The sequence below is a fragment of the Thermobia domestica genome, chromosome 5, assembly GCF_964235325.1.
Source record: "Thermobia domestica chromosome 5, izTheDome1.hap1.1, whole genome shotgun sequence".
Classification (NCBI taxonomy): domain Eukaryota; kingdom Metazoa; phylum Arthropoda; class Insecta; order Zygentoma; family Lepismatidae; genus Thermobia; species Thermobia domestica.
The window spans coordinates 203,673,491-203,809,953 of record NC_137458.1 but is presented as its reverse complement, the minus strand read 5'-3'; the positions used below and the strand labels follow the sequence as shown (position 1 = coordinate 203,809,953).

At 36.2% G+C, this 136,463-nt stretch overlaps 1 protein-coding gene across 1 annotated transcript; it reads right to left on the bottom strand.

Moving 5' to 3' along the window:
* Window positions 1-34,435: 34,435 nt before the first annotated feature.
* On the bottom strand, window positions 34,436-106,274 carry kri (uracil phosphoribosyltransferase krishah). Its single transcript, XM_081759601.1, has 7 exons — window positions 106,071-106,274; window positions 86,545-86,587; window positions 76,500-76,649; window positions 61,729-61,873; window positions 51,124-51,254; window positions 46,887-46,980; window positions 34,436-41,267 (listed from the first exon to the last, which is right to left on the bottom strand). The coding sequence occupies exons 1-6, from the start codon at window positions 106,199-106,201 to the stop codon at window positions 46,906-46,908; spliced, it is 675 nt and encodes a 224-aa protein (XP_081615727.1). The 5' UTR covers window positions 106,202-106,274; the 3' UTR covers window positions 34,436-41,267; window positions 46,887-46,905.
* Between the last annotated feature and the right edge of the window lie 30,189 nt (window positions 106,275-136,463).

Below are 136,463 nucleotides of genomic sequence, written 5' to 3'. Positions count from 1 at the left end.
TGATTGATAGAAAGCAGTCAAGCAATTCTAAAAGCAGACACAATAAAGAGAACAGATCTGGCATTCAAAATTTCGTGAGAAGCTGTACTATAAATGAAGCCTCGGAACAAGTTGACCTGCCAACGTGTCGAGAATACGGTGGAAAAGTCGCGAATGGAATACTGCAAGACTTGTGTATTTAAAAAAAAAAAAAAAGGTTGAGGTAGATGGTTTCTGCAAAGTCTGTCGTCGAGATTTTGATAAGCTGAAGTCAAGTCAAAGAATAACATAGACCCTGGTTATGTCCCTGCAGAACTGAAATGTTTCATTGAAATTGAAGCTATATTTACCGCTTGTGTGGATCCCGTAATCACCAACCTTATACTAGGGTAACAATACGTCTATTCCAGTCACTCCATCAGTTTCAAACAGGATTTCGTGAGTAGGCATCGAATCTATTAATCCATTCGAGCGACTTGAGCTGTATGGTCGTTATGCATCATAAGAATGCAGATCATTGCGCCTAACAGAGTCAGGAATGCACTCATTAAGTTAAAAAGAACTAACGCTTATTACAAAAACATCCAAAATGATAGGGATTGCTTAAAGTTCCATGAACAGAACCCTGACTTATCCCCACATCATCTAACTGTAGAAAATGAAATGAAATCTGTAAGTTTTATGGGGCCTCGGTGGCTCAGTGGTAGAACGTTCACCTCTGGAGCGTGAGGTCCCGGGTTTGATCCCAGCTCCCGCCAAGTGTACTTTGTGCTGGACGAACACCGCGTGTGTGGGTTTCCTCGGGGTTTTCCCACTTTCTTGATTCCACCATTTTTAGCCTAGCCGCCATAAACGTGGGACGTAAAACTGAAAATTTTCACTTTTACGTCTACGGTTATGCCGGCTAGACTAAAGGAGACGGTGATGATGAGAAGTGAATGAAATGGTGGAATCAAGAAAGTAGGAGGAAACGGGAGAACCCTGAGAAAACCCACGCACACGGTGTTTGTCCACCACAAAGCTCATTTGGCGCAAGCTGGATCGAACCAAGGACCCCATGCACCAGAGGTGAACGTTCTACCACAGCCACTGCGGCCCCCATAATTGTACAGGGTGTCCAATATACAGTGCAACCCGGAGTTTGGGATAGTAGAACTTTTGAACCTGAAGCGATACACAAATAATGGTTATACCAAAATGAAGGCTTATTCATGCATATGTTTTTAAACTAGGAAGCAACGATTGAACTACACTAGGAACCACAGTGTTGCCAGATGTAACCAAAGGTGTAAATCAATTTTTTGCAAAACATGTAAATTGACTCATAACTCATACGTATGGATGTTCTGTCATTAATTTTCAGTTTGTTTAGTTGTAGAAGGTTGGAAACTATGGAGCAGAAAAAAGAATTTATAATTTCCACCGATAACTAATCGGATGAGGCCTCTGTAAGGGGGAACTAGGAAAATCATAGTTTTCATGAATTAACACTGAATTGGCAACTGTGCTGATGTTTCAATGCATCAAAAGGTGCATTAAGGGTCTGCCTACATTATGCAATTCCTGAAAACAACGAAAAAGAAACTTTGAAATTATAATGTTAAAACTGTTACATGCACCCGGCCACACTGCTATTACCACGCAATGAGTTATCAGCTCTACAACGGATGCCGAAAGTATTCCCTGTTTTGATTCAAACACAGGTTCACCATGTTTGCAGCAACTTTACGAAGAGTAGAAGTGTTAATGTTCTCAATGGTACTGCGAATGTTCGTTTCCAGGTCTTGTATAGTTCGAGGATTGTTCTTGTATACCTGTTGCTTTAAGTATCTCCATAGAAATGAAAAGCAGTGTCCCGGGTGCATGTAAGTAAAAGTTTTTTCATGGTAATTTCACAGTTACTTTTTCATTGTTTTCAGGAATTGCATAATGTAGACAGATCCTTAACACATCTTTTGATGCACTGAAACATCAGCACAGTTGCCAGTTCAGTGTTAATTCATGAAAACTATGATTTTCCTAGTTCCCCCTTACAGAGGCGTCATCCGATTAGTTATCGTTGGAAATTAAAAATTCTCTTTTCTGCTCCATAGTTTCCAACCTCCTACAACTAAACAAACTGAAAATTAATGACAGAACATCCATATGTATGAGTTATGAATCAATTTACATGTTTTGCAAAAAAGAAAATTATTTGCATCTTTGGTTACATCTGGCAACACTGTGGTTCCTAGTGTAGTTCAATCGTTGCTTTCTAGTTTAAAAACATATGCATGAACAAGGCATCATTTTGGTATAACCATTATTTGTGTATCGCTACAGGTTTAAAAGTTCTACTATCCCAAACTCCGGGTTGCATTGTATATTGGACACCCTGTAGAAACTGAGGTGGAAGAACCAGTATTGATTAATCCTGGGTCATTTAATGAGCACAAATTAAGGAATATTTCGAGGATATTTGACACTGGTGGCTTGGTTACATGTAAATTCGCAAGTATGATCAAGGCAAAAGTAATCGGAATAGTAGGTTAATCAGAATCATGGATACCTCTGTATCAAGATTTACGTCCGACTGGGTTTCCGAAGCTCCTTCCATATAGTGTAGCAGATTTCAAGTAAGATTATCTCTACTGACATAAACTTCGAACACAGCCAATTTTATGCTTTACATTTGTGTGCATCGACTTTCCAAAGTTAACTTCTAATGAAGATAGATTATCAGAACCTTGATGGAATACTTAACTGTAGTCATTATCTATCTACACTGCAAGGGCGAGATGATGGTTATTGATAGTAAGTCCGTGCGACAAAAGAACGAATTCAATAAGCTGAATTGACAAGGATAAAGACCATCAATAATTACCTTGATTTCCTGAGAAATTGTTATCGAAAGACACTACAGTAACATGCGCCTGTGTTTAGCTCATTTTCAATAACTTCAACAAAGTTGCAATTCTATATTTTTTCTTACGTCTTTCTGTAAAATAATATCTCAAAATGTGATCATGGTTGAAGACATCCCTGACATCATACTGTGTTATTTTACAAAATATCTCTAAATAATTTCGCAATATCTCAGCTTAAAGAGTTGATTTGCGTTTAACAACGTTCTTATCGTCACACAGATGCTCTTCAATGAAAAATAACTTTTCTCTATAATAAACATCTGGAATAATAATATACATAATAAATTTTGATTTCGTTGGCTAATTGTATTTTTTTTTTTTATTTTTTTTTTAATATTTTCTGGTTTTCTCAAGTTGTGTCCCACCTCCCTGTAATGCTCCCAAACTGTTACGAGCATAGGTCATGAACATGCAGTTGAATCTCAGCCAACGAAACATGTCCCGGTCAAATCCTCGAGCCTAGGATACACCTTATGCTGGAATGGGACATAAAGATGCAATTAATTAATTAATCGATCAAACTAACACGTGACAAATATGACACTACGTCGGAGAAAAAAATAATTGTAGTATGCAGTATATACGTAACTTAAGATTTGGTAATATTTTTGCTATCCAATTTCGTATACACCAGATTTCTAAAATTAAAATGTCGCAAAGACATATTAGACGAGTGAACATTCGCTCATCATTTAGTCTACGTAAATGACGCATCGATTTTACTAGGGGCCAATCCCGTTCAACGCAAAGTTGCGTTTTCGAGCTCCTCCGTGGCTAAGCGGTTAGCGTACGCGCCTTTGGCGTGGGAGACCCGGGTTCGATTCCCGGCGGGAGCTCATGTGGTTCGGATTCCACGTTAATCAGTAGGTCCACGTCTCATATAGCCTCGCTGCTGAACGGGACGTAAAACTCAAAATCAATCAATCAAAGCAAAGTTGCGTTTTAGTTTGCAATAATAGGTATAGCAGTTATAATTGATTTTTGCGTTACGTTATACTTCGCAATTTTTGCAAAGATGTACGGAATAAGGCTTAAGATTTCTATATAGCTTTTAAAAAAAAAAACATTTAAATGATGATCAGATCTTGATCTGTTCCAAAATGCTAATGGAAGAAAAATTACGGGCGCAATCCATAAATTGTTTTTTTAAAAATGATACACAGCAAGGAAATAATTGTATTAAAGCAATTTGAACACAGTCCAGTGGTCTCACGGGTCACCATGACTCCCACTTTAACATGTCATTTCGAAACTTGAGAGACTGGTTTGTGTGAAGGACTAGTAGGGGAGTGTGTTGTACCTTTGAAACAATGTACTCCCATGCGCAAAAAAAATTGCGCGTATACTGTAACTCACGATTTTTCGCAATTATTTCATTTTCCTTATGTTTTTGGGTAAAATTCAGTTATTAGTATGTGGAGATAATAGAAAGCAATCCATCTAAGGAGATATTTCCAAAAAATATAATAAAATAATAAAAATATAAGCAAAAAACAAAATTATGTTCGGTTTTGTGTATACTGGCAATAATGTTTTCGAGGGAATTTTTTGAGTAGCACAGCACGATTGTAGAGGGAATTACAGAATTGGTAACAGAACAGTTGAATCAAGGAATAGGAAAGTGGAGTAAAATATTGCATTTATTGGCTTAAATCTAGGGTGTAAATTGTCTGCCAAATATAAATTAGCTTCTGTAACCAAGATGTTGTACGGAAATATATAAACAAAGAGAAAAACTGTTGTCTTAAGTTTGGAAGTGACATGCTCTATAGCCATAAGCATTTATTTCTTAAGAAAAAGATAGGCAACAGAAGAAAGTCTGTGTGGTCAAGTGGGTAGAGTGACGGATTAGTAATTCTTATACTGTTTTGACCCCAGATCGAATCCCATCCGATCCTGTTCAATTTTTTTTTCTTTACAAAACATTGTAGAAAGTGTATAATTTTTATGTTAATAAGAACCGAAACAATACAATAAAGAAATAACTTTTTGTTTCCTCTGATGACGTATTTATTTAGAATTAGCTTACTATTTATATACTAATAGCGATTGTTTTTAGTTTATGGTATGGTATGCTTAATCATTCCCTCTCCGTTTTTTTTCTTTTTTAACACAGCAGAAGTAACTTCAAACTTCAACTCACTGCGAGTGTGTCTGTAAAAAACAAAACAAGCGCGACCTGCAGCTTTACACACAGCGTGACGAACACAATCACAGCCATAGCTCGTTGTCTGTTCTAGTGTTTCTGTGTGTGTGTGTGTTCCTTTTTAGAGTATTGACTGTCTCTCTCTCTCTCCTTTTGTTTCATATCAACAAGTGCAACAAATGGAAGTCTGTGTAAAAAAAAATCAAGAATGCTTTCTTTAAACAAAACTAAATTTTACAGCTCTCTTTGTGAATAACACGAATGCTTCCGACGAATTATACAGTAGCGTGAAAAACTGATAATAAAATGATCTAACATGCATAAGCTTCTTTTTCTAGCGTGACAACACATTAAACATAACAAATTAAATTTTTGGGATTACAAATTATCACATTACGTGTCGGTGTAGGCCTATTCGTTTTCACATTCGAGCGACGAAAGAAGAAAGTGTGGTTATAGTTATAAAAACCGAATACCAGATTTCAATGAATTCAAGTTACATGGCTCCTACATATCGAAAAAATGATTTTTCGATGTCTGTCCATCTATTCGTCTCTCGGTTCGTCACGCTTTTACACGCACTCAAATAGAGGCCATAATGTTCAACGTATCTGGACTGAATTCTAGACATAACGTTTTAATAACATACTATCTTTCGAATTTCATGTCCTTCGACATCTAAAAGTAAGGGTAATGTACTGAAGGATTAAAATTTAAAACAATTCAATTTTCTCAAGTAAAAAAAGCTGTGACGATTTTATTTACTTTTTATAAATATATATTTTATTAACGAATCTCCACCGCATATGAATATTTTTTCTGAAAAATATATATATGGTGTAATTTACTGTATGGTATGCGTTCTTTTTGCAGAATTTTCTCAACCACATTTCATAAATAAACGTATCATTAATAACCTAACAAACAACTCGTTCGAAGGAGTAGCTTAATCTTAGGGTGAGCTTTACCCCGATAGTTTTCCCATTAACGCCTCAGGCAATTTTGTTCATATTTCGTAAAGAAATGTTTCATTAATAAACTAACATACAGCATAAATCGTTTATTCCGATAACACAGAAGAAGTGGTTTTCTCAAGGGTCGAATTTTTTTGGACAATTTTCTCAGTAATAACTGAGACAAATTTGTTCTAATTTTAGTAAAATATTTTCTGTAATAATCTTACAATATGGTATAACTCGCTTGTTACGAAAAGAAAAATCCAAGAGATACTTTGACAGTGAATTTTTTCCCGACGATTTGCTTAAAAATTACTCGTTATACTGTCAAAATTACAGATAGAAGAGTTTACCTTTGGGGGTAAGCTTTTCCCGATGACCTTCCTAAAAAACACTCAGGAGATGTTTGTTCATATTTTATAAATACATGTGACATAAATAACCTAGCTATATGGTATAATTCCCTCATCCGGAAAAACTAGAAATGGTATATTACTTTTGACAGTAAGTTTTACCCTGCGATTTTCTCAAGAACGACTCAGGCGATTGTGTTCGTATTTCATAAATAAATGTTTTACGAAAACACTAACAATATAGCATAGCTCGTTTGTCCTGAAAAGATCCACAAGGGATAATTTATTCTTGGGGGTGACTTTTTTCATGATTTTCTCAGAAATTATTAAGACGCTTTTGCTTATAGTTCACATACAATTACATCCTTAATATTCTAATATATGGATCAAGTTATTTCTAACGAAAATATGACCAATGGGTACTTTACTTTTGGGCCTGAAGTTTCTTCTAGCAAAGTTTTGCAAAACATTATTTTATTCGCAATACAGCCTAACATAAGTCAGTGTAAAAAATTCGAGCGAGAAAGTACAGTGCGTTTGCTCCGTATCCTTTCTTATATATATTTTTTAATGTTACACCTAATCACAATTTTCCGAACAAAATCGAAACCTTTTTTTAAATGTGCCTTGTTGTGGTTAAATGGTTCAAGTGCATTGGTTCTGGATTTGATTTCCAGTGAGAGCTAGTGTATTTTCATCCAAGAGATGTAACACGTCGGTGCAAAGAAAAAAGTGTTTAAATAAGCCTAACCAAGCTAATCAACAAAAGAAATAATACAATGTTACGAAATTATCGTAGAAATGTTGTTAATATTAGGTAGGTGCGACTGAAATGTCCAAACGATTATTGTCAATTCCACAGGCCTTTGTTTTCGTCCGGCGGGAGCTCATGTGGTTCGGATTCCACGTTAATCAGTAGGTCCACGTCTCATATAGCCTCGCTGCTGAAAGGGACGTTAAACTCAAAATCACATCACCCATCTTTGTTTTCGCCTTTGTTTTAAATGTCTCTGTTCATGAGCTCATTAGTGGCTAAGCGGTTAGCGTATGCGCCTTTGGCGTGGAAGACCCGGCTTCGATTCCCGGCGAGAGCTCACGTGCTTCGGAGTCCACGTTAATCAGTAGGCCGACGTCTCATATAGCTTCGTTGCTGAGCGAGACGTTAAACTCAAACTCAATGTCTTTGTTCATAAATGTCTTTGTGTATGGTTTTGCATATACGTGGCATGGACATTAAATTTTGATCTCTACGCCATATGTATCTAATTACATACACAGCTATAGAACGAACACAACAAACTTGGAATATCTACATTGTTTGCGTATGGAAAATAATCACGCTCTACTGCACAGGAGAGCCGTGTGTATGGAATTCCATACACATGGCAATCAACGTAATAAGAAATGTATAATAATAAGAATTAATAATAATAATAATAATAATAATAATAATAATAATAATAATAATAAAAACAGAAAACGATACGATCACTTACATAATTTATAAATATAAGTTAACATTTAATAAGCATATAACTGCAATGGAATTAAGTTGTTTCTCTCTCTCCCTGAGCGCAACAGCCCTTATTGTGCTAAGGCGTAGAAGGGAACTTGTGGCACTCACGATTTGGGGCGGTGTGTGGTCACAACTTCGGATCCCTTTGTTGTTAGTCCTAGCTTTCTAGACGATGCAGTTATTCCCGGTAGAATATACAAGCAAATAGATTTTGTATTACTATTAAAGTAAATAATTATACTCATTCCCTCAATGTGATACTTGTGGTTGCTTAACCGTATACAGACAGCTGATCCATGGAAGAATCGTTGATAATAATAATAATAATAATAATAATAATAATAATAATAATAATAATAATAATAATAATAAATAACAGAAGCTCGACAAATATTCTTGCAAATAATAGGAAAAAGTTTTCGTCACACAGTTCACTTTGCTGGACACACCAGTGTACCGCGTTATACCGACTGTGGCACACTGGAATATAGGGTATGTTTTTTTTTTATTTTTTTCCAACTATTCCAACTGCTTCAATTGAAATGGATCTATAATAATAAGAGAGTGAATTTAGTCTTCTTACCCTTCGATTTAGAAATAAGGTTCGCGAGAATTTCATAAAAGAATAATATACTCAGAATTGTGTATAGTAGTTTGTTTTATTCGAAATTACATACTTCCTGCAACTGTTTTTTGATTGAAATGATTTGAAATGAAATCTTTAAGTTTTACGTCCCACGATTATGCCGGATAGGCTAAAGGAGACAGTGATGATAAGAAATGAATGAAATGATCGAGTGAAGAAAGTGGGATAAAACGGGAGAACCTCGAGAAAACCCACGCACTGTGTTTGTCCAGCACAAGGTTCACTTGGCGCGAGCATAGATCGAACCAAGGACTCCATGCACCAGAAGTGAACGCTCTACCACTGAAACACCGTGGGCTCTGAAATTACTTAAAGGAGAAAGGGACTACTTTATGAAAACTTGATGACGAACACATTTGTTAAAAAATACCAGCTTTTCGTGAAATATTGCTTATAGACAGGGGCAGATTAAGGCTTTTGGGGACCTAGAACTGACTGTTTTAAGGGGGCCCTATGTTAAGAATAGTTCCAGTGCATAAATTTTCTTTTCTGCCTTCCACAGCCTCATAGGCTTATGGAACTACCGAGAACTATGCTGTAATATTTGAATGTGCTCCAAGTTTAGAATAATTAGTTTAGTTAAATTCATTATTAACAATTAAATAATTGCATTCATTATTAACAGATAAATGCTGCTGATAGAAAGACTTAAATCTAGCGATACCGCGAGCGTAACGAGCGGAAAAAAAATAGGATCGGTCTGAAGTCTATAATATAATAAGTTGATTACTATATTTTAGTATTAAACAGAGGGATTTTAAAGGGCCCCTGAGCTTGGGGCCCCGAAGCCTGGGCTCCATTGGCTCCGCCCTTAATCCGCTAATGCCTATAGATTATAAATTAAATGGGACGGGCCGGGTCCGTTCTAAAAATTCCGGCCCGTGCAGACCTCTAGCCCCTGTGTATATGCTATCTTTGAAAATACAGTTGAGTTTCGCTTATCCGACATGAAACAGGCAGGCAGAACGCCGGATAATATGTATGTATTAAGGAAAGACCTATTAAAAGTCAAACTATGATATAATTTTACATATTACGCATCTAATTATCATATTTTGCAAGAAACAAATACAATGCATTGACTCAGTGACGTATCCAGCGTGAGGTCCTGGAAGCTGTCCCTTACCAAACCTCAAGCACTTTTTAATAAACCTACTTTTTCCCTTTTGAGGTTCTTTTATGTCAGATTACTTTGAGTCAGTGTCCAAACTGTGGACAATGCGTTGTTGTTATAATTCTAACCAGTAACACTTCCCAAGTGTAACACTCCGATTTTGATAAAATTTGGCAGGTAGATACTACACATAAAATAAACAAATAAGTGCTTCTTTATTTTTGCTGAAAAACGATTTTAGGGGGCAAAAGCCCTCACCCAAAATTTTGAAAGTTGACGCCCGAAAGGCAAAAACAAGTGGACCAAAGTGAACGAAATTGTGAACAGATATTGCGGACATAAAATTAGCAAATACGTGTTTTGTATTTTCCTGGAAAAACCGGCTAGGTGGGGCACAGACCCCTCCAAACCTTTGATCATGAAATATCAAAAGTGCTAATAACAGTATGCCAGAAGTGCCTAAATTTACACGAAGAATTGGAACAAAACTTTGTGTTAGTACAATAAGCAAAAAATAAACAAATACGGCTTTTTTATTTCCTGCGAAAAAACGGTTTTAGGGGGAAAAAGGCCCCACCCAGAATTTTGAAATTGGACGCAAGAAAGGCAAGAAGAAATGGACCGAACTGAATGAAATTGTTCACAAATGTTGTAGAGGTAAGATGAGGGAATACGTGCTTCGTATTTTCCTGAAAAGAAAAAAAAAAAAAACTTGAGTGGACCGAGGCGTTGAGTGTCGGAAGGAGAGGACCGAAGCGAATGAAATTGTCTGTAGATATTGGATATGAAAAATAAAGCCTCTCGTGTTTCACAAGCGTCTCCATCAGATTTCTTCAAATTTGGCAGATCAACAACAAGCACAAACAGTTAGCGTATTTTGTAGTATATCACGAGGCAACTTTAACCCTTATAATGTTTTTCCGCATAAACAAAAACACGTGCCGATTAATTTCCTGTTTGTTGTTGATGTGCCAAAATTGATAGGGACATCTTAGAAACACGAAAGTCCTTATTTTACATACAGTCTATACAATATTTACACACAATTTCATTTGCTTCGGTCCATTCCTTCCTGCATTTTTACGGTAATATTTACTTTTTTTTTTGGAGGGGCTCTAGGTCCCAACACTGTTTTGTCGTACAAATTAAAACGCATTTCATTTATTGTTTTGCAAATTGTCCCTATACGAAGTTTCGTTGCAATTCTCCATACTCTTTAGGAACTTCTGACGCATACTTATTTGCACTTTTAATATTTCGTAATCAACAGCTTAGAAGGTCCGTTCCCCACTCAACCGCTTTTTTTTTTTTTTCAGGAAAATACGAAACACAATTACCTCAATTTAAGTCTAGAATATCTATGCACGATTTCAAAATTTTGGGTGGGGAATTCTGCCCCCTAAAACCAATGAACCTGTATTCGTTTGTTTTTGGCGTATTGTCCCTACACAATGTGTCGTTCAAATTCTTCATGTCCTTTAAGAACTTCTGACATACTATTATTAGCACTTTTGATATTTCACGATCAAAGTTTTGGAGGGGTCTGTGTCCCACCCAAACGTTTTTCTTTCTTTCTTTTTTTTTCAGGAAAATACGAAACCCGTATTCCCTAATTTTTCGTCTGCAATATCTTTGCACAATTTCATTCATTTCGGTTCACTTCTTCTTGCCTTTCGGGCGTCAACTTTCAAAATTTTGGATGGGGGCTTTTGTCCCCTAAAACCATTTTTCCGCAGAAAATAAAAAAACAGGTATTCGTTTAGTATTTGCGTATTGTCCATACACAAAGTGTCGTTGGAATTCTTCGTCCTTTACACACATCAGACATATTGTTACTAGCACTTTTGATATTTCATGATCAAAGGTTTGGAAGGGACTGTGCCCCACCTAACCGTTTTTCCAGGAAAATACAAAACACGTATTCCTTCATTTTACGTCTGCCATATCTGTGCACAATTTCGTTCACTTTGGTCCACTTTTTTTGTCTTTCGGGCGTTAACTTTCAAAATTTTGGGTAAGGGCTTTTGCCCCCTAAAACCGTTTTTCCGCAGAAAATAAAAAAAAAACATGTATTCGTTTATTTTATGTGTAGTATCTGCCTGCCAAATTTTATCAAAATCGGAGTGTTACACTTGGGAAGTGTTACTTGTAAGAATATACCGTAATGCCATCGATACCAGGTGGAATTAAAGAACACTTTTAAATGGGATTACAATTTCGTTTCCGTTCTGTTTATAACATTACTGTATTAGAACGATACACTCATTGCCATTTGCTATTTTTGTTATGTGATACTAGCAGCGTTCACCCCGCTTCGCTGGGGTCACCCCGGAACGCAATAAACTTTGTTACTTAGATAATTTTTACTTTTTCGCTTTCAAGTGATATGATAAAAACCATAGAAGATTGCAGTAAATGTTAACATTATATCGCCTGTCATTTATGTTAACCCGCCGAGTGACACGGTCATGTGGGTTGCATATAAATACGGTTAGATTTAGCTATGATGAGCTAACAAAGGATTTCTACGTTATGGACACTTGAATGGTCAATTATCTCAAGACACTGGTAATTGAAAATTAAAGTGATATGATAAAAACCATCTAGGGTCCAAATCTTAATAACCCCCCAAAAATGAAAGAAATTGGTTCAGCCGTATTAGCGTGATGAGCTAACAAAGGATTTGTACGTTCTCTTTTATATATATAGATACGTAGCAGACAGTTTTCCTTACATGTCTCTAGAAAATATTTTTTTGATTTCGTTTGTGTTAGAATGTAGTTTGACCGGTTCATAAATGAAAAGTAAGAAATGTTTAAGAGAAATACAGAACTGTTGCATTATTATTATTATTATTATTATTATTATTATTATTATTATTATTGATATTTTTGAAACATTAGAATTACGTGCTTACGAGCTTTCGTGTCGGGCCCCCTCCGAAAAGTAAAGCTGGATATGTGCCTGCACTGAATGATAGACGTATGAATCAAGGTATAGACGGGCGTGCTAGGCGATCGAGTCCGGAGCATCAAAAACAGACTAAGACTACAACTTCCAGTTTTTCTTGCCGATTGATGCTGCTTTTTACCTGCTATGATATGTCGGATAATAATGTGAAATAAACGAAGGTCAAGACCATGGCGTGTTGGTGTTTCATGCACCTAGACCTGTAAAATATTTGTGCCGAAAACATCTTTCAGCCACTAGCTAAATTTGTGGGTATGATCGCACATCTTGCCTTATAAAGTATAGTCTTATAAAGAATATATATAGCATGCTAAAAACCTAAAGACCAAATTCAATGATTTTCTATAGTTTTCTTTTTTAATAACGGGAAACTTGTTTATTTCATTACGATAAATCACGTTTGATACTAAGATGTCTGTTTCTGTCTATATATATTTTTCATACTTTATTGGAGACAAATTTGTTTTTTCGTTTGTTTTTTTTTTCAAGAAAAGAGGATGATAAAAGAAGCTATATAACAGCATAAACTGAAAGCAATGGCTATTACTAATAGTACTCTAATTCTAAATAAATACGTCATCAGAGGAAACAAAAAGTTATTTCTTTATTGTATTGTTTCAGTTTTTATTAACATACAAATTATACACTTCTATAATATTTCGTAAAAAAAATGAACAGGATCGGATGAGATTCGATCTGGGTTCAAAACAGTATAAGAATTACTAGTCCGTCACTCTATCCACTTGACCACCAGCCTTTCTTCTGTTGCTTATCTTTTTCTTAAGAAATAAATGCTCATGGCTATAGAGCATGTCACTTCCAAACTTAAGACAACAGTTTTTCTCTTTGTTTATATATTTCCGTACAACATCTTGGTTACAGAAGCTAATTTATATTTGGCAGACAATTTACACCCTAGATTTAAGCCAATAAATGCAATATTTTACTCCACTTTCCTATTCCTTGATTCAACTGTTCTGTTACCAATTCTGTAATTCCCTCTACAATCGTGCTGTGCTACTCAAAAAATTCCCTCGAAAACATTATTGCCAGTATACACAAAACCGAACATAATTTTGTTTTTTGCTTATATTTTTATTATTTTATTATATTTTTTTGGAAATATCTCCTTAGATGGATTGCTTTCTATTATCTCCACATACTAATAACTGAATTTTACCCAGAAACATAAGGAAAATGAAATAATTGCGAAAAATCGTGAGTTACAGTATACGCGCAATTTTTTTTGCGCATGGGAGTACCTTTGAACACCTGTGCTTTTCTCGAATTCAGAGCTATCTAGATGCAGTGATTAAAATTCGTTTGAAAGAGTAAATGGGAAAAGCACTACAAATGCGTTTGGCTGTTGTTTACTGAGTGTTGTGCCGAGTAATGTTCCTTTTAATTTTTTCACCCCCAAAACGAAGATTTTTTGTAGTTACCTTTTGAGTTGTGTGCTCTTCGGTTTTCGCAACTTGTGATATTTATTTGTTCAAACTTAGGGTAGAATCATTGGTGAATGCAGTAATATTTTTAGTTTTAACTTCTGTTCAATATTTAAGCTAGTGAAGAACTTTTTTCGTAATGGTGGCCCCCTTGTACCTATGAACATTAATGCATCGTGTACCTTTGAACGACAAATAATACTGTTTAAAGCTACACAATGTAAGTAGTTAAAACAGTTGATATATTTTATATAGACTAGGTTAGGACAGGGGTGTAGCCAAGGGCGGGCATCGGGGCCAGGCCCCCCAAATGGTTTCCTGCCCCCCCCAAATGATCAGCTTTTAAAACATAGTAAAATTATCTCGCTTCATTCGTTTAAAAGTAACAAATTTTATTGACAATTAATAATTTACGGTAAAATAGTATGGAGAAATATTGTTTTTCCATACCGATCGAAAAATAGTATAGTATCTCTTCCTTATATCGATCGAAAAATAAGATACTTTTTGTGACAGCAGATTACACAATTTACTACAAATACAGCCATAAAACAAAGGTACTAAACTGATTTGTAAGTACAGTTTATTTTTATACACTTTAACAAGTGTTTTAAAAGACATGGTGGCTGGAAAATTTGTTGAGAAACAATGTTTTTATTCAATTTGGATTTCATTCGCTCTCTCTTTTATTTCTAGTCAGTGTAACAAAACAATTATGTTTTTTTTAAACCACAAATAATAAATACATATTTTTGTCAGGAAACCGTAAAGAAATTAAGTGAAATTTCAAAGAAAATCAATCTTATGTAGATAGGTTCTGTATACAAGGTCTTAAATTTAAATAAAAAGGTAACCAAGAAAAGTTTTGTTGCTTTTTCACCCATCACCTTCGAACATCGATATGTCACCTAACCTGAAAGATCAAAAATAGTCCCCATCAGCATCGACGACCTTCTGAAAACGTTCTGGAAGACCATGGAATCCATCGCGGTAGAACTTGGTGGGCAGTGAAACGAAGAAGGTATGAGGTGCATTTTGAACTCTTACTAGGGATTTGAACTGGCGTCCTCTAAGGTGATTGTCCAAAGAATGGAACAGGTGATAATCGGACGGTGCAATTCCCGGGGAATATAGTGGTTGCATTCCCATCCAAGGCGGAGAAAGGTGTCCTGAGTCATCCTAGCCACGTGGGACTTAGCGTTGTCCCGTAAACGAGGACCTATTTGCAATTCAGAAGTGATGGCTCCAGAGTTTTGAGTTTTAGTTGAGCACAGCTCAACTGCTGACACTACACAGTTGCATTGATACTCTGACCAGCTGGTACCAGATCCCGATGCACGATGCACCAAACACACAGAAGGACCTTCTTTTGGTACAGTGCTGGTTTCGGCTGTTTTGAAATCGGTTCATGGGATGCTAACCAATGATGACGGCGCCGTGGAGCTTCGTATAGGACCCACTTTTTATCACATGTCAACGCCCTGTCCAGAAATGGAGCTCCCTCGTGGCTAAGCGGTTAGCGTACGCGCCTTTGGCGTGGGAGGCCCGGGTTCGATTCCCGGCGGGAGCTCATGTGGTTCGGATTCCACGTTAATCAGTAGGTCCACGTCTCATATACCCTCGCTGCTGAAAGGGACGCTAAACTAAAATCAACTCAACTCAACCTGTCCAGAAATGGCTCCAAAACAGTAAATAAACACAGGCGACTGCCGCGTTGCCTTCTGGCCCGGAGTCAAAACATGTGAGATCCATCGACCCAACTTGTAGTGCATCCCAAGTTGATGGATATGCTGCCGAATGGTTTCTCCACACACTGAATTGTAGTCCCAGTTCCTCTTTGTACTACTATGAGCAAAATAAATCGCGTTTCTTTATTTTGAAGTTTTTTGAAAATATCTCCGTTTTCTTTATATGTTCGAAATTTCGGAAGGTTTCCCCAGCAGGACAGGTTAATGACAAACCCGTTTTTAATATTTGTCTTAGATATTAGCTTAAAATAAAGAAATTAGAAGCAAAAAACATTAAATCGACAGAAATCTCGAGAATTACCAACTCGGCTAAAGTGGGAAATTTTCAAGAACACGAGGGAATTCTGCAGTTCAACACGAAGCAGCGACATCTGTGCCATTGAGAGAAACGTGGATTAGATCTACAAGCGAAAATTGTAACGAAGTATTTCTAATATGTCTTATTATATGCATTATCAGCGAACTCCAAATATATGAATCTATGCTAAGTATTAACGTATAGATAGAGCAAATAGTGGAAATTGCCTATGGAAAAGAACGAATTGTTAGCACAATCGTAATGAAAAATCGTCTTTACTGTAGAACAGGTTCAGCTCACGTAAGAAAACAAATAGCTCAGCTAGATAAAGCAACGAGTCTGTATGCCAAAGGTACTGGGTTCGAATCCCAAGGAAGTGCTGATGTCATTTTTATCACTATTTTATTTTATTTATTTTTTATTTGGGAAAGAATCAAATTGTAACATATGTCTAAAACTCATGACGATACCAAAAAAAAAAAAAAAAAAAAGAGAGAGAAAATATCGTTATCACATTTGCATTAGTGTCTCTAATTTTTGTTTGTAAACAGTTTCGTAATTATTTCCCCTGTGCTCACTGCTCACTACATGCTCACTGATGCATAACGAATGTTTGCCAGTAAATGTTAATTCTAATTTGGAGAATTTTATAAAGTTTCACAATGTTTCTCACTAGATAGTCTTCTATCTACGTGTTTGGATATTTTGATAACAGATTTCCCAATTAAATGTTTAATTTTCCCTATAAATATTTGTTTTAAATTGAAATTGTTTTGAATTTACTACATAAGGAAAGTTGCCCGAAGGAGAAGAACTCAAGTAATTGATATTCTACGTAAAAGCAACCTATTGTAGAATGATGATGCTTCTTACCTTCAGCACATAATCTTAACGTTAGAGAGTCAGACAGAGAAAAATCCTGTTTTTCCTTCCGTATGACCACTCATCTTAAAGCTCTACATGTAATGATTCGTGTCACATTATTATTATTATTATCCCTGAATATTCCACTCTTATATAATGTAGTAACTTTAGATATCTTAGTTTAAAGTGCTTTCTTTAGTAATAATTCGAGCAACCACATAACAAAAATTAAAATGTATGAGGGGGCACGACGTTTTATTCCCCCTCTCTTTTCAGCACCCTCCAACAGAAAGTATATAATTTCTGAGAAGCAGGGAAGACAAAGTGAATAAGAAATATATTTACAGCATCCTTTCCTCCTTCGTGAATGGAATATCACGTAGCATTTTTTATTCTACCGAAGACGACCCTAGGCCATTATGGTTAGGTAACAAAAAAAATACCTAATATATTTATAGCGCCCCTTGACTGTAATATTACCTCTTCTTTATTTGTTCGAGGCTGCCCTACACAACCAAGGGTGACAAAAAGAATAGGAAAAGTGTCTAAAGATTACAAAGCACTTTATATATTGTCAGAAACAAGGCAGTATATACACAGCATCGCTTTCGTTAACAAGTGTTTCACCCTTGAGTCGCTTATAAAATTAGGCAGAATAAACTTTTGCCGATCATTGTTCTAGAGGGATTTCTCCAGGATGGTTCGGTGTCGGGCTAATAACGATGAGTATGTTTATCTACATCACCGTTAAAGAAATAGCAAACTTTCTGAAAGGAACTTACTTAGAAAACATCAGATCTTCCTTCTACTTAGCCAGAGCACACTCTGAAAAATTGCATCTGGCGATCTGAGTGAAAGTTCTATGGGACTATTAGAAAAATATATATTCCCGTTTCCACGCTGATGGTGGAATTTCTTAAGCAGTTATTGAATTACGTTCGAAGCATAGGCGTAAATAGCGCCCCCGTAACCCTGTGGCGTGGGGACCGCACAAGCCGCAAGGCCAAAAAATATACAGAAAGTACGCAGGGACGGACCAGGCCAAATTTTCACACGTGCAAAGTGACTTTTTGGCGCCCTCCCTCTAGTACTAGCCTGTTTTACATTTTATCATAGTGTTTTTAATATTTTAAACCCATTTTTCAAAAAGAAATTCATTATCTAGGAAAATTTCACAAAGAATATGGCCCGCTATAAACAATACGAACTCTCCCCCTCCGCTTGGTCTAGTGGTTAGCACGCCTGCCTTCTGTGGTGCCGGGTCCAATTCCCGGTGGATTACTGTTGAACGATAAAAATGGTTCGGATTACACTATAATTAGTATCCACATCTCCCCTGGCCATTAAGGCATAACCGTGGAACGCTAAACTCAAGCAAACAAACAAACAATACTTACTTCCCCGCCACTCTTTATTCTACATGCCCTCTCTCCATTTTTCGATACAGCCCCCTTAATAATATGAAACTCTCTTCCATGGTGAAATGGAAAAAGATCATGTAATTGCCACTACTTTACAAGAATATAACCAAAAACGTCAGTAAAAAACACATTATAAAATTTAATTTTTGAGGCTCGTTTTGGCGCCCCTCTTTCTCTGGCGCCCCGAGCAATCGCTCGGCTCTTGGTCCACCCCTGAAAGTACGGACAAATAACTAAGGACTGCGGAGGAGAGGTTAAGCTTCATGTTATTCTACTGGTTTCACGTGTTTGAAATGTTCAGTAAGTGATCGGTTAGTGAAATAATTTCGACGGTTACTGATGTTTAAAGTTTAGCTAAGACAAAGTTACCTAACCAAATACATTTGATATCGCGATGCCACAATTTGATTTTTCCTCACAAAAAGATAAAAACATAGTAATAAAAACCCTTACTCATACTGGGCTCGAACTAACAACCTAATTCGTACAGACTAGTTGCTCTGACCAACTGAGTTTCGATTTCTTACGCGAAAGAAGTTGTTATATTACGAGGCATGCTTTCCATTATCAAAACTGTTCGAAGTAATACGAACATGGCTTAAGAACAGAGACGTAACTGAATTACCACTCGATTGACCTTGAGGGCAAATCACCAAAGGGTAGCTATAAACGTAAGTTCAGCATGCATTTCTGTGGAGTTCTGTTCAGTATTCCTATCTGCCAATCATGCTTGTTCATAGGAGTAATATTTTACAAACCTAACCTTTCGATACAACACAATCGCAGAGAAAGGGAAGGAATTCTTGCCCTTGTGAACGTGGGCTACCACCATGTGCAATAAAACTGTCGCGTCTCCTTGAAGTGATATTTCATCGAAAATAACTCTTTTTCCTTTATATATCCGAAGTTTTTGAGAGTTTCAAAATGAGGAAACGTTACTGACAAACAAGGACGCATTTAGAGGTGGGTCCCCTCTGAAATCCCAACTTTTCTGTAAATTTAGCTTAATTTTGGGGGTTATCTTAATTTTATTATAATTTATCCGAAATAAATTACTGCATACGTGTTTGCTGACAATTTTCAATATATTCGTTAAATAGTAAAGTATATTAAATAAATTAGGAGCAAAAAGCTTCAACACGAGCTAACTTTTGTCCACTGCCAATATTGTTAGAAGGGATATTAATAGCAAAAACTCCTAGTCAATGCTTAACCTTGGAACGTCACCCCGAACAACAAGCCTATTATTGAGAACTACATATGAAACATGTTATCAAAACTTATCCAGGTTTTATCTGGCATGAAATTATTATATACCTACACCAAAATGTACTCTCCTAAAATGTGTATCTAAACATTGCTCTACGTATCTACGAAGCAATGAAAATTTTTAATCGAAATATGTGGGTAGGAAACTCTAACAGCCAGCCATTTTATTTAAATCGTAATACACCCTGTAACCGTGCATTAACGTGAAGACAAAGCTTGGTCCATTGGTAAAGTGTTGAAAGAATGAAAACTCAATGCTCGTAGATTCGAATCTATCCACTCATCACAACATTTTATTCTTATGTGTAACGATGAAATAAGAAAAAAATGTATAACCGTTAAGACAAAACTTCAACCAAGTCTTAAGAGAACAATACTAAAATAGTAACACAATGACGTCAACCAAGAATTATTTCATGTAGCGTTTGGACGAAATTACAGCTGTCAACAATTGCAGAAGTAAAAACAGGCTGATAGGTGTAATGCAGTCTAGACTTCTGAATGCATTTACTTCCTGAAAACTTCCGTTTCGTCATTGGTATGCCGTAAGTCATGGTAAAACCTTTCAATTGGAAGTGAAATGACACAAACTAAAACAGTTTTAAATCAATAAATGTCTATGTGTAAAAGTAGGTGTCTCTTATCTGTAGTTCTGAGTTCCTTTTACTTTGAAGTGAGAAATGAGAGAAGAAAGTATGGTGTTCGAAAAAGAATAAAATTTGAGATTTCAACGAATTTACACGTATTAACTTATAGCTTCTAACACCGAAAAAGTTATTTTTCGATACATGTCCATCTGTTCGTCCATCCGTTCGCTACACTTTTCTGTGCACTCGCCTAGAGGCCATACCGTTCAACTTATCTGCACCACATTTCAGTTTAAGATTTTCATAGTATTTCCTATAGTTTTTTTTATTTCCCTTCTACTCCCAAAACAAGGGTAGTTTCCTGTACGATGAAAATAAAAAAAAAAGATATTTTCTCATAACTGGCCCTAACGGTCTTCTTTTCTTTCTTTTTTATATAAATCAATATTTAATTAGTAACCCTATTTTGTGGTATAAGGCATTTATCTGAGAAAAATCTGCAAGGGGTAGTTTATACTTAGGGGTGAGTTTTTTCTCAGTGATTTTCTCAAAATGGACTCAAGTGTTTTCGTTCATATTTCATAATTAAATATTTCATTAATAACTTAACAATATGGCATAACTCGTTTGTCCTAAAAAGAAAATGCGAGGGGTAGTTTATTTTTGGTGGAGAGTGTTTTCTGGGCGATTTTCTCAAAAACGACTGAAAAGAGTTTATTCATATTGCAAAAATACATATTTCGTTAATAACCGACCAATATGGCAAAACTCGTTTGTCCTAAAAAAAAAAAATATATACGAGGGGTAGTTACTCTTGTAAGTGTTTTTCCTCCACGGTTTTCTCAAAAATGAGTCTAGCAATTTTGTTCGTACTCAGAAATAAATATTTCATTAAAAATCTAATAATATGGAATAACTCGCTTACCCTGAAAGAATCCTCAAGAGAGTGTTTATTCGGGGAGTTATTTTTCCCTCACGATTTTCTCAAAAATTACTCGGGCAATTTTATTGATAATTCATAAATAAATATTTCATTAATAACCCTATATAAGTTATTTCTATGAAAAGCAATTACAACGGATAGTTTATTTTGGGGGTCAAGGTTTTTCCCGACTATTTTCTCGAACGACAGGCGATTTTGTTCAAATTTCGCAAATAAATATTTCATTAATAACCAAAAGTATATCTTAACTCATTGTTCGAAACAATTCACAAGAGGTAGGTTACTCTTGACGTGTTCTTTTTGAACGACTTTCTCAAAAATGACTCATTTGATTTTTTTCATATTTCATAAACAATCATTGCATTAATTGGTATATTATATGTTTAATGAAAATGTGCTCAAAGTGTAAGTTAGTTTTGTAGTGTGGATTTTCTTCAATCGAAGTTTTTTATTCGATAATCTGACATTCGATGTATTTGAATAATACGATAATTTTATTCGCATTATCCAAATACACACTTCAGTAACAACTGCGGCCTAACACAGTTAAGAAATTGAATTGAAAAAGTTTAGGGCGGTGGCCCTGTAACTGAATATTTTTGACAAACTCCCTAGCTTTTTGTGGTAAACTCAGGCTTTCCTTTTTCGAGCGACAAAAGAGACAAGAAAATATAGTGATTGTGAAAATAATATATCAAATTCAGATTTCAACGGATTTACATGTTTCATGGCGTCTACATACCGAAAATGCGACTTTTCGACACCCGTCCTTCCGGTCCGTCCGTTCGGTACACTTTTCTGTGCACTCGCCTAGAGGTCATACCGTTCAACGTATCTACACCAAATTTTAAACTTAGGGTTTACATAGTATTCCTATAGATTTTCCAATTTTTTCCTACCAGCTAAAATAAGTGTGGTTTACCAACAGCCGAAAATCCAAAAAAGCTATTTTCTCAAAAATGGTTTTAACAATTTTGTTTATTTTTCATTAATCAATATTTAATTAACAACCCTATATTGCAGTATCAGATATTTCTCTTGGAAAAATTTACGAGGGGTAATTTATTCTTGGAGGTGACTTTTTCTCGGCGATTTTCTTAGAAAAGACTGGCACATTTTGTACAAACTTCATAAATAAATATTTAACCTTAGAACATGGTATAAGTCAATTGATCTGAAAAATATATGAGTAGTAGTTTATTCTTGGAGTTGAATTTATTCCCAGTGAGTTTCTCAAACACGACCAGTTGGCATCATGTGGTTCGGATTCCACGTTAATCAGTAGGTCCATGTCTCATATAACCTCGCTGCTGAACGGGACGTTAAACTCAAAATCAACTCAATTCAACGACCAGTTGGCAACCCTGTATCTCGACAACGAAGCTAAATTCGAAAACTACAAGAGGACCATTTGTCTCCTTTTGATGTCACGAATGATCTCCCAAAGTTTGTGGGCATCTTTCAGGTTCACCCTTAATGAAGCTTCTTTTCGAAAAGTTAACTATTAACTTTAGGCATTGTTTATTTTTTTTAAAATCACAAATACCGTTATTAATTTTAAGGCAGAGAGCTATTCTGAGAGAATAGATCTTGAAAAATAATTTTAAAACTTAGACTTTTGTTTCCGAGACATTCCAGACAAGACGAGACATTTAAAAGCTATCTCGTGTCCAAAACATTTGTCACGTCTTATTTTGGATGTCACAAAGCGCGTCTCGTCTCTTTCTCGAGACATGTCTTATCTCGTGCGCATTCATTAACACTTGGAAAGGATTATCTTTCTACTCAAAGCATTGTTTTTATAATGGTTGCAAACGAAAAATTCGAATGTTATAAACATTTTAATATTTTTGCTTTTTCTCATAATTAGAAAAGTTGGGAATACTGAAGAGCCCCTTCCTTCCCCCGAGATTTGATCAGTGTCCACTCGGACTGAAATTGTCATTTGGAACCAACACTTTAATAAAACTAACTCTATGGCCTGTGGAACCCGGAGGTTCAATGCCGCGTTCACAAAAGCTCTCCACTGACTTCTATCCTTAGAAAACTGCATCCAGTTTCTACTTTGTATTCCAATCTCTGCGAGATACCAACACTTTAATACGAAGCAAAATATTTCTTTAAAATAGACGAAAAATTCGAAAGTTATAAACATGTTAATGTTTTTGCCTTTTCTCATAAGGGGACCGTATTAGCCTACACTGAAGAGCCCTACGAAATTTAATCATTGACCACTTGGACTGAAATTCTCATTTGAAACCAAAACTTTAATATGATGCCAAAAATTAAATTTTTACATCAATTTAAACTGACTGGGTTCCGGTTCACACCACTATTGTTTAGTTTAGTTAAGTGGTAATTTGTGACAGCTTCACATCATCTAAAGAATCTTTCACTTCCCCTCCCCTCCCTCAGGAGTTTATGCTGGATCCGCCACTGGAATCAATAGACACTTTTCCTATTCTTTTTGTCACCCTTGATTGTGTAGGGGCTTCCTCGTACAAATAAAGAAACGGTAATATTACAATCAAGGGGCGCTATATATTAGTTATTTCTTTAGTTACCTATCCCTAACCGCACAGGGCCATCTTTGGTAGAATAAAAAATGTTACGTGATATTCCAATCATGAAAGGGAAGAGGATGCTGTAAATATATTTCTTATTCATTTTGTCTGCCTGCTTATCAGAAATTACTTTCTGTTGGAAGGGTACTGAAATGAGAGGGGCAAAATAAAACGTCGTATCCCCTCCTACATGGTTGCTCAAACAATTACTAAAGAAAGCATTTTAAAATAAGATATTTAAGATTTAAACTAAGAAACTAAGATATCCTTACATTATGTAAGGATGGCATATTTAGGATTATTATTATTATTATTTGAATGTTTTGGAGCACCGAAATTTTGTGAGACGAACAATGGTATGTAGAGGTTTAAGATGGGTGGTCATAGGGGAGGAAAAACCAGGATTTTTCTCTGTCTGACCCTCTAACGTAAAGATTATGTGCTGAAGGTAAGAAGCATCATCATTCTACAATAGGTTGCTTTTACGTAGAATATCAATTACGTGAGTTTTCCTCCTTCTGGCTACTTACTTTATGTAGTAGATTCAAAACAATTTCAATTTAATACAAACACATTGTAAAACTTTTCCGTAATTAAACATCTAGGGAAAATTAAACATTTAATAGGAAAATCTGTTATCAAAATATCCAAACACGTAGATAGAAGACTATCTAGTGAGAAATATTATGAAACTTTATAAAATCCTCCAAATTAGAATTAACATTTACTGGGAAACATTCGTTATGCGCCAGCGAGCATATAGTGAGCTATGAGCACAGGGGAAATAATTACGAAACTGTTTGCAAACAAAATTAGGGACGCTAATGCAAGTGTGAGAAATTAATCATATTCACGGAGAAATTAAATGTCGACTAAAAGTAGGGAATTCGTGTTACTATTAGGTTCAAAATCTCTTATCGCCGCGAATTCTGTCGAGGAATTTGAAGCTTAAAATATACAAAACGATAATCATGCCCGTTGTTCTGTATGGTTGCGAAACATGGTCACTTACTCTGAGGGAAGAACGTAAACTGAAAGTATTTGAGAACAAGATCCTGAGACGAATATTCGGATCCAAGAGGAACGGGAATGGGGAATGGCGGAAATTTCATAACGAGGAACTACATAATTTATACGGTTTACCCAACATTGTTAAGGTCGTCAAGTCTAGGAGGCTTAGGTGGGCGGGTCATGTAGCTAGAATGGAAGAAAGTAGAAACGCTTTCAAAGTCTTGACTGGAAGACCAATCGTAAATCGACCATTAGGAAGACCTAGGCGCAGATGGGAGGACAATATTAAGATGGATCTCGCAGAGATTGGAATACAAAGTAGAAACTGGGTGCAGTTAGCTAAGGATAGAAGTCAGTAGAGAGCTTTTGTGAACGCGGCATTGAACCTCCGGGTTCCATAGGCCATATAGTTAGTTAGTTAATGCAAGTGCGACAACGACATTTTTTTAATGATATCGTCATAAGTTTTACACATATGTTACAATTTGATTCTTTCCCACATAAAAAAATAAATAAAATAACCATAGTTATAAAAATGATAACAGCACTTCATGGGGACCGAACCCACTACCTTCGGCACACAGACTAGTTGTTTTAACTAACTGAGCTATTTGTTTTCTTACGTGAACTGAGCCTGTTCCGGTAAAGACGATTTTTCATTACGATCGTGCTACCAATTCGTCCTTTTCCATAGATAATTTCCACTATTTGCTCTATCTTTACGTTAATACTTGGCATATATTCATATATTTGGAGTTTGCAGATAATGCACGTAATAAGACATATTAGAAATATTTCGTTAAAAGTTTAGTTTGTAGATCTAATCCACATTTCTCTCAATGACATTGGTGTCGGTGCTTCGTGTTGAACTGCAGGATTCCCTCGCGTTTTTGAAAATTTCCCACTTTAGCAGAGTTGGTAATTCTCGAGATTTCTGTCGATTTAATGTTTTTTGCTTCTAATTTCTTTATTTTAAGCTAATATCTAACACAAATATTAAAAACGGGTTTGTTATTAACCTGTCCTGCTGGGGAATCCTTCCGAAATTTCGAACATATAAGAAAACGGAGATATTTTCAAAAAACTTCAAAATAAAGAGACGCGTCATTTATTTTGCTCATAGTAGTACATGTGTTGGTGTTCTGGCACGTGGTGTTTTCGGGTGTTTCGTCATCGTCCTTAAACTTGTTAAACCAATTCTGCACTGTCCGCGTCGTCACGACACCCTCACCAAAGGCCTAGCATATCTTTTGCCCCGCTACAGCGGCATTTGACCTCCATTTGAACTCGTTCAGCATACATGCTCTTATGACGCTCTGTGGATGTCCCGTGTTCCCTCTATCTTTACGGAAGTTCACGGTGTATCTGAATTGCCACAACCAGGTAGTATGTTGGATATACCCATACCAACAACTGACGTTCGCCTTATCTCCACTCGCATTCAACTCACGGTGTGAGGTCCAATTGAACATAGATCTCCACGAAAAGGGACAGAACTTCCTTGGTTACCTTCATAGTTATGCACAAAAGTATAACGTTTGGTCCCGGGCAGTAGTTCTTGATTAAGCATAATAAAAACTATCTTGAATATAATTTATGGAGAATAATAATAATAATAATAATAAGCTAAAATAGTGTTTTTAGTTTTCCAGAAGGAAACCAAAACTTTCCTTTCTTTCAGGCCTCAAAAACACTAGCAGCAACACATTTTTTTTGGCTTTGTACATTGTAGCTGGCCCCCCTCAAAAACGACGGGCCCCTCCTACACAAACCTGCTGACTACACCCCTGAGTTAGGATTTAAAGTTATTAAATATAATTTTAAGTAGTTTCTAAATATTCGCTTATTGTATAACATATAAGGTTATGCTAAACAGCTGTATATGCTCAACTTTATTATTCACTATTTTTTGTTAGAGCTTCTCTTCAATTTTGATTTAATTAATAAAATTTCAATTCTGGGGAACTGTTTACAGCAAAACCTTTTATTACAATTTATAACTATTAATATCTGTGGCTTCTTTTTATATTATTGCCTCAGAAACATTGTAATTATCAATTTGTTCAAAGGTACAAGAGGGTCTGTTCAATGGTACATGACCATAATGTACCTGTGAACAAAACGGACGTTTTCTTATTATATCCTATAAAAGCTACTGTAATTATGTAACACGTTTAAAAATCATCCTATCTGATAGCAAAGAGATGGCACTTCAAATATACGACAAAAATTGGGGGAAAAGTGCTCAATATTAGCACCAAAATTTCGAAGACTCTAAAAGTGTTCACAGGTACTACTGTGAGCAAAATAAATGACGCGTCTCTTTATTCTGAAATTTTTTGAAAATATCTCCGTTTTCTTTATATGTTCGAAATTTCGGAAGGTTTCCCCAGCAGGACAGGTTAATAACAAACCCGTTTTTAATATTTGTGTTAGATATTAGCTTAAAATAAATAAATTAGAAGCAAAAAACGTTAAATCGACAGAAATCTCGAGAATTACCAACTCTGCTAAAGTGGAAAATTTTCAAGAACGCGAGGGAATTCTGCAGTTCAACTCAAAGCAGCGACATCTATGTCATTGAGAGAAACGTGGATTAAATCTACAAACGAAAATCTTAACGAAATATTTCTAATATGTCTTATTATATGCATTATCAGCTAACTCCAAATATATGAATCTATGCTAAGTATTAACGTATAGATAGAGCAAATAGTGTAAATTACCTATGGAAAAACGAATTGTTAGCACAATCGTAATGAAAAATAGTCTTTATTGTAGAACAGGATCAGTTCATGTAAGAAAAGAAGTAGCTCAGTTAGTTAAAGCAACGAGTCTGTATGCCGAAGGTAGTGGGTCCGAACTCCACGAAAGTTCCGTTATAATTTTTATTATTATGGTTACTTTATTTATTTTTTTTATGTGGGAAAGAATCAAATTGCAACATATGTGTAACACTCATGACGATACCAAAAAAAGAGAAAATGTTGTCGCACTTGCATTAGTGTCTCTAATTTTTGTTTGCAAACAGTTTCGTAATTACTTCCCCTGTGTTCACTGCTCACTACATGGTCGCTGGCGCATAACGAATGTTTCCCAGTAAATGTTAATTCTAATTTGGAGAATTTTATAAAGTTTCACAATATTTCTCACTAGATAATCTTCTATCTACTTTTTTGCACACTTTGATAAGAGATTTCCCTACTAAATGTTTAATTTTCCCTATATATATTTAATTACGGAAAAGTTTTACAATGTATTTGTCTTAAACTGAATAAAATTGTTTTGAATTTACCACATGAGGTAAGTAGCCCAAGGAGGAGAACTGAAGTAACTGATATTCTACGTAAAAGCAACCTGTTGTAGAATGATGATGCTTCTTACCTTCAGCACATAATCTTTACGTTAGAGAGTAAGACAGAGAAAAATCCTGTTTTTTCCTCCCCTATGACCACTCATCTTAAAGCTCTACATATAATGATTCGTGTCACATAATTTCGGCTCTCCAAAGACATTCATTTTTGTTATTATTATTACTATTATTACTGAATATGCCACCCTTAGATAATAGTAACTTTAGACATCTTAGTTTAAAGTGCTTTCTTTAGTAATAATTTGAGCAACCACATAACAAAAATTAAAACGTATGAGGGGACACGACGTTTTATTTCCACCCTCTCTTTTCAGCATCCTCCCAACAGAAATAATATGATTTCTGACAAGCAGGGCAGACAAAGTGAATAAGAAATATATTTAGAGTATCCTTTCCTCCTTTGTGAATGGAATATCACGTAACATTTTTTATTCTACTGAAGACGACCCTAGGCCGTTATGGTTAGGTAACAAAAGAAATACCCAATATATTTGTTGCGCCCCTTGACTGTAATATTACCTCTTCTTTATTTGTTCGAGGCTGCCCTACACAACCAAGGGTGACAAAAAGAATAGGAAAAGTGTCTAAAGATTACAAAGCACTTATATTTTGCCAGAAACAAGGCAGTGTATACACAGCATTGCTTTCGTTAACAAGTGTTTCACCCTTGAGTCGCTTATAAAATTAGGCAGAATAAACTTTTGCTGATCATTGTTCTAGAGGGATTTCTCCAGGATGGTTTGGTGTCGGGCTAATAACGATGAATATGTTTATTTACATCACCGTTAAAGAAATAGCAAACTTTCTGAAAGGAACTTACTTAGGAAAGATCAGATCCTCCTTCTACTTAATTGCATCTGGCGTTCTGAGTGAAAGTTCTATGGGACTATTAGAAAAATATATATTCCCGTTTCCACGCTGATGGTGGAATTTCTTAAGCAGTTATTGAATTATGTTCGAAGCATAGGCGTAAATAGCGCCCCCGTAACCCTGTGGCGTGGGGACCGCACAAGCTGCAAGGCCAAAAAATATACAGAATGTACGCAGGGGCGGACCAGGCCAAATTTTCACCTGGGCAAAGTGAGTTTTTGGCGCCCTCTCCCTAGTACTAGCTTATATTTTACATTTTATCATAGTGTTTTTAATATTTTAAACCCATTTTTCAAAAAGACATTCAGTACCTAGGAAAACTTCACAAAGAATATGGCCCGCTATAAACAATACGAAGTCCGCCCCCTTCCCCCGTTTGGTCTTGTGGCTAGCACGCCTGCCTTCTATGGTACCGGGTCCAATTCCCGGTGGATTACTGTTGAACGATAAAAGTGGTTCGGATTACACTATAATTAGTATCCACATCTCCCCTGGCCATTAAGGCATAACCGTGGAACGCTAAACTCAAGCAAACAAACAAACAATACTTACTTCCCCGCCACTCTTTATTCTACATGCCCTCTCTCCATTTTTCGATACAGCCCCCTTAATACTATGAAACTCTCTTCCATGGTGAAATGGAAAAAGATCATGTAATTGCCACTACTTTACAAGAATATAAACCAAAAAAGTCAGTAGAAAACACGTTATAAAATTTACTTTTTGAGGCTCGTTTTGACGCCCTCTTTCTCTGGCGCCCCGGGCAGTCGCCCAGCCCTTGGTACGCCCCTGAAAGTACGAACGCATAACTAAGGACTGCGGAGGAGAGGTTAACGTTCATGTTATGCCACTGTTTTGACGTGTTTGAAATGTTCAGTGACTGATCGGTTAGTGAAATAATTTCGACGGTTACTGATGTTTAAAGTTTAGCTAAGACTAAGTTACCTAACCAAATACATTTGTTATCGCGATGTCACAATTTGATTTTTCCTCACATAAAAAGATAAAAACATAGTAATAAAAACCCTTACTCTTACTGGGCTCGAACTAACAACCTAATTCGTACAGACTAGTTGCTCTGACCAACTGAGTTTCGATTTCTTACGCGAAAGAAGTTGTTATATTACGAGGCATGCTTTTCATTATCAAAACTGTTCGAAGTAATACGAACATGGCTTAAGAACAAAGACGGAACTGAATTACCACCCGATTGACCTTGAGGGCAAATCACCAAAGGGTAGCTATAAACGTAAGTTCAGCATGTATTTCTGTGGAGTTCTGTTCAGTATTCCTATCTGCCAATCACGCTTGTTCGTAGGAGCAATATTTTACAAACCTGACCTTTCGATAGAGCGCAATGACAGACAGGCAAAGGGAAGGAATTCTTGCGTTGTGAACGTTGGATACCACCATGTGGAATAAAACTGTCGCGTCTCCTTGAAGTGATATTTTATCGAAAATAACTCTTTTTCCTTTATATATCCGAAGTTTTTGAGGGTTTCAAAATGAGGAAACGTTACTGACAAACAAGGACGCATTTAGGGGTGGGTCCAGGGGGTCCGGACTCCCCTCTGAAATCCCAGCTTTTCTGTAAATTTAGCCTAATTTTGGGAATTCTTTTTTCAAATTTTATTATAATTTTATCATAATATTGAAGTCGAACCCCTCCCGAAATAAATTACTTCATACGTGCCTGCTGAAATTTTCAATATATTCGTTAAATAATAAAGTATATTAAATAAATTAGGAGCAAAAAGCTTCAACACGGGCTAACTTTTGTCCACTGCCAATATTGTTAGAAGGGATATTAATAGCAAAAACTCCTAGTCAATGCTTAACCTTGGAACGTCACCCCGAACAACAAGCCTATTTTTGAGAACTACATATGAAACATTTTTTCAAAACTTATCTAGCTTTTATCTGGCATGAAATTATTATATACCTACACTAAAATGTACTCTCCTAAAATGTGTATCTAAACATTGCTCTACGTATCTACGAAGCAATGAAAATTTTTAATCGAAATATGTGGGCAGGAAACTCTAACAGCCAGCCATTTTATTTAAATCGTAATAAACCCTGTAACCGTGCGTTAACGTGAAGACAAAGCTTGGTCCATTGGTAAAGTGTTGGAAGAATGAAAACTCAATGTTCGTAGGTTCGAATCTATCCACTCATCACATTTTATTCTTATGTGTAACGATGAAATAAGAAAAAAAATGTATAACCGTTAAGTCAAAACTTCAACCAAGTCTTAAGAGAACAATACTAAAATAGTAACACAATGACGTCAACCAAGAATTATTTCATGTAGCGTTTGGACGAAATTACACCTGTCAACAATTACAGAAGTAAAAACAGGCTGATAGGCGTAATGCAGCCTAGACTTCTGAATGCATTTACTTCTTAAAAACTTCCGTCTGTAACCTCCCATTGGTATGCCGTTAGTCATGGTAAAACCTTTCAATTCGAAGTGAAATGACACAAACTAAAACAATTTTAAATCAATAAATGTCTATGTGTAAAAGTAGGTGTCTCTTATCTGTAGTTCTGAGTTCCTTTTACTTTGAAGTGACAAATGAGAGAAAGTATGGTGATGGAGAAAAATCAAATTTGATACTTCAACGAATTTACACGTATTAACTTATAGCTTCTAACACCGAAAAAGTTATTTTTCGATACATGTCCATCTGTTCGCTACACTTTTCTGTGCACTCGCCTAGAGGCCATACCGTTCAACTTATCTGCACCAAATTTTAGTTTAAGATTTTCATAGTATTTCCTATAGTTTTTTTTATTTCCCTTCTACTCCCAAAACAAGGGTAGTTTCCTGTACGATGAAAATAGAAAAAAAAAGATATTTTCTCATAACTGGCCCTAACGGTCTTCTTTTCTTTCTTTTTTATATAAATCAATATTTAATTAGTAACCCTATTTTGTGGTATAAGGCATTTATCTGAGAAAAATCTGCAAGGGGTAGTTTATACTTAGGGGTGAGTTTTTTCTCAGTGATTTTCTCAAAATGGACTCAAGTGTTTTCGTTCATATTTCATAATTAAATATTTCATTAATAACTTAACAATATGGCATAACTCGTTTGTCCTAAAAAGAAAATGCGAGGGGTAGTTTATTTTTGGTGGAGAGTGTTTTCTGGGCGATTTTCTCAAAAACGACTGAAAAGAGTTTATTCATATTGCAAAAATACATATTTCGTTAATAACCGACCAATATGGCAAAACTCGTTTGTCCTAAAAAAAAAAAAAAAAAAAAAAAAAAAAATACGAGGGGTAGTTACTCTTGGAAGTGTTTTTCCTCCACGGTTTTCTCAAAAATGAGTCAAGCAATTTTGTTCGTACTCAGAAATAAATATTTCATTAAAAATCTAATAATATGGAATAACTCGCTTACCCTGAAAGAATCCTCAAGAGAGAGTTTATTCGGGGAGTTATTTTTCCCTCACGATTTTCTCAAAAATTACTCGGATAATTTTATTGATAATTCATAAATAAGTATTTCATTAATAACCCTATATTTTAGTATGTCATTTCTATGAAAAACAATTGCGACGGATAGTGAATTTTGGAGGTCAAGGTTTTTCCCGACTATTTTCTCGAACGACAGGCGATTTTGTTCAAATTTCGCAAATAAATATTTCATTAATAACATGCTGTTAAAACGGCACTAGAGAGTTGATTAGACTGGGCAATAGAGTAGACGGCACTAGCGCGGGGCCCGATTGGTTGCAATCGGTCCAATCGGCTTAAGGCCGGCCCTGATGAGACGTAAACCTATAGCTTGATAAGCGATCCGAACCGTATGAGCTGCAGCCGGGAATTGAACCCGGGTCTCCCAATCCACTAATTTGACATTGGTCTTTATTGAAGAAATCTCATTTCAAGACGTAATGAGAAGTTCGCAAAATATATGTCCGAAATTATTGTTGGCAAGTACGAGGGTGACTACAACGCAACCATACCTCTCACGTTTTCAGAAGAGAGGGTATACGTGTCAGACGAAGAATTTATCAGTTTCGTAAATACTCTTTGCTGCAACTCATATCCCGAGTGTTATTGATTCCAGGTTTTCAGAATTAGCGAGTGCTGTGCTAATTAGTCAACCAGTGTTTCCAATTGGTCTTGGAACTCATAGGCACCCATGTGAGCAGAAAAATGTTATTTGCTAGAGATAGGGTTGCTTATAATACATATTTATTTATTTATGGCATCAACCCACTTTAAACTTGTTTCTCTCGGAAACAAAATTTATGAATTTATATCGTTATGGCTTTCACCCATTCATATGTATGAAACTTATCTTTCAAGTTATAACATAGCTAATCTGTTATTTTATGTTGTTTTCTCGTTTTACAAGAAACTATGTTAAAATCCCATATGAATTTCCTAAACCTCACGTAAACTATGTGTTCCTATATCATCATCTGACAGACAAGCTGAATATAAGATTTCTATTCTAAGAGTTTGTATGAAATGTTTTGTTTTATTAACAGTTCAATGCTAAAAACAGCTCTTTTGTGGTACAATACTCCACGAATTACTGGTTCTTAAAAGACAGTACAGATTGTATATTTTGCATACTTTCTTAAGTGAATACTATTGACAGTTGTAAACATAATAAATGGCTTTCTAAAAGGTACTTACATTTGTTACGGACAAAAGCACAAAAGAGACGAAAGAAATGCATTTCATATCAGAGAAAATCAAACCTCTCTACCTATTCGCATCAATTATTTTACTCCTGAAATTCTTATTGCTCATTTACCTGTATCTGAACACCTCACCAAATATCCCCATTTCAACTATCTTCTTTCTCTCAAAAACAGAAGAGAACTCTCTTACATTTTCATTGTCTACTAACTGTGAATCGGAACTAAACCACGTGTAATCTTTCCTCATTATCTTATTATTATTTATTTTTACACCATCTCTTTACTATTACTTACTTTCTACTAACTGTAACCTCACTGTTACCACTCTACTACCTAGCTTCTTTTCTCCATTATTTCACATCGCAGATGTTGATTCATAAATTTCTTAGCAGTGATTTTCTGAGGGTTATGTTCCATATTTCTAGACATCAACTCTAATTCGGCTTGGTTCCTTCGTCATATATTGGACACTATTTTAAAGTTCGACCGCCAGTCTTGACCGACCATTATTTTCCTTTTCTTCTACTGAAGACACCAGAGTTATTTCGAAAGCTTAAAAGCAAGTATTTAGCCTTTTCACATTGTTTCCACCGATAACAATCATGTAAATATCTTTCATTTTATTTCGATGTATATCTATCATACTATGGACAGATATTTAGATATATTACCGTACAAACTAAACCAGCAGACTAGTCTGTTCCATACTCGCAGAATTAAACTGAGCTATAACGTTATTTCCTCAAGAGAATACCACACATATTAGAGCAGGCATTAGAACTGCAATATGTAAAGTTATAATATTTATTTATTGTCTATCTTTAGCTCTAATGTAAAATACAATATGAAATACTATAGGAACGCAAATAGAACAATACTTTTTTTTTAATGTTTAACAATATATTTTAATATTTGGTAGCGATTTCTTTTCTCAACATGGTAACCCTGTAAAATCACAAATTACAAGAAAAATCAAATAGCTTTTTGTCATTTATTTCCATTTAAATCATTTTATATGTCCAAGAGATGGCTTCAGGCATATATGCAATTAATAATGCACTTTTTCTAAACATAGGATCTTGAATTGGTACATTATTAACCTCCGCCTTGGTGATTTTCTTAACGAATGCTTCATCTGCACCTGTGGGACTACAATCCACTGACTTTCCTCCTCAGTAAACTGTATATGTAATCTTACATAAAAACAGCACACGATAAAATCATGCCCTCATGAACATGAAGATTTTATCTTTGCTACTTTTATTCAAAATGACTTTTTAGAGCTTACTTCTGATCATAAACGATAATTAAGAATGATCATTTTACTGTAAATATGATTGAAGTTTTGAACTATTTCCTCTCTCATAAAAATAAATTAAATGACATCTGCACACAAAGTTATCTTACACGTACTAGAATTCGAAAATTGACTTTCTCTTTACATTTTTTGATCTTTGGTAACGTAATAAAAACAATTAACAATACCTTACAACACTCAATTTAGTATAAATATTAATAAATAATAATCAACAATGCCTTACAATATAATCAATTCATATTAATGGTAATACTACTTTTCATTATGTAAATCAAAAATACATTCAATGTTTTCGAATAACTTAATTTCTAAATGGGCAAAATTTCTTTTCACGATATTTTATTACATGTATTTTATCACAAGAAAATAGTGTAGCATTTCCCACCTTGAGATCTCACTTACATATAAAGCTTCATTAAGTATTACAACTGAACTGTAAATTAAAATATCAATCTTTGTCTTGCGCACGAACGCAAAGCTGCATGTCTGCAAACTTATTTTATTTGGTTCTACGAAACACACATACAGGATAGCTCAAAACACTTTCCCTACGAAACTCATATGTAATCTTAAGAATTAAAATTAAATGCTAAGATGAGAAACATATCTAGGATATAAGGTAGACTGTGATTCTCTTACCTTTCCTCACCAATTTCTTACTGCTAGTATCATAATTTTGTTCTCTCCTAGGAAACTGACTTTTGGGTCACCCTCTACCTTGACTTACATACTATTTTATTTCATCAGATTATTGTGACGAACGCAACGAACGAAAAACTTCAAAGTACACAATGCAAACTTAATGAATGTGAATTTATTTTAGCTCTACAACAATAGTGAATAAATAGTAAAATTATATACGCGTTAAAAGAATTTGACTTTTATATCAATTCTTCGCAGGAAAGCAATTTAGGAAAGAAAAATACTTAAATTAATAAGTAAACATAAATTTTAGTGAGTATGAATTTCGTATCATACTATTTCTCATAAAACTACTGTTTAATTAGTGCATCGATGTATATCATTTATGATGTCATATTCCAGTTACACATATACAGTATTGCAGAATTTACTGTACTACGGGATCTATCATTTATGATGTCATATTCCAGTTACACATATACAGTATTGCAGAATGTACTGTACTACGGGAAAATTTCTCATGAACAATGTGAAAAAGACGGAGAGTTTGATTTTGATCAGACAATTATTGCACATGGGCAACATACTGGTAAGAGCTAAGATCAAGGAGTATGAGGGATACATTCTCACTGAAGTATGTATTCACGCTCCTTTTCAATTTCATGCAATTTTCATCTCCGAAGTAAAAGAGTATAAATGTAGGTTGCGTTTGTGTTTCTACATATGTAAATAGATTATATTGTGATTAATGACCGGGAACCCCACGAAAGACATGTGGACTCGTTCAGACGCCACAATTCCATCCTGTGTGATGAAAGAATGAAAGAGAGCTGACGGCGAGGGTTCAGTGCAGACGAAATGAGTATGACCATTGGAGCCCATCTATTCGGTCATTCCGGAAATCGAGATTTCCGGAAATTAGAGATCTCACGTGCTATAGTGTGTAACCTAGAGGTGAGGAGAGAACGAGAGAGTGTGATAAAACCGCAAACCCGACCAGGAAGCCACGAAAGTTGTCTCAAAGAGACCGGTTATGACTCACACGTAGCAGAAGTATCCCAGCAAAAGTCGCTAGATACTTTAACCACAGAATATCAGTCAGTATCTGCGAGTGATGCCAGCACATGCATTATTCCTCACGAGATATTAGAACTAGGGTTCAATGGGTGAAGTGTTGTCTCTAATCCAAGAATCACACAAATGAACTAGTGCCGACAATTACAGTGGTAAAAACATGGTGCAAGTGACACTGGAGAATAGCATGTGAAGTGACGAATCATGCCTACATATTGTGACAATCTGATGGATGTGTGTGTGGACATGTCGCATGCCAAGTAGAGCTACTTACGAGACTGCATTGTTCATACTGTGGAATTTAGCGTCGGAGGAATCATGGTGTAGGCCTGTTTTTCATTATTTGGACTTGAACCCCTGGTGTTGGTGCCTAAAACAATGAATGCCGACGCCTATCTTACAATCCTAGACAATTCTACGATACCTACTCTCTGGCAGTTGTTCGGTAATAGGTTGTTTATGTTTTAACATGTCAATGCCAGCATCCATAAAGTGCACGCCATACAGAGCGGTTTGAGCAGAAGGTGCAAGTACTTGACTGTCCGTTCGAAACTCGACTTCAACAATATCTACCTTTGGGATCAGTTGGGGTAGCAGTTGACGGTCCGACCATACTATCCCAAAACCACAACCTCATTGTTTGCCATTTTGTAGGAAAAATGGGAAATAATACCTGCCGAAGTCTACTACAACCTTATGGTAAGTACCCCTACAAGAACCGAGATTTTATCATGGCTTGTGGCGGCCCTATGTCATACTGACTCCATTCCAGCGCCAAATATATCCAAACCGAGAAGTGGTGGTGATTAATGACAAGATAGTATATTAACAGACCAAAACCATATTCACGAAGAAATCAAATGTAGACTGGAAGCAGGGAATTTATGTATTATTCAATTCAAAATCTTTTGTCTTCGCGAATTCTGTCGAGGAATTTGAAGCTTAAAACATATAAAACGTTAATTATGCCTGTTGTGCTGTACGATTGCGAAAGATGGTCGCTTACTCTGAAAGAAAACGCACGCTGAAAGTATCAAAGAAAATTCTGAGACCAATATGAACAGGAACAGGAACCAAGAGGAACAGGAATGAAAAATGGCGGAAACTTCATAACAAGGAACTAATAATTTATACCGTTTACCAAACATTATTAGGGTCATCAAGTCTAGGAGGCTCCGGCGGCAGGTCAGTAGCCAGAATGAAAAAAAAAAATAAATAAATAAATAAAAAATAAATAAAAAAATAAAATAAATAAAAAAAAAGTAGAATGCTATAAAGATTTTAACTGGAAACCCAATCGGAAAACGACCATTAGGAAAACCTAGACGCAGATAGGACAATATTAAGATGGATTTCGCAGAAACAGGAATACAAAATAGAAATTGGATCCAGTTAGCTAAAGACAGAAGCCAATGGAGAGCTTTTGTGAACGCGGCATTGGACCTCTGGGTTCCATAGGCCATAAAGTGAGTGAATTAATGTATATAAAACAGGAAGAGCGGCAGATCCAATAAATAATTTAATATTTGCCTTATGGCTAAATTGTAGTGTCCTCATTTGATGTGGGAGATCCGGATTTAATTCCCTAGAATCTAGAACTCATAATAAAAGAAAGTCAATTTTTCATTAAGCTTTAGTGATGATATAATTCAAAGACTGATATTTATCTATGCATTATTATGTACAGTAGGATACGAGAATATTACCTACAACGAACTGATACTGAATAACCAAACTACTGCTACAGAAAGTAACTCTTTATTATTTAGCGAAAGCCATTCATGTCAAACTACTAGGTCGCCACGAGTATTATTGGTGTGGTAAGTCATTTCGTAGTCCCCACATTCTCCAGAGTATTTCGTCTGTTTCTCTCTTGATTACTGGGTGCGGAACCTCCTTCAAAGGCACGGTTCAATGAGGACATTCTTCAAGCGAAAAATTCACTGCTTGCTCAAACACTGAAAGAACATTATTAACAATACAAGAATTTCCTGTTTTACATCCAATTTCATTATCATCAAGAGATGCAATTGGATTATTAAGGGCGATCGGTGAAAGATTTATAGAAAAAGGGAAAGAAGCGTATGTTGTATTTATTGATCTAGAAAAGGCTTTTGACCGCGTGAATCGGGAATTGTTGTTGGGAGTTCTAACGAAGATAGGGTTGGAATGGAAAGATAGAAGACTCATAAGAAACTTATACATGAACCAACAAGTAAGTGTTAGGATAGGGAAAGAACTGACGGAAGAGAGTGCAATTGGAAGGGGAGTTCGGAAAGGATGCTGCCTCTCGCCAACACTATTTAATGTCTATCTAGAAGAGATAGTGAAAAAGAGCCTACATGATGATGATGGCATTTCGGTAGGAGGTAGAATGATTAGATGCATAAGATTTGCAGACGATATGGCGCTTGTTGCAGAATTTGAAAAGAAAATCAATAAAATGTTAGAAAAAATGAGAAAGGGCTTTGAAGAATATGGGATGAAAATAAATGTTAGAAAGACAAAAGCCATGGTGATTGGAACGAAGGGGTCTGTGTCAAATATAAAAGTAGGAGGGGAGAAAATAGAACAAGTGAATAGTTTTCGATACCTGGGTAGTATTCTTAGTAATGACATGAAGTGCGAACGTGAAATAAAAGCAAGGATAGGAATGGCGAAAGAAGCCTTTTTCGGAGGAAGAAAAGTCTGTTTTGTGGGACCTTGAATAAAGAGTTGAGAAAAAGACTCATAAAATGCTTCGTGTGGAGTGTTGTACTATATGGGGCGGAAACGTGGACATTACGTAAAGGTGACGAAAATCGACTGGAAGCCTTCGAAATGTGGGTGTGGAGAAGAATGGAAAGAATTAGTTGGGTCAAGCGGATAACGAATGAGAGAGTGTTAGAAATGGTGGGTGAGAAAAGAACACTTTTAGATATTATTAGGAAGAGGAAGAGAAACTGGTTGGGACATTGCCTAAGAAGAGATTGTATCACGAGGGACGTCCTAGAAGGTATGGTGGCGGGAAAGAGAGGGAGAGGGCGAAGGAGACTACAATTAATGGATGATATTAAAACAGAAAGATCATACGCGAAGACGAAGAGGTTAGCGGAGGACCGTGGAGAATTATACTTCAATAATGAAAAATGAAATGAAATCTTTAAGTTTTACGTCCCACGGTTATGCCGGTTAGGCTAAAGGAGACGGTGATGATGAGTGATGAATGAAATGGTGGAATGAAGAAAGTGGGAGGAAACGGGAGAACCCCGAGAAAACCCACGCACACGGTGTTTGTCCACCACAAAGTTCACTTGGCGGGGGCTGGGATCGAACCCGGGACCCCAAGCACCAGAGGTGAACGCTCTACCACTGAGCCACCGCGGCCCCTACTTCAATAATGAGTTTTACATCAAGCACTTCGTGATTGTTGTATTAGGGAGAAAATCTGGAATACCTTTTTGTACTCAGAATAGCTAGTTCTGGGATATATGAAATTTACGCCATGGATTGGGGTTAAATATACATAATTTGATAGAGCTTTACGAGTTCTATCGAATAATTAATTAAACGTAAAGAATCTAGCCGGGCACTCAAATTTATTTTCTGCTAAGTGCAGATAACAGACAGTGATTTAAATAATATTTTCAATCAATTATGCTGAAGTCAGAAATTGTAAATTCAGACAAAAAAAAAAAAAAAAAAAAAGTTTTGTATGATTGTGACACACAAATTAGAAAGAATTTGCAATGCACTAATCTGCTAATAATCTTTGTACCAGGTACCTGTTGCTTATTTAGTTGACGCATTGTAGTAGTATAACGTTCAAAAAACAAATATACCTTCTCTCACATTTGTTGATTTATAATTTTTTGACACATTTATCATACCTAATATATATACATATATAACAATAATAAATAAATGAACTATTTACAATAAACTTTGCCCATAGTGGTTACAATACCGGTATATTTAAGTTACTGATGGGTGATTATCTTAAAACTGAAACATTACATACTACAAAAGAAAATTTTCACTGAATATATAATAGTTTTAATAGGTACTTTTCACTTCGTAATGACATATTTAAAAAATCTTTTTGTAAAACTAATATGCTGGAAATGAGATCATATTTTTTGGTTAATTTTAACAACTTATGAATATCCGGGAAATGATATTTTTACTGTTATAAAACGACATAAATGAAAACATTACTTATGAACAGCAATATCAAGAAATTTAACACATAATCATGAATCAAGAAGATACATCTGAATAAACGTTTTCATAATTTTGAAAGGCTGTTGTACTTAAGCTGATCACACGCACTACCGTATCTTATATAATTACACATAAAGGAACAAATAATGTTATTTTATTGAAGTATACAACTTTTTATCTTCGAAGAAAAATTAAAAGTTCTTCAGATACTGTCATAATAAATACATATAAATCCCACTGCTTTGATATTTCACTTCGAGTCGACTCAACGTTTATCTTGCTTTACAAAACATACATAGCTGTTTCGTTAAATGATGAGTATTATTCTGCAGTAAAAATGTGAAGAAACATCATAGTCCTTGTCCTTCTGATCTGAATTTTCAACCTAGAATAGAATACAGATATCAACACAGATATTAAGTTGCAAGGATAATTTAAACAATACTTAGTTTTAAGTTCCTACATGTCAACTTTATGGTTCGTTATATATATATATATATATATATATATATATATATATATATATATATACAGTTTAACAATAGTTTATGAATGTAGGATAATAAAAAATCGGCCTGGCTTACCAGACGCAGATCCTGAACATGGTTAGGAATGTTCGTGTCACTTTTGTCTTATAGGCGCGAATATAATCCTGCTGTAGAACAAGGTGTCTATCAAACCTACCTAATTCTCTGATCCTTTTCCACCACCAAATTATGATTTTCCCAGACTCTGTCCCTATTATTTTCCTTACAAGGGGTATGGGTAACCTTGAATGCTCAGAATTGCAAGAAAATGTGCTTAGATTATAAATCGCTCATCCCTAAGACAGTGGTATAAATCATTCCCATTCAAAACATTGCTGTTGTCTGCTAGCGCTATTGATATTGTTTTTTCGCGTTATCAAAGTTCCTCTCTTAGACCTTGCATAGGTGATCATTCAAATTTCTCTCGTGATAAGACGCGCAGTTTTGCACGCGAATGGCTCGTATCATTGTTTTAGGGATGAGTGATTTATATCCCAAGCAGTTCCACGCTGTTCTGAGCGTTTGAAGTCACTCACGTCTCTTGTTAGTATAACTCATGAAAGATAACGTTTATTTGTAGTGTACTGCACATTTATTCTAAAGGTTATTCACGACCACGCTATATAATGGTCCTCACTTCTCTAGCATAGGCCTGGTTTGCAGAGCAATCCTCTGACTTCTATTTGTCTAGTCTGCAGGCATTGTAGCAGCGATGTGAAAAGTGTATTGTTCTAAAAAGAGATTATGTTGAATAAAACCACCACGCATAGCTTCATACCTACCTGTTTTTTTTTTCTTTTTTTTGGTAAGGTTGTGAACATATCAGCCTACCCTTGTAGATAAAGAAATACAGTACAAAGCTAAATAGTATAAAATAAAGACCAACATTACAGAGACGACAAAACCGAACTACTGGTAGGAAATAAATAGAAAAATAAAAACATTTTCAAATCTTGAAATCAATAGACGTGAATAATGATGGTATTGGATTTAGTTTTTTATATATATATATATATATAAAAAGCTTTCCGAACAGATTTGTGAGTAGCGTAACATTTAATAATACCCAACGCTGTTTGTGCACATAAATCAAGTGATATCCTTACTAGTAGCAGACCTATTCACACATATTTAATATTATTATCGCGAAATATGTGTATCTCAAGTCAGTTTCTCTCTTTGTAATTTCATGTTATTCAATGTGGAAAAGTACTTTGGAAATACTAGTACCAATACCGTCATCAGCTGTGTCGAACTTTGATGTTTACTTCACTCACTCCAATAAACGTGGAGGAAACTTCCAAATTTCCTTTGAAGCTATTGTTTATCTATTATTTTCCTTTTTATCTAGGGCTCCCACTATTTCAACCTTGGGAGCAAGAAGATACCATCAACCACTCAACAGACTTTAAAAATAACACAGAAACTATTCAAACCATAATTTTAAGGACCTTGGTCTCTGTAGCCTAATCATTATACTTTTTCAGAATGTCTAGAAGATTAAGGTATTGGATAATAGGAGTTGCTACAAAACAATTAACAACATTCCCAACATGGAAGTAGACGGTAAAGATTTGTCCCTAACCCATAATGAAATTCCCTGCCTTTCCCTGACCGGTAGACACCCTGTAGATTCTTCAAGTTCATGTTATATGTATATTATGGAGTTTCCGTAATTATGGATTGAGGTAAATGTGACAAACATTGGCACATGCCGAGTTAGCCACTAGTTGCCAGGTAGATATTCTGTGGGACTAAAACTATTATGATATACACAAGTTATTTAAGCAGAAATGTCGTATTGACATATGGTATGAAATATTACGATTATAAATATTGGACTAAGAGATTATTGTGTACTATTATCAAGATTATAATGTAAGAAACAGTCATACATTAAAAACAAGTGTGAAAATTATGCATTTGCCATTGACTATATAGGTCATCAACGTCCCATACCTTTTACAACCCATTCGTTAAAGCTCATTTAACATTTTACTAAGTAACAGTTTCAAACATGACTCCCACACAACATCAATATTCATCTTGGTTTAGATTTTCAGCCGTTTATAATAATGCAGTTCTGAGGGTCACAGTAATAGATCGCTAATACATCGTAAATGAGTTCTAATAATCTTATAAAACTTCTGACATATTCAGAAGCTTCAGTAGAGTTGTAAGCTAACACACTATTGTTTAGGTTGCCAATTTTCTCCTTCAATTTCTGAATATTTTTATAAGAGAAAAGCGCATTCTGAGAGGTTATGTTTAACTATGTATGATAGTAGGTTCATCACACTAACTTTTTTTTTTTTTTTGGGGGGGGGGTTACAGTGAGATACCAAGTGATGGTAGGTGTTCATGTATTGCTCCTAGAAATTATAATTAACAGGATCTGTGGGATATATGCAGCTCCATGGATCTGATTCTTTGGTTCCTAGCAAGATTTTGATTAGTTCTTTGTCGGACAGCATTAAAGGTTGCCCTGGAGCACACAACTAGCACATGACTTATCATAAATAGTTTTGTATATTCAAATTCCCTACTCGTCCAGTATGCAAAATCTATTTGGTCTAGGAATTAATTCGTGCGGGTGGACAAGAGATGGCGCAACGAACGGAGCGTCCCACAGTTCCGTGTATCCACACATGTGTTGCAAACCCCTGTCATCGCGTATCGTTCGTAGTATAGGGCAGTGGATTAAAGCGTCAACAACACCAGTTTGTAGTTAAGTGAACATGGCGCAATTTGTGCCTGATAAAGTGTTTTTGCGGGGTGTCCTGCTGCATTACTTTAACATGCAGAAAAGTGCGACTGAAAGTCATCGTATTTTGGTGGAAGTGTATGGTGACCATGCTCTAGCTCAGCGAACGTGTCAGAAGTGGTTTGCACGGTTTAGAAGTGGTGATTTCGGCTTGGCAGACCAAGAGCGAGCTGGACAGCCAAAAAAATTTCAAGACGAAGAATTGACAGCATTGCTCGAGCAGGATTCGTGTCAAACGCAGGAACAACTTGCAGCAGCATTAGGCGTTGATCAAACAACAGTCTCCAAACGCTTGAAAGTCATGGGAATGATTCAAAAGATGTCACATTGGGTTCCACATGAATTGAAAGACAGAGACGTTGAAAGACGAAAAACCATTTGCGAATTGCTGCTTCAACGACAGAGCAGAAAGGGGTTTCTGCATCGAATTATTACGGGTGATGAGAAGTGGATCCATTACGAGAACCCTAAACGAAAAAAGGCCTGGGTGAAACCAGGTGAACCAGGTCCATCACGACCAAAACGAGATATTCACTGTGCAAAGGTTATGCTGTGCATATGGTGGGATATGAAAGGTGTGGTGTACTATGAGCTGCTGCAACCGGGTGAAACTATGAATGGAGAACGTTATCGACGACAATTAATGCGTTTGAAGCAAGCTCTGGCCAGAACACGACCAGAATGGGAGAACAGACATGATAAACTTATTGTTCAACATGATAACGCTCGCCCACATGTCGCAAAACCGGTCAAAACCTATTTAGAAAATGTCGGATGGGAAGTTTCATCCCACCCGCCGTATTCACTAGACGTTGCTCCTTCGGACTACTACTTGTTCGATTGCATGAACAACGATTTGATTGGACAGCGGTTTACTTCTTCAGAAGATATCGAAACATGGGTCTCTGACTGGATCGCTTCCAAGGATGAGGACTTCTTTCGCCACGGAATCCGTACATTGCCTGACAGATGGGCGAAAGTGGTGGCTAGCGATGGACAATATTTTTCTTAAGGTATTTATGTATTTTGTGTTTGTAGTACAGCTTCAATGTGTGCGTACCAACCGCACGAATTAATTCCTAGACCAAATATATTAGCCAGTATATACTGATGCTATTCATTCCTTACATGACATACAAGTAGTTATCAAAGTGAGCAGTACGCGAGATGCTGGAGTACGTTTCGTGTCTGCAATAGGCCAGACGTTGGTGATGCAAAATGAAAGACTTCTCAGACTCTCAAAGACAGCAAACTTTAAATGAATGGCTGGCTAATGTAAGTGTTTGCCAGACCGCCGTGCATTAGATGTACTGAGAACAACTATGTCTAAAACGATGTGGGAAGACATCATCAAAGAGGAATCGCAGATGGAAACCAAGCCTAGCTGAGAGGAATTTCCAAACATTGCAAAGTACTGTCACAAGATTAGTTGAGTTAATGCAGCACAACTTAATCAACATCTGAAATGACTGAAACGACCGAAACCCCAATCACGTACGATGAGAGATGCATCGCTTGAACATCTGCGACAGGGCTGCGATTTCGAAACCTCTGATGTCCGCCGCCAACGCAGTAATGAAAAAAATGTTCCATCAACAAAACATGGCCAGTCGATGATTGGAAAGACTAAAAAAGTGACATGAGTAATCTTTCTCTTTATTTCTAACAGACAGAGTCCAAAAAGTTATACGCTCTGGACTGTCTACTTCCTACTGTAAAACATAGCGGCCGCTGTGTGCTGGTATGAGCCTCAAGTTCGCGTTATGCTGTTGATCCTGAATGGCTGCCAGTGATTATATAGATATTTAGGTGAACAGCTGTCCAATGTATGTTGTTCCCTAACAACGAGACAGTCTTGAACCTCAATATCTCCTCTCAATCCCAAGACTTAAACATTACTGAATATCGACGGTCAAGAGCAGCGAATTCGACATTGATTTCCTCCTACATCATCGCTGATGTCTTGACTTGAATGGTGAATGGTCTACTATTGCTCTTGAAACAAGTCACGAGTTACATGGCTCAATCTCATGATGAGCAAAAGAATTTCTACAGGCTAAAAGTGGTTCAGCACCATTTACTCAGATAAGATGCATTTTGTTAATTTGTTTCTATTAATTTCATAACTATATAAAGAGCTCATTGTGTATAAGAACTTATTACAAGACGAGGCATAGAAATATAGTTATAGATTATCACGTCAATACTCAATTTAGATTTCCACGTCTTAAAATATTTATACAGAATCTAGCTAGTGGTGCTTCTGTGAAGCCGTGTGGTTCGCATCACGCCTTTATTGCATGTGATTAGATTCGCAGTAGGAGCACACATTATTTGATGGCCAAACATCGTCGGGCAACTGGAGAGCTATTTGAACTTTGGTTGAGAAAGCCAGAAATAATGGCTGACGTAATGACCGTACATTACCCAAACAAAAGCTGTCTGGTCGAGCATAATATGCTTCGTGGACTGTAATGCCAGTAACACTGGTATCCAATTTATTATTTGCTTGAATCTAACTGCCAATATTTTCAAATTCAACTATTTTTTTTTTTTTTTCAGTGCGGGTCTGAAATTATTTTTTGTCAATTTTTTTTATCGTGTTTTAGATCTAGAAATGGACTAAATAGATCGGAAATGGATTTTTAATTGTTAATATTAGAAACTACCTTGTAAGTTATTCTTAACTGAAATAATAGAAGGTTGGACTTACATGAAAGACTAACTGACTTTCAATCAGTTCCAAAATATCTTTGACCAAAGTGATTTGGTGCTATTTCATGAAGTTCTGATGTCAAAATGGTCAACTGGAAAGAAAAGAGGCATCTTTTAACAATGTCAGAAGTACTTTTATTCGAGAATAATAATAATATTTACGCTTATCAAACACAAAATAATATCTTAGCTGAATTTAGTTTTCTATAAAATAAAAAATAAAAATCTAACCAAAGCATATACTATTTAATAAATACCGTTATAATATCATTAACGTTTTGACAAAGTATAATTGCCTTCATCAGACACATTAATATATCATAATGTGTCTGATGAAGGCAAAGATACTTTACCGCAACTGCAACGAAATTATTTATTAAATAATATATGCTTTGGTGAGATTTTTTTTTTTTTTTATTTTATTTTATACATGAAGTTCCAAAGCTAGAATGAGTGGTGTTTAGTTTTCTAGTGCTTTCGTTTTTTTTGTTTTTTTTTTTAAATGTAACTAATGAAATTATACAACGTGAAAAAATAAATAACCGTACATGCTGAATCATTCACTTTATTTTTCTTATACACTCAATCATTCATTCTTTAGATTTCTAGAGCTACGGTTACTCAGTGGTAAAGCGCTCAACTCTACAGACTACTTTACAGCATATGTCACTTTGCATTTTCGCGCTTTCTGGTAGTTTCTGTTCTATAAAAGCTAAGTACGCATAAATATTGAAAGATCTTACAGAAATTTCTTAATTACGCACCATTACAATTCAATATCTGGAAAATTCAAACCATTATATACAGTTGAGGAGTATTTCGCAAGGAGAAATTTGTAAATTATTCATTGTAGCTTTGGAAAATTCAAGATTGCTAATAAAATCCAACTGACCAAAGCAGTGTATATATTTTAAGATTATATATTTGTGTTACAGTTTTTGCTATGTAACATAGCCTTCCTCAGACATATTATCTGAGAAATTTGACATTGTATACTGAATGAAAGTAGAGAAAGTTGATGAAGTCTGTATTTTAACTTAGACGAAATGGTAAGAGGACATATTTTGAACTGTTCAAATAGTAAAACTAACATTGTGGTGTATGCAAAAATGTAGACGAAGTATACAATCTGATAAGTGGCATGGTAATTTGCTGTGTAGAATATATATACATATATATATATATATATTTCCAGATATTTTGCAGAAGTTAAGCCAGATAGTATCCATAAACTTCTATTAAACAAACTAGTAACTGTTCTCAGGACTTTTCTTACAGGGAAGAAAAATTGAATGAAATCTTTCAGTTTTACGTCCCACGTATATGCAGTGTAGGCAAAAGGAGACTGTGATGATCAGAATGAATGAAATGGTGGAATGAACGAACTGGGAGGAAACGAAAAAGTCTCAAGAAAACATACGGACACGGTTAACAAAAAAATTGGCTACTTACCAATGAATCCTCCCTTGAAAAATTTAAAGGTTTTGACGTTTCGGAACTCTCAGCTGGTTCCTTCCTCAGTGGCAAGGTAAAAAGGATTAATACGGAAAGGAGAAAAAAGGAGTAAATCCAGGAATACATACCACTACATAATAGACACCCTGTAGAAGATAGGTGTCACCATGTACGAGCACAATCTGGATCTGTAATACACTGGAGCTAACAAAACGAATAATTACACACGAACTGGGCCTAAGAAAAGTTTCTTCTCGCTGGTTTCTACGATTGCTTAATGACGATCAAAAAGACGCAAGGATTCGATCAAGTGCTGCTAATTTGACACGCTTGAGAAGAGAGGAACGCAACTTCTTGGAAATGTCACAATGGATAAATCACAGATTTCATTATCCAACCAAAAAACAAAAGGCAGACGATGCAGTGGAAACACAGAGATTCACCACTCACTAAAACAGCTCCGTCAGGTGGCACCCAATGAGAAGGTGCCGGCCACTATCTTCTGGGATTCCCAGGGAATCATATTGTCCCACCTTGCTGCGAAAGGCCATACGGACTATTGTTTCCGTACACTTTTGAATCCAAAATTTTTGCTAAAATTGACGAGAAACGACCACAACCATCCTTCAAATGGACAATACACCACTACACCGTGCTAATGTTGTGACCTCATTCTTGGCTGACCATGGTACTGAACTTCTGTCACACCCATTTCACTCAGCAGATTTAGACTCGGGTGACTTCTGATTGTTCTTAGACTCAAAGATTCTCTTTGTGGACGCCATTTTGCCAGTAGATCATCCCTGGGAAGTGCATTTTTTTTAGTATCTGAAATATATCCCCAAAGATGACTATGTCACATGCTATACAAAATGGACGGAGCGATAGCAACTGTGTATCAAATAAAGAGGGAGAGTTTGTTCAGAAATAGATATAGGTTAGTTCCCTATATTTCCTTGTTCTTGTCCTTGTCCTTAGAAATTAGAACAGAACGGGACGCATGTTTGGTGTGCACTTCGTATATATATATATATATATATATATATATATATATATATATATATATATTCTTCTATTGGCGTGGAAAATACTACGTGGCCAATGATTTCTAATGGTTGCATACAATTGACGTCTATTCTTGGTCGAGGCTTTGCTAATGGTGTGTGTACATTGTATGTATTAGTGAGCACATTTATAACGTCAAATATCTGTTATCACCTAACAAAGTACCATCATACAAAAAAAAAAAAAAAAAAAAAAAATGTTTGATACTGGGTCACTTTCGAAAAAAAAAATCAATGCCTTATTAGTAGTTCTTTACACTACAAAGTTAAAACAAGACAGGGTAACCTTCATAAATTGCAGGATCAAATTATTGAGAGGTACAAATAAACATTTGATAATAATATTCAGGGCCGCCTACACAGTCGAGCAATTGAAGTAGTACCCCCCACCAAATGATGAAAAATTAGGCTCACAATACTATCACAAAACGAAAGGAGATTACTACTTCTAATTCATGTTTGGGATTTAAAATATTTAGAGATGATGAACCATCATTTCACAATACATTTCTAAGACTCTATACTATTAATATCGCAAAGTGCACTCACAGTGGGATATTACTATCATTGATATGAAAAGGTCAAAGTTGGCGGAAAATAATTTACTTATGCTTAATATGGAATTCTGAACTGCACAATTGGCCCTAAAAATTATTTTAGCCCCAACCGCAAATCCGTGCGATCAATACATAATCAAAAACCTTAATTAACACAAGACTTCTGACTTTTGTTACATAGTGAAACAGAGTCATAAGTAATTTGAACATAAGTCAAATTTGAATTTGAACATATACTGATATAAAAACAGTCCACAAGGTTTCATATCAAAATAATCATACAGGTTAATTATTCACTCTCGAATATTTATCTGCAAATGAATATTTTCAATATAAGAATATAGTAACGGTGGTTTTGAAATCAGAAGGGGAAGAAAAAGGAATTCATATTGATCGTTTGAAATTTCATGTTCTGTCTGATTTAAAAAAAAAAAAAAAATAATAATAAATAAATCACAAATCAAATTTAAGTCTAAGAATTGTGAAGACCGGTACGAGCCGGCAGGAAAAAATCTACTGGAAAGGTTAAAGGAGCACATTAGGGCACTAGAGATGTCTACATAGAAAAACCAACGATAGCGGAACATACAATAAACGCTCAACACAATTTTCTTTTAGGGAAGTCAAAAATTACTGCACAAAATAACCTGAAGAAAATCTAAGCACAGTAATCAAAATAAAAATGAAAATAGAGAAACTGTTTAAATAAACAGGCAGGAAGGTTCTAATTTACGAGATAGTAAATACGCCTGCTAAATAGAAAAGGTTTTTAATAACCTAAAATTCTTAAATTTTAAAACAACCAATTACACGTTATAAATTTAATAATAAGATACTGTTCTAAAAATTCACATGCACTGCAATTTCGTACGACCTATAGTGTATAAACATCTCTCAAAACTGTACAATTACTTACATAACTCTTAAGAAATAATGTTTAAAGAAGAAAAAAGAAAGAAGGGAAGAAAAAGGGAGATCGGTAACTTTCGTTAACCAAAATATTTTACATTATAAGCTAATATTTTATGTTCTACTTATAAAGTTAGGAATCACAAGAGTGAATGTCATATTTACAGCAGAATCTATCTACTCTTTACATGTTCACTGCAATGTATTCAGACGGTAGAAATGTGATTAAAGTACCGTAATAATCCCTTACCTGAGGAAACGCCGATGTTACAGTTTGCACAGCAAAAGGTGTACAGAATAAGTTTGCCAAGATAATATTATCTTCCTTAACGTTATGTTCTTTTAGAACAGTTACTGACTTAATTACTGTGTTTCCTGTACCTGTGGACAATAATATAATCAATTAATATTCTCTATTACTAACAACAGCACCTGTGTCTACAATAACATGTTTAGATTAAGCAACAGTCTTTTGCTACGATAATAAATTTAAAGAGCATTTTAATGAATACTATCACGGTATCCCATCCCTCTTTATTTTCCGAGTAGCTTCACTACACGTACAGTGTAAAATATTTATTCTCTTGCTTTAAATTTCTATTGGGATTCTGTAAAATGTACACTTCGACTTCAACACATGGCTATGGTCATAAAACATGGAACTATATTCCTAGTAGGATAAAATTAGAGGTTGACCCGGAAGTAAATACTATTGAAATAATTTTTGGGATATGAGATCGGGTAGCTATGAGTGAATTAACAAGAGAATGCTAAAATCTGGAAGTTTGCGAAATTCGAGATACTCCGGGTTAAAGTTGTAACTCAAAATTGCGTTTCCAAACAAATGCTGCTATTAAAGTAATACCAGTTAGTACACACAAAAGTTGTTTTATGCATGAAGCGCAATATATATTTCGTCCGTAATAAGACAGTGGCTATTTATAGTCAAAATGTGTTGAAATTTCAATACTGGTACAGATGGTTGTACACAGGGCGACTCAAAAGTACGGCACGATAAGACAAATGGTAAAATATGCATCTGAGCCACGAGGTAAACATGGATGAGAATAAAAGTTCAACATTTTCAAACGTAATTTGCAATTTTGTAAAAATAAAGTCTCCCCAGCGCTTTCACCATATTGCCCCTGAGTCAACTTAAAAAATTCGAATTATTGTTTCCTGATTTCTTACTGTAAAAGTAATTGAAATATATATATCTGAATTCCCATTTTAGTATAACTTATATGCCATTACCCGTTTTTACCTTGTATGAACTTGTTATTATTTTATTTAAACACAAAATACTTCTTTGAATTCTCTTATAACTTTATGTTTCATTGATTTCAATGTTTCATTTCTTGTTTCTGAGCCTTGCATGCAAGTAACTGCAACCCAATTATCAGTTATTATTTATTTTGTTTGTGAAGTTATTGTCTATATGCTGTCTTGATTGCATTCCTTGCCAGTATTTATTCCTCTTTCACCTCTGTGCATGCGAGTCCTAATGACCCGTTCCGTGTTCGGTTCACTAATAAAACAAATTTTGATCACTTTTCTTGCTAGAGGTTTCTAAGTTTAATTGTGTATTTATTTTAATATAAGCTCTACTTTTTATGAATTCTTATTGTTACACCATACACTTTTTTTTAACATTATGTACAGTACTGATATGCATTCACACACGTCCCCGAGCGTTCATTGCGGATTTGTTCAAGAATTCAGAGTTTACGGTACGCACACTTCAGCGATCCGGTATACCGACGCACATTAGCACATTGTTTGATTGTGAATTTAAGGGCACTTTTTTACGTTTCTTTTCTACGCTTGATGAATCGCCTACGGAAATTCTTATACTTTCACGATCATTAGTGCAGCCATCGCCATAGCAGTATCGACTTGCAGACATACACTTTAATCTATGTTTTCTGTAGGAGCAGCTCGTGCTACTACATAATTTTCTTCCCAGCGCTTTGCACTGACAACGTACAACTTTTAAGATGGAATCAAATGCTGGAGGTTCATCAATTGTTTTCGGATAAAGATGCTGACTTTTGAGTACCCAACGTCATTCAAGAGGATCTATTTATGTTGTTGATAAAGTTTTCCATTGCTGTACTTGCATGTAAGTTCTTAACAAGTGAAAAAGCACGGCTCGGGGTGGGGGCTACTCGGAAACTGGTCTCGACGCTACTGCTGTCATTCGCATGTAAGTTGTGTAACGAACTAGAGGGACATCGTCAGTTTGTGTACCACCATACAAAATGACGAAGAATTGCTTGCCTGCTTTTGAGACTCAATCCACTGACGAATTATCTAAATAAATAAATAAATAAATAAATAAATAAATAAATAAATAAATAAATAAATAAATAATAATAATAATAATAATAATAATAACAATAATAATAATTCTGTACATTCTTGAGCGGTTACATTATTTTGAATTGTCTTCAGAACTTTTCCTTTTCCTTGTTTGTAGGGTACTGACATTGTATCACACCCGGTAACTGCATGAATGAACAGGAGATAAATGCAAACGAGTGGTCCAATGTGACGTTGGAAACTTCTGACATCATAGAGTGGTTTCTGCTCATGCCCTTCCCCTTTGCAAGTGATTTCATGAAAATTTTACCCACCGAGTCAACAGCATGATACAGTAGCATCATCAGTACATCCGTGTCATCCGCCACAACTGTAACTTGTTCCTTCTTACAAACCATACTAATTGCATTCGAAATAATTAAGATATCATCATTCTGTGCTCTGTAGATGATGTGACCATTTGCTCTCAACTCTGTAGACAACAAATCTATTAGGTGATTAATGTTTTTATTGTTTAAAAGAAAAGTTTGCTGGTTATCGTATGCTGGTGCGCTCAATAAAATTTTCACATCGGATGCTGCAGGATGAATCCTTCGGCGTTGATGTTCATGATCTTTGGTAAAGAGACCATTTGTGTACCCGTAAAATACTATTATGCATGGAATATGAAAATGCTGACATAAAAATTGCAGTATGACTGAAGCACATCCATCCATAAATGGAGTTTATACAATACTACGTGACGAAGCAACATCCGCCATCAATAACGAATGATTCTGATAGTTCAGGTTCCTCAGATGCCTGCGGTGTAACGCTCTCAAATCCTTTCATAAGTGAATGAATTAGTACAGCTTTTGGTGGTGTGGGAGTGAGTTCATGTGTAAAACACTGGGATGGTGTGTGCTCGAGCTCAACGAGAGTACTAAGTCGCCAGAAGAGAGTTGAATTGTCGAAATAGTGAATACCATTACCAATGTGAACTTTTCCTACATCTGTGATATTTTTGCTAGGTCAGTCTTCTTCAATCTAACGGCATTCCAAGGTTTGCCATCCAACTTCTGATGTACTACGTTACCAACAACATCTACATCGTTACAGTTCACTTTGTTGTCAACTACTACTATAACGCCAGTGGCTACATTGCGCAGCGATGAGTCGTATACTGAAAAAGGTTGACGCTTAGTCAGTCACTCTATCATAAGGCTTCAATCACTCCGGTCCCTCTTCATTCATGATCGCAATAACTCACAATGTTGTGCACTCTGTTGGCGTTCAGTTCCAATTAAAAATGTCATAGCAGAATGCATTTCTCCAAATATATGTACACATTGAATCCATCTGTCCCACGTATTTTGTGTCATTTCACGACTGTGGGTTAAACTTCGTCTACTCTTGATAACAGGCATTGCACTCTGTTTAATTGCAAGTTCCGAAGAATTCCTTTCCAGTTTTCTGATGTTTGACGGATGACATGATTTTCATGGTTTTGAAACCGATCGTATAGGCACGGATGTGTAAATTATAATTGCTGCATCATCTGAAGGTATATCTGTCCACACTTAGCATGCATATTTTAACCTATCGCAGCAAATAGAGGTAGCATGCATGCTACAGCACCAAATATTTTATATATAAGTAAAATAAATATGTAAAATAAATGAACAAAATAATTTTAGCTATGTACGGATGTTCCATATATATTTTACCTATCTTATATATAAAAGAGAACGCACAAATCCTTTGTTCCCTCATCACGCTAATACGGCTGAACCAATTTCTTTCATTTTTGGGGGGTTATTAGGATTTGGACCCTAGATGGTTTTTATCATATCACTTTAATTTTCAATTACCAGTGTCTTGAGATAATTGACCATTCAAGTGTCCATAACGTACAAATCCTTTGTTAGTTCATCATAGGTAAAAATAAACGTATTTATATGCAACCCACATGACCGTGTCACTCGGCGGGTTAACATAAATGACAGGCGATATAATGTTAACATTTACTGCAATCTACTATGGTTTTTATCATATCACTTGAAAGCGAAAAAGTAAAAATTATCTAATTAACAAGGTTTATTGCGTTCCGGGGTGACCCCAGCGAAGCGGGGTGAACGCTGCTAGTCTAAAATATACATGTAAACAATGATTATGGTTATATCAAATGTGTTACATAAATCCAAACAGCAAAATTTGTTGAAAACTATGGTCCAAAATTCAAGCACTCATAGAACAATTTTCGCACAGTGCCATGCTTTAGCATTTCGCCTATGAAGAGCACCAATACCCATTAACGTTAGAGCAAAAAATCATTTCAATAGTATTTAGTTCTGGGTTGTGAGAAATTTTCGGTTATTTTTACCCTACTATCCTTGTTACATATAATTTGAAAATTTCTGGTTTGTTCCTTTTCATATTTTCACGAGATAGTAAATACGCCTGAGAAAAAAAATGACAAAACACAATCTTTGTCAAATCTATTTCTATGAATTTAATCTCAGTTTCAATTCCACACAACGAGCTAGGAACATCAATATAGTGTGTACGAATACATAGTAATCGTTGGTTCCGAAAATTCCGTCATGGTGATTTAAATTTAGGATTAGAATTAGGAATTAGATTTCTGGGCTGGTGGCATCTAAGGCCATTTAGCCTGTCACGTATATGAGGGATGACGTCCCTCGAAGGGCACTCTATCCGATGAAAGGGAAGGAAGAAAGGAAGCGGTCTGGGACCATTATTTTAGGTATCATCCCAGCATTCGACTGGTGTGAATGAGGGAAACCCAGGAAAAACCTCACTCAAGATGGCTGGCTTGAAAAAACTGTTACACTTTTTCGACCCAGTGTCATCACCATTAAAATTAGTATATATATATATATATATATATATATATATATATATATATATATATATATATATATATATATATATATATATATATATATATATATATATATAATTAGGGTGGTCCTTAATTTTCGATTTCCGAATTTCTTTGCTCCCAACCCCTAAATTGGTTCCATGTCGGACCAAATTAATCTGTGAAAAAAAATGGTTTCAATCGAAGAATATTTAACCGACCCCCAAGCGACCTAAACATCTGAATGCATTTACAATGTATAATATATGGCAAAAGTTTGTAATAAACTCTTGTAACTTAAAAATGGCTGAGGGAAAGGAATCATATCTTGGACAGAGGTTTAGAAGTAGATCCATACCTGTTACTGAGTAGTGACCGAGATGAGGCATATCTTTACGTCCACCATCTTGAATTCGGGCAGAAAATTTTAAATAGAAATGACCTCGTATGATATATCATTTAGAGGTAGCTTTTGACGACAAACAGACGTCTACCTTTATTTTCCACTTATCTCTGAACATGTAATAATTATCAACTATGGAAAATAAAAGCTCCGAAGTAATAAAACTTAATATTCTGTGAGTTTATATCTCTGTACGGGCTGCAGATTTATAAGATTGTTGAATAGTTCCCCTTATTTGAATTAAACCATAAAGTAAAGAAAAGAATGCACATTCGTTTCTCTGCAGTGCAAGAAAAAGTAAATATGATTCTTTCCTAATCAATAATTTAAACAATATGTTCCAATTTATCACTGGAAAAAAATATTCAGAATGGTTATTTATCTCTTAGAAAGAGGACTAGTAAAATGCATATCTGGCAACACTGAAACGATAACAGCAATGCTCAGCTCAGTCAGTTTATTTGAAGGCTTCGAGAAAGTACGATTTCCTATGCGATTGTTTGTTTTAGTTTCTTCGCACACAATGCTGTTGAATTTGTAGTTTTTTACGAAGTGTAAACAATTTGTGCAATGCAATGGCATTATCCCCGAAGTCAGCTTCGCGCTGTTTACGCAAAGACTACGAATGCGCCCTCATTGGACCTATTAGGAACCAAATTGTAGGAACAAAACTGCCTTCAAAACGACAAGTACTTAGTGTTTTATTTTTCAATGTGTGTGTAGTTAAGTTGACCATAAAAGTGCGACTTTAATTGTGAAGGAAGTTCTTGAGTTTTTGGAAAAGGCACGAATTCCTACAAAACGAAGTGATCACTGTATTGAGAAAGTTCTAGTAATATACAAAGAATGGCAAGATTTACAGAAAAGGTTACACAGAAAAAACTGATGTGGAAGAAACTAAAAGAGCGACATTTATTTTCCAACTAGATGACTTGTTTGATATTGCCCAGGAGAACGCGTTAGATATGATCAAGAAGGAAGAGGATAAGCAATTTTTAGTAATGCAACGCATGAAAGGACGACAAGGTTATATGGGTGGCATTGATCGCAAACTTAAAGAAACTGAAGAAAGAATAAAGGAACGTAGGATAAAGGAAGAAGAAAACGAACTTACGAAGAAAAAGCCACAGTTTCGTCAGCAACATTGTCTGGCAGTGATAATGAAGATACAGATTCCAATTCCACTCCTACCCAATCATGTTACGAGATCCAATGTTGGTGAGTGAACCAAGTACCTCGGGTACAAGAGGTACTCAGGATATTTTCACTCCACGTTTGTGCGAAGTCCTGGACAGATGCAAAATCAGCGACCGCAATGCAGTTCATCTTTTAGTGTCAGAAGCAGAAGCTTTTTACTGTAATATTGAAAGCTTAATTATTAATCGCTCTTCCATTCGACTTCGCAGGAAAGAAATGCGTGAGAAAAGGCAAGCAGAAATTAAAGGGAGATTTGATGTCGCCGATTCTGATGCTTTGGTGCTTCACTGAGATGGCAAGCTAGTTCTAGCTACAAGTAAAATAGGGAAAGTTGACAGACTTGGGATATTTGTAACTTTTAACGGCAAAGAACAATTATTAGGCATCCCAGAAATACCGTCATCTACAGAAGCACAAGCCACAGCTGTTTACGAAGCGGTGGAGAAATGGGACATAGAACAGAAAATACAGGCGTTGTGCTTCGATACAACTGCAACCAATACCGGCAGAATAAAAGGCGCGTGTGCAAACCTTGAGAAGAAATTTTGATCGTGATTTGCTCTACCTACCGTGTCGACATCACATATTTGAATTAGTTCTTCAAAGTAGCTTTCACGCAGTAATGGATGGTGCTACAGCTGCCAGTACAAGTTCCGGGCCTGATGTGCTTTTGTTTAAGAGATTTGGGCAATCCTGGTAGTCAATAGATAAAAGCATACCGAACTGGGGTAGATGATGTCCCGGAAGATGTCCGTGTCAATATGTTGGAATTCATACAACACCAGATACATCAGAAACATAATAGAGATGACTATCGCGAATTATTAAAATTGGCCATGATCTTCCTAGGCGGCACCCCTCCACAAGAAGTTTCGTTTCGCATTCCTGGAGGTGTGAGCCATGCTCGGTGGATGGCAAAGGCTATATATGCGTTGAAGATATATTTTTTCCAAGACCAATTTGAACTGACGAGAAAAGAAAAGAATTCAATCAAGAAACTATGCATTTTCCTCGTCCGAATCTATTTACAAGCTTGGTTCCTTGCACTATTGGCTGTGAAAGCTCCGTATCACGATTACAAGTTTTTACAGAAATTAATCGAATACAGGGAAGTAGATCCAGAAATTAGCAATTGTACTGTGAAAAAATTCGCAAACCACTTATGGTATCTGTCAGTGGCGGATCCAGGATATGATCAAGGGAGGGGCTAAACCATAGTTTGCCGTTCTTTCCAGTGTAAAGCAGGGTTGAAGCCCATTTTATCCAGTGTAAACTTGAGCGTCACAAGAAGGGGGGGGGGGGGGGGCTATACATGTGAAAGAAAAAATGGCTCTTAATATAAAAGGGAGTACAGAAGAATGTGATGCACAAAACCAAATAAAGTGATACTCTATAAATAGTGCAGAACTCAACAGCTTCAGAGAAAAAGAATTCTCAGACTTCGTTTCCGTAGATTCGAAGACATGTTTCTCAAGATTTTCGATAAATACACATTTTCTGCAAACATGCCCATCTACTTGGAAAGAAGATGTGAACTTTCAACGTTGGTTGAATATATTGAAAAACATTGTGGTGGTGAATGATGTTGCAGAGAGAGGTGTGAAACTGATACAAGAATACGGGAACATTTTAACAAAGGACGAAAAAGAGAAACAATACACAGAAAAAAGTATCCAGATGCTACAAAAATTGGCTTAATGATGCAGTAGAATTTGGCTAGTTATCCACAGCCTTCAGCTTTCTTTTATTATCATTTTAAACATTCATTATATTATTTATGTAATTTCATTTCATATAAATAATTTCAATATAGGCTGGTGTGTATTTCGACGGGATGTAATTATATAACATATATAATTATTTCCTTGTTACATGTATGTAATAGTTAATTAATATTTCAGTAACCTATAAAGAAAAAAAAAAAAAAACCAATATCGAAAGATAATAAACTATTATTTCAAAGCTAAAAAGAATTAAATGACCAGAGATAACTTGAAAACATAGGAAGATATGTTTTTATAATGAAAGGTTACCCAAAAACAATGTCACAAAACATTATTTCCATTTAAAATTTTGGATCCGAATACAAAATTGCGGACTTCAAAATGGCCGCCATCATGCTATTTCTCAGGGTCAGATGTGGATTACTTCCAATCCCTGTATCCAAGATTTGATCCCTTTCCCTTCAGCCGCTTTTAAGAAAGAAGGGTTTATTCCAGACTTTTCCTATATATTAACATATTGGATATGCATTCAAACTTTAGGTCGCTTTGGGGATCGGTTAAATATTCTTCGATTGAGCCCATTTTTTTTCATGGATAAATTGGGTCCGACATGGAACCAATTTAGGGGTTGGGAGCAAAGAAATTCGAAAAAAAAAAAAAAAAATAAATAAATAAATAAATAAATAAAATAAAATAAAGAAAATTCGCCATGTAATTTAGGACCACCCTAAGGTTATATATATATAATTAAGGTTATATATATATATATATATATATATATATATATATATATATATATAACCTCGCGAATGTCGTTCTGCTGTTTACGATGCAATTACCTAAATCCGCTGAAAACAACACAAGTTGCGAAGGAACTTAACATTGTCGCATATTTGGAAAACCAACGAAAAGTGAATAAAATGGACACACTATTTGTACAATAGAACAGAAAGTTTGGAATTCATCTAGTAAATATTTACTGATCTCACATATTACTGATTTACTTACTAGATCTTCCATGATCTTGGATTTGCGCTAGTATCTTATCTTAATTCCCTTTAACCTTCTTTTCTAGTTTCACCAGAATTTAAAATTATTTTCATAATAAGTTCGAGTGTAAGCAACGAATGCTTTCAGGCTGTGTATAATAATTAAGACTTGCGGTCGTGTCGACGGCTCTTTTGTTTGAAAGTCATGCTACGAAAAATTCTTTTTAGTGGATGTCCAATACAAACGAAATTACCAACTCAGGATTTCAAGAATATTAAAATGACTTATGATTTCATATGTATATATTAAGGATGGCCAAAATTTTCCAATTTCAGAGAAAAATTCCGGAATGCGAATACCTGGTAAAAAAAAAGCATATTATTATTATTATTAGGCGTCCATTTACGAGGTAATCGGAAACTTTTTATCTTACTAGTCAAGAGCTCTTAACTTATTAATATATGAATAAACTAAACCAATATTTTGTTTTTTGTAGGAGTCACTCATTACTATTATCTTACATTAATTATATCCACCAGCCGATGAGCGCTTCAAATTTCTTGAAGTTCAGAGTTGCCAGATCAAATACCATTGCAAATTCCGTAACTTCTACAATTCATAATTTATGAATTTTGTATTTTTTTTAACGGTCAAACATATTATAATAAAGTACTTTAAGTTCTAAAACTTGTTTTTACTAATGTAATTAGTAATAATAGTATCCTAGTCTTTTCAAATATTTCCCTTATCCGTGCTTAATAAAGGGTTCTTTATCCTAATATAATATGCTTCAAATATGTTTCTTTTTATGTTAGAGGACACCCGACGTAAAATTTCCACACTTCGTAAGAGACTTGGACATGTTTCGACAACCCAGATATAGCTTTACTGTTTGTTGTACGATCTGCATAGGAAAATAATTCAAGCAGTTTGTCCTGAAGAAGATTGACCGCTAGTTCAATTGAAATGTAGGTTAAAAATACATATTGAAGGAAGATTACAAGTGAGTCTGTATATATTATGTAAACGTATTCCATATGCTCAACAACTAATTATAAGTAAACAACTTCAACTGGGTAAGAATCTTTTGAATGCTTCTACAGATTTTAAGTCGTTTTTCAATTTGTGCCCTCAGCTATGTTTGAAGTTCAACTGGAAGTGAACACATCAGTTGTAAACATACATATATATTATAGCTTTCCTAGGAAGTTACGCAGTCGCAATCACTTTAACATTTATAATGTAGGATTTGTCATGCATTAATTCTTGAAGCGTAACCTGCTTAAGTAAATTTTTCTGAAGTTTTAACATCTTGTACCATATTTGAAAATGAGAAGGTAAATAAATTCTACTTACTCATTATAGGATACATTAGTAAGACCTTCCTCTTTGATATATCTTCTGGAAAACGTGCGTAGACTACGCGAGCTTCATGGGTGTCAGCATCAGATTCTACAAGAATTTTCCCAATGCGAATCGAACGGCAACAATCACGCAAACCCTGTTTTAAAAATTAAAAATAACTACAATAATAATAAAAACACCCACAAATATTTATAATACATATTAAGCGACTGATGGAGTACTGATTTTTAAAATACCTATTTTGGATGTTTCACTACATGGTTTACAGTGTTTTTATGTGGGTGGTCCCTAGGTATCGATTTAGTATTGATACATTTAATAATTTCATTATGATATAGATGCGCTAACATACCTTTGTTCTAGTAATATCCATTGAACAAAAGAATGGGTAACCAGCTTAATACGTGAACCAAAGTACACAAGCATGGAAAGTTTATTACAAAGAGAGCAACAAGGTCCGGAGAGAACAACTGAGAAAAATGTGGAAAGGGATAAAGAAAATAAAAGCAATATAAGTGAAAATAATCATAATAATAGAGGAAGAAGAAGTGGTGATGCTAGAGGTGGTAACCTTCGCTAATTGTTAACATTACTGCAACATTACTGCAAGGAGGCGGAAAGATGAACAGAAATATTTCATTAGAATTATTTCATCTAAATGTGCAGGGGGACTTTTCTTCAGGTGATTCTGATAATGCGGAAGACGGAGTGGAGCTACTTTCAAATTCTGATATTTATGATTAATGTTAACTTGACTCATGTAACTACTATTTAATGTTTCTATTAATAACGCAAATAACTTCACATGCCTTTCTTTATGTAATTATTTTCAATGTCTGTCTTCCTTCCTACGAACTTGTAGTTTATATTTTCCAACCACAGAAGTCGTTTGGTTGCTGTGAGACACGTTGGCGCGGAATGATATTTTGTTTGCTGTATAGTTTACTGGTGAATATGAGTTTTTACTTTCGAGCGACAATATGAATGAAATGTTGTAATATAATCGATTTCTTTCTAAAGAACCACAAAGAAATGTTTTAGTGATGAAATGAGTTATCTCCGAACAAAATTTTCGAAAAATATCTATTAAATTTTTATTCACTTTTTAAAATAATTATTTTAGTAAAAACTCTATACTATAGCAAGAAATAGGATCTAGAAAGTTTAGCGCAGTGACCTGTACGAATTAACAAATGCCCACGTGTTTCGATCCGATCATATTTTCCATTTCCCTCAGCCCTCGGCGTCATTCATATTACATCGGTGCTAGTGAATGAGATTCAATTCTATGAAACAAAAAGATCCAAATATCAAATTTTAAGCCGTTCCTTCTACTAGTTCACAAGTTATACTCTAAAGGTCTTTTATAGAGCATCTAACAGTTAATAAAAGTGAAAACTGGGAAAATATAAAGGCATATCAAAAAATAAAGTGAATTTGTCTCTAAAATCCAGAGCTTTTGTGTGGTGCAGATACCAAGGTGAGGGAAGTATGACGCTAATTATAGCCTTCTACGTCAACCCCTCAGGTATCTAAAGCAATTTAAGATGAAGCATCGACCTGAACATTACTCCAAGGAAAAGGTGCGTGGTTTCACTAGTTTTTTATGGGCCAAGAAAAATCGGTGGAAGTCTATAGAGAGAGCATTGTGTCGCAGAAACAAGTGTATGTGTGATGAAACGCATTTGCAAGCGGTAGGAGGACTGTGACAAAAGTGGCAGACCAGCAACGCCGCCTATCATCAACAATAATGTGTGTGACGTTGATGCGATGATTCGTGAAGACAGAAAGTGAGGTTGCATAACATTGCAGATGCATTCCAAATCTTATACAGTTCAGTGAGGAGTACTGGCCATGACCAGCTCGGCTTCAGAAAAGTATGCGCGCACTGGCTGCCAAAACATTTGAGTACCAAAAGCACCTTTGAATGGGCATTTCTCTGACCCATCTCACACGAAGAAAATTCCTTCATCGCATCATAACGGGCGATGAATCCCAATATCCCTATGGACACCTGAACAAAATGCCAGAGTATACCATGGGAACATTTGTCATCACCACCGGCTAAGGAGACAATGGCTACTGCATTTTGGTACCATTAGTGTGTTATTCATGTTGAATTTCTGGCAAAGGATACGAGCATTACTGCAGACACGTACTGCCAATCCATGGACAGGCTGAAAGCAACCATACGTCAGCATCCGTGTGCAGAGTTTTGATACACTGGTAGCAGAGGCGCAACAGGCTATGGTTACCTGGTTAGGGAACCTAGAGCAACATTTCTTTGCAAAGGGCATGGACGATTTGTGTTACGTTAGAATGCATGTTTGGACCGCAATGTTTCCTATGTTAAATGTTAGTGTGATATCATGTGTCAAACATGATAATGTTTTGGATATTTATCTCTGGACGTTTTTCAGTAAATCAAAAATTCACCTCACTTTTGGTACACCTTTGTACATTAAAATACGGCATAAAATGTAGGAACAAAATATCAAATGTTCATTTCAGAGTTCTAACCTCTAAATTTTCGATTTTCGAAATGTTTCCTCTTTTTTTTATAGACTTAAACAACTGTATATAACATATTTTAAACGTTTTACAATACGTACTAATTAAGTGAATGCAAAATGGTTTTGAAAACACATTAATACTTTAAGCGTTATGCACACTTCACGTGTTGTTCAATAGACCAGTGATTGACAGTATTCTACTGTCGGCCTCTGAGTAAAATATTTGATTTTGGGACTTCTCGCCTTAAGTGTTAGGGAATACCACAGAAACGTGTAGTATAAAACACAAACTGAACAACGTGATTGAATGTCAAAAATTGGTCTGTCAAATTGCCATGCACTCAAATGAATATGGGAAACTGTTTTTTTTTTTTTTTTTTTTTTTTATTAAGTTTCTTCATTTCTTCAGCTTATTTTAATTCCTGCGGGCCACACTGGCTCACTTCTGGTGTATGGGATTCCTGGTTCGATTCCCGGCCAAGTGAGTTTATGATGGGCAAAAGGGGCATTCCAATGAATTCACGAGATTGAAGGAACATTTGTTGCTTCATAGTCACAGATTTCGCTGATTTTTTTTGTACTGAAAGGTACTGTGGTCTAGGTAACAACTGCAATATGGAAGTTTTTTTTTTTTTTTTTTAAATAGATACTGCAGAAAATATACGGTGTTCAAAAAGTTGCGAATTTCTCCAAATTGTCCGTTTCTGAAAAAGAGCCAAATCTCAAAAACTATTTGACCAGTTGTAATGATTTTGGTCTTGTTTGAAAGTAGAAAGTCTGTACAAACCGAAAACGTTATTTTTGCATGCCTAACCACAAAAATTTCAGAAAAATCTTGAGAAATAGACACAAAATACTTAAAAAAAGGACAATTTTTAAAATGGTGAATACCAGGTGGTAAAACAAAATAACTTGGTACATCACCTTATCAATAGAGCCCGGATTATATGTAATTACATATTTTTTCCCCTTGCATGTAGTTCCGAAAAAAAGTTTAAATCATCACGAACAAGATCATTATACCTAGGTTTTATTTTACATATTTTACTCAATATTACATATTTTTAGGCATTTTACATAAAATCAAATATTTTAGCAGTTTCTTGTAATTCCTGACCATTCTCTACTTGTGGATGTTATAAAAGGAATGCAAAACAACTTGTAGAAATGTTACTGGAATTTCCAATTTCCAAGAAATTTGCCTTGTCCTGCACTGCATTTCAAAGCTATACGAGGGGGAGGAGCAGAAGGCCCAACCTAATTTTAGATGTCTAGCATTGAAGATTTCACTGCTTGCGGCAGTTCATTCCGTCACTCTTTCAAGGGAAATCAACCTGCCAGTTTCATCACTCCGTGCTGTCTGACACAAAAGTAGCTGTACTGTGGCAAATTTCTTCATATGAACAGACGTTGTCTTGTGGACGTGTTTATCGTGGATTGAAGTTTTGTGTATTTATATTTCGTCATGGCACCGGTTGCATCATCACTAGTATCCAGGGTTGGCAAAAATCATAGTTTTTATTAAAAAAAAAAAAAGTTTTTTTTGATTTAAACTCCCTTTTTTTCGTTTAAATAATTTGCTCTATGTATTTATATCACACATGAAGAAAATTGGTTTGTTTCGCTTTGGTGTCATTATGCAACAACCGGGTTATGCTGGAAGGGGGTCACAAGCTTAAAGCAGAATCCAAAACGCTTCTCGGCTTACATACGAGAGAAATTCTCCTCCATTTGAACTCGAAACCGGGACTAATTGGCCATAAATGCGATACGCCTGCCGACTCACTCACGAAAGACTCCTGATAAAAATACGTTGTACTGATCTTTACATACTTGTTAATATAGTTGTCTAATTGTCAAGAGTCATTACAAAAGGACAAAAAGATAAACAGTTGCGCAAGTGAAACCATTATACGGAATTACATACGGACAATTTCAAAATACTGCAGAGTACAGAAGAACTAATTTAGTCCAGGTTAGTTCACTACGACTTTTATTAGTTCAAGTTAAAGAAATACAACGACTTAATTTGCATATCAGTAAGAAAAGTGAATGAAGATACGAATTATTTGAGTCCACTTTGGCTCTGACCCATTTATACATAAATAGATACCAAAGATACTTCTGATTTCAATATATGCCTCTCGTGGGTTTTGTATGACACCCTCTCCCCCCAGAAAAGTACGCCATTTCAATGTATTTTATCAATAGTAAACATTATTAGAAGGAAACAATATTTAGAATTTTAATTTGATTGCAATTGCATAACAATAATAACAAAATATAAAAAAGCACAAAAGAAACATTCATAAACTTATAAAAAAAAAAGTTTCTTTTGTAGTATAATCTCTTTGAGTAATGAAGGGGAATTTAGGTTTGAATATAATAATAATAATGTACGGGAGTGAAACGTGATAACCCACAAATGGGTGTTCATCAAGATTTTACGAACACTTACACTTTTACGAGCGTTTTTCGTTTTTGGTTTAAACCATTTTTTTTCCCTAAATAAAACATGGTTTAAACCAACCAACCCTGCTAGCATCTAAGTTAAAATCGTGGGTTACTGTAGATGATGCTTTTACAGGCGATGGTAAGGTGGTGGTTTGTACAGTATGTGACAAAACGATAAGTTGCTCCATGAAATTGCAATTGGAACAACATATACGAACCGCACTTTACACGAGAAAGAAACGGTAATCTTCTTCTCACAAACAAGTTCTTTTGACGCAGATGCGACAGGGATCGTCTTCATCGGAGAATGAGTTTTTCGCGGACATGTGTGGTACAATGTAGCTGCAAACATTCCTTGGAACATGCTTCAAGTGCTAGAATACCGGGATTTCTTGAAGAAGCGAACATTGCAAGCGAAATATCCCGGACGAATCTACACTGCGGAAAACTACCTCGATGCTTGCTACAACAAAAGTGTCGAAGTAATTCGCGCTCAGATCGGTGATTTCTATATATTAGTGGCTGCGGACGAAACCACCGACAATTCGGAAAGCTTTGTAGCGAATTTAATACTTGGCAAGCTGGATTCCAACTCGCCCTCCAAATACTTCTTGATTTATTGCAAGGAGCTTGAATGTGTCAATCATTCTTCCGTGGCAAGGTTCGTAAATGATGGCCTAAAAGTGCTGTGGCCTCGTGGTATTGAAGAGTAGAAAGTTCTTGTTTTGTACACCGACTCGGCAGCGTACATGTTAAAGGCAGGTAACGCACTCAACGTTTTCTACCCCAATTTAGTTCACTTCACTTGTGCTGCATATGCACTTCAACATGTCGCAGAGGAAGTGAGAAGCAATTTTGCTGGTGTGAATAACCTTATTTCCAGTGGGAAAAAAGATGTTTTTGAAAGCTCCCCAAAGAGTCCACTGTTTCAAGGAACGTCTGCCAAATGTACCTCTCCCTCCCGAGCCGGTGTTAACAACATGGGGTACTTAGCTAGAAGCAGTAACATTTTACAACGAACATTTTGAGAGCGTCAAATCCGTTGTAGACTCTATCCCCGCCGACATTGCAGTTTTCATGCATAAAGCGCAAGCTGTGTTTCTGATCCCAAGATGTCTTCTTTGCTTGCGTACATAACAAGCAATTTTGGTTGGCTTCCGGAGAGCATCAAGAAATTGGAAACTTCTGGACTCTTGCTTCAGGAATCCCTGAGTGTCCTGGAGGATGTGAGAAGGAAGTTAGAAGTTGTTCGACGAGAAGTTGGTGTGAATGTTGCCGCTAAGTTCCAGAGGGTGCTGGAAAGGAACCCTGGGTTCGTCATATTTCTCAGTGTGTGCAAAATCCTGAGTGGAGAAGTTACAGAAAATCTGCATGGTATTTCCCCCGAGAAAATTCACTTCATGAAATACGCCCCAGTGACATCATATGACGTAGAAAGGCCATTCTCTTCCTATAAAAATGTAATGTCAGACATGCGTCTTTTTATGTCTTTTGAAAGCGTCGCAAAATATATCATAGTGCATTGTTTTTCTAAATAAGTGTCTCGTAGTGTTTGGATTGTATTTGAATATTAGAAACATTGTAACATTTCTTAAACTGTCATACAAGTGATTGTTTAGAAATAAACAACGAACTGCTTTAACTGAGTGCAGTGTATATATTAGTGCTATGTTCCTAAATCCATGCAAGAATAGTTTTGGTAAGTACATCGTGAAAACTTTCTATTATATTTGATATGCCCTCTACTAATGTTACAAAATATGTTTTTTTCCGAGTTGAACTGCATTTTGTTTCATGTTTAATGAATGACCTAATTATCGGAAAGCTTAGCAAATTCATTTTCAAATTTGCTTAATTAAATTAAATATCACACATATAGTACATGTATACAATATAAAGTATTCAAATTGCATTAAAAATTATATATCAAACCATATAATTTAGTAGAGATATTTTGATATTACATATTTGAATGATGTTACATATTTCACCACATATAATTAGCTTTTTTTCCTTACATATTTATGTACATATTTGGCAAAATGATATTACATATAATCCGGGCTCTACTTATCAACACATACACAATAACAGAAAAAATTAAAAAGTATTATCTCTGACAATAAAATTATCAGAATTTTACAGTACCCTTACCCGGTTGTTGTATGACGCTTTAGAACAGCGTTTCCCAACCGGTGTGCCGCGAATGGGCCGCTGGTGTGCCGCGAAAAAATCGAAACAAATTATTAATTCTATACGAACCAAATTGCAAGACAGGGGAAAATGTATATTTATATTTCACATTACTATGAACCTCTACTATAAATGTACAATTTTAAATTTCATACTGTGTTACTTTTCTGTACATTTTTAATGTTGAAAAACGTATTTATCATTTTGTCATGACCATTATTACTTCTTTGTTGTTGCAGACTATTTCGTAACTTGAAATTTTAACATATCATTCAATAAATTCAACAAAGCAAGCATGCATACAAATTACCTACATTTGTGTTTTAAAAGTATAGGAGATTTGTTTATTTGTTCGTTATTTAGTGATCTTCCCTTTTAGTTAGAGGTTAGATACAGTTTTCGAAAGAGAAAGTGGATTTTTAAAAACCCGAGTCCTATATTTCATTGCTATTGTTTTCTATTTTAAAATTAGAATTAAAAATAAGTATAATTATTTAGCACGGGGGAAAATCAGTGATCGAGCTTTCTTCTCTGTAAGAAGGAAATTAGTAATCACATTAAAATACCACGGTAATTATATATATATATATATATATATATATATATATATATATATATATGGGTGTGCCGCGAGAATTCAAGTTACACCTGTAGTGTGCCGCAAGTTGAAAAAGGTTGGGAAACGCTGCTTTAGAAGTTTGTATGTTCACAAAGACATGTACTCTCTTGTCTCCTTTGAATTAATTTTTGGTGCATATCCTTATAATCTTTATGTGAATTGCCTGCAGCATCAACGTGACAATGTGGTGATATGTACGGTTACACAATCCTTGGAACGTAACTGGCAAAAGTTAGAAAATCCAATATGTTCTAGTGAATGTTTCTCCTTAAAATATGTAACGATTTTCTTTAAGTTGAACAATAATAGATTTTTCTGATTCAAGATCTTTCCATTCCCAATTGGCACAGATACACAATCCTTCTGCCAATACATTCGACTTATAGCATCATGTAGGTAAAATTCTTGAACACATTTTATAGTATCTTGGCTTACACTTGCTCTTTTTCTATTGCCAGGTTTGGATAAATCAGAGCCATCTATTGAATATATGAAGATCAGGCAGTTCTGGCATCTGTGGGTAATAAACAAAACTACTTAGCCACATGAGAAACACGTCCAAACCTGTACAGTATAGTGAGTGCTGGCATTGTCTGAATGAAGACTTGTTTCCTTTGTAGTGGTGAGCATGTGCAGATAGTCATTGTACTCTGTGTCTAGTTTAAGTGCAGGAAACCAAGAACTTCTTAAATTAAGAACAGGTCCAGAATGAAACAGGTGACTTTGCTTCACTACATATTTGTGAGAGTCACAAGATAGAATACCTCATAAGATATGAACATAAAGAAAGAAGATGCTGTGAGCCTCTGAATCTGCTTCCCCTTAAACCAAGAAAGAAATCTCTTAAAACTATAACAGTGAAAATGTTGTGTGAAGATAACCTTACTAATTTGAACATTGCACCAGGACAGAAACTGTGCATTACATGCTATCAAAATATTTTTACTGCAGGTAAAACGGAGCAAGATATATGTGCTTCACAGTCTGAAAATATAGAGTTTTCTGAACCAAGTACGTCTCTGGAGGGACTGAACACCTGCAGCACTGTTGTTGGCTGTTCACCTCTCAAAGTTAAGAAACTATCCAGAAAAAGGCGTACACCATACATGAAAAAGAAATTGTTACATTTAAGTGTAAAATGTGTTCAAACCGCAGATCTGTTACATGTTCCTCCGCATGAGCTACACAATGTTTCAACGCCGTGCACTACTACATGTACAGACTGTGACACATTGATGGGGGCCTTAGGAGAAAATTTGCTGAATCTACCATCCCAGATAAGGTGCAAATACTGACTTTAGTTCCTAACTTATGGACTATACCACATTCTATTGAATATTTTCAAACAACTGAATACATGGTTAGACAAGCACGTACGATCAGACAGAAGGTATTTTATCTAAAACTGGCAAAAGAAAAGGTGCAAGTGTAAGCAATGATACTATAAAATGTGTTCAAGAATTTTACCTACATGACGATATGAGTTTGTTCTGGTAAAAAGGATTGTGTGTTTGTGTCGACTGAGAATGGGAGGGTGTTGAAGCAAAAGAGGCTGTTATTGTTTAACTTCAAGGAAATCTTTACGCATTTTAAGGAAAAACATCCAACAGAAAAAATTGGATTTTCTAGATTTTTCCAGTTACATCCCAAGCAGTGTGTGACCATTGTAAGCTATGGAATGCATTCTATCTGTGTGTGTAAATATTAAGCTGATGCTGCAAGCCATACATATACAAGATTATAAGGATATGCTCCAAAAATTGGTTTGTACATTAGAGAATGGGGAATGCATGATTCATCGCTGCAAAAACTGTCCATCTGAAGAGCTTGTCAAGTCAGAACTGCTGCAATCTGAAATATTCAACCTTGCAGATACTATAAAGTACTACCAGTGGGAAGAAACGGACAGATCAACTATTACATGGATAGAACAGCTATGGGATGACTTTGTTGACAAACTGGTTACCAATCTTACAGCTTATCACTTCATTTCTAAATGTCAGAGCAATTTTTTGCAAATATCAAGGGAGAACATAACACAAGAAACAGTTATCATTATTGCTCATTTCTCTGAAAATTACTCCGTTGTAATTCAGGATTCCATTCAGAGTTTCCATTGGAGTATTTGTCAAGCTACGGTTCATCCGTTAATGGGCTAGAGATGCTTCTGGGTCTGTCTGTCATCTCTCCATGTGTGTAATAAGTGATTGATACAAATACATTTTTCGTCATTTCAGAAACACATTGTTGCTCATATTAGAAATGTTGTTCCGGAAGTAGCCCATATTTTGTATTTCAGTGATGGCTTGGCTGGACAGCATAAAAATTATAAAAACCTCACAAATTTGTGCTACCATCTGGAAGATCATGGCACAATGGCGGAGTGGCATTTCTTTGGCACAACCCATGAAAAAACGGCATGTGATGGTATTGGTGCAACTGTGAAACGAATGGCTAGTCACAACAGTATTAAACACCCAACAGATAATATGATATTAACTCCTGAAGATCTGTTCAATTATTCAGATAAGAATATCACTGCATTAAAATGTCGTATGTTTCATCATCACAAATATCTGCTTCACCCACTGCTCGGGAGAAAAGGTACACTAATACACAGCCAATTCATGGTATCAGGCACTATCATAGTTTCATTCCCATACTGAATTCACTAACACTTCAAGTGCGCAGAGTTTCTGGTTTTCTTCATTCACACAATGTACACTTGGGTAAAAGGGAACATGTATAGCCACAAGTTACTGAGTTACAAGTAGAGCAGTACGTAGCTTGTGTTTATTGTGGGAAATGGTGGTTGGAAAAAAATATTGATGTTTCATAGAAAAATGGTGATGCGAAAGTACAGTTCACGCATTCTAATGGTCCATTTATGTCTTACACCTGTCCCTCAACTCCTAACACATGCTGAATCCTCACAGGCCATGTCTTGAAGATCATCAATGTTCCCATCACATCAACAGGACGAACATATATCAGTGCAGAAGATACTGCCAATATCGTGTCCCTCTTCCAGAAGCAGTATTTTTAAGTATTTCTCGGTGAAAGCTTCTACATGCTCTATCTTCATACCATAGTCTTTTTTGGACATACTGTGAATATCATGTTATATCTTTGTTACTAACGATGTAATTGGAACATTTGCCTTCTATTATGTGAGTGTTAAATCTTACACAGTAGTGACGTACTTCCACATATCTTCTGGTGTGCTATAACTGTTCAATTTGTGAAATATGTATTGTGTTAGCAGAAATATGTACTCTTCTAAAGCATTAGACAGCAGCCAAGTAAGGGTACAATAAAATTCTGATAATTTTGTTGTCAGAGATAATACCTTTTTAAATTTTATTTCTGTTATTGTGTACGTGTTGATAAGGTAATGTAAAAAGTACTTTGTTTCACCAGGTGGGATTCACCATTTAAAAAGCTGTCATTTCAGGTGTTTTTTTTTTGGGGGGGGGGGAGGGGTTAGTATTTTTTGTCTATTTCACAAGATTTTTCTGAGATTTTTGAGGTTAGGTATGCAAAAATAACGTTTTCGGTTTGTACAGACCTTCCACATTCAAACAAGACCAAAATCATTACAACTGGTCAAACAGTTTTTGAGATTTGGCTCGTTTTCTGTTGTAAGGTGTTTTTCAGAAACGGACAATTTGGAGAAATTCGTAACTTTTTGAACACCCTGTATTTTCTGCAGTATCTATTAAAAAAAAACAACTTTCATATTGCATTTGTTACCTAGACCACAGTACCTTTCAGTACAACAACAAAACAAAAAAAAAAAAAAAAAAGCCAAATCTGTGACTATGAAGCAACATGCATCTGGTGAATTCATATGGAATGACCCAAAATCATTTCCGTATTTTTTTACAGGTACTCCCGTTTCCTTCCACATTCTCATTCCATCAATTCTTTCATCATCAGTCAGTTGTCTTAAATCATCCATCTTCCTTAGCTTACAGGGTATAATCGTGGGACGTTAAACTTGATCTGATTTCATTTCATTTTCATTGTGTCCCTGTCGTATTTTGTAATTGTACCAATGTTCTGTTTATTTTACTTTTGTTTTATTTTTTTAAACATTTTTGTCTTGGTCCTAACGATAAGCACAACTATGTACTTGTAATATATCAAGCGACAGAGCTTGTCTTGAGATTGAAGAGCAATAGATTAAGAATAAACTGAACTACCTGTTTTCTTTGTAGTTTGCTTTCCTTAGCTTAAATCAAGAACTCAGAATTATTTTCCAAACGATGACTTTGATTTAAAAGAAATGCACAGATTTTGCTTTGTTAGCTAGATTCGAGTTTAGGATTCCTTTCAGCACCGAGGCAATAGGAGATGTGGACTACCTTTTTATTTATTTATACATGTTTCTGGACATTAGCAGCATCTATGGCCAGTGTTGGAAAGTAACGTAACGCAAGTAACGCGTTACTTGTAACGAGTTCCTTTTTAACTAACGTTTCCTACTAACGCGTTACATTTTTTCCAAAGTAACTGTAACGGTAACCCGTTACAAATTTTTAAGTAACGTACCTAGTTTGCGTTACTTTTTTCGCGTTACATTTCGGATGAGTAACTACAATATATGTATATTTTTTTTCGGAAACAAATGTTTCTTTCTTGTAAGTGAATTTCTTAGAATGAAACAATCGAGCACGAACTACGTATGTCAGTGACCGACAGTCACAGACACACAGAGAAACAGATAAGTTCGTAGTGCCACTTGCTGTTTTTTGAAGATTAGGACAGCCTTAGGGAAATCACGTGTACTGATTGCAAGCACCTGGAAGATTTTGTCGTAGATTTTGACAGCTCCAAATCAATACATTCAGTGAGTGAACTAGGAGTGCAATGATACCGGTAGTCTATTTTACTTTGATTGGTGTTGTTTTTATAAAGATGGAGAACGAAAATATTTTACCGTTCGAACATTTGAAAGAATACTTTTTTCTTAAGAGCTGAGGATGATAGTGGACAGAATTTAAAAGTAAAGTGTCTTACGTGCCCCGGCGGAAAATATTTATCAATAACTAGGGTGTCATAATTAACGATTTACAGCAAGGTGTTAATATGAATAAACTGTGTTCTGATGAGCAGGCCTACTTTATTACTACAAAATAGTTTGCTGATGGTATGTAATATTGGAGTTCTTTCAGATCAGTTTGCTTATCCTAGAGTCCCGTTGATTATAGAGTAGTGTAATGTTTCTCTATATTCTTTATTTTTAATTTTACATAACAACATTGCTATTATTATATAATTAGTTTAACAGAATAATAATAATAATAAGCAACCATTTTTTCTAACGTATAGGGATGAGCACGAGTCAAGCTAAAACTCGACTCGACTCGAATTCAAGTCGAGTTTCGAGTCAAATCTAGGGTAATATCCTCGAGTCGAGTTCCGAGCCGATTCAGTTTTTCGCGTCGAGTTTCGAGTCCAGTCCAGTTTGATAAATGGTTCGTTCGTTTTAAGTCGTCTTGAAATCATGGCCTGATTACACTGGAAAACGAAAGCCATGAGAAATGTAAGCTAAACAGTAATATGGAATACTTTTAGTGTTGCTCACGAGAGGGGACACGGCTCGCATCACGTCTCGTCTCGATAGCGAGACCACAAGAGATTTTTTTATAACAAGCTCAGCTCGGCTCGGCTCAACTGAGCCGAGTCGGTTGGGTGAGCTGTTGGCTCGGCTCACTTCTCGGTTCGGGTCGATAGTAAATGAGCTGTGAGCGAGCTGCTCGAGTCGTTGACAATTCTAATCCCGGGCCGAGCAGTTTTGAAGATATCTGGCCAGTGCCTTCTAACTTTTAACAGTGCCCCAGAGCCCGAATACTCAACCTAGACCCCTAACTCAAATTCAGAAGCTCGTGAACAATGACCTTGACTCCTAGATTTCACGACTACCGAGGTTGGATTTTTTGGTATTCAAATACAAACTGCCTATCCTTCTTTTTATATACAGTGTTGTTATAATAATAATAATAATAATAATAATAATAATAATAATAATAATAATAATAATAATAATAATAATAATAATAATAATAATAATAATAATAATAGCAGCGGTAGTAATAGTAGTACGGAAAATTGAAGTCATATTTTTTTTTCACAATTTTAAAGTTTCGGACCTAGTAACAGTTACTTTTTGGAGGCAAGTAACGCGTTACATTTTAAGAGAAAGTAAAGTAACGTGTAACGCGTTACATTTTTACAAATAACTTATCCAACACTGTCTATGGCCTTAAGTCCGTTACGTACGGGGGATGATGCCCTCGGCGAGCATACTATCCGATGAAGGAAGACAGGAATAGGGAATGAAGGAAGCGGCCTGGGACATGTATGTTAGGTACCATCCCTGCATTTGCCTGGTGTCAATAAGAAAAACCCACACCATTTTCAAATTTAATTAGATGACGATGTTACATTAGGAAATAAGATATACAAAGCACCAAAACATTCTCTTCGAATTTTGTTTTTCGCCTTTGTAAGAGTTTCGAAACATTTCTAACTCTCAAAGCCTTGATATGTTAATACATCTGTGGATAGGAAGAAGAGATTCGGAAATTATTGGAAGAGAACTAGAGCTATTCGAATCGAAGAACAAATTACTGTTATTCTTTTGCACACCCTCTAGGTCACAATAGAAACTCTGTTTTGTTGTCTTAGTATGTCGTAAAACACAACTTAATAAAGAAAAAGTTCTCCCTTATTTATGCGTAAAATTAATACAAAACCATAACAAAAATAAATTCTACGAGAATCTAAATTGCTTCTATTTAGATATAGCTAAACACAACTGAAGTTTCTTTAAATCTAAAATTATATAATGAAAGAAGAAATATTCCAGTCCTGCATATGAACGTACTAATGAATTGCTGTTCAAAAATTACGGGCACTGAATAGTTTCAAATTCATGTAGAACATAAACCAACATAGGAGTATGAGAAAATTCGTACCTGCTCCATAGCCTCACCGCTTCGGACAATACTAACGCCACAGTTACCTTTCTCATACTTCAATCCTTCATATTTGTAACCAGTTGGAGTTGTAATTGTACATTTAGAAAATGGTAACTGATTCAGGCTTTCTTCAATAACTAAACGGATCTGGAAAGATCAGATTTATATATAAATTATAACTTCTTGCAGGATAAATAACAGAAGAAATCATTAAATAAATTTAATTATGTCAAGAAAAACTAACACAGCAAGTTCGTAATACCCACCACTGATTGGAAAAATACATAGTTATCAGGTATTATTACGGTCATACTAGACAGAAAAATATTTCGTAAGTAAAAATAAAACGAATATATTTAGTTGCATTATACCATCAGCGACCTGTATTAAGACTCTACCTTACTCTATGGCCTCCCTGATAAACACCACCTTTACGAAGACACGTGTCGGGTGGAAAGAATTGTGTGTTCCAGTGAAATTTAGAGCTATGTTGGCAGTAGTTCACTACCAAAAAGGCCACCCTTACCGAAATGGTCTAAATGGAGTAGCCAGACGGAGAGTGTTCCGGGAGAAGGCAGCAGTTTTCCAGTAGCCAAGTTGGTGGAAATCATAGTGATTGGTACGGCAACTTGGATATTAGTCCCAGGCGTAGTCAGAATGACCTTCACGGTTAGGATACTGCGGGGTAGAAGGGAATGGGAAACCACTACTCGATATTTCCCTAGTTTGCTGACAGCAGAAAGAGAACATACGTACAATGGTTTTTCGCAGGTCAAAATATAGTTCCGGAGGTAAAATATCCCCTGTTCGGAGAAGAAAGTAACATGTGGGATAGGCAGATAAAGACAAGCAAGAGCAAAAGGTTTAGGATAGGGACAGGGTCATGGAACATACGTATCATGTTACAGGGAGGGAGTTAGAAAATCTTAAAGAACAAATGAAACAAAATAATCTAGATTTGGCAGGAGTTTGTGAAATTAGATGGGAACGTAATGGGGTGAACAGCGAAGGATATAGAATGTTTTACTCAGGTAATGAAAAGCGCGGTCATAATGATGTATGAAAATTGTTGGTAAGCGCTTAAAAGAGATGATAGTGAAAGTAGAAATTGCTGACGATAAAGTTATGATGTTAAAACTTAAAGAAAAAAAGGAGGATCTAGTGGTGATACAGACATACGCACCGACCACTTCGCATACAATTGAACAGGGAGAAGAGGGATGCATGTGTAATTGCAGGGTGTCTACTAAAATTCCAAAATGAAATTTCGTGACTTTTTCGTGACCTTTTCTTTACCAAATCATAAAATTTCCTAATATTTTCAAGAGCGAATTTGGGTGCGAATTAGGCCGAATTTTCATCCATGCGATTAAAACGTACTTTCCTTGCGATTTGGTAGCGTCTAAAGCCGATCATAGACGTTTTTGGTGGTGAACTTTGACGTTTTATAGAACAAAATTTTCCAATCTGTACTTACATTTGAACAGTTTAAAAGAAAAAATCGTGACCCAAAAGCTAAATTTCGTGACTTTCATAACCATTTTCTGATTTCGTGACTTTTTCGTAACTTTCGTGACCGATAGACACTCTGAATTGTAATGGAAGGTTTCGATGTAGCTGTGGGAGAAAAACAGGAAGGTAGTGTCGTAGTCGACTGTAGTTTAGGCGAAAGAAATCAAAGGGAAGAGGGACTGGTCAATTTCTGTAGATCGAACTCGCTAGTAATTGGGAACACTTGGTTCAACCATCATAAGAGAAGATATACAAGGAAATCCTCAACGGGTGGCCGAAGATATTAGATAAAACTAGGTATCGGAATAGCTTGAACAACGCGAAGACCCTTCCCGAGGTCGACATTTTCTCTGATCACAACCATGTGTTGGTCGAACTGGATATTCAACTGACAAATGCAGGCAGAAGAAAAGTAGGCAACAAGAAATTGAATATTCAAAAGCTGAAAAACAAGGAAGGAAGAAATCTTTTCGATGAAAAGTTCGAAGAAAAATACTCACACGAGGAAAGGATAAGTGCAGGTAGTAACACACGGTGGGAGCATACTAAACTTTACATACAGCAGGCTCCAGAAGTAATTATTTACCGCAAACACGATATACCTAAGAAACCATGGGTTACAGAACAGATGTTGCAGAAAATGCGGGAAAAGTCGTAGAAACAAGTAGATACAGAAGAAAGCAGAAAGACCTACAGAAGTTGAACGAGTTACGAAGGGAAACAGAAGAACAAGGAAAAAGTTGGGCAATATAAGGAAATGTACAAGGAAAAATTTATGGAACTTCGGAGGAAATAAGAAGGTGTTACGATGGTAGTAGAAAATAAGAACGGGAAGATATTCAATGAGAGAATAAATAGAGAACTTATATGTGTGAACAGCAGAGTTTCCTCTGTTGTTCATCTGTATTTTGATATGCAGATACGTGCACATTTGATTATCAAAATGTAAATTTGATTCTGTAGACTATTGCGATTTAATTAATTAAATTATTATATTAAATAATTTAAAGGATTAGTTAGGTACCACACAGTGACATCCGGCAGTATTACTATAAGATGTAGATGTACTAAATTGTTATTTTGTTATATATATTTATATTTTGCTATACGCCCTGGGTCGTCAGTACATTTTTAATTGTTTGACATTTATTGAAGAAGAATCTGGATTGGATTTGAATATTACTTCAGCAATAAGGAGACTAAAGAGGATATTAGTATACGAAATAAAACCTAACTTTGGATATTGAATACATGATAGAACGTGAAAGCTAAAGAGAGCTAGAAACAGAGATTTTTTTTCCTTCTCTGGCGTACAGTTTATTCTGAACATCTGAAATCAATGTTTCTAACTACGAATTCACCAGACAGCCAGGTTGTCTGTAGATTAGAAGAAGAGTAAAATACTTCAGCATACTGGGACAGCAGCAAGGAGAAGAAGTAGGGGCTGTGAGCACTTCTCCCTTTGCTCTATGCTTTGTTTCCTACATATATATATATTTTAGCAGAGAACTTCTCAACCTTTGGGGTTGGATTGAAGGCTCATTCACCTTTCCGGAACAATGTGGCCCCTTCTGCACTCATATCATCAGTGGAGGTAACGACCACTCTAACTGGTTTGCGGAACGTGGCTTCCTTTTTCCCAGGACGCACTGCGTCTTTGAAAATTTGTATTATAATTTGACTCATTTTTATTGTTAAAATATTAATACTGTCGTATCTCGCTGACGTTCTTGGAACTAGTACGCAAGTTCATACAACTATTTATTATCGTGGTTCCTTCCGCTAGAGTAATTTTATTCCTCTATTGTCAAAATTATTTCTGCAGGCTGCAGAATCTCTCATCACCTCTCTCTTGGGGGAGTGTCCATGTTTGAAAGAGCAGACGATACTCGTTGTCAACTGGAAACATTATATTAGCAGCTCAATAAAGGGATGTCATGCTTTGCATCTTGTTTAATGCATATATACTTTATTTTGATCATATTATAGTATGGATTATGTTTCATCAACCTGTTATAATAATCTTTTGTACATAACAAACTTTGCGGCTTCAGCGGGCTGGAGGAGTGTTTCCCTTTTTCTCCATTCTCTTAGCTGAAGGCAGCACCTCTTGAGTGTTGGGAGGATATAGCTACATCTGTAAATTTTGCACATAGGGTTGCGATTAAATGAAATTTTCCAGTTTAAAACTTCAGTGTTTTGAATAATATTTTATATCTCTGTAAACTACAAAGAATGAGGATTTACATAAACTATTCGGTACTACTTTCCGATGAATGTGGATTAAGTTACAATTAAATATATTTGAATGTTGAAAATGTCATTGTCCTACAAGGGCAAGGAACAACCCACAAGGAACCCCTGAGACGGGGGTGAATCTCGGAACCATGCAGCTGGATAGCGCGGCTCTCTGACGTGTTGGCCAAGAGAAAAGAGACTTGTAAAGAGCGGGGAAAAGAAAGACAGTTGAAATTTCGCGACGGAAGACATCACCACGGCGGGTGTATTGTCCTCAATTTTGAGACTTTTTCTCACGGCGTGAGTGTTTTTTTTTTTTTTTTTTCGTATCTTCCGTCAGGATTACAGCTACCATGTTTTCCATTGTAATTAATGTAGTAGATAGAAAGAATATGAACCTATTCAAGATATACTAGTTATATTAAGTAGTAGCAAGTGCTGAGCTACTAGAAAAAAAAAAAAAACTCCATTATTAGTGGTATAAGCATCTAAGTATATTCACCTACTTCAACATGGTAGTAGTGACGTTTGGACTGAGTGATACTATTGTGTGAAAACAACACCTGAAAATTATTTTTATTTCTCAGGTTTCAATCCACAACATGAGAATTTCCCGTGGTTTCCGCATATAATAATAATAATAATAGTAATTGTATTTAGCTCTACCGATCAAGTGAGAACTGCGTCGGGAAGTGTCTCATCTCGACCAAGATAGCGAGACAACGAAAAATAATAACCTGCAATGGTGTCAATCCACGATAGTTAAATTGTGACATGGGGAAACTTTATTTCTAACGTCATTTACCAGTAAACACTAGTTTCCAGTGGAAGTAGTTCGTAGTAAGACTAAACCAGCATAGGCAATTCGAGACAACAGTGGGTTGCTGCATCTTCTTGGCTAGGAGAGACTGTATGGAGGACTACATAGTTCCAACACAGACCTTAGAGTTCTAATACAGTATAACAGTAAGCAGTCCAGCCACAAACTGTATACCTATATCAACGGCTTCATCTCGCATACACAGTGTGGCATTTCTACAGATGTGTTCAAGTGTACATCCGGATACTAGGAACTGTGGACAGTAAATTTGTATTATTTCAACAGAGAAAATTTTACCCTTTTTTTTTCAAGTTTTTTTTTTTCCTGGAAAGCAAGAAATGTTCCTAACAGTTCTCGTAAAGTGCATAAGAGTGTGCATTAAAAAAATATATATAGTTTGTATGTTTTAGTGGAAACATATATCGCAACTACAAAGTAGTGAAATTTTATTTTCCATGCTGTAATTAATCGTAAAAGTTGTGTGTTATGTAAGTGGTGCACCGCATAATTGAGTGTGTATACCAATAGATCAGGGTTTTGCGTGTGTGTGTGTTCGTGCATTCTGGAAATAAATGCTACTCATTCTTAGCAGTTTGGATGTTACTCTATCCCAGTGTGGTAAGTAATCAAATGATCTCTGCCATAAATACATGTACTTCTCTTTCAGAAAGGATGGTGTAAGTTTCCACTCAGGTTTCAGAAATCACTGCTGCCTCCTCCTGTTGGGGCTAGGAGGAGTTGATGCCCATAGAACCAGATTATATCTCTAGTTGGTAAGAGGAAATCTGAGATTTCCCCTTCGTACTGTAACTTCTCAGATTCTGCAGAACGGAGGCTGTAGAGTTAGCTGGATTTTTTCTTTCTTTCGTTGAGATTTGTCTTATGACATCTCCTACCTCTTACATATTAGCCTAGCTGTATTAACTAGAGATCATGGTTAAGATTAACATACCTTGAGATAAGATATTTCGTTATGCTGGAAGGATAGAGCCTTTTTCAGGCTGTGGTGGCTCTTGAGGGAAGTCAAAGAACATGGTTTCTTTCCATTGAACAACAGTTCTATTATTATTATTATTGTAACTGTTGTTATTATTATTATTCTCATTTGTCTCCCACCACTACACAAGCCCTTCACATATGACAGTAGGGACAAACCATGTAGGCTAGATATTGAAGAAGAAAATGAAGTACGCGGGGATGATAAAGACTTTTTAGTATTCTTCGGGATGTGTTTGAAAAAGCTATATCCGAGACTAGAATGGAAAGGCAACCAGGATGGATAATATACCGATCAAGAATATGGGACAAAGGGGGAAGGAAGAATTATTCCTACTCTGCAATGAAATATATGAAACAGAAGATGGACCAAAAGACTTCCCTGAAGACGATAATGATACCGATGGCCAAGAAATCAAACCCACAGAGATGTGAGAATTATAGAACTATTAGTCTTATATTGCATGCAGCAAAAGTTTTGCTTCGAATGCAGAACCGATGGCTATACGCAAGAACAAATAGAAAGTTGAGGAGGAACAGTTCCGATTCAGGGGAGGTAAGGGTATAAGAGAGGCAATTGGATTATTAAAGGTATTAGGTGAAAGATTTACAGGAAAAGGGAAAGAGAGTATGTTGTATTTATTGCTCTAGAAAAGGCTTTGGATCGCGTGAATTGGAAATTATTGTTGGGAGTTCTACGGAAGGTTGGCCTGGAATGAGAAGAGCGAAGACTCAAAAGAAACTTATACATGAACCAACAAGTAAATGTTACAATTAGGGAGAAATTCACAGAGGAGAATGCAACTGGAAGGGAAGTTCGACAGGGATGTTGTCTCTCGCCTACATAATGAAGATGGCATTTTTGTAGGAGGCAAAATGATTAGGTGTGTACGGTTTGCAGATAATATGGCGCTTGTTGCGAAATCATAATAATAATTTTAAAAAAATGTTAGTTGTTTGGTGGTGCAGGTTCATATCGTTACTTTTTGCCTTGAATTGCTCTTTGTTTTCTTCTTTCATTCCTGGTATGTGTTGAATTCTAGCAAGTTCTCTCTCGATCGTAGTGTTGCCAGAACAAATGTCTGCCATGTCGCGCCTCTTATCACACACCGCTGATATTGCTTCTGTCACCAACTTCACCATTCTTTTCACAGCACGAGTGTGACACGCTAAGGACATAATAAATCTTAGGCCATCAGCCTAAGACCTACTACATCCTTCGAAGACTGCCCCCATCAGCCTATGGAACTGTCTTCAAATTTTCTATTAGCTTCTCCCACTCAAGTATTTTGTGAGTTTTGGTTCCGTCAGCGACCATATTCACCACTGGATCATATCAACATAGTTAAGTTAAAGAAGAATCGTCTGTTTGGTATACACGAATGAGTTTATTTTTCAACATTTGATTGAATTCATAAACGGCAAGACTACCGGGCCAAATACGTTTAGAGGATTAATTGGATCAGAACTTCCAACTTGCGAAGAGTTGCCACTTCAATTTCAAGTCCGTTCCAGTAGACTAGAACTTCAAATTCACCTGGGATTCATTGAGCACAGATCAAAAATATTTGCTGAGTATCTGACGAGCGGTTTCTTCAGAAGAATGCCTCGTTTGGTTAGCTGGCAAAATTCAAGTCAGGTAGCTAACTACATCAAATAGGGTCTTGCATGTGTAGGCAGGAATTCAGCAGATGAATTTAAAGCCATCGTCCAGTATTTCATGGAGGTCTAAGCACCACCACTCTGGCTCGCTGTGATGAGTTACTACTTCTGTGATTGTTGACTGATCAAGATGGTAAAGTACGGGAGCTAGGGCGGAAGCGATTTTTAACACAAGCTTTCCAATGCTAACGGAAAAAAAAAAGAATACAGGAAATCACGACGAAAAAATATAGGTTTCGTGAAGCTGTGAAAAAGAAACATTTCAATTATCCAATAGGTAGAAATAAAATAACATAAAAAATAATAATAAAAAAACATGGAAATTACACCAATTGTTATATGAACATACATTCTACTCGTTAGTGTTTTCGTACGTAGCTCACCAGTACTAACTCGCCTTGAATTTTTTGTAGTTCATTCATCTTCAAGGATGTGGTATGGATCATTGCTTGGGCAACACTAACGTCAGCCATGTCCTTTTCTGATAGTGCAGAAGATACTCTTATCTGAGCATCTTTCATCAGTCTAGTTCTACTTCCATTTCCTTCTGTACTGTTTCGCCCTTTTCATTTAATTTCTTCAGAGATGATACACTCTTTGAAAGTTCCTTTGATATAGCTTCTTGCTTCGCATTTGTTAACGCACTTTTTTCTTTGGAATTTCTTTGGAATCTTTGGAAGTTTTTGTTCCATTTTGTAGGTGTATGAGTACTTTTTGCGCTAACTGTATATCGTTTGGTGGAATTATCTTCAGACAATAAGCAGGAAAGGACAAAACACAGAAGAGTCTCCATTCAGCCACCCTACTGTGGAGACAAAAGGCCCTCCAATAACCCACATCTTATTTCCTTACGTTATTTTCACAAGTAGAAGTAGCAATGCCACAAAAAATATAGGAGGTTTCATTAAAAGGTGGAAAATATACGAGTTTATAGGAAGAGACGCAAATATATAGGAAAAAATAGGAAATATAGGAGCATTGGAAAGCCTGTTAACAGCAAGGCAAGCGACTCCATCTGATGATCACGTACTGGTACGTGAATCTGTCTTCCTGAAATCAATTTAGATGCAAAAAGTAAGCTGATTAATTGGTCAACATGCACGCTGATGGAGCCACAACTGATAAAACGCTTGAGCTTGAAGATGCTACAATCCTAGGTATATTTACCGAAATAGAAGAGACGCGACATGGATTTAACCTAGCAACACTACAACTGGGAGATAACACAGAAGAATTGTAACACAAACACACAAAATAAATCAAAAGAGTAACGATATGCACTTGCATCAGCACATATGGGTGGGTGGTATTCGAACTCCTTCTTCCCCCCTCCGAAGTAAGTACTAGGTTATTTTCATAATCAGTGTTTGAAAACGAACGAAGAGTTGCTGATATAAAAGATTTGTTTCTTAGATAATTACCATTTCACAACAAACAGAAACACTGAAACTTGATTTTACAAAACAATGAAACTTTTTGGGCACTTCTGTCCAAATTTTAAGCCATTGGTGGGATTTGAATCACTTGACCGAGAAAGCTGGGATTTTTTTTTCCACTTAAAACATTGATCTTTCCAGCAAAAATATTTCCAAGGGTAAGGTGATTCTATATATATATTTTATAAAAAGGTATTCTTTTAACAAATTTCTGAAGTTTAGGCTGTTATTGGTACTTGAAGAAATTGATCAATCGAGCTGTGGTTTATATACTGGAGGAAATTTAAAAGGAAGGATCAACTGATTAAAAAAAGAAAAGAAAATTCGATGCACTCTATTCAACTTCCAGTGTCTATTTTAATGAACACTTATGATGGCTGAACTCTACATTATATGAGTAAATAAAAGGAATGAAACCGATTTCCTTACAACATATCCACTTTTCAAGAACGAAGTGTAGCTGTTCAACGGACGGATTGCGTAGCGTAGTGATTAGTGCATCGGCACGGTACACCCAGGGCGCTTTCGATTCTTGGTTCAGTCCGATTTCATTGAATTTGAACCTATTGGGAACATGGTATAACAATATGAGTAATCCTTCATATTAATTTAAATGTATCCATATTCCTTGAATTTATTTTGTTTGAACAATAAAGCTTTAGCGGAATATCCGGTTAGATTACAATAGGGAAGTAAGAAGAATTTCTCACAATTTCTTGATGATAGAAGACAGCTTTGCAATTCTAGAACTACTTAACATTCGGAGACTTGAAGAGGCAGCCTCTAGACTGTTTAAAATTAATAATTTGTTTCACGTTTTCCATTGTTTAATTTGACTGTGTTTAAATCCTGCTTTTGATTTAACTTCACTCAGAATTAGAGGAAATGAACTAGAGAAATCAATTATATCTATACAATAAATTTTATACGAAATATACTTGAATGTGCCATATCTTCATGAAAAATATATGATTATTTGGAAGTAGCAAAGAGTATACCCTAACTTCTACACACTTTATTTTTCTATTTGACCTATTTAAATATCATTACTTGAGATATTTTATAATCGTGATACAAATTTATATTTCCCAAGATATTAACATGTAAGAAGACAATCACTCAAATAATAATAAAAATTCAAATTGCAATCTTAACAATGAAGATTCCAATCTTAGTTCTATCAAAGTGCATTGTACCTCATTACAAAAGTCTACATGACTAAATCATTACTTTTAACTTTCCAAACTATTTTGTCACTACCTCCTTACTCAACTTTAAAGAATATGTTTGCGAATTTTTGCTTATTCCTCACCATTTGAAAATAAAAAATACACATGACTTTGAATTGTTTTTCCCTCTTAAATGCTGATTAACTTACCAGACGATCTGCATAGAATTTGAAGTCACTCCTCGAAGTATTTCTGAAAAAAAAAAAAAAAATCAAATAAAATGTAAGAGAAGGTTTCAATACCATATATGAGGATCATTTTCACATTTCATGACGCTTTCAATATACTTGGAAATTGGAAAGAAAGGGCAGAAGAGATAAAGATACGATTTTTACAAAGAGTGATTCACAAGTATGATTTTTTTTTTAAAATCTATTTCTTAATGTAATTCCTCTGAGCAAAGGCACTCTTTACGTCGATCCAAGAGTTTTTATAAACCAAAGAAGAGAAGCTGCAGTGTTAAGAAATTACTACTAGCCACCATAACTTCGGCGCATCAGGGCGATTTTGGTTAGTTTTACAAGCCAGTCACATTTAATTTTTTCACACTAACCTCTTAGTAATTCAGAATATACACTTTGGTCAATGTAGCAGTTAGTCTACACAATACTGTTACTCAGAGTCCTATAAAACATTGGCTAGTACAGAAATAAAATAGGTTTCCTCAAAAAGTATTCTACTCTACCCTCTTTGCTTTCTAAGTTACATTAGACAGCTAGACTACATGAGGAGACTGAGATATCAAATGAGTTCCTATCACTCCTTTTAATGTGCAATGATTCTATTAGTCCAACGTCTGAAAAAGCATATACACGGTTTGTTAAAAATAAAGTCGAGCATAGCTAGGGATATAATAAGTATTCGTAATAATTATTCAATTGCTGTATTTTTACTTTTTGAGTCTCAGTATAAAAACAATAGTAACAGAAAGAGATTATCTTTATATCCAGTGAAATGACACTTGAGAATTAACAAATCCGAGAAGTCATTTTTCTCGCCTTTTGATAAAGACGTCAATACTAGTCGCATTTATTCCTCCTTCAACTTGATACTCTGTTACCACTGGCTACTCTTCATTCAGAAGTTAAGTGAGGCTTGTAAACGGTATACAGACTGTAACTACTTCACACACAAGACTAAAATATAGAAACCAAAACAGCACTGGAGAACAAACCACAGTCGACCGTGTTTAAATCGAATTCCATTCTTAAGTATACTTTTCGTTTAATACAAGATAGAATATCACTATCCGAAATATTTCGTTTCTGAAGAGTCTTGATACGTTCGAGTACAACGTAATCTCGACTGCAGAGTAAAACTTTCAGACTTCTTCTTGTAAGTTGCAGGACACAAAAGAGCTCTTAGCTGTGGATTTTCAAACTAGTCCAGTCAATGTATGGTTTGACCCCCAACAAATTGCAAGAAAAGCTTTTTTTTAGTTTTTCTGGTAGAAAAAAGCATTCTAAACAACATATTAAAAATTAGCAAAAATTAGACTTCCATTTGGCCGTCATTTTGGATTTTCTTACTAAACACCTTTCTCGGAAAAAGCAATCATATCTTCTCACAAAATTAAGATAAAAACTTCGTTCTTGTGTCAAATTGTTGGTAATAGATAACATAATCAAGGAAAGGTGGTACAGTCTTGTGATGATACCGCCATATTTAAATATGGTGGTAGTTCTTCCAAAAAATTAGTTGTATTCGGTTCGTTGTCTGTCTTAATTGGCACATAACAATGAAACCGTTAGAGTTTCCAAAGAACCATCCGAAATGATCGTTATAGAGTAGAATGTCGTCTTTCCATTGACAGCAAAATCATTTCTGTATGTAGCGAGCTAGACCATTTTATGTGGCGAGAGTATTGTCTTTTATAACATTGAACTCCGCAATGTAAGGCAACATGTCTTTTCTTGGGCCGCGGTGGCTCAGAGGTAGAGCGTTCACCTCTGGTGCTAGGGGTCTCGGGTTCAAACTCTGCTCCCGCCAAGTGAACTTTGTGGTGGACAAACACCGTGTGCGTGGGTTTTCTCGGGGTTCTCCCGTTTCCTCCCACTTTCTTCATTCCACCATTTCATTCATCTCTCATCATCATCGTCTTCTTTACCCTAACCGGCATAACCGTGGGAGGTAAAACTCAAAAATTTCATTTCATTTCATGTCTTTTCTTTAAATCATGTAATACTTTAATTTTATGAAGAGAAGTATCTGAATTGTTCTTATAAATTAAAGAAAACAACTACAATAATAATAATAATTGTAATGTATCGTAGGAGCATTACAAAGGGTGTAATTGTGATAAAAATGGTGTCAATTTTACGAAAGTTTCATTACCAGCTGTCACATTTACAATATGATGGTCACATATCATGTTATAGAATAAATAAAAATAATTGGCATGCGTAACACTGGCATGTTTTTTTTATACATTAAAATACACCATGTACTTTACAACCTATGTAATGCTATTTATTAACAATCACTTTTTGTTGTATTATTTTTCTCGTAATGTCTGTTAAAGAATTGTCTACAAATAAATTTCTTTTATTTGTTCATACTACGTTTATATAGAGATGCAAAAAAGCCGACTTTTTGAATCGATGGATTTTTGCACATAAAAAGCCGGCTTTTTTTGGGGAAAAAAACGAGAATTTTGGAAATTTTGGCTTTTTTCATTTTCATGATATTTCTGTTTAAATAGCTTTCTTATAGTATACTCTAAAGTTAAATACGATTTCATGTCCTAAATGCCGTATTTCGCTCTGGAATTCACCATCATGATGGATGGAGCACATGGTTTATGAATTAATGTAAACATAAAGTACGTAGTATTTGAGGGCAATTTTAGAAGCTATTTAACTTTATCTTAACTTCTGAATTATCGACATTTTTTCTTCTCTAAGATCATTTCTTTTTAGTCATCCGTGTTTCACTTCTTAGAGCTTAGTACTCTAGCTTCTAGCACATAATTAAACTTATGTTTTTCAATATATCCATCAGAGCGTACGTTTTGCAATATTTCTAACAGAGCGTACTTCCACATTTCCTTTATAATGTAGCTGTGCAATGATTTAACAATAATCTTCCGGACACAACCTTGAATACCATTTGATAGAAATAATCAGTATCGGATTTAGAAAAATATTTGGGAGGGGTTTTTCTGAATAATATTTGTTTTTTCTAAAAATTCCTAACTTTTATTTAAGAGGAACTTAAGTTTATGAGTACAGGCATAACAAATATTTTGTTTCGTTTGTATATTCAGCTATAATCTTCCAGATACAACCGTGAAGACCATTTTATACTGATAATCAGTGGCAGATTTAGAAAAGTATTTTGAGAGGGGTTTTTCTTATTAATGCTTAATTTTTTTTCTAAAAATTCCTAATTTTTTTTATTTGAGGACAGCTTGAAGTTTATGAGTAAAGGCAAAACTAATATTTAGTTTGTTTTAGAAATTCCGTAATTTCGTGGTAGAGGCTTCAATCCGAAAGATATCCCCACCCTAACCTTCTTCGCAAATCCATCACTGCTGGTAATTAGTAATAACAAAGATTTATAAACGATTAGAAAGGAAGTCGGCCAGGACTCATAGTACACGCACTACCTCTACATTCACAGATGGGATTAAGAAAAACTTTTTTCAAAATGGTCGAATGTTGGGTTGAATCCCGGACTTCACGATGGAAGCACGAAAGCTAACCACTCACTCATGTTGTGCTTAACTATGGCCACAAAAGCTCTCCATTGACTTCTGTCCTTATCCAATTCAATCCAGTTTCTACTCTGTATTCCTATTTCTGCTAGATCCATCTTAATATTGTCCTCCCATCTGGGTCTAGGTTTTCCTAATGAACGTTTCCCGATTGGATTTCCAGTTTAAACTTTGAAAGCGTTCCTACTTTCTTCCATTCTGGCTACACGACCTGCCCACCTGAGCCTCCTAGACTTGATGACTCTAACGATGTTTGGTAAACTGTATAAATTATGTAGTTCCTCTTGGGTCCAAATATTCATCTCAGAATTTTATTCTCAAATAATTTCAGTCTGTGTTCTTCCCTCAGTGTAAGCGACCATGTTTCACAACCATAAAGCATAACAGGAATGATTGATGCACCATAACCTGGTGAATACCATTCAATTCTAGGCTCTGGTTCCTATCTTTGATTTTTCTTATAGCGTACTCCGGAACAAAGCTGAATAATAGCGGTGATAACGCCTAATCGAGTTGTAAGCTTTTCTAAAATCAATAAACAGTTGATGTACTGGGTAATATATTCCCATTTCTTTCCGAGTATTTGTCGAATGGTAAGTATCTGGTCGATTTCGACTAAATCCACACTGATAATCTCCAATAATTTCATCTGCATATGGGGTCAATCTTGTTAATATAATGTTATGAAAAATGCCTCGATAATTATTACAATCAATTTTGTCGTCTTTCTTGTGAATTGGAATAGTGATTGATTCTTCCACTCTTTTTAAATGTATTCCATAGTTTCTCTTTTTTATTAAAAAAATGTTTCGTTACGATATGTTGAATTTTCTTGTTAACAATTTAGCAACCTTCAGGACTGGGTAAACCGTGATGGTGGTTATATATTCCACAGCCCAGGAAACCATACGCTCAGATGAACCGTCTATTACGTATATGATCCATGAACAGAAAATTCGATACTTTCCCGATTCTGAACAAGCTTAAGGAACAGTCAGTGCATTACAGAATTTGGAGCTTTACCGATTTTGCAGATCCGAAGCACCTGATAGGTGGTAACAGATTATTACGTATGTGATCAATCAGTGAAAAATTTGTTCGAAATATTCATACAATGTATATAAAAGTTAAAACTTAACTGTAAAACTTCAAGAATGTACAGAACCACCCGAAACGAAGCTCTTGATGTGCAGATTCCTCTCATGTTTTTATTTATTTTGCTTCAAAAACAGGGTGTGTGATATTTTGAAGTAAAAATACTACATACAATTTTGCTAGTTATTTGTGTATCTTTTTTGAAGTACTTATTGTATATAAGAGGTTAAAATATTATTGCATATATTGGTTAATCCTTTGAAATTCATAATGTAAATATGTTAAGAATTTAAAAAAAATCTTTTTGAAATTCATGGTTTATTTTTGAGGTTTCATATTATTATCTACATCAACCACTAATTAAATGCGTTTTTTGTTAGAGAAGCGAAACAAAGTCTGCTTTATCAGTTTAAAGCAAAATTTTCAAAAAAGCCCAACATTTCCCAAGCAAAAAAACGAAGCAGATAAAATGGAGTTTCTTCCCAAAAAAGCAGCTTTTTTTCCGAGCCCTTGCATCTCTACGTTTATATTAAAAAACACCCTAAATTTCTTCATCAATCACATGAGGTTTATTTGTGATGTTTTCACAGTTGCCATTATAACAAGAGTCACACGTTGCTGTGCAATCGAGACCATATTTCTTACACGTACATTTAAGTATGATACATCCACATCAACAGCTGCAGTGAATCATTTTTACAAGACTGTCAGGAGCAGGTTTATTATCTTTCATTATTGGTATCAGTTTGTCCCCTTCATTAATCCAACCCCACTTAGTGGGATTAACGTCTTGATTAAGACCCATCCATGTCATGGCCTGAAAGTAAGTTCGTTGTATTTTATAGCAGAAGTTTTGGGTGAAACGCTCGGGTGTTACAAATGAATTGGCATCCTCCATTTTTTTTTTCTTCAAAGGTATGTATACCTAAATGATTCTAATGTGTCGGATTCTTTCCCACTGAACAAAGCCAACATTGCCTTCACTACACGTGATAGTAGTTTCCACAATTTTTGAAGCTGTGTTTGGAGAACAGAAAATCTGCACATTCACGCAAAATACCATCTTTTAAAATCTTTTCAAAAAACTGACTTTTTCCAATACCAAAAATTCGTGAAGTATCTGATCCAGTGAAAGTATGTGCAAATAACAGGCTTGTACATACATCTTTCCCCAGCAAGGTCTTCAAGGTAGTAATGTAAACATGAGCTTTTCCTTTGTCTGACCGTAGATACACACCCTTTTTATCTATATAACCATAATAGGGAAGCAATATTAGTAGAACCATATCTTCTCCGACGAGGGTTGTTGACTGCGTAAGTGACTTAGCAACTGTAGCTTTTACAATGTCAACATCTGTATCTAACTCTTCTTGTATCACTTGAGTTCTCAGGCGCAGAGTAATCATTTTTATTAATAACTGTTTGTTGCTTCCATTGGAGATGAAGTCCTCCTTTTCTCAGCAAATTTTGTTGCTTCCGTGACATTGACTACTATCCTTGTCTTCTTTCGCTCACGAGTACTGTCCGTTGGAATAGGTTTACCATGGCCATCGAAAATAAAGTTGCTTCGATCTGCAATGAAGCTGTAAGTACTTCCTTGAATCCATTTAAACCTATGTAAGTGGGAACCTTCATCCGAAACATATTGTTCATGGTATCATTCGTAAGAGTAGCATGCTCTCTTATGGCTTCAAGAAGTGCAGGTTTGTCAGCCTTTCTAAGTTGTGGTTAGCTTCAAACAATGCATATGAGTATGGAGAAAGCTCATATTTCATTGCCTCATTTAAGTTTAAATCTCCACTCTGAGACACAACCAAAAACGTTGAAACAAAAGAGCAGGATCTATCGTTTTGTCTTCCGATACCTTAACAGCCTTTGCTGATGCAAATGTGATTGCCTTAATGTTGCATTTGTGTGCATATGAAAATGTGGACTGGACTTCCACTTGAGCATCAATGTCTTTATCGATACTGAAAAACTCATGGACGTTCACATCATTATCTGCATTTATTCCAGTTATAATATTACGCAATGATTCTTCCTCAGATAGTGGGGAATATAGTTCAAGCACACTACCAATTTTAGCCACATCCTCTTTATCACGAGCTATCCTTGCAGCAGTTGCCTCTTTGTGCTCTTCACTAGTAGTATATTGCATATCACAGAAATCCTGCATGACAAAGTTGTAAGACGAGGATACAGAAGAAGACATTGTCCAGATTGCCCTCTGTTTCTCTGTTATTCCATTACATCTTGTTAATCCTCCTGTGGTTTTTAATGACCTTTAGTGTCTGCTCAATAACTAGGTCACAACTAAATGAAATGAAATGAAATCTTTGAGTTTTACGTCCCACGGTTATGCCGGTTAGGCTAAAGGAGACGGTGATTATGAGAAATGAATGAAATGGTGGAATGAAGAAAGTGGGAGGAAACGGGAGAACCCGAGAAAACCCACGCACACGGTGTTTGTCCACGACAAAGTTCACTTGGCGGGAGCAGGGTTTGAACCCGGGACCCCATGCACCAGAGGTGAACGCTCTACTACTGAGCCACCGCGGTCCCAAGGTCACAACTAAGACCAGCACAGAATTTGTTACTTCGTCTGATGACACGGTGTCCCTGCATAAACTTATGATACACTTCAGGGTTAGTCATATCCAAACTTGAGTGGTTTGAAGGTACAGGTAAGGAGACTTTAGATAATTTTGGTGACCAGCAGCAGCAAGTATGGGCAAACAAGCCGAAATAGCATGTAGGTATTTTGTCCATGACCCTGATCGATCGGTATGAATTAGCTTCCTGACTACACCAAACATCTGCGTATAGTTCAACCAAAGTTTGCTTGTCTTTGACTCCTGAGAATATTGTCACATTTTTTCATACACAGCAGAAAATATATTCATCATACAATCTGATTCAAGCATGTTGTCCACCTCTAAGTTAACCTTTTCAGCTTGACATTGTAACTGTTCTGAATGAATGTAAAACTTGTGAATGTGGCTCTCAAATCCAGGTTCTGTTTCAATAATTTTGGAGATAATTATGTAAAACATTCGTTGACCATAAGATGCCCACGTAATGCACGCTGTATTCCTTTTCCTGACATAATACGTATGATTGTATTTTCACTGTAGACTGTTGCTAAGATCTCGTTCAGTCCACTGTCTTGCTTTAACGTATCTATAGCACCCAATAAACTTATTAAGAAATGTAAACTTCCTAGTAACAATATGACATCTTTCACTCGAATATTCTCATCGGCTGAACTCACGATTTCAGAAGCTTTCCAAAACAACAGCTGGCATTTTGTATTTCGCTGCTAGTTCACAGATGAAAGTGAGAGTTGATAGAATGCATATCTTGTCTCCAGGGTACATATTAATCATGGGTAGGAATTGCACAGATGATTGGCTTGGATGTGTACATGAGGGTGCGACACACTGCAGAAAAAAATACCTATGATATTATTATTATTATAGTTGTTTTCTTTAATTTATAGGAACAATTCAGATACTTCTATTCATAAAATTAAAGTATTACATGATTTAAAGAAAGGACATGTTGCCTTACATGGCGGAGTTCAATGTTATAAAAGACAACACTCTCGTCACATAAAATGGTCTAGCTCGCTTAGTTTTTAAGATACAGAAATGATTTTGCTGTCAATGGAAAGACGACATTGTACTCTATAACGATCATTTCGAATGATTTTTTTTGGAAACTTTAGCGGTTTCATTGTTATGTGCCAATTAAGACAGACAACAAACCGAATACAACTAATTTTTTGGAAGAACTACCAGCATATTTAAATATGGTGGTATTATCACAAGACTGTACCACCTTACCTTGATTATGTTATCTATTACCAACAATTTGACACAAGAACGAAGTTTCTATCTTAATTTTGTGAGAAGATATAATTTGTTTTTCCGAGAAAGGTGCTTAGTAACAAAATCCAAAATGGCGGCCAAGTGGACGTCTAACTTTAGCTAATTTTTTATATGTTGTTTAGAATGCTTTTTTCTACCAGAAAGACTAAAAAAAGCTTTTCTTGCAATTTGTTGGGGGTACAGCCCTAATTTTCCTTATATTTACTGGACTAAATATCTTACCGGCACTATTATAACAAGAATTCATTTGCAGTGGTGTAACTAGAACATCCCTCTACAAGTTTCTACATTTGATTTATATAAGCATTTAATTCATTTGTGACAGTGCTGAGATTGAATATTTTTAACATATGCTTTGGCGTAAAATAAACGATTACTTTCTGAATCGTTAAGCAGAATTTTACTATATATTTTAATCAAGTGAGTTAAAAATTATTGAAATTTTAACGAATTAATTTTTTTAAAGCTTCAATTTACAACTCTGGCTTATATGTGGCAATTTTGTATTAACAGTGTTATAAAGAAATGATGGTGCTGAATTAGTGTATTTTTTTGGTTTTCCATGAAACGCTGAAAAAATGAAGATACATAAAGAGTGAGAAAATGAACGACCAGACCGAGATTTAAACTCGGTCTCCGGCTTACCGTGTCTACTACGCTACGCACTCCGCTTCCTGAACCATAGCGTGGTGGTTAATACATCGGCACGGAAGCAGGAAGCCCGCTTTCTAATTTCGGTCTGGTCGAGCATTTTTCACTCTTTCTATATCATTAAATTCGCACAGGTGAGTCCATATAGTAATGAGTGATATAAAATCGGTTGTTTCTTTAATTTATCAACTATAACACAAAAATACGAGTTAAGTACCTACAGGAAGAAAGAAAAAAAATTACAATCAGTTTTTATAGAACTGGTTTGTTATCGGGAGAGGTTAAACTTTGTGATAATTACTATAAAAGTAAGTATTTTGAGCTGACAATCGCTTCATCTAAGATTTTGACCTTAGTACACTTCTGGTTACAGAAACCTACAATGCCTTAGAAAGTCTACGTCCAAAAAGTTGAACCTGGATCCTTACGTCCTTCGGATCTCACTCCTTACAAAGGAAATCTATTTTCCCCTCAATTTTTTTACAGAGTAACATGCAAATTTTCTAACGGAAGCAGACCATTTGGACACTGCCTCCAAGTAAATATTCAAATGGCATGTACAAAACAATCATAAAATATGACATAAAAGTCAAAAACTGGCATACTACATGACACGAAATTAAAACCTGTAGGAAGTACACCGTCAACAGAATAGTAACAGAAGCAAACGGAAGAGTCATGCATGCACCTTGGTCAAGAGGATAAAGTAACGGACTTCCGTGTGCAAACATTTACTTTAACACGGGTTTAAATCCTCTCTACACAACTATTCCGGCGTGGGAAATCTATGTTCGATTCTCGGCGGAAGCTCATGTGGTTCGGATTCCACGTTAAACACTAGCTCCAGGTCTTCTATAACATCGATGATGAAAAGGAAGCTAAACTCCAATACAGTACAGACTAATGTCTACTCTTGAACATAATGCAATATGGAAGGATGTTCATACTAGAAACTGCATAATTCTTTAATACTTCCTGCAAGCAGATACCAAGTGTGTTAATGACAGCACAACATTTGTGAAATACATTGAATAATGAATTGACAAGAGAGACAGACACAGCCAAAGAAAAGTACATGGAACAGATATGTGAAGAAATAATGGAATTTCAACGGCGCGGCAGCTAAGATCTGATGTACCAGAAAGCACAAGAATTAGGAGGGAGAGCTAACAAAAGTATACGAACGTTCGGCATCGAAGATCAACAAGGCAATGTAACCACTGACCACCAAAGAATCCTTAGAATTTGGGAGGAATACATAAAAGATCTGTATGATCAGAAACACCCCAAAGATATTGCGATCGAAGAAGAGGTGAATGATGAAGGAAGAAAGAAAAAAAAGGAAAAAAACAGTATATTGAAAAGTGAAGTAGTACAAGCAATCAAAGACATGCGAAGAAGAAAGGCCACTGGAGAAGACGTCATACCAGTAGATTTGCTCAAGGGATTAGGAGACAACGCAATGAAAGTACTGACTTCACTTATTAACAAGATCTACCTGAGTGGAGAACGGCCAAAGGATTTTCTTGATGTTACAATGATTGCATTGCCCAAGAAAAACTAAGCAAAGAAGTGCAGCGATCACAGAACCATTAGCCTGATTTCCCATACTGGAAAGATCATTGCACGCATACTGAATAGGCGGCTGGAAAGTAAGATAGATGAGAGGTTAGAAGATCAATTTGGATTCCGGAAAGGAAAAGGCACCAGAGATGCTATTGGATTGATGAGAATTATATCAGAAAGGATGCTTGATGTAAAGGAAGAGTTGTGTTTGTGCTTCATCGACTGGCGAAAAGCTTTCGACCGAGTCAATTGGACAAAACTTCTGAAAATACTTAAAGAAATCGGAGTAGGTCGATAATTTCAGGTGTCTGGGAAGTATTTTGACGAGAGACGCTTACTGCACCAAAGAGATCAGGTCAAGAATTGCCATAGCTAAAGAAGCATTCAACAAGAAAAGATCACTCTTAACTAGCAGGCTCAATATTGGACTTAAGAAGAAGTTGGTCAAGTGCTATATATGGAGCATTGGACTGTATGGTTCAGAGACTTGGACATTACGGAAGTTAGAGAGGAAATATTTGGAGAGCTTCGAAATGTGGTGTTGGAGGACAGAGATAAAATAAAATAAAGAGAAGATAAAATGGACAGAGAGAACAACAAACGAAGATGTTTTAAAACGGATAGAAGAAAAGAGGACACTTCTAGCCACCATCCTTCGTAGAAAGGCCAATTGGATTTGACACATCTTGCGAAGAAATTGTCTTCTTCACACCGCCATAGAAGGAAAGATGGAAGGGAAGCGAGGAATGGGAAGAAGAAGAAGAACACAGCTGATCGATGATTTGAAAGATAGGAGAAAATACTGGGAGTTAAAAGAGGAAGCTGAAGATCGACAAAAGTGGAAGAAACATTTTCCAGGCCAAAATCTAAAATTAAAAAAAAAAAAACCTCATTAGTCCCACGACCTGCAAAAAGGCAGAATACTTAACAATAATAATAATTTATGTACAGAAAATAGCTGGATGCTCTTGACAACTAGAGCAAATTATTGCTAATTCTCGGTAATCTTCAGGGAAAAAAAGTGCTTTATTTGTTCTAAAAAAGAATAAGGCGATTCGGTCGCCACATTGGACGTTATGCAACATTAAAATTCAAGAGAGAAAACGCCGAGTTAATTAATGAGTTCGAAGGCGTGTATATTAGAAGCTGAGCGTTATTACCAACTTTAGTTTTAGGTGGTACCGTAATTCCACTCTGTATGACGGTTTGCAATTTGGGAATCGTTATTAACAAAAATCTTACCTGGTCACATCACAAAAGAAAAAAATATGCAGAAAGGCTAATTCAACATTCTTTTCGTTCCTGCTTCCTTAAGACTAGTCCACTCACTAATATTACCTCACTTGTACTATTACGGTACTGAGTATCAGAATTTTACTGAAGAACTATCTTTTTGGTTACAGAGGAAACAAAACAGCTTCATAGATTTACATTTAACCTGAAGCTATAGAGCCTCACAGGAAACAACTACAGTGGCTCTACCTGGAAATTTCTCGCTCATGTCAGAGTTTAATTGCATGATTACAAGTTCTGAATGTGATAAACGCTAGTACATATATCATTAATTCCAAGTCTTAGCAATCTTTCATTCTCTGCACAGACATGCTCCACCGAGTCTCTAACTTTAAAAATCCCACTGCATAAAACAAAGTTTTACTCGAAATCTTTTAACAGTTGCAACTATTACGTACATGGAATTTGATCCTTGATATAATTAAAAACTCACCGACAAAACATTTCTCGGAAGCAGACTACCAGTAATCAATACCACCTAAGTATTTTCTTCTCTTTAAGATTTATAATTTTTTATTTCCTTTAGTTATAATGTTCTATACGTATTGTGAATATGTTGACATATTTGCTATTCTTTAATGATCATATATATTAAATAGTTACGTGTAAGACAACGTTAAGTGCCATTCAAAGTAAATATAATAAAATACCCTTATTGTAGTGTAGAGTAGACTTGGCGTACAATAGACATGACTGAATGAAAATGAAATCTTTCTGTTTTATGAACTATGGTTATGCCGGTTAGGCTAAAGGAGACGGTGATTATGAGAAATGAATGAAGTGGGAGGAAAAGGGAGAACCCCGAGAAAGGCACGAGCATGATGTTTGTCCACCACAAAGTACACACAGCACGAGCTAGGATCGAACCAGGGACCCCAAGCATCGGAGGTGAACGCTCTACCACTGAGCCACCCAGGGTTTGAAAAAACCCAACCCACCTGGGCCCATATGGTTTTCTTTTTTTTGGGTATTTTTCGGGTTTAATCGGGTTTTTTCGAAATATTTCAATGTCTTTGGGGTAAAAATGTTAAAGTATGATTTACATTTCAAGATTGTCATTGTTACAACTTGCAACAATTTTCTATTCACCGCTGTTTTGAAAAAATGGCCGCCATTTTGAAATTTTATATTGGATAGAAAAAAAAAAGACTATACAGCAAATTTAGAATGTCTTGTGCTTCTACTTTCAAAATTTCAACTTAAGAAGTCCGAAAATTGCACCCTATAGCACGGATACCCGCTATTTTGAATAATCGCCGCCATTTTGAAATTTCATGCCGTCAAAATATATACAGCTAATTTAGTCTCTCGTGTTTCTACTCCGAAAATTTCAACTTGAAAGACCGAAAACTGTTCTTTGTAGCGTGGATATCAGCTATGTTGAAAAAAAGGCGCCATTTTGTAATTTTACGTTGGTATGCCACCAAAATCTATACAGAAAATTTAAAAGACCGAAAGTTGAACACTGTGTGGTACAGGCAGACAAACGAACAAATGTAGATCGAGTCGTCCCAGAAGCCTCAATGACGTTCGCCAAATATGAATACCAAATAGCTATATTAATATAAAACAAAGACATCATTAAAATGTCTTATATGAAATAATATTTTTCAACGTAAAATAAATGGTTTTATTGTTGAAGATCACTTTCAATGCTTTGTGCGTTCAATTACGGGAATTTCCCGAGCACTTGTTGCAAGACGGGTCTTTCCTGAAAATTAATTTTAAACAATTAACAAAAATAGGCCTATAATCCATATTTTATATTAAAGTAAATGTTTCAAAATGTCTTGAATGAAATTAAATATCTTCCAGCTTAAAATAAATAGTTTTATTGTTGAAGTATTCACTTCTGATGCTTTGTGGGTTCAATTGCGGGAATTTTCCGAACACTTCTTTCATGGCGGGTTTTCCCTGAAAATGCAGATTGCTTTATTCTACATCGAAACTTCCATTAACACTGAAGTTTGAATTCAGCATTTAAAATAGTAAGCGTTACGTAGTCTTGGGAGTTCCGAACATTAAGCTTTTAAATTTGACAAGAATTTATATGCTATTGTTGGTGTTGATTCTACAGAATGCTTATTTGAAGAGTAGCAACAAATAACTGAACTAAACTGTTGTTGTTGGAAAAGCAAATTTTACTGAAGAATACTTATGTTACCATTAAAGGTAAAAAATAATGCTAATAGTTTTACAAATGTATTTACATATTTACTGTTAGTAGCGACACCTATGACCTTAAACCCGTCAACGTGTGAGGGATAACGTCCCTCAGAGGCGCCGAGTCAGGAAGCACACTGTTCACGGAAAGTATTTTCTAAAATATAAAATTGCTTATTTTACTTCAAATAGGCTATAAGTATAAAAAATGAAACGAAATCTTTGAGTTTTAAGCCCCACGGTTATGCCGGTTAGGCTAAAGGAGACGGTGATGATGAGAGATGAGTGAAATAGTGGAATGAAGTGGGAGGAAACGGGAGAACCCCGAGAAAAGCCACGAGCACGGTGTTTGTCCACCACAAAGTTCACTTGGCGGGGGCTGGGAAGGCTATAAGTATAATCCACACACTAATTTGTTCTATAATTACCTCAAACTAAGGTGAGTTTTATTATTATTATTCATTCATTCAGTGCATTCAGAACTTTATAAAGGTCTTATGTTGAATGTTGTTGTCTACCTTAATGCGAAAGCATATAATTTGACCAAAGAAAGTTCAGAATCTGATAAAAGTAATTTTCAATGTGATCACCTTAGTTGTACTAATAATATACTAACAAAAAGGTCAGAACCCAGGTGGGTTTTTTTCAGGCTGGGCCCACTTGGGCAAACCCTGGAGCCACCGCGTCCCCACACATGACTAAAGTAGCGCATAGCAGACTTATGAAGAAAATTAGCGTACAGTAGAGCAGCATTCACGCACAGCATATATTTGAGTAGAATAGTGTAGCGCAGGGTAAAATAACAGAGTAGGCCTACAACAGACTACAGTAGTAAAGTATAGAGCACATAGGTGACATAGGTCGAGTAGCAGAGAGTAAAGAAGTGTATATTAGCGTTCAATAAAGAGCGTAGTAGGTTAGAATATAATAAAGTAGGTTAATATCGATCCAGTTACGTATGATTTGTTGTAGGTTAGTAGTCTTAAGCATAAATAATTTGTTCGATTATTTCGTGCTTGCTTTGTAAAACCATACATAGCCATTATTTTATAGAAGGGGGTCCAAACTTCAACGCCATTAAATGTTGGAAAGTTAGGATAATGTAGAGCAGGGTAGGATAGAGCTGAGTTGATTTTGAGTTTAATGTCTTTTCAGCAGTGAGGCTATATGAGACGGGACCTACTGGTTAACGTGGAATCCGATCCACATGAGCTCCCGCCGGGAATCGAACCCGGGTCTCCCACGCCAAAGGCGCGTACCCTAACCGCTTACCCACGAAGGAACTCCTTGGTTGGGTAGAGTAGATTAGGGTAGGGTATAGTAAAGTAGGATTAGGTAAAAGGTGGACTTCTATGAATCTTAATCTGAATACATTTCACCCAAAAATTCATATTCTTTACCAGCGTCTGAAACGATTTTACAGTAACCACTGGGCAGGTCACTAAAATTAATAACTTATACGAAAGTCACTACGAACTAATTTTGCATCTAATCTGATCCAGGCCAGAGCGAAGCTAAGGGCCAGCACTCGGATGCGCGCGTAGGACGTAAATGCGGGCATTAGCGACGGTAGATATTAGCGTACGAAGATTCGTTTCTAAAGTTTATCGGAACAATTTCTACATGAGTAAAGACTCCATGTCCTTCTATTACGCGTATTCTTGTTCCTTATTATTTAATGAGTGGGGGTAATATGATAAACTGTTGTTTATCAATGTGTCATGTTACCACTCGCACATAAGGTACCGATAATAGAGAGAACACAAAGATATGGGATATCCATCTATGTTAGAATAGCACACCAGCGTTGTGAAGTATTAATGGAAACTTAACGAGTACAATCTAGTACTGCAGAACGTGCTATTCCAATTTAGGTAACCATCTATGAATTCATGTTTTATGTAGTTTTTCCCGTCCGGATCAAGAATAGGTCGCCAGATTAAAAGATAACTTTTCTTTCGCTTTTCTGGTTTTAAATGGTTCCTAAGACTAGAGGTTTGCACAGATATAAACACTCGCATCCGAAGATAATGAGATAATATAAAATTGTCTGTTCTACAACAATTATTACTTCAAGAATAATCCTTATGATAACAAATGTAAATATCTTCTTTATAAACTCGTGAATTCTGCTAAAATATCAATAAAATTCAAGCTAAATATTCCATACTAACTCTTCCTATTGTAAGTCAACTATACTGAACAAAATTTATTAAAAATAGATGCAAAGAGAAATACAAAATTAATGAAAAACTTACTTCAGTTCTGGTCAAATGAACATTTCTTACAAGACAATTGTCAAGCTGGCAATTACCTTTTTTTGTTTTCCGTAACTCGTAAGACATATGTCTTTGCTTAGAAAGCAAAGGTAAAATGGAGATACGCAAAAGATGCTCCAGAAGGAAAAATAAGCCACCGCACACAACTGCCATACTTCATACATTCCTATAGCATAGGGTATCAAAATGAAATGAAATCTTTGAGTTTTACATCCCACGCTTATGCCGGTTAGGCTAAAGGAGACTGTGATGATGAGTAATGAATGAAATGGTGGAATGAAGAAAGTGGGAGAACCCCGAGAAAACCCACGCACACGGTGTTTGTCCACTACAAAGTTTACTTGGCGGGGGCTGGGATCGAACCCGGGACCCCAAGCAGCAGAGGTGAACGCTCTACCACTGAGCCACATAGGGAATCAAAACGGGTAAAGTTATTAACGAAACTTAATTCTGTTCTGGCAGTTATTTGTCTCCAAAGGATAATCGCATTTTATTACAAGTAATAGTATTGAGAACAACAACCATTAAAATTTTAATCTTTTCAGGAATATCCCCGTCCGCGCATACCTCTTCTAAGACATTCTCACGAGCAAATGATAGCGTAGAGAGGAGATTGATAATACGTGTGCAAACTGACGTGTCAAAGAAAAGATTATTGATGCAAAAGACAGGGATGGTTCTAGAATGATGTTCCACACATAAATGAAGGTGGGTTAGTAGCCAAGTTACTTCCTCTTTCTTTACCAAAGCTCAATACTCAAATCACATAGTAAAGTCGAGCGAACGAGAATGAGTGAAGGCGGGTTGGTAGGCAGGTGGATTTCTTTCTTACAACTCAATGGATGTGGACCAGTGTTTTGGAATCCTTCCCAAAAATGCGAACGAACATGGCTACAATACAGTAGTTAGGTTAGTAGGATAATCATGAAGGTCAGCAGAGCACAGTAGGTTGGATTACACTTGTATGTTCTATTTTCAAGTACCTCAACGTGATTTTCATAGTGACATGAGTTCCTCACGTGTAATGATTTCACATTTGTAACTATACACTTTTAAACATAAAATACAGCTCCTCTTCACTGTTCAAAAATACTCCGCGAGCTAAAAATGGTATCTAATAAAGTTCTTTTTCATATGCACTGATTCATTTCAACCGTCCTATAGCACTTTTCATGGTTTAAGACTAGTAGCCCTACCATGTAAACACAAAATACTAGTTAAATACACTATACAGAAATATTCCGCCAGCGGACATTATATAATGCTGTACTCTTTCATATGCAGTCATTCATTTAAATCCTAAAATTACAATTTTTATGACGATCTAGTCTTAATCTGCATCAAAACAATATCCAACCTACGAAAGGTGGCCTGTAAAAAGCACAAATTGTAAGTGCCGTATCGCCGGACCAATTTTAGGAAATTTACCGGCTCAATTGGAGAATATATTTCAGTTTGTGAGAAACAATGAGTACAAGGCAGGTAAGGGGAATAGCAAAAGTTAAGAAAGTGGTTGTATTTGCTGGATGTTTTTGATGTTGTTAGCGGCACTGTATGTGGAGATTGATGGACTATTTCGCGGAGAGGTACACTTGTTTTACTATACGGATCCAGAAATTGTAAAATGTACAGAAAAAAATTGGCAAGTCTTTAATTTATGGCAACGTTCTAGAACACAGGTCCCCCTTCCCATTTAACTGTAATAAAGACCGAAAACAACGTGCCCTGCGGGGCTCTAATCCGCCTTCACTCGCTCGGCAATACTATTTGAATTAAATATTAAACTTTGCTATACAAAGGAACTAACCTATATGGGGGGACCTGTGTTCTAGAACATTCCCTTAATTTGCCCATTTCATGTCGAGAACAGATCCCAACCAACCCCTGCCGGGCTTCTAACCCGTTCCTACTACTACTAATACTTATACTATGGATCCGTACTAAAGTAATACTGCACGCCTAATGTAACGTAATCTAACGTAGATTAATGTAACCCAACAAAATATAACCGAATGCAATATAATTTGATGCTTTTTTCAGTTTTCAAAGCGGTCTGGCGATACGGCAAAAATGCCCACGTAAGGATAGCTGGCGAAGGTGGTGGGCCTACACGGTAACGCGTACATAGAGAGCAGGCATGTGAGCGACAGTGGGTATGAGCACGATCTAAGATACTAGAAAAACATTTCGTTGGTATGCAGTAAGGTCGAACAGCTTTGCGATGCTTCTATGTTACGGACCGCAACATATCAGTGCACACTCAAATTCGGTTAATCACTTAAAAGTAAGGATGGCCAATTCCGAAATTTTTACTCACCGGAAAGTAAAATCGGAAAAATTGCGGAATGCAGAAAATTCGGAAAGTGAAATTTCCGATACCGGATAATAAATTTTCTGGAATCCGGATAATTTTAACCATCGCTACAAGCATGCACTCTCGATCAAGTTTTGGAACATGCCCCTCTTCCGAAATAACATTAGATGCTTCTTCGGTAAATTTTATGGATCTATGGCTGCCTAAACTGGGATGGCATTATTCTTAAAATAGTCTTTAAGAATAAGAAACCCAGATCACGCTGCATTCTCACTGCATATTGGAGTGTGAATACAACATGATATGGATTTCTTATGTGTTGCATTACCACTTGTACATCAAATAGAACCAATTTTGTAGCTAGTGCAACAGTAAGAAGTATCCTCGTGCACCGGAGATGAGAAGTAGCTGTTCTTAACAATTACCTAACAGATTTACGGTATTTTAACGCTCAGAAATTTCAAATAGTGCTCATCCTTGTACCCTCAAGATTTGTTTGGATCTTTCAGACCCATACTTCCTTCTGTTAAGAAACAAATTTGTTGAGAACGAATAACTAGTAAAAGCGAAATCCGCCAACAGAAGAACAATTTTAAGCCAGTAACAAATGAGTTGAATCCCATCCATACAAACGTACTCTTATGTATGATGAACTATTGTCAATCTGATTAAAATTAATACAAGTAGAGGCTTAAGCAAATATACTTACCTGTCTCTTATTATTGTCTGGAGTTCCTTAATTTGATCATTTGCGGGGAGAATTTTTAAATTTTTAAAATTGAGTGTGTAATCTCCGTTCTCTGCTTCACAAGGAGGAGTTACATTACTTACACTTCCCATTTCTTCCTTTAGTTTAGCAACAGTTCAATTCACACGTGCGCACTCATTAGTTGAACAATAACAATATCATCATGTTACAGTAGTGTTGCCAGGTCCCCAGCTCGAAAAGTCGCTACTGTGCCGTCAAAATTCCGCCATGTTCCGCTACCCTTTCTGAAATTCTGCTATTCTCCGCTATATTATGAAATTAAACTTTAATGGTACAAAAAGCGCTGTTAACAAGACTGCAAACTAATTCCTGTCCCCACCAGAATCTAACCCGGGACCCATTGATTACAAGGGACGAGCTTATCAGGACATTTTAGGATTGGTCCTAACATTTTATGACAGGAAATATTTATTATGTTTTATGGCGGAAAATATTTATTAGATTTAATCTAAGTAGAACCTTTGATTTTTATTAGAGATATCTCATAAGTGTAGCCCACCTAAAGACAATTCTTAAACATGGTTACGAAACCCTTATCAATATACTTGTCAAAATATAATCTTATTTTAAGAAGCACATTTCTTGAAAGCAAATAGTACTGTTCCCTCAAATACATGTACACTTTTGGGAATGAATGGAGTTAAATGTAAATAATATCGGTCGACTAATATTGTAATTTCCATACAGCCACGGATCCAGGAATTTTATTGGGGGTGATTAAGTTTTACCATAGATTTACATAGAAGTTGGAATTCCGGGTTATCTCTCGTTCTCATATCCTCACTCCTGCGTACAAACCTGTTTGCATAGTGCTTTCCATTACTTCAAAATTATAACATTTTACTAACATAACTTATGATTTCAAACTCTAATGGACTTTAGTTTACCCTGTCAATTATATAGCTTCTTGTAGATGCTGGCTGAAAGTTTAAATAACAAACGATGCACCTTTATGACTCAAATGCAATTCCTATTTTGAATTAAGTCAGCAGCAGCAGTTGCAGTTCTCCTCTACTTCTACATACAGCATTCTCGAAAACGTGACAATCCCGTTTATTGAAATTTGTGTACGTTCTCTCTACAAAACTATACGGTTGGCAACACTGTAGTGTTCATAGTTTTCTTTAGGAAAATTTCCCTCGACTAACACAAAATTTTCCCTTTTCTTACCCAATTTTGCTTAGTTTGTTGAATGTCCAATTTATATGACAGAAATTATGTGATGAGATTAATTTAGCTTTATTAAATGAACTACCAACCACATTATTTTTATTCATTTGCTTTTTGCTTCTATTTTTATCGTTTTCTTTTCTTTCTTTCTTTTTTTTTTTTTTTTTTTACAAAAATACACACACAAATACACTCAGCCAACAAAACGAAATGAAATCTTTCAGTTTAACGTCCCACGATATGCCTTTAGACTAAGAGAGACAATGATGAAAGCAAGTGAACGATAATGGAAGAATGAGAAAGTGAAAGGAAGAGGGAGTACCGGTACCAGGGAAAATCCACAAATACGACGTTGTTTACCACAAGCTTACTTGGCTGAGGATCGAACCAGGGATCCCACGCACCAGAAGTAAGCGCTGTACCACTGAGCCACTGTGCATCCCCCCATACAGTCAATAATGAGTGCAAATTATGCTACTTTCACCACACACAAATTATTGCTATGCCATTGGTTTATTTTTGAAGAACAAAGTAAAATTTAAGCATTTATATTGGTCAGTCAGTCAGCGCGAGAATTTCCCTGTATTTTCAAGTTTTATCGAAGAAATTCTCTTTTTCCTTCTTTGGTAACATTTACCTATGTAATTTCCCTAAATTAGGGAAATTTCCCTCAAACTACCAATACTGGTTACAATGTTGCCAGAAACTACATTCAAAAAGTAGCAAAATGACGCACAGAATTTAGCTAAAAATGGGTCACACTTCCACAATTATTTATTGATCTAGAAAAGACTTCTGACCGCGTAAATTGGGAATTGAGGGATTAGATGTAATAAGGGCGTAAGCGAGTTTACGCCCTTTTCGCATCTAACGCATTTGTGGCTTTAGCCATACTTGTTTAGCCTCCTGGTAACACTTCAATTCAATATCGGAATAAAATGTTGCATATTACATTGTTTTATGTAAGAAGAAAAAAAATAACACTACTTAAATTTTCAACATCGTTTTTTCTCCAACTGCATGTTTCAGACTTAACGCTCTTATTGCATTAAATTCCTCAATTGTCGTTGAAAGTTCTTAAGTAGTGGAAAGATCGAAGACTGATAAGAAACTTATATACAGGGTCGTATCCAGAAGTAGTAGAACTAATTGTTTTCCGTGCGTGCGGAGCAATGTAGGGGGGCTGCAAGGCCGGATGTTATGGAGGGTAATCTTGGGAACAGGTGTTGACAGGCGACAGTCGCCTGCGTGCGTTAGTTGAGTGTGGACCACCGTGTTAGTGACCTCCTGTTGTGACGCCTCGTCGTCAGTTGCGATGGAGCGTATTTTGAAGCCGCGATACGCCATCAAGTTTTGCGTCAAACTGGGAAAATCAGCGACCGAAACCAAGAACACGCGCAGGCCTACAAGAAGGATACCATAAGCCGCACAATCACCCCGTAAAAAGAAGGCCAGAATGTCGAAATCGAATGTGAAATCGATGTTGATTGCATTTTTTTACCGTCGTGGCATTGTCCATAAGGAGTTTGTACCTCCTGGACAGAGTGTAAATGCGAGATTTTACGTGGAAGTGTTCACACGGCTGCGAAATTGGATCACACGCGTGCGACCAGACCTGATGGGGAAATGGAAGCTCCACCATGACAATGCGCCGTGCCACTGCGCGTGGATTGTGAGGGATCTCCTGACCAAATTCGGCGTTTCCACGTTGCCTCACCCCCCTACAGCCCTGATGTGGCACCGTCGGATATGTATGAACATGAACCAACAAGTAAGTGAACCAACAAGTAAGTGTTAAGAATACGGGAGGAAACGACAGAGAAGAGTGCAATTGGAAGGGGAGTTCGACAGGAATGCTGTCTTTCGCCAAGAACATTTAATATCTATGTAGAAGAGACAGTGAAAAAAGTCTACATAATAAAGACGGCATTTCAGTAGGATGTAGGAAGATAAGGTGTATACGGTTTACAGACGATAGAAGGCTTGTCGCTGAATCTAAAGAGAAAACCAATAACATGTTAAAAGAATTGACGAAGGGTTGTGAAGAATGAAAATAAATGTGAGAAAAACAAAAGCCATGGTGATTGGAACGAGGGGCAAATATAGAAGTACAAGGGCAGAAAATAAAACAGGTGTCTAGTTTTCGATATCTGGGGAGTATTATTAGTGATGATAGGAAGTGTGAGCGTGAAATAAAAACAAGAATAGGAGTGACGAAAGAAAATACTATTTTGTGGGACTTTGAATAAAGAATTGAGTAAAAGACGTATATAATGCTTGATGTGAAGTATTGTATTGTGTGGGTGAGAAACATGGACATAACACAAAAATGATGAGAAACGACTGGAAGCTTTCGAAATGTGGCTGTGGAGAAGGATGGAGAGAATTAGCTGAGTCAAGCGGAAACAAATGAGAAGGTGTAAGAAATAGTGGGGAAGAAAAGAACAATTTTAGATATTAAGAAGAGGAAGAGAAACTGGTTGGGATATTGGCTGAGAATGAACTGTATCATGAGGGACATGCTAGAAGATATGGTGGCAGGAAAGAGAGGGAGAGTTCCAAAGAGAGTACAATTAATGGATGATATCAAAACAGGAAAATCATATGTGAAGATGAAGGGTTTAGCGGAAGACCGTGGAAGCTTCTCAGCAAGTAACCTGCCAATAATGGCAGAATACCTATAATGATGATGATCCACAATTATGGCTAATAGAATTTCAAATAAAACTCGCAAAACATTTTGTAATTTTGCTGAACTCGCCTTAAACCTGTATCGTGTAGTATTGTATTGTATTTTCGTCCTCTTTTCATACATGGCAAATGCATCTAATGTGACATGTCATTTTGTATATAAACATAACAATTAAAGAAACATAATAATGTAAATTACACACACACACACTAGGTTAATAATTATACTTTACATTTCGCATTGTATCATTATTAAAAATAAAGTGAGCAAATAGTTATTACTTGCAGTGTATGCAGAAATCCTTGTACATATAGTAATGCTAAAAACAGGTAATGACACTGATTTACTGTAGATTATGTAAAATTTTAATGTAGTTTGCAATTCATGTATTTCTGTAGCGAGTAAAAGCAGTGTCGTAATAAATATTTTTGTAGTTCTTTTTTTTAAATTTAGCAACGTAGTCCTGAATCTATATCTTTGGAAAGTTTTTTGTAAAGCATAACATCCACCTATTTAAACTTTTTATCTTCATATAATGTTGTTCTGTGTTTTACAATAGAAAAGATTTGTTCGTTTCTTGTATCATGATTATGTTGTTCTGCTCGCGGAAGAACACCTAGTTGTCTCTACAAATATCAGTAAATTTAAGAGACAAACAGGGTACAGAAAGTATACAAAGTTTTTTTTTTAATATTGCCAGTTAGCGATCTTTTAGTTTACCATTTGAAACCATTCTCATTATCCGTTTCTGTATTGTAAAAATTACTTTGTATTTCACCCAAAGTATAATGCAATACCTTAATAGTGGGGAGTATTGTGTAATCCCGTGTGCATTTCTTGTTAAAATTGCACTAACACTTGATTTTTATTCTTTCAGTGATACTTTGAAATTCTGACACGGTTGCCATTTTTTCGTTCATCCAAATTCAATATGGTGGCTATCAAAGATGGCCGCCTTCGTGAATGTACAGCGCTGTCTTTAAGAGCCAATATCTCCCAAACTAATTGACCAATCTTCATGCAACAAACACCAAACGACGTAGAAAATAATAAATTTTTAAACATTGACAAGAATTATTACTTATCAATGCAAATAATAACGTGAGAAATAATTTTATTTCAAATTTTGCCCATTTTATGATGTGTTTTCTTTATATATATTTTTTTAAATAACAAGTAAACGGCAAATAGCTGAGAACAACGTTATGTACCCTTTAAAAGAGTAGTAAATTGTCTGTAAATTGTCATGTATATCATTTAGTTTGGTTAAGAAACACAAAATTATAACAAATTAATATTTCCCTTTTTCGCTTGATTTTCCCATATGAATAGAGGGGGTTAAGAGTAATAAAATAATCAGAGTCACTTTGCTGAAATCTTTCCAATTGGATGTGTTGATATTATGATACGATGAAAGAGGAGTTGAAGTGGTCCCAGTCTGACAAGTTGGCCGAATCCAATATGGCGGCCATCAAAATGGCTGCCATAGCGAAAATAATATTCTCGTTTACCCCGGGTAAGCACCTATTATATTGATCCATGGGTGATATTTCTGATGAGCGAAAATTGGTACTCTAGTTACTTTTACCTCTGAAAACCGAATTCAGAGCGTGCAAGCACATGTAAATAAATTATCCCCTATTCCTACGTCCTGCTCTTTTTTTTTTTTTTTTTTTGTATTAATTCAATCATGTTAAATATTGTAAAACACAACTTTATTTGCTTTAACAGACTTCATAATAATAATTCAACATCTTTAATAAAACTTAAGAAGAACACTTAATGGGCGGTGAAAATAGTCTGCTCAGACAACACAAACATTTTAAAAATTATTAAACTTTGTGAACGCAAAAGTAAATATTTAAATTGTATATTATAATTATATTTTGCTAAAATAACGCTGAAATAGAAAGTATTTTGGACAGCGTTATACAGCAGCCGTTATGCGCAATATGGTAACATGCGTCATCAGGAATAAGCACCATTTGTTGTTTCAAAAAAAGAAAAAGTTTGCGCAAGTAGGATATCTCTCTGTTTAATTATAAAAAATATTTTAAAACGCAAAAGAGAATTCGGACAGTATTTCTTTTCTTGATATCTCCAAATATTGAAAAGTGTTGGATGAAAAATTTAAAAGACGTTTGATACCGTATCCTTGTTTCAAATTTATTCTTGAATTTTAATATTAAATTCGCATTTTAGTGGAAATCTCCATTGAACTGATTGCATTTTTGACATAGTCGACTGTAATGAAACGAAATTAAATTTTTAAATTTACGTCCCATGATTATGCTTTTTAGGCTAAAGGAAATGGGTGATTAACGAAAGAGAATGATTATTAAATTAAATTTTCGTGCTCTCCCACCGGAATTCGAACCCAGGACAATATGTACCAGAAAGGCACATGCGCTCTGAAGCTATACTATGTAAACATACTTTCAACTAAATCGATTATTGATCAAACACGAAGAATCAAGTTTCAACGGAATTGAAAAAAAAGTTATATTTTCTGTGGTCAATTTAATTAAGTCGATCAGTGTGTTCTGCTATAGACCTATGGAGTAGTTGAAACCAGAGATAGTCGTCCTCACTCATTTTCCCTTCGTAAATGAGAGTGAGGGAGAGGGCGAGAAAACAGTTTGAAGGCGAGGACGAGAAAGCATTTTGAGAGCGAGAGCGAATAAGACTATGGATGATAAAATATTTTGAGGGTGAGTAGGAGTGAAAAAGTATTTTAAGAATGAAGGCAATAAGTGTGAGGACGAGAAAATAATTTGAGGGCGAGTGAAGGTGACAACAGGAAAATATTTTGAGGGCGAGAATGTATTTTGAGGTCGAAGATGAGTGAAGGTGACAAATATTTAGGGAGCTTAACTATACTTGGAGATTTGCGCTCGGGCTCACTTCTTTCATTGTGCTCGCGCTCTCTTGGGCTCGCCCTCACTTATTTCCTTGGTGCCCGGTCTTACTCTCCTCAATTGTACACTTGACCCAAATTCTTAGTTTTCCTGCACTACTAGCTCATAGAAAGTACAATCTAATCCAGTGAAACGCTCGACTGGCTCAAGCATTTGAAAAGATAGTATGGAGTTACATTCTTGTAATTTTAATTAAATATATTAGTCATATTTTCCTACATTGGTAATATCTTTTTATAAATTCAACCAGCCCCAAAATATAGTTTGTCTGGGCCAACCAAATTTTTTCTTATACTAGACTTGTAATAATCATCCCGGTGAATTTTGAAGATTCTTTAGAAAACATGTAAAATGTATAGTCCACAAATATTTTATTGTTTTACTAGCAGCGTTCACCCCGCTTCGCTGCGGTCACCCCGGAACGCAATAAACTTTGTTACTTAGATAATTTTTACTTTTTCGCTTTCAAGTGATATGATAAAAACCATAGAAGATTGCAGTAAATGTTAACATTATATCGCCTGTCATTTATGTTAACCCGCCCCGCTTCGCTGCGGTCACCCCCGAACGCAATAAACTTTGTTACTTAGATAATTTTTACTTTTTCGCTTTCAAGTGATATGATAAAAACCATTATAACACCTGTCATTTATGTTAACCCGCCGAGTGACGCGGTCATTTATGTTAACCCGCCGAGTGACACGGTCATGCGGGTTGCATATACATACGTTTATTTTTATACCTATGATGAACTAATAAAGGATTTGTACGTAATGGACACCTGAATGGTCAATTATCTCAAGACAATGGTAATTGAAAATTAAAGTGATATGATAAAAACCATCTAGGGTCCAAATCCTAATAACCCCCCAAAAATAAAAGAAATTGGTTCAGCCGTATTAGCGTGATGAGCGGACAAAGGATTTGTACGTTCTCTTTTATATATATAGATTAAATACCAATCTAACCTAGGAGTTCTGCTAAGGACTGCCAATGGCCGCGGTGGTTCAGTGGTAGAGCGTTCACCTCTGGTGCTTGGGGTCCCTGGTTCGATCCCTGCCCCCGCCAAGTGAACTTTGTGGTGGTCAAACACCGTGTGTGTGGGTTTTCTCGGGGTTCTCCCGTTTCCTTTCACTTTCTTCATTCCACCATTTCATCCATTACTCATCATCACCGTCTCCTTTAGCCTACCCGGCATAACCGTGTGACGTAACACTCAAAAATTTCATTTCATTTTTTTCATTATCTCTTTATATTTGATGTAAAGTTCTGTTGTAATGAACATAGCTCAAATTAGTTAAGAATGATCACAACTCCCTTCTATTTAATTTAAGTGCGAAGTTAGTTGTTAAGGTGGTAATTGCTGAAGTCTTCTGTACGATAAGTACAATATTTCAATCTGACCAAAAGCGGAATTCTTGTGAATGGAATTGGTATCCACCAAACTAGTAAACCAGTTCGCGACTTATGGCACTCCCACGAAGAGTTAAACGTGACAAAATATGTCAGATAGCTAATAGGATAAATTAGCTTCGTGACTTTTCTTAATTGGATGGCTTTTTCTGTAACTTTCTATAACAATGTTTATCATTATTATGAACTGCAGGGTGTCTATTGTCATCAAACATTAATGTGTGAATCCACTGGCGCAAATCCCGGGGAGAAGAGGAGGACATGTCCCCCTAATCTTGGACCTGGGGGGAAACTGTCCCCCCAATAATCTGACGTGAAAAGTGCTTTTTTGGGATAAGTGTGATTATTTGTGTTCGACTGCCACAAAGGAATATAAGATGAAATTGATTTCTCTTGTGTTTTTCATCTTTCAAACTGAAATTCGTGCTGTAGTGCGTTTAGTAGTCTCATCAATATGTATTAATTCCACATCCGCTACTTGGGCACAAATTGCAATAAATGCCAGAGAAGGATATGCCCCTCTCCTCATGCTGGAAAGTTGTCCCAGCTATATGTACGGGCACAAATTCCGGGGAAATGGGGGGACATGTCCCCCAACATTGGAATTGGGGGCTCTCCCAATAATCCGATTTGAAAAGTGCTTTTTGCAGATCAGTGTGATTATTTGTGTCCGACTGCCACAAATTAAAGTGAGATGAAATTGGTTTCTCTTGGCTTTTCCATTTTTAATGAAAATGAAGGTATGCGAGTGTGCGTGACGTAACCTCATGTGAAATCTTATTTCCTCCTCTCCCCTAGGCCCTAGCATACGAAGAGTATATAGACTACCCAATGTCAGTATAACCTATCTTTTCAGTAAATGTGCATTTCATCTATTTGTAGTATCAGCCTAGGCATCTACTCATGCTTCGTAAGCTAACTACCTCTATGACCTATGGAACCCGGAGGTTCAACGCCGCGTTCACAAAAGCTCTCCATTGACTTCTATCCTTAGCCAACTGGATCCAGTTTCTACTTTGGATTCCTATTTCTGCGAGATCCATCTTAATATTGTGCTCCCATCTGCGCCTTGGTCTTCCTAATGGTCGTTTTCCGATTGGTCTTCCAGTCAAGACTGAAAGCGTTTCTACGTTCTTCCATCCTAGCTACATGACCTGCCCACCTAAGCCTTCTAGACTTGATGACCCTAACAATATTTGGTAATCCGTATAAATTATGTATTTCATTATTTATAACAGATTATAACTTCATTTTATATTACACGGAATTCATAATTCAAATTCTACTATTGAATAAAAAAATACTGAAAATATTCTTGTCAGTAATCTTTCTTTCTGTTGAAACATTAAGAAAATCCGAATGGAAAACGAACGCATTTTCGACAAAATAGTTGCAGTATTCGTGATATATCAATTCTCTCTGCTGCTCCGAAATACAATAAAACGAAAGCTCGTATTAACAGATTACTTAAATTAATTACAGCGTTATTACAGCGTTATTATATTTATTATTATTATTATTATTATTATTATTATTATTATTATTATTATTATTATTATTATTATTATTATTATTATTATTATTATTATTATTATTATTATATTACATTAATCTTGCACCAAACTCCACCTTATCAGAAGTAAAAACGAAAGTACTGAAAGTATTGCTATACCGAAATCATAGATATCGCTGACGAAAGTGAGTTGAATGCTATTCAGCTCATTGCTTGACTCACAGAAAGAGTGATTTTACAATTCGAAAACAAGCCAAACTCAAAGATAATACAACACATAAAGTAAACAAATCATTGCATTCATAATTTCAGACTTCATCAACGCTTATACAAGATTTGACAATAAAGTTTCAGAAGTGATTCTGGTACAGGAGGAAACCATGGTGAGGATTATTCAAAGTAGACTCACTTTTCCTCAATGCACTATTTTTCCTTTTTAAGAAGTCTCTAAAACTGGTTTTAAGCCATTCTTTGGAATGCGGATCAATTGTGATGTCATGGATGCCTGGTTATCCTGAATAGTTATGAAATTATATGCCTTCTTTTCATTTTGAGTTTAGGGAATGTTAAGAAATCTGTGGGAGCAACATCATTCGGGGGATGAAAAAGGTGAGTGATTACAGGGACTCCACACTTCACTAAGAACTGTGTTATACTTAATGCTGATTAAGGATCTGCCAGATCATTTGGCGGTTGATATAAAGCATATTCTCCATCATTCGAACGTTCATGCGATGGTCTGACTGCAGCAGGTCACGAACACATTGCACGTTATCCTCTGAACGATTGGTTGACGAGCATCCACTACTGGGGTCATCAGAAACGTATTCACATTCATCAAAAAATTGGTCGTACGATTGAAACACATGCTTGTGATATAGGGCATTCTTGGGGTAAATAGTTCCGATCTTCTTGTAAGCCTCTGTTGTTGATTTCCTAATTCATAGCAGAACTTAATGCTGGACATTTTTTCCATGTAAGAATCTATCATAATTATGGGAAGCAGGGCGTCTTCGAATATCGAAGCACACAGCGGCGTAGCGAGCATTGGGGAAGGGGGGATGAAACTTGAAATTGCCAAGTCTTGATTTTAAAAATGCCAAGTCTTGATTTAAAAAAATACCAAGTGTTTCGAAAATCTTAGTCTCACTTTTACCAACCCTGCGGAAAACTTTACAGCAACCTTATTTTCATATTCGTCCCATTCCGTGCCCCATTTGAGATACGAATACGAACAGCCCCCGATTTCGAGTAAAATTTCACACCACAATTCAGAATCATTATCATCTCCCACGATGTACAACTGTTAATTTGACAACTTATAACTACTTTAGGTAATCCCCGCCAGCGAATCCTCACCAGAAATGCGCACTTCGATTTCATAATTTCGCACCGTGATGAAAAGTATTAAATACCGGCAAGAAAAATACTAATATATAACCTCCCTTTTAGGCGCCTCTCCAACCACAAGCCCGGGGCACGTGCCTCGCTTGCTCCCCCATGAGCTACATAAGTAACACAATGGTTACGTAATGCTTTGACTTACAAATACTATAAAGAAAGGAAGAATATGAACAAAAACACCAGAGGTGCAAAAAGTGCTGCCAAGTTCGTCAGCCTCAAAAAGTGTTGAGATGAGGATGGATGAGCCAGGTTCCTTGGTCCTGCATCTGAAACGAACACTGAAACTTGGCGCGAGGTGTCTAACACATTCGAATACATTTAGATGTCTGTTCCTAGTTTCACGGCCGGGACATTTCAGCCCTAATGCTAGTGTTGACCCCCCAAATCCACCACGCTCACGAACACCATCCCTAAGGCTCATCAACATCATTTACCTTGACACTTCGTGGAGGAATATAAGTTTTCCTTGTCTGGGTTTCGAACCACCAATCTTACTGCAGTATACTGTATATGTGCCTTAGCGCCTTAGCGAAGTTGATATTCCTAAGGTTGGTGGTGGTCCCAAACCCACCACGCCCACCACCACTATCCCTAAGGTTCCTTAACATCATTTTCCTGACACCTCGCGCAAAGTTCCAGTGTTCGTTTCAGATGCAGGACCAAGGAACTTGGCTCATCCATCCTCATCTCAACACTTTTTGAGGTTGATGAACTTGGCTGCACTTTTTGCACCTCTGGTGTTTTTGTTCATATTTCACTTCATTTTGTAGTTCACCATGTCAATATTGTATATTGGGGTTCTCAATTGTGGCATATTGTAGGATTTAAATTTAAAATTGTACATTTTTAAAGGAGTTATAATGTGTCACATGCAACATTAGTTCCCAAGGGCTCTCCCACCGGGAATCGAACCCATGACCCCGTACAAGAAAGGCGCACATGCTAGCCACTAGAACAGTGGGGAGGATTTATTTTATTAAAAATCTGTCAGAGAGTTATATCCAAACGAGATTCTAATTCATTTACCCGAACTACAAAATCACGATCGCTAACATCTCATTTTTCATTACCTAAATACGAAGAGTATCAACAGGGCCCAAAACCCTTGATGCTGAATCCTCGCCGCTACATCACTAGATATGGCTGATGTTTCAATATACTTAATTGTTCTCTACCTTTCCACATTGCGAAATTACGGAGTTCATTACACGACGCGCATGTTGCGCAATTTCATATTGCCTCGGGTTTCCTTCCGATGATATACATCTTTCAAATAGCTTGTGATCTTAATTATATTTGCCACTAACATATCCTAACTGTATATAAAACTACATGAACTGACATAAATTAAAGAGGTGCTTTAGGTTGACGTGGGAATTTGAAATGAAGAAGAGGAATGAAGAATTTCCCCATGTTATTTAAATGGGTCTTTTTTTGGACCTATAATCTCATGTTTTAGGAACTTCGAATTGGAATAAAAACTTGAAATTCGGTATGCTTCTACGTTTTCGTTACCTAAGTAATCAGTAAAAATAAACAACTCCAACTTTAGAGTGGTTTTATGGGGAACAGAAAAATCTTTTCCATGTTATTTATATTGGACGTTTTCTACACCCCAAAATGTTTAGGCACTTCCGGCAGGATTAGAATGATGAAATTTGACACGATTGTAGCCTCCCGGGACTAACCTACAGGAAAATTGCTAAAAGTGAATATTTTTAATTTTTAAGGAGTCCAAAGGGAGATGAAGAAATCTCCATGTTATTTAAATAGGCGTTTTCCTGGGATACAAGATCTTATGTTTTAGATAGTTGAAACAGGAAAAAAATTGAAATTCGGTAGAATTATGAACTTAAGAGGTGTGGGGAAGTAGGCAGAGCAAAGGTGGGCGCGTGGAGGCGAACCCCCAGGTGGGCAAATACAGGAAATATGAAGAGCAAAGGCACAAAATGCACTGTTGATGAAAAGGCTGATACATAAGAGATTCGCACACTGTTCACAGACAGAGACACGAAGCATCAAGAACATTTTTACATAATGATTGTGGTAACCATAATATAACTCGTGGTACCAATATATTTACGAAATCGGTTACATTTTGTTGCTAGTCTCACATAAACACGAACAATTAAATTTCTCATTTCTTCGGAAACTTCATTAATTCTAAATATCCTCACCTCTACATTCTCTTACTTATCAAATTAATTTCAATATCTATTTAATACCAATGACTGCAATAAAGGAAAAATATTCACCGAAAAAAGAAAAAAAAATATTGGCTTTCCTTGTCTGGGTTTCTAACCACGAAATTTACGACAGTATGTACGTGTCTTAGCCAACGTTCTTAAAAGTTAACATATTCTCAGAATGTGCCTCATTAACTTGCTTAACTACTTATTACTAGCTTTAACTTGCTTAACTACTTATTACTAGCTTTCACTTATTTTACTCGCACACTGAGAAAAAATGTAGGCGTACGTAGGTTACATGTGTAAATCCTGTAGTTTTTGGACTTAACGTACACTAAACGTATAACTGAAAAAAGTATATTTTAAACATACTTTCTGTATAAGTGTTCCGGATAAACGTACTTTCCGCACGAAGGAAAGAACTGTATGTAGGCAGTAAGGATCCCACATACAGATGGCCGTTTATAACTTATAGTTGACGTACGTAATGTACGGAAGACTGTTAGACGTCAGACATGCTGTAACGACACTGTGTAACATCTAAGCGGGAAAGAGGCCAGTATGTATGTAGCTTATGGATAACGTATGTTTAGTATTGATTTCTGTAGTAAACATAAGGATCCCGTATACTTGTATAATATACCGCTGTCTGAATAACAGATTTTTCTCAGTGACCTTAGCTCGTTTTTCTATTAACCTATAACGACAGGGACATGAACACAGAAACATCAAAGAGAGTTAAGATTCCTAAGGCTCTTCCACCCGGGAATCGAACCCGGGACCCCATACTCCAAAGGCGCACGTGATAGCCAGCGAGGCGGGCACCAACTCGACCACTCGGATGATTGACAACATTATCACTATGCACATAACTTGATGAATAACGGAATCGTTCCCGATTCCTGATTTAAGGTCAGTTTTCTTTTCTTTCTTTTCTTTTTTTTTTTGCCAACGAAAACTTTTCCATAACAAATTCCTCAAATTTCATTCTCAAGCCGTTACAGGGCGCCTTTATTGAGAGTTTCGCATCTTTCTCTCATTAAGAAGTACCTAATGGCTATGAACGGTTTTTCGCCCATTAAAATTCCCATACTTAAATTACACACACACTCCCATAATACATTACTTAAATTTGGAGCATTTTACTTACACAAGTCATTACATAAGGTAGGTACACTTCGCATAAAAAAATTGCGACAGCTAACGCCGTGCAGCTAGACCACCCAATATACATCTTCTTATCACATAATCGTGTCTGGTAAACAGACCCCCTCTCTCTTCTCCTTTCTTCTCTCCCATACTAAAATTAGCTAACAACGTGAACGCAATTCTAATGTCAAACTACACATGTATTCGTATCGATAAAATGAATTAACAAAACCGAGACGAAACAAGATTCAAAAGTTGATTTAGGGAGAAACTGAAACACACTAATGAAAAATTGAAACCAATGGATGTCTATTAAACAGAGGTTCAGAAATGAGGCAGAGAGAGAGAGAGAAAGAGAAGGCAAGAGAAGAAGAAAAAGAAAAGGGAGAACATATAGAAATGTGTAATTTTAAACTTACAAGTAAGGGACCATATGGTTGTCGCGCAAATCAGATGCAGACATACGCCATCTGATTGAGCATGATAAGATATGGAGAACACGGTAATTTAAGGTGCTATGGGCCATAGGGAGCGGAGCGAGGAAAGAGGAAACATTGAATGTCGGCAAAATTAAAGAAAGTTAGTAATGACGGGAAAAGATAATTTCGTGCAAACAGGGAAAGAAAGTCAACCAAAAGAAAGCAACAAAACATAAAAAGGGCATCAAGGACGAAGAAAGATCATAATCAGGGTTGCCATCCGTACCACAGTGTTGCCAGCGCTGCATAACATTGATATGGAAGATATAGCACAGTATAGCAATTCATGCACAAAGAAAAATATTAGTAACACGAAAGACAATTGAAAAGACTCTGTATACGTGCGTAAAATGGTTTAACGTAGTCTTGAGTGAATATCACACCCGCGTGAATACAACTGTAGGAAAATAGAGGACAGTACGCACCATTTGTAGTTTAATTGCAGTTAACGTGAAGATCACGAATGAATGTGTGGTCAACACACAAACATTTCTTGCAGTGAGCACAGCGGATGAAAGCAAGCTGGTCACACGCGTCTCTGCAGCATTCCTCTGTGAATCCTTTTTCAAAGCAATATCCGGAAGGTGTTTCAAACTGTCCAGGATGTTCATTGGAGTAGCCACATTTGGAAAACGCAAAGCGTATCATGTTTTGGAATCAATGGCAAACCACCATGGGTTCATCCAGCCCAGGGACCTTCAGGTCAAAACCTGCCTTCGGGCAGAACACCGATCATCATCATCATGGAAGGATGCTCCCCAACACTTTCGTTTCTGTGTTATCATGTGTACCCCTTTCACTTTCATATCTATATTTGTCCTCCCTCATGTACATTATTCACTCACCATTATCGTTAAACCTTTTTACGCACGTGTACAGAGTCTTTTCAATTGTCTTTTGTGTTACTAATTTTTTCCTTGTGCATGAATTGCTATACTGTGCTATATCTTCCATATCAATGTTATGCAGCGCTGGCAACACTGCAATCTGGATGGCAACCCTGATTATGATCTTTCTTCGTCCATGATGCCCTTGTTATGTTTAGTTTCGTTCTTTTGGTTGACCTTCTTTCCCTGTTTGCAAGAACTTAACTTTTCCCGTCATTCCTGACTTTCTTCAAATTTGCCGACATTCAATGTTTCCTCTTTCCTCGCTCCTCTCCCTATGGCCCTTAGCACCTTAAATTTCTGTGTTCTCCATATCTTTTCATGCTCAATCAGATGGCGTATGTCTGCATCTGATTTGCGCGACAACCATATGGTCCCTTACTTGTTAGTAAGAAAAGAACCCTACATTATAAAGTTCCGTTACAACAAATCCAATAGTAATATAGAAATAACGTTTGTTTATATATATATATATATATATATATATATATATATATATATATATATATATATATATATATATATATATATATATATAGCGTACATCATTTCTTCCGTTCCAGACTACTAATGCAAAGTGAACAAAAAAGAAGAAAGAAACGAAAAGAAAAAGAAAAAAAGAAAGATAAAGTTGAATGAGTACTATTTTAGTGCTAAATTATTATCAGAAATATTATATATTAAGAGTCGAAACCGTATCATAATGAAAAGTTACAAATATTCAAATGGAAAATTGGATGTTCCTTATAGATGTAGCAGACCTTGCATGTCTCAAATTTCAACGTGAATAAATTACATTGAATTATAGGATGGAAACAAATTTGTGTCGAACTAGTATAAATAAAATTTTGTTTTCAAATAACCAAAGAGATTGCCATTTTCTAGTCTTTTCCGAAGATTTACCTGTTCCGAACATTCAGCATCACTTTCATCTCTTGCGAATATAACGTTGTAATTTGCACATATAGAATGAACACGCTACAGCTCAAACGGATCATAGTGTCAGTCGGATGATGTTGGTTAGCTTATGGACCACCACTGGGTCGAGGATTCAAACCCGTAGTGTCCCGGTAATTCGACTGAGACTGGGTAACCCAGATAATAGAAAATATATTTTGCTTATTCCGTTGCGTTTAAACATTATTTCTTTCAGAGATGACCAGGACTGGAGATATTATGCCCAGAGCACAAAAAACTCGACACTGAAGTTGCCAGTTAATTACATTCTCCAGACGAGGTCTATCGGTCTCTTGCTCCGTTTTAATTTCGGAACACGCTCACGCACATGAAGTGCGTGTGTACGTGAGAGAAAGGAGAGAGAAGTGAAAGATGCAACGACAGGATAGGGAAACGTCAAGAGAGAGACGAATATAAATATGAAACATACTTATCATTACACTGTATAATGAAGAACGCACACATTGTTTAATCGAATTCTCGCCAGTGATGCTTTGTAAGTTCTCCAACAGAAGATAAATCTCGGTTTGCAGCCATTAATTTATGCGAAAAAGTTACATTACCTGACGGGGAATCGAACCCAGACTTTCCGCTTGTAAGTCTGGTACTTTACCACTACACCACCGATTGCCTCGCCCAAACTTTCTTCAACAAATGCTGTAATATTCCTTTCTGAGAACGATAACACGAAAAGTGTTTACTGCAGATCAATGAAGTGTTTCGAATATCCTGGTAAATCCGGTGCCCTTTCCCAACCAACATTCGTAAATCGTCTCTATCATGATAAAGGGTTGGCTTCTATATTCTTAAGCATTGCATGTCGAATATGAGAAATCGATTCTTCACTATCAATTTGTAGTTCAACTTTGTTGTTGTAGCCAAAGTTCAACTTTGGCGTGAATAGGACTTGAACCTACCCTAGATAGCTTTATTAATCTTAACTCCATTACGTTACCGCTACACTATCAGTTTTATTATTTCCTTGCAGAAACTACAAACTGGAAACTCAACCACGTGAGCCAAACATAAACAACTTATAATTAAGTACAAAAGGAGGCTGAAACCTGCTTTCTATATTACATAATAATATATATACACTATATATTACATAATAATACTATATTATATTTAAAAAAGGAGTGAGAAGAAGGTGCGTTATTGCAAAACCACTTCTAAAAACCGGCTAAAAAGTGCCGGTCCCTATCCGGGATATATAACTTTCGACGTGTGCGTTTCAAAAATGCAAAATACGTGCGTGCATCCAACAAGGTTGTGTAGCGGCAAAAATATACTAGAGTGCTTGCAACAAGAAACAGCACCGCTCGATGTTTAGTGGGGGGATAAAAATGAAAATCAGGGAATAACATACATTGCACCGTGAAGTGTGAAGGCGGGCGGCGGGTGATACTTCCCAACACATCCTGCATGGTGTGCCAAATTGGTTGTGAGCCGACACAATGTGTATAACGGTGAGCTAATGTGTCCTCTTGCTGGCAGTGCTCGCACAAGGCATCTGGGGCTCGTTAAATCTCACAGAGACGCACCCGTGTCGGGAGAAGTTTGTGTTCTACCTGGAACCACAGAACCTGCATGTACTCAAGTATAACAGGGTTCGATATATTAGACCACACTTGCGGCCAATCTACTTGTGGGTACATCTGTATTACTCGGAAAATAGTGGTAGAGGAAGAGTGCTCGGTGAGGGTCCTATATAACGAGCGCGCATTGTGTTGTTGAGGGTGGAGGAACATCCCGGAATAATTCCAATACCGGATAAACGTCTTGATATGATGGACACTGATCAACGAATTGAATAAAAGGAGGGTTTTGCGGTTGACCATAATCCTTCCAAAAACAACTTACCCAATGATTAGTGATAGAGCTGGGAGATGAGAGCGCCGCATAAGTGTCAGCCATGAACAATGTTTGGCATTTGATACGAATATTGACGAATCCTAACCCGCCAGCGGATCGAGGTAAATAAAGGGCTGTACGGGGAATACGAAAAAAAAAAACACGCCAAATATGCCAAAATAATAAGGATTCAAATCGTTTGGCATAAATTTCGGGGAAAGGAAAAACACGCGCTCTGTACCACTACTTTGACACAACAAAAATATTGATAAAATGAATACGGTGAAGTAAATGGAGCCTACGGAAACGCTGGGAGTAGAACAACTTACGAAGTTGCGTTAAAAGGGGAGCCCATATTTCATCATAGTTGGAAGTTGGGTTAGACGTAAAGGGGATGCCTAAAATAGTGAAGTGACATGCGGTAAGGCCGGAGAAACCAAAGGGTCCGCAGGGAGCTGGAAACCATTAAAAGACAACATCTCAGTTTTCCTGTCGTTATACTGCAAACCCAAGCCTCAGGAAAAGCGGGTCAGTACAGGAAACGCCCTGTAGGAAGACAGCATCAAATCCGGTTATGGTCAAATCGTCAGCATACCCAAAAATGTTTTGACTGCGGAACAGGGAGGGTCCATTCGAGGACAACATCGCCAAACGATGGAGAAGCGGGTCTAAAACCAAAGCAAAAAGAACGGTGCTAAGGCAGCACCCCTGGCGCAGTCCGCGCCGTAAAGAAATATTTGGGGATAGATGTCCATTTATTTGCAAACGGAACTGAGCCTTATCATATAGATTATGAATTACCTGTCGAAAAACAGTGGGAAAACTCCAAGAATCAAGCGTCAGATGAAGAAACTGATGGTATACAGAATCATAAGATTTGGCTAAATCCCCGGCGAGTGCGCCAGCGGGAACGTTACGAAGATGATAATACGCAAATAGATCTCGAAGGGAGCGAAGCGTGTATTGGATGTTATACGAGTCATGTATCGCAGCTTGATACGGGCTAATGTATTTCTGAATAATAGGACGGAGTCTGGCAGCAAGAACTTTCGTAAATAATTTAAGGTCCACTGGTAATAAGGACGGCGGCCTATAATCGGTCACAACTCGCGCAGTGGAGGACTTCGGAAGGAGTACCACAATAGCTGTGTTTTGAGAAAAGGGGTCCCCAGATAACCATGCGTTAAACAGGGAAACTAATGTGCTTCTAACAGAAGACCAATAACGTTTATAAAAAGCAAAGCTCAGACCGTCAACCCCAGGGGAGCTACGGCCTTTGGTTCGTCGAAGAATACAAAAAATGCCTCCGCAGTGATGGGACGTATTAAGGCTTGAGAGTCAGTTTCTGTCAACTTGTGAGGCAGAACAGACATTAATTCCGGGGCGAGAGAAAGATCCGGAGTCTGCACATACGTAAAAGCTGTATAATGCCTTGTGAATTCTAGTAGTATTTGTAACGAGTCAGAAACGACCATTTCGTCCGCCGTTAGTAGGGATTCTATACACGTAGCTTTCCTTCTCCGAAACAGAAGATCAACTTGATATATGGAGGCAGTTTCCTCCGGGAAACAATGATAAAAATCCTCCGAAAAATAGGTTTGTATTGATGCATGTGAATCTAGTTGACGCAACCGACTTTTAAGTTCCTGAATTCGGATCCTGTTAGCCAAGGACGGGGGCAGCCCATAACTCGCTGAGAGCTCGATAGAAAAATTCTGATAGCGTACGGTCTTGTTGTCGTGCCAATTTACCGCGCCATTGGAAAAAAATACGGATTTTAGGTTTACCGTATAAATGCCACCATGTATCAACAGTGGGGAAATGTCGTTGCATCTTACACTAATACTCAAAGCGTGTCATAAATTCGTCTATCACGTCGTCACGAGACAAAAGCGCGTTATTAATCTTCCAATACGATGGACCTCGTCCAGCGGGAAGAGAAAAAGGAAGCTTAAAGGCTACTTCAACCGCAGCATGATTTGACAAAGGGGCAAGAGGGTTAAAACGTGAAGCACTGCCTTGCATAAAGGATCTGTGACGTACACCCTATCGAGGCGCCTTGAGTGGTCAAATAACGATATGTCATCACATGCGGAGACGTTAATTAGAAACAATAAGAGCATCATGTAGCTTCATGGCACGCACAAACTCAACTAGTGAAGGGCAGGGGTTGAGGGGGTGAGGGAGTCTCTGGGATCTATCACCGCATTAATGTCGCCCAGCATTATACATTGGTCGACACCAGGGAGGATCATTGATGGTATGATTGTTGCAAAAAACTCATCCCTCTCTAATTTTGAGAAATCCAGAAAAAGCATACAATAAGATAATACAAATACCTGAGACATAATCTAATTGCTCTACCGTCAGGTGAGAGCATAACACGATCATAAACTAAACCTTTTCTCACAAGTATCGCTACTCCTGTGGTGGTTTCTCAATTGATAATAGCATTATAATTTGTGAGAAAATCGAAAGAATGAAAACTCAATTCAGTGAGACAACATACATCAGGACGGCGGCGCTCTATAAACTGCTTTAATAACGCTAAATTTTGTGCTAAACTAACCCTATTAATATTAAGAGTTAGAAGGGTAAATGCATTTAACATGGGCATGCCTTGAGGCACTATGAAAAACACACATTACAGTACTTACTTGAAAAATCCTTAGAAATATGGGGAGAAAAGACCACATCAAATCCATTAATCCGGCCCCAGTGTAAACAACTAACAAGAGAAAAGAAAGGAACCAGAAAACCACACATAACATGCGAATATGATTCAACACATAAACACCGTTTTTATCATATCGTGAAAAGGAGGCAAGCTATTAACACTCACTGCAGTTCAGAGTCAGAGGTAGATCGTTCATGCGATAACTTGTCACGTGAATTGGACTGTTTCGATCGTTGTGAAACACACTGGGAAGAAGTTTGTTCATTCTTTTTATTTGCTGACCTTGAAACTGCGACGTTTTTGTTGCGAGAGAGAATCAGAATCCTCGGAAATAACACTGTGAGAAAGTAGGAAGAATAAAACTTTCAGCACCACTTATAGTAGACTGCCAAAATCGTTGTAACATTTTGATTTGAAAATTGCACCGACATCTTCGAAACTTCCAGTGGCGTATCGGAAGGTTGCTTCGGGGGCTCAAGTAGTGTGGGCGCTTTCATCTCGGGCTGCAATGGTTTGTAAGACGAAGGGTCATCTGAACGGCAGAGTAACTTAGGAAAATCATCATCAAGGATATGAGTAACTGCACAGGGCCGAGCGGGGGGTCCGAGGTTTCCCCCCGCCAAGCGATCCACAAATCCAGGGATAGGAGCAGGACGCGTCACTTTCCCTATTTCCGTCATTTGAACAGATACAGTGTTAGGTTTCACCACTGTATTCTAACACCACTCTCTATTCCAGTAGGAAATGGGGCAGTCCAATATTGCGGTTCTACTCGACGCACTGTACCATATGCCCGAAAATGATCTTCTAACACCGTTAAAGGCACTTCAAGCGGAAAATCTTAAACACGAACCATTTTCACTGGGTCTTCAGCTGGCACAATGAGCACAATACTTGTATTACCATCAGCATGCTTAAAGGGCACAGTGACCGGTACTGTCGAGGAAAACTTGTCATAAGCCGCAATAGATTTAAATTTGATGTAGATACTATAAGACTCTTCGTGGAGCTGTAATTCACAAATGTGCTCAAAAATACCTGGAAAAGTCAGTTAACCATTGATAGACAAGGCTCGAATGGGGTCGAGAACTCCGGTAGCGCTTATCAAACATGAGCTTGTATTGCAAATCCTTCTTATATGGCATCGCACTAGAATAATAACAAAACTTATACGAACTGCACTGGAGTACAATAACACCAATCAGCCAAAATAGGCCTCAACTAACGTCTGTTAACAATACACAACAGGTGTGGATAAAACAAATGGTCACTTCCGACTTTCCTGCGATCTGCACTGCTCGAAGGCTCGAGCGAAACTATCATGCAACCTGAAACTAGAACCCAAATATTACTTACTTTAGCCTTGATCTTTGGAATGATCAAGCTTCTTCCCGTAAGGTTATTTGCACCTAAGTGCACAACGAAATTAATTTATTCGACGACCTAGAGGGAAATTAGTGCCCAGTAATAAAGGAAACAACATACAATGCAGGAAAATTACAGAAATAAAAACATATTATGCAGTAATTTCGCCGTGCAAGTTCAAAAGTATGCGAATAATAATAATAATAATAATAATAATAATAATAATAATAATAATAATAATAATAATAATAATAATAATAATAATAATAGCGTTAATTGGCCGCTTTGCTGGGCTAAATTGAGAAAAAATAATAATATGCTCCGTTCTGTAACTGTTTAATATTATTAAAGCGCTCTTTGATATCGGTCATTTTCGATGAGTTTTCCCCTCCCCTTCCCATGTTCCTGAGCACGGCATCTTCAGTGTCATTGTTCATCTCAGCCGCCCGGAAAAGTATGAATTCCACAATGATATTGGTTATTTTGATCATTTTTATGTCTCCCCATCCTCCATGTTGCAGGGCTGAATTCAGATTTAAACAGCATCAGATGTGTCACTGTTCATCTCAGCGACTCCTAAAATTATAGATTCGATACTAATATCGGTCATTTTTCGTTCTCTTTTACATGTTGCTATCCTTCCCCCTTCCTTTAGTTACACCATCAAAACGATATGAGGAAAACCATCTCGGGTTGGAACTTCGTCTAGGTTTAAAATTTTATCGAGATTGGTACGGTGGTTCAAGACTTATTAAATTTTATTTATGTTTATATATCTCCCTTGCCCATTCCCCTTCTCTAAGTTCTAGCGTCAAAGTGAAATAATAAAAAACATATCAGGCCCGAACCTCATCTATGTTAAAATTTGATCGAGATAGGGTGCGTGGTTCAAGAGTTATTAAGTTTCATTTATTTTTATATATCTTTCCCCTCCCCTCCGCTCCTTTAAGTTTTACTGTGAAAGTGATATGATGAAAACCACTCCAGGCTCGAACTTCATGCATGTTAAGAATTTGATGGAGATTGTCCGGTGGTTCAAGACTTATTAACTCATTAACATAGTCACTTTTATTTTTATTTACATTGAATTTTGTATATCTCCCCGTCCTCTCACATCCGTACATTCCATCATCAAAGTGAAATGATTGAAACCATTCCATGCACAAACGTAATCTATGTTGAAAATTTCATTCAGATTGGTCGTTTGATACAAGACTTATTAAGTTTTCTTCATTTTTAATATTTTTTCATCCTCCCCCTCTCCTAAGTAACACCATCAAAACGAATAGATAAAAATACTCACAGGTCCGAACATTATCAATGTTGAATATTTGATCGAGATCGGTCGGGTGGCTCAAGAGACTATAAGTCACAGTCACTTTCAATTTTATTATTATTATTATTATTATTATTATTATTATTATTATTATTATTATTATTATTATTATTCGCATACTTTTGAATTTGCACGGCGAAATTGCTGCATAATATGTTTTAATTTCTGTATTTTTTCCTGGATTGAATGATGTTTCCTTTATTACTGGGCACTAATTTCTCTCTAGGTCGTCAAATAAATGAACTTCGTTGTGCATTTAGGTGGAAATAACCTTACAAGAAAAAGCTTGATCGTTCCAATGATCAAGGCTAAAGTAAGTAATATTTGGGTTCTAGTTTCAGGTGGCATGAAAGTTAGCCCTCCCTGCTGGTCTAGTGGCTAGCACGTGCGCCTTTGGTGTACGGGGTCCCGGGTTCGATTCCTGGTGGGAGAGCCTTTGTGATTTTAATTGTCCTCGAAGTTTCTGTGTTCGTGTTCCTGTCGTTCCTAGGTAAAGCCTGTTAACCGAGTAAAGCACGTAACGTAAGTCAAGTGTAGTTAGGTCAAGTAAGTTACTGAAGCACGTTCGATGGCTCAGTTAACTTTTAAAAAAAACAAAAAAATAGTGTAGCGGTGACGTAATGGAGTTATGATTAATACAGCTGCCCAGCATAGGTTCGAATCCTGTTGACGCCAAACTTGCATTTTTTACAAAGTGATAGTGAAGAATCGATTTCTAATATTAGATGTGCAACGCTTTAAAATGTGGAAGCAAACACCTTTATCGTGATACAGACGATTTACGAATGTTGGTTGGGGAAGGGCACCGGATTTACCAGGATATTCGAAACAATTCATTGATCTGCAGCAAACACTTTTCGTGTTATCGTTCTCAGAAAGAAATATTACAGGATTTGTTGAAGAAAGTTTGGGTAAAGCAATTGGTGGTGTAGTGGTAAACTACGAGATTTCCAACCGGAAAATCTGAGTTCGATTCCCCCGTCAGGTAATGTAACTTTTTCGCATAAAATAATCGCTGCAAATAGATTTATCTTCTGTTGGAGAACTTAAAAAGCATCACCGGCGAGAATTCGAATAAACAATGTGTGCCTTCTTCATCATACACTGTAATGAAAAGTATGCTTCATATTTATATTCGTCTCTCTCTCTCTCTCTCGCTCTCTCTCTCTTGACGTTTCCCTATCCTGTCGTTGCATCTTTCACTTCTCTCTCCTTTCTCTCACGTACACACGCACTTCATGTGCGTGAGCGTGTTCCGAAATTAAAACGGAGCAAGAGACCGATAGACCTCGTCTGGAGAATGTAATTAACTGGCAACTTCAGTGTCGAGTTTTTTGTGCTCTGGGCATAATATCTCCAGTCCTGGTCATCTCTGAAAGAAATAATGTTTAAACGCAACGGAATAAGCAAAATATATTTTCTATTATCTGGGTTACCCAGTCTCAGTCGAATTACCGGGACACTACGGGTTTGAATCCTCGACCCAGTGGTGGTCCATAAGCTAACCAACATCATCCGACTGACACTATGATCCGTTTGAGCTCTAGCGTGTTCATTCTATATGTGCAAATTACAACGTTATATTCGTAAGAGATGAAAGTGATACTGGATGTTCGGAACAGGTAAATCTTCGGAAAAGACTAGAAAATGGCAATCTCTTTGGTTATTTGAAAACAAAATTTTATTTATACTAGTTCGACACAAATTTGTTTCCATCCTATAATTCAATGTAATTTATTCACATTGAAATTTGAAACATGCAAGGTCTGCCACATCTATAAGGAACATCCAATTTTTCATTTGAACATTTGTAACTTTTCATTATGATACGGTTTGACTTTTAATATAGGATACTTCTGATAAAAAAATAGCAGGAAAATAGCACTCATTCAATTTTATCTTTCTTTCTTTTTCTTTTCGTTTCTTTCTTCTTTTTTTCACTTTGCGTTAGTAGTCTGGAACGGAAGAAATGATGTACGCTACCTACTGGGTTTATTAGAATATATTTTGAATCAATACACGTCCAATGAACACGACCGAATTTACAACAGAACCACGAGAAAACAAATCATGTGTTAAACTGTTGACATTATCTTAGACGTGTCTGTGAGATCTACAGTTTTACTGGAAATTGAGTATGCTATCCTTTTTAAAAGTGACTTAATGAATGTTTCAAGCATACTCTATATATTGGAATAATCCTGAAAAAATATATAAAAACAAACGTTATTTCTACTGGATTTCTGGTAACAGAACTTTATAATGTAGGGTTCTTTTCTTACTAAGTTTAAAATTACACATTTTTATCTGTTCTCTCTTTTCTTTTATTCTTCTCTCGCCTTCTCTCTCTCTCTCTCTCTCTCTGCTTCATTTCTGAACCTCTGTTGTAATAGACATCTATTGGTTTCAATTTTTTATTGTATTGTTTCAGTTTTTCCCCAAATCAACTTTTGAATCTTGTTTCGTCTCGGTTTTGTTATTTCATTTTATCGATACGAATACATGTGTAGTTTGACATTAGAATTGCGTTCACGTTGTTAGCTAATTTTAGTATGGGAGAGAAGAAAGGAGAAGAGAGAGCGGGTCTGTTTACCAGACACGATTATGGGATAAGAAGGTGTATATTGGGTGGGCTAGCTGCACGGCGTTAGCTGTCGTAATTTTTTTGATGCGGAGTGTACCATTATGCAGAGTCTCAAATCTTTATATCATTTGGAAGCACCTAATCAATGATGAGTGAGTAAATGAACCGATCTCTGTTTGAGTAAGGACAGTTTCTAGCCCATAGAAAATTCCATAGCACATTCCTTAAATTTCGGACATTTTTCATATTCAAGCCATTATAAGCTACCTTTGTGTAGACATTCACACCTTCATCTCATTGAGAAATACCTAATGGCTACGGACAATTTTTCGCCTATAAGAAATTTATCATAGCCCATTCCTCACATTTCGTACTTTTTCCATACTCAGGTCATTATAAGATACCTTTATGCAGAGTTCCACATCTTATCTCATTGGGAAGTACCAAATCATGAAATCAACGTGATGAGTGAGTGAGTCGACTAATTTCTGCTTGACTATGGACAGTTTTCACCGATAAAAATTTTCCATAGCACTTCCTTAAATTTCGGACATTTTCCATACTCAAGTCATTATAAGGTACCTTTATGCAGAGATTCATGCCTCTATCTCAGCGTTTCCCAACCTTTTCCAACTTGCGGCACACTTCTGGTGTAACTTGAATTCTCGCGGCACACATATAGGTATTATTATTATTATTAATTTTATTATTATTATTAATTTTATTATTATTATTAATTTTATTATTATTATTATTATTATTATTATTATTATTATTATTATTATTATTATTATTATTATTATTATTATTATTATTATTGTAAATATAAAATACCGTGGTATTTTTTGTCATTACTGGTCTCCTCATAGAGAAGAAAGCTCGATCACTGTTTTTCCCTGTGGTAAATCATTATGTTTATTTTTCATTCCAATTTAAAAATTGAAAACAATTGCAATGAAATATAGGACTCAGGTTTTTAAAAATTCACTTCCTTTTTCGAAAACTGTATCCAACCTTTCACCAAGAAGGAAGATCACAAAATAACGAACGAACAAACAAATCTCTAGTACTTTTAAGACACAAATGTAGGTAATTTGTATGCATGTTTGCTTTGTCGAAAGGACTGAAAGTTATTTTAAAATTTTAAGTTACGAAATAGTCTGCAACAATAAAGAAACAATAATGGTCCTACTTTTTTACAACATAAAAATGTACAGAAAGGTAACATATTATGAAACTTACAATTTATTAACATGGTTAATATACGTTACAACTTTTAAGATAATATATAAAGGTTAGAATTGTTCACTAATATTAGTAATGTAACAAATTTTTAATAATACCTATTAAATGTTACAAATTTACAAAAATAAGTAAAACAAGTTGGTTCACGAAGCAAAATTAATGTGGAAATATTCGTCAATTGTGGACGAATAGTTGATAAACACACCCTCATATCGTGTCCCAGAGTTAACAGTTGGACCTGTTCTTACACTTGATTGTGTTCATTGCAGAAAATCCTGCTTGACTTAAGAAGGATGTTGAAAAGAGAATGAGAACTTTTCACACAGACTAGAATATACAGACCGCAAACTCAGCGAAAAATTGGAAACTTGGCGACAGTAGCGCCTCTAACACACGACGACGGAACTAACCAGTCGATCTGACGTCACCTACGTCGAAAATTTCGTAAGTAACCACAGGATAGATTATTTTTCTTCGTCCTATTTTTCTTCCATTTTGTTATGGAATCGTAATATTGGATAGTAGTATTTAGATTATTTTAAGGATAAACGATTTAATTTCACAGCTATATTTGACTAGCAGCGTTCACCCCGCTTCGCTGGGGTCACCCCGGAACGCAATAAACTTTGTTACTTAGATAATTTTTACTTTTTCGCTTTCAAGTGATATGATAAAAACCATAGAAGATTGCAGTAAATGTTAACATTATATCGCCTGTCATTTATGTTAACCCGCCGAGTGATACGGTCAAGTGGGTTGCATATAAATACGGTTAGATTTAGCTATGATGAGCTAACAAAGGATTTCTACGTTATGGACACTTGAATGGTCAATTATCTCAAGACACTGGTAATTGAAAATTAAAGTGATATGATAAAAACCATCTAGGGTCCAAATCTTAATAACCCCCCAAAAATGAAAGAAATTGGTTCAGCCGTATTAGCGTGATGAGCTAACAAAGGATTTGTACGTTCTCTTTTATATATATAGATAGATAACTGGAGGGAATAATTGTTTGTATATCACATTAAATATACGTGATACAGAATGAAATCAGTTATTTCCTCCATTTATCTTTGTAATCTATCAGTGGTGTTCTGTGGTGTAAACACTGCTTTCAATGTGAACTCTTTTAAAAGGAAGAAAATTCTATCAATATAAAAAAAGCTGGAAAGGAACGTCCAGTCTAGAGACTGTACAAGAAAAAGTTAACATTAGCTTATCTGATCTTACTACACTACATCTAAAACTGAGATGCGAAGCAGACGAAAACAATTCGCCGGTTACTATGACAACCCATGACGTCACGTTCCAAGACCGATGGCAGCGCCATCCACACACGACGACACTGATCCCGCTCACTGAGAGCGTTGATTGGTTCTTTCGCTGTGCAGACAATTCAAACTGATTTCAATAGCATATATAGGAAGTTGCTCGTCTGTATGTATTTTAGTCTGTGACTTTTCACAGCCTTTGTAATATTCTCTCCGAAGAGAAATCCAGATGATGCCATGTCTTGCTGTGAGTGCTGGAGGTTCAAACCTCAGTCATTCGTCACATCAACCAATTCACTTTCTTCCTAGAAATTTAATTCTGCTACTGTAGGACAGAAAGTGTAAAGGGGTTCTTCACGGTAGTTTATGTACAATAATATATTACAATTATTTTTTCCATAGTAATGCGAAATTCAAATTCACATTTATTCTTATCTTCCAATTTGGTTGACACAGAATTAATAATTATATTTCGATTTCCTCGCGGCACACCAGCAGCCCAATCGCGTCACACCAGTGTGGCGCGGCACACCGGTTGGGAAACGCTGCTCTATCTCATTGGGAAGTGCCTAATTAATGCTATGAGTGAGTCAGTTATTGAGTGAACCGATTTCTGCTTGGCTAAGGCCAGTTTTCACCCATACAAAAATTCCTCTAGCACATTACTTAAATTTCAGACCTTTTCTATACTCAAGTCATTATAAGGTATCAATATACAGACTTTTACGTCAATATTTCATAAACAAGTACTTAACCAATTTGACGAGTGAGTTAATGAATCGATTTCTGCTTGGCTAAAAACAGTTTTTTTTATATAAAAAAAATTCCCATAGCACATTCGGACTTTTTTCACACTCAAGTCATTATAAGGTACCTTTATGCAGTTTCACGTCTCTATCTCATTGGAAACTAGCAAATCAATGTGGTGGGTGAATGAATGAACCGATTTCTACTTTGCTAAGGTCAGTCTTCATTTATGAAAAATTTCCCATAGCACATTCCTCATATTATGGAACTTTTTCACACTCTAGTCATTATAAGGTACCTTTATGCAGAGCTTCACGTCTCTATCTAATTGGGAAGTATCTAATGAATTTGATGAGTGCGAGAATGAACCGATTTGTGCTTGGTTAAGGACAGCTTTTCGCCCATAAATAAACTCCCATAGCACATTCCTCATATTTCGGACGTTTTCTGTCCTCGAGTCATTATAGGGAGCCTCTATGC

Coding starts and splice junctions, on each gene's coding strand:
- kri (XM_081759601.1), bottom strand. CDS start 106,201: ATGGGAAGTGTAAGTAATGTAACTCCTCCTTGTGAAGCAGAGAACGGA. Junction 86,588..106,070: donor CAGACAATAATAAGAGACAG/GTAAGTATATTT, acceptor TTTTTTTTTCAG/AAATACTTCGAGGAGTGACT. Junction 46,981..51,123: donor TAACATCGGCGTTTCCTCAG/GTAAGGGATTAT, acceptor TTTTCTTTCCAG/TTGACCATTTTGACATCAGA.